Below are 124,466 nucleotides of genomic sequence, written 5' to 3'. Positions count from 1 at the left end.
CATTGCATAAAAATAATATTTACAAGTACTAATATCTACATAAATTGATTATTTAATTTTTTTTTATAATTAGAATTTAAATAATGATTTAAATTATTATTAAAATTAAGATATTTATATATGATTTCCCTGAAGACTCCTAGATTACTTGCAGAGACACATTGTTTTCTCTTTATCCCTTATAAGAAAAAAATATAGTTCTGAAAAGAGCAGGAATTCTGTACTCATCTTTAATTTTATTATATTGATGTGTATAATTAACCATAGAGATTTTGTTGTCAAGAAAAAATTGTAATATATGAAAAAATTAAATGAATATTCCATTTGAGAGTATTACTGCTGCCACCATCTAGCCTGACGTAGTCCTACTCAATTCTAGTCAGAATATGAGTCTGATACTGCTCCATAGAGCTGTGATTATGGGGCGTGTTTCGAACGAACCAGGAAAAAAAATTCCTCTGCACTCAATTGGATAGACCTACAACCAATAAGAGCAACGGAGTGCGTGACGTATGTTAAGCGACGCATAGTTGTTGTCAACAAAAATCAAAGCGTGCAATTGCACGCCTAGAATAAGAAGATGAGCCTTGATCGCGTTTCTCTGTTCCTCTTTTAAAATTAATTTGCTGTCGATATCTTCTAGAACAGACCTAATAACAGAATCTACACACCCCAACTCTCCAGCGGCAGCCATTGTTGTTGTCACCCAAGCGAGCTTTGGTGACGTGGTTGATTATGTTACTGTTGATCATCTGTCCATCATCGTATAAAGCCCGCCCTGACAATTTGATTGGCCCGCCAGATATTGTGCCAGCATACTCGCGCTACTATGGAGCAATGCCAGACCGTACTTCCCGACCTCAAACATTGTGGGCGGGACTAAGTTCGGAATGGCACCCAGGCTAGCCACCATCTGTATAGAGGGGAAAAAATGGTAAGGGTGGCCAATGATTGGCTAAGCGTGGCCATAGCCATCTAGCTCTGCCCCTGAGAGTAAAACTACTTCAATGGATTTATACACACCTATAGGGTTGTCAAAAACACCTATACTTAAAAAGGTATGGATACTCTCTTCATTATTATTATTATTAGTAGTAGTATTATTTATTTAGCCTTTATTTAACCAGGTTAGTCCTGTTGAGATCTAAAATCTCTTTTTTAAGAGAGACCTGGCCAAGATCCAGGTCTATCCAGATACAATACTTATTCAGCATGGTATTGATAGTATGGGTGTAAGGTGGAATATATCCTGTTAAATATCCTTAATTGAATGATACTTGTATACCGTATATTTGAAATACAGTTGAATGGAAAGAAATATTATGGCAAACACCCATTTAATTATAATACTTTTATGTAATCCTTAGTCCTAACTGACAGCAGCAGAGCTTCATTATTATAAAAAGTGCTATACATCGTCTTTGCTAACATATCTGGATAGATCAGAATAAATTGCATTGTGACACATGTATAATGATACATAATGCATTGCCAAATATTTGCCAGTTCACACCAGTAAACAATATTAAAGACTTGCTTTTGCATATTTTTGCTATTGTTCATTTTAGATTCTTCAACCCTTAAACATAGTTTTAAGTCTTTATTTTTAATAAATCCATTTGCTTAGTCTGGTTTTCTTAAAGGTATCGAGTATTAAATGTAATTCTGGATATTTATATCAAGTTTGAAATTTTAGTAGTACTAAAATTTACTACTGAAGTACTACTCAAGTAAAAGTATAAAATAAGTACCGGTATTAGGCAATAAGTACTTAAAATAAGATAATAAAAAAATATATAATATAATTGTAAAATAACGCGTTCAGGTAGAAGAAACACTTTTACAAATTATATTTAAACCTATGAAATGAATCCAGGTTCACATATAGGTGTTAGAGCAGCACAAGGTACCTCCAACTATACTGTATATTAGCCTGACCTCTGTTTGAGCTCTGCAGATATAAACCTGTGTAAAAAAAAAAGAAACACATACACACACACACACACACACAAAAAAAAAAGGTTTTTAACATAGGCTGTAATTTTCCTTGACTGAAGCATTTTTGGTGAAAATAAGTTAGTTATTTTTGTGCAGGTTACCTTCCATAGATTGAAAAATGCCTCAAGAGAAGTAATACTAAAGATTGTTTTGAGGCACTAGATGCCTTTATTTGGTTATTTTTGAAGGCAAGTAGACAGAAAATGGGAATAGAGAGAGGCGGGAGACATCCAGGCAATCTGTTCAGGTCTCAAACCTGCGATGGCTGCATCCAGGACCAAAGTGTCTGTACCACCTCTGCTGCACCACAGCGCCCAAGCATAGTAATACTAATTTAAGTAAAAGTTATGGTAATATAAAAATACTCCTAGAAGTCAAGAATTTACTTAAGAACATGCAAGTAAGTAAATGTAAGTAGCTACTACCCAACTCTGCTAATCCAAGGCAGCATAGCTTCAATTTAATTTTTCCCCAAAATGCAGCTGGTACAAGACAACCCACATGCATTCATTGAATCTTTTAGATGTGATTTTTTTTTGGATGTCTTTTAGACATTTTTATGTTGTACATAATTTAGTACCCATAAAACCTTAATTGTTACAAATTGCAAAGAATAACATAAAATAGGTTCTATGCTTAGCTTATAGTAAATGTCAAAAGAAATCATCAATGCTTCTCCTCTCTCATTATTTTACTTTGTCCATATTCAGTTGAGAAGTAGATGTTTTTTTTTCTTTTCTTTTTTCAGCAGGTTCTGTTGTATCCATGTTGCACGCATGGCCGAAGTTAGCTAATTAAAAGCATTCATGGACAATCATGCACACAAAAATTGTTACTTTTCTCTTTAAGTGGGCTTCTTCGGAAACCTTTGCTGTATTTAGTCGTGTTTAATGGAAAGGTGTGCCCTACTCATATTAAAATGAACATTTTCCATCTTTGAAGATACACATTTTGCATTGAACACATTTTATCAAATAGAAATTTGCTAAATTACATGATATTTAATGTACAACTAAATTTGTGACCTCCTTGTACTCTAGTCGGCCCTTTTTTGAGGGCCTTGAACTGCTCTCATGGTGCTCTACAGCCAACAACTACTTACACAGTAACCATATGACAAATCACTGCCTGCTCCTTGTTGTCTCCTATGTTGTTAAATAGTATACTATTGTTTTTTAAGCACAGCAGCAATTTAACCTACAACTGGGATTAGAGATCAATCAAGAGCAGTTAAAAATGCCACCTCCTCCTCTGGTGAAGGAAGGATCAATAGAAGGTTCATGCTTGCAGCACAATGTTTTATCCTAGCATCGACTTTTTGATCCCTTTTCTTAACAATCTATGCATTTATAACTGCAACATTGATAATTTGTCAATGGTTGTGCCATGCTAAGAATCCAAAACTGATCTTGAAAACCCAAACATGATAAAGGAGGTCAGCATCGCCCGTTAATTTGTTGAATGACTGGATCACAGCAAATCATTTTATTGTAGTGCCCATTTTTTAATTTTAAATCACATTTACCTCCATCTCTATCTCTTTTTGTTGTCATATTATTCTCTAAATTTCCTTGAGTTTTAAATAGTGCTGGGTGATTAACTGATAAAATCCATCAATCAAATTTTCTATTTATGCAATAGAATTTTTGGAAAATCTTGATTTTCCTTTTCTCTAATGCATTTCTAGGGCTTCCATAGATCATTGTGACATGAGTTCATCACCTTTTGTTCCTAGATGTGTATCTCTAACTGATAAACTGGCTGACTGTGTAACATCACTAGCTGCAAACATTTCGTTTGTTTCCATCGTTTGTTGTGAAACATTTTTAACAAGCATTTTCACAGCTTGAATTTCTCTGTCCTTTAAATGAAGGTCATCTTCCAAAGAGGATAAATAAAATACAAGCTGGTTTTGAAAGTAATGTGTTTAATTTGTAATTTTTATAATTAAAATAAGGGAGAAAAAAACAATTACTTTAATTTGGTAGGAAAAAATCTGAGACTAGATTCTTTTAAGCCATATTGCGCGGCCCTAGTTTTAAAAGTTTAATATTAATGTATTTTTTCCCTAAGAAATTACAAACATGAGCCATTTTTCAGCATATTTAACTTCAAGCTAAGTTATAAATGTTAGGATTCCAGTTTGTGTGGGTTGTTTTTTGTGTTTTTCTCTCTCCACCACCAGGTGGAGCCCTGTTCCTCGTTGGGCTTCCTGCACACCTGCGGCTTGTTGGATCATTACCAGAGGAGTATTTGAGCAGCGGGCGGTCGCTACCTCGACACCAGAGTGTTTGCCAGTATTGGATACTCTAGCCAAACTTAGATTAGCAGAGTCTAACCTTAGTCTTGTCTTTCTGAGTCTAAGCTTGCTTTGTCTTTTATTCTCCAGCAGGAAGCCTTCCTAATTCACTGAATAAGCATGGACCTTCTACCCTCCCTGGAATGATAAACTGAGTCACACTGAGCAAGGGGAAACCTCCACAAGATCCGTTCAAGTCCTCTTCAGGAAAACCCGGTGACAGTCCGCTCAATTGCTCCTCTGGGTCCAATTTTAGTGTGCCTGTCCGCCCTCCAACCAGTTCTTTCATCTCTGGATAAAACCCTACAAACTTGATCCAAAGAATAACCAAGAGCCCCCTAAACGTGGGTGCCTCTCCTGCAAATTACAAGCCTCAGTCGTTTTTCCTATGGTTCCTGAACTGATCATTGTGATCTCCCTTCAGAGTTTCCGGTTCCGGTTCACCAGTCCGCTGAGGTCCAACTGTGTAACCCAGCTGTATATCTCTGTCTGTGTTTTTGCAAACCACAATAAACTTGTTAACTTTTACCCTTGGCTCTTGAGTTGTCTCTGCATGTGGGTCAGAACCTTAAAGCCCAGCATGACAATAAATGCATAGTACAGTTTATGTAACAGAAAATTTAACAGATATCACAACTAAATATTTAGTGTAACTATTGCAAGAAAGGACTTTAATTGTTTTTTATATGAGTAGGAAAGAGCAGCAGAAAAAAACAATAAGTGTGAAATGATCTCCACATACAGAACAGATAAACTTTAGTTTCTACATTCTAGAGCCTTCTTTCATTTAAATCAAGCTACTTTTCATTCATTGGTTTGATTCTTGGTTTCATTTCTTGATTTGTTGAAGGTGATGTTCTTGAAAAGCATATAGCCATCTGCAGACAGAAGTCCAGCTGATATTAGACACACCGCCTGCAAACACAGAGCAGATACAAGAAGCACAACATTATAGGACAACACATCATTGGATGTTTTAACAAAAAAATTAAGCATCAATCTTTCAGTAAAAAGAAGATAGAAATGATTTAAATAATTGAATAAGATGATGATGATTAATATGAACTATAAACTTTGAAGATATAGAAGTATTTAAAACCTTAATCAACAGTCCAACTGTGCCTCATGTTCTCTCTAAATCTAGTTTAGGGCCAATATTTATCACTAATGTATCTGTTATATCTTTTGTTAACATTAAACCATTTTTTAATCAGTTTTCACCTTAGCTTTTCCTAAAGTTACTTGGTTAGTCAATAATGAGTTTCCATAAATTAATTGTCCTGATTTTTTTTATAAATAGAGTTCTGCTGAAAAGTCAGGGGCAATCAATATCCTACCTGGAGAAGACGCTGCAAAACTTTTTATCATGTCCTGGAGACAGAGTTAAGCTTCTAATCAAAGATTAGTCAAGAACAAATCATATACCTTAAGATAAATGTAACATCATAGCTTTACAGCAGTTAGTGAGAGCACTGTTAGCACAGCCCCTAGTGGCAATTTCTCATTAAATATGAGGGAGGCTAAACCTCCCCTGTTAATTTCATAACATTCTTTGCTAATATATGCATTGTCATTAAACTGCATTAAATATGCACTAAAATGCGCCTGATTTCATGCATATGTTGTGCAAAAATCAGTTGTTTATTCCATTCTCTGACTCAATCTCCCCTCCGCTCTGGAGCATCAGGATGCTTCTTTCCAGCCTCTATGATAAATCCCTGTTGAGGTTTGAGCCTTGTTCTATTGAGGTAAGCAGGAGAGAAAGTAGAGCCCTGACTGGATAAAAACGCGTCACTTCCAATGAGGCTAAACCTCTTAGTGGGTCTATGGAGCAGGGGTGGGTCATGAAGCTGGCTGCTCAATGCTGATTATCAAACTTACTTAATTATATTTGACTGACACTGGCTAGACAGCGAAGAGGTTTTCTTCATGATCATTCAGTCAGAAAAGTCATCTTGTGCTGAACTCTTGCCGAAGTTTATTATTTCAGAGCGATTCACAGCAGCTATTTTCAGCAGTTGTAGTAATGGGTTTTATGTGTTTCAAAAATGTTAATGCAATACGTAATGTTTGGATTTAATTAACACCATTGAACCTCCCCTGTTTCAGAGAGCAGCTGCACTGATAGCCTCATATCCTGCTCATGTCTTCAGCCAGCTCTGGTCGATGAAATGTACTCAGAAGAATGATGCAACACTTCATGTGTTTAAGTTGAAGCTAATTCAAAGCACAGTCACTACATCCTTGCACAAACTTGGTTCTAATTCTGATTTATAAAGGGACCACTCACCCCTCCAACCAGGGATCCTGTGATAGGGTATGAAGTCAGAGCCATTAGGCTCAAGACAATAAGGTAGACTGCTGCAAACACTGAATTGAAAACATCCTAAAGAATTGAAAAAAATAAAGACAATCAGGATCTGAACATTTAAACAGGTTATGCTGCTATCAATGTTACGAAATACACAAAATGGTGTGTGCTGAATGTTTACTTACAACGATGGGCCAAAAGAGGAAGGTGAACCTCTTGTTGAGTTTCAGTTGGTAGAAAAGCAGCAAAAGTCCAGTGATCAGAAACTCCAGCACTGTGGCTGCAAGGTATGTTGGAGTGGAGGCAGTAGCGAAGCACACAAATGAAACAAACAGGGTCACCTAATATGTAAGGGGAGATTTTCAATAAATTATCTTAGATATACAGATGGACTCCCTGTCATTCTTTATGTAACACAGTGGACATTTTGGTGGGTTTTTGATATAAAATGTACACTTTGATGCCATTTTTGCTTTAGCTTCTGAAAAACTCTTCATGGAGTTTCCTGCTTTCAACAAAGTGTGAATCTGTGAAAACAAACCGCCTTACCAGCTGTTTCACTTCCTCGTTCCTGGCTCCATGCAAGGAGACTGAAACTCTTAAGACCTACAGAAAATATCTTATGTTCATAATAGGAAACAAAAGTATCTCACCGTCTCTGCCACTTTTACTATTCCCCTTCTGGATTTGAGAAAAGTAGAATCCATGGTGAAGGTTTTTTGGTTGTCGTTCTCTGACATGATGGTGGTTTCTTTCATTTGCAAAAGGACGCGTTTGTCTGTTTCCTGTAACATGCAAGCTTCTTTGAGCTGAAAAGGGAAATAACTGATGTGTAAACAATCATGTTTTTTTTGTTTTTTTTTATAAATCTCCCACTCTAACAGTCGTAGTTCTGCAGAGGGCTTTTTAAATAAAATGTTATGTTTAGTATAATTAGTCTTTACATTTATCAATATACACTGCTCAAAATAATTAAAGGAACACTTGAAAACACATCAGATCTCAATGGGACAAAAAATCATGCTGTTTATTTATACTGATATGGACTGGGTGATGTGTTAGGAACCAAAGGATGCCCACCCCCAAAATTACAGTGAAAAAATGATGGGTTAATCTAGTCCATTTTGCTGAAATTTTATTGCAGCAGCTCAAAATGGTATTCAGTCATTTGTATGGCCCCTATGTGTATATGCATGCCTGACAATGTCGGGGAATGCTCCTAATGAGACCACGGATGGTGTCCTGGGGTATCTCCTCCCAGAACTGGACCAGGGCATCACTGAGCTCCTGAACAGTCTGAGGTGCAACCTGGCGGCATCAGATGGATTGAAACATGATGTCCCAGTGGTGATCTATTGGATTTAGGTCAGGCGAGCGTGGGGAGCGTGGCCAATCAATGGTATCAATTCCTTCATTCTCCAGGAACTGCCTGCATACTCTCTCCACATGAGGCCAGGCATTGTCGTGCACCAGGAGGAACGCAGGACCAACTGCACCAGCATAGGGTCTGACAATGGATGCAAGGATTCCATCTCGATACCTAATGGCGGTCGTTGCCGTTGTCTAGCCTGTATAGGTCTGTGCGTCCCTCCATGGATATGCCTCCCCAGACCATCACATAATGTTCTCCACAGCTTCTTTAGACTCTTTGACGTCTGTCACATGTGCTCAGGGTGAACCTGCTCTCATCTGTGAAAAGCACAGGGCGCCAGTGGCGGACTTGCTAATTCCGGTGTTTTGTGGCAAATGCCAATCAAGCTCAACGGTGCCGGGCAGTGAGCACAGGCCACCCTCAGACTGAAAGGTCTCATCTTGTCTGCAGTTTCTGTGGTTTCTTTTAATAGACCTGACTTTTACTGTTAATGCAAATTAGATTATGCGGTCCTTCCTCATCCTAATCCATAACAAACTTATTTTAGTTTGGACAGCAATCTGTTGAAACAACACACTGGAGACTTTTTTTTAGTAGTTTAAGCTTACATTGTGTAATTTCCTGCTCTTCTCTATTCAATCTTCTTTGCATAGTCAGTTTAACTAAGATGGAAAATACATGAGGAAACAACACATGATAAGAAGTTTTAAAGCAGTGCAGCAGGTCTTCTCACACAAACATATATATATCATTTTTCTTTTACTTGGCTCATGTGACTAGCTGCAAACTTAACCTTGCTTGAAAAAGATCACTTTTTGGGTTGTTGGGCGACTACTTCTCTTTTCACACTGACAACCAAACTGAGTATATGTCATGCTGGTTTCAGCAGGATCAAGTTTGTATCAAAACCCAACATAATTTCTGCTTTGTTCCCAACAATCCAACCACATTTGCTCTCAGCCTGTAGTAACAGACTCTGTCAGATGTCGTGGCTTTTTTTGCACTAGGTCTTTAATGTTTTTTTCTGCAGTACTGCATATTCTACTCTAATATCCACCACTCTCTACAACCACTTATCCTCCGTTAAAGATGAGTAAAGAGAGCAAATTCAGCTGTTAATCCAGAGCCATGATGTCACCCCGATAGTAAAAAAATACAAAACAAAAACAACCTTTACTTTAATCACTATTATTCAGTTAGTAAAGAGGTAAGAAATTCATTGTTCATAATAGGAAAACAAAAGAAAAGACTCAGGTTAGAAGGGTCTGCGTTGGACTGTTTTTAGTCTGGAGATGCCCAAAGCTCCTCCAGTTAGAGCAGTTAAATTGTTTATAATGCAAAAAACAGAAAGTCGATTATTCTTATAATAAGTATCAGGTTCATCATTTTAGCTTAAAATACTAGTTTAAGACTCTCCCTAAAACACACCCTTTGCAAAAGCATTATGCACTTTCTGAGAGCTTGATTCTTAATGGTACTGTTTTAGATTTTTTTTTTTTTTTTACTGTCTTGTATTTTATCTTATTTCCTTCCTGTGTGTGACATCCTCTTCTCTGTGAAAGGCACTATCAAAATAAACTTCTCTTACTTATTTACTATGGAAACGTCAGTCAAAGCAAGAGAGGACCAGACTAAATCATTGAGGAGAAAATGAAAAAAACAGCTTTGATTTAGGCCATTTATGTCTCTTACTTCACAGCTCTCAGGAACATTCATCATGCATCATTAAGAAACTGTCATCAAAACTTTATTGTTTAGTGCAACGTGTGAAGACTGAATCACAATATCTGTTTAAACTCAATCAGCATAAATAGATCATCCCTTTCAGATCAGTTAATCCCTTAGTTTCATCCTGTACCTTTTTCCACAATTTTGAATAAGAATGAGTTTGCAAAGTTTTAAAAAACATACTTCTGTAAAAATAAGTAGTTCATTAAACGCTGAAAGGTACATCTCTAGGTTTTGTTTCTCCAGCTCAGTGTCTTCTGCAGGGTGTTTATCTCAATGCGGCCAGTCACACTTCCAGGGTGAAGACTTAGGTGGTTCCAGACACTTTCTCAACTTCTCACAGCCAGGAGGGGCCCAGTTCTGCAGAAAGGAACAGTAACAACAATAACAGAATATTTACAAAACCCTTAAATTAACTTATCAATCTTTAGACAGTTTGGATTTCAGATGCATCTTATTGGCACAGAGAACCACATCACTTATCTGCTGTTAATTCCCATTATGTTTTTGTTTTTTTGGTGGATATCAAGGTGTGTGTTTGTGCATTACTCTCTTTCCACTGCAAGTCTAAACAGAATGTGGAAATGAATAATTACTTTCAAATGTTTGTTAATTTGAGAATTATTTATGTCCACATTTATATAGAAAATTGTTTACATTGCAGTTGTATAAACAGAATGGACATTTAACGTTCACTTACCTAAAGAAAATAAATGAGAATATGAAGAACTCTTTTATAAAGAAATTATTTATGGATGTGCTTATTTTTAATTATAGGCCATAATGAAACTCAATCTTCATTGTTTTACTCATGAAAAGAAACAGTTTGTGGAATGAGAAATACATTCTTTAAAATGATACATTCTACTGATTTACAGCAGTCATATCAAATATACCAAAACAATAGGAAGAGATTACTGATCTTGTACTGACCACAAGAGGGCTCTGCTACGTAACAAATAAGGAAGAGGAAAGACCTTGGCAGCCTTATAGGAATAAACTGCTCACTTCAGGGTCTTTTCTATGACATTAAAACAGAATTCTTCACAAAAACACTGAACACAACCAGACAAAAGACTCTGATTCTGCTGATGAAATCATCAACTACTGCAAAGCAAGAACTCCTTAATAAAAAATCTATGATTGGTTTGCTTCGTATTTGCACATTTTAGAGCTTAAGACATTCTCCATCATTAAATTCTTTCTCGCTTATTAGAAAAAAGGAGCCTTGAGAATGTTACTTTCTATGTAACTAGAAGCGACAACATCTTAAATAAAATGCTTAAAAAGGTCAACCCTTCAGGTTAACCATCATCTACATAAAACCTTATCTGCACAGACAGACTTGGATGAGCCCCTACTGAGTGATGCATTTGCTTTGGTAGCTTGGCTCTCACCATCACTGCCAGGTCACACATGTTGAGCTGGGGCATGCCAGGCACCAGAGTCTTCTGATGCTGCTGCACAACTGCTGAGACGCTTTGCAGAACATCTTGGTACTCCTTGGATAAAACACTGTAAGCACATATCAAACAGATCATGACAGCAGCTAGAACCTTCTGACAGTTATTATTATGGTAGATAAAACAATCAGGCTTGTTTTTCTGACCTTGTTTCTAAATTTTTGCTGAGACCTGATCAGCAGAAAACAGTTTAAGCAGTAGCTTTTTGGCGTTCTTTTCCCAATACTATAACAAAGATAACCAAAATGCGTTGCAACTTTAATTTACTATGATCGTATATTTTAATCTAGGAGAAATAACGCAATTTCATGGTTATGTTATGTATAAAACATTCAAACTTCCAGTCATTGAGACATACTTGTCATCTTCCACTTATCCAGGAACGGGTCAAAAGAGCGGCAGTCTCAGCAGAGTCCCAGACTGCTCTCCCCAGAAAACTCTTTTAGCTCCAGTGGGGGAGCTTAAAGTGGGCTCAAAGTGGGCCTCCTCCCAAGGGAGGTGTTCCAGACTTGTTAAATACCTTAATATGTAACTTTATTGCAGTTTCAAAAGGTGGTGGAAATTTTGTTTTTGTATTGGAAAACATTTATCGAGTAAACTTGTCACAAATAAAATATGAAAGACATTTGACTATCTTGTTGATCAGCAGTTTTGTCAGTACTTTTCATTTAACGACACTAAAAATTCACTGATGTGTAGACTTGCTTCTGAGGAATAAATCATCCATTTTGAGCAGATTAACAAATAGGTTTTGTAGTTTGAATGTATTGCTTTAAAAACTGCATTAACGGGTATGTAAATATAAACAGTGATTTGAAAAATGAACCAATAGCGACAGAGAAAAGCTAGAACAAAAAGTTTAGCTCCAGCTGAATAAAGTAACGGCAGATCATGATGTTGCCATTATGTTCTATGGGGTACGTTGTTCTTTTGATGAAGATTAATGTAGGTTCCATGCCAAACATACCTTTTGGAAATGATGGAATGAAATTACATCATATTTGTTTTTAATCAGATCATGACATATTGTCCTTGTTTATAGAGATTTTAGCCAAGCCTAATTTTCTTTGGCTTCTGTCCTGCAGGTTCATTGCTAATTGGAATAAGGGAGACAACAGTTTTCACTTCTAGAGCACAAACTGTATATTTTTAGAAGCACTTTTTTATTCTCCTGAGTTAAGATGACCTCCCAGTCACCTTTTATATCAGAACAACTTTAATGAAACCTTTAGTTTTTGTCATTTTGGGAGTTCTTTTTTTTTATTTATTATACAAATATTTACTCCAACTATATCTCTTTTAACTAGCCTGACATAGTCCGACTCAATTCTAGTCAGAATATGAGTCTGATACTGCTCCATAGAGCTGTGATTATGGGGCGTGTTTTGAACGGACCAGGAAAAAAAATGCCTCTGCACTCAATTGGACAGACCTACAACCAATAAGAGCAACGGAGTGCGTGACGTATGTTAAGCGAGGCATAGTTGTTGTCCACAAAAATCAAAGCGTGCAATTGCACACCTATAATAAGAAGATGAGCCTTGATCGCGTTTCTCTGCTCCTCTTTTAAAATTAATTTGCTGTCGATATCTTCTAGAACAGACCTAATAGCAGAATCTACTCACCCAAACTCTCCAGCGGCAGCCATTATTGTTGTCACCCAAGCGCGCTTTGGTCACGTGGTTGATAACGTTACTCTTGATCATCTGTCCATCATCGTATAAAGCCCGCCCTGACAATTTGATTGGATCGCCTGACAGTGGGCGATAATACTCGCGCTACTATGGAGCAGAGCCAGACCGAACTTCCCCGAACTCAAACCTTGTGGGCGGGACTAAGTTCGGACTGGCACCCAGGCTATCTTTTAACACCTCCATGGAACAATTTTGAACCTTAATAAGCTCTCTGAAAATTTTGATCCCTTAGGCTAAATGAGATTGATCAAATTCACTAGAATGCAAAAAAAAAATAAAAATGACAAACTTCTTTTATATTTTACAAAAAATATAAAATGTAAATTTAAAATGTCATCTTATGTAGAAACCATCCTCAAAACATTTTGGGGGAAATTTTGTAGATGTGTGTAGAGTATTAAGAGTCACTGGATTCAAACCAGAGTTTACTGAAATTCAAACAACACATAAACACATGGATTGGAAGTGTTAATATCATACAGAATATAATTATATTCCTTTAAATGCTCTCATTCGAATCGTTCCTTTGATGCATTTAATGCCCTGGACAAAATACTAAATTTTCCTGTTTTTGACCTTCAATCACTAATCAGAGATGATTCCTGGCAAACTGTTAGGAGCATCTCTGGAACTTATGTCTGGATGATTTCAGGATTACAAAATGGAAACAAAAAACATGGGCTGCACGGTGTCGTAGTGGTTAGCACTGTTGCCTTACAGCAAGAAGGTTTTCTGGGTTACTTCTTGACCACGGAATCGTTCTGCATGGATTTTGCATGTTCTCCCTGTGTATGCGTGGGTTCTCTCAGGGTACTACGGCTTCCTCCCGCAGTCCAAAAACATGAATGTTACGTTAATAATCCTTAGTTGTGTGTCTTTGTTTGTCTCTGTGTTTCCCTGCTACAGACAGGCAACATGTTCAAGGTGTACCATGCCTCTCGTCCATTGACTGACGGAGATGCGTAGCGGCCCCAACATGACCCTTACAAGGACTAAGCAGGAGAATATGGATGGAACAAAAACATAACCAGTCCTTATTCTTAGAACGCCCATAAACACTTTCATTAACTTGGGACAAAACACCCAAAGATAAAGAATTAAGATAAAGAAAAAATGGAAATGGAAATTCATCTGTCAGATATTTGTACCTTTATTGAAGATATAACATATGATTTTTAAAACTATGTTCAAGCTATAGTAACCATTTAATAAAATCATACCGATTGATTGGTTCAAAGATTTTCATCCAATTGATTGCATCAAGTCACTGACTTTGCAGTATTCACTCCTCCTGAATGAGCATCTAGCAACAACAGACAGTTGCTTGCATTGGGAAGTTGACTCTACAGCAATCCCTCACACCAAACATGCATGAAGTAAGAGCAGAGTAAGCTTAGTTCTCCCGAGGCCAACTGAGGTTCAGTAAAAGTGCTTCATGCAAAAGAAGTATAAAAAGCGAGATGTAAGGATGACAAGTGCAATTAAATACGCTGGATTTTTGATTTATTCCAATCAACACGCAAGTATTTGGATCCTTTATCTCTTTGGCCTGTATAGTTTGTCAAAGACGCACAAACCTACATATATATGAGACAGCTTAACTCATATCAACCCCCCCTCCCCACCATTAAAGTACTGAAAGAGAAATGCATAAACACAGACTGTACTCTGGCCAACTCTGGTAAAGCACACTCAGCAGGGTGAACTATGTAACCTCCATCACATCCCCTGTCTCTCAATTACTACTGTTGGACACCAGTGAGCGTGAGCACCTCTGTGCATTATTATATTCTGAGTGTAAAACACAGGGGCCCTGAAGGCTTTCAAAGGAACGCTGCTCTCAATAGGACCTGTAGGGTTAATGGGCTGTGTGTGTGTTTGTGGTTGGGGGGGTTTGGCGTCTGGTGGCGTGACACGGGGATAGACAAATATCAGCAGTGCAATTACACCCCTGATACGTTCGCTGGCAGCACCTGTGCCAGCCTCCCATCCATCCCTCCAATGCAGAGCCGGGGCTCTCTGATTGGCCCCTGGGGAACGTGTGCATGTGTGTGAGGTGAAGTGTCAATTAGAGTAATAACCCCAGGCCCTGTCCAGCTCACACCTACCCTCCCCTCTTAGATCTCCCACCGGGCAGCAAGGCTTCCTCCATCAGCAAGCACCTGCTCCTTTTCCTTGATACTTGTTCTTTACTTCGCCTACAATTACTTGGCTGGTAGTGGGCTGGCTGTAATTAGTCTCTCCCCTTGTGTGCCCCACTGTATTATGATTTAGGCAGAAAACAGGCTGGTTTTCTTTCTATAAATACATTCATATCAAACTGCAAAAGTTATCTAGCAAATCCAAAATGCTCCTCTCTGATATCGGTCTGTGGATTTTATTTTTTTCTTCTTGGCATTTCTCTCTCCATGGGGATTTACCAGACCCGCGCAAGAACAGGGTTACAGGTACAGCGTGGGACTTCATTCGGAAAGTTGCATGATATCCAAAGTTTTCTGTTGTTTTTGTCTTTGCAGGAGAAAAGCTCACAGTGCAGTCCTCTAAATCAAAAACTAATCATATTTATTCCCTGTGCCCTCTCTGCATACAACTAATGAAAAGCTCACAGTCAGCACCGCTCATTATCATGATTAGAACCCTTAGCTTACTTTTGTAGAGGCGAAATCTGGAATAATAAACAGGCTCTATGCAAATTCACTCTTTTGATTTATAATGTATGGCACCCAAGGGGGATGAGGGCATTGCTCAGGTGTGTCACCGCTCTGATTACTGATTCATAACACTACTGCAGGAACACACACACACACACACTTTCTAAACAAGCACACCGTAGCAGAAGGTGGGGGAATTGAGGAGACAATCAAATACATCTGTCCTTCCCACCCCTCCCCTCCGCCATCTTCTCCACCCCCAGTGGAAATTGAGCACTTCAGTGAGGACTATTGATTGGAGATGCGAGAGCTTGGTGGCAGGCAGCAGATGAGGCCAGGCCGATGCAGGGGCTGCCCCTGCGGTGTGACGGTGGGGGCTGCGACATGGATGGGGAAGGGACTCCTGGGACAGGAGCTGACGGTGGGTGGTGAGAAAGTGGGACGTGTTAATCTCGGGGTAGAAGCTCTCAGAAATACAGGGCCACATGGCTGCTCACCCTTTGTATATCACCCTGAACAGATGACCTACGCTGGGTTCCTCAGGATCGGGCTGCAGTTACCATCAGAACACAAAAGCAACAACAAAAGCTCTAAATTATCTTCTGAATTACTACAAATCATAAGGAGACATACTTTTAGTTATCTGGGCTTGATTGGGGGCTTTGTTTGTGTGTGTTCTTTGCTGCATCACACCCTGTGAGGGTAGTGAAGGTATGTGTGCAGACAGGTCCTACATCATCTTAAGTGGCTCTTTAGGTGGTGACAGAGATTAATGATGGCCAGGCAGCTAGTCCAGCTGGGGGACCTTAAAGGACACGGACAAAACACACACACACACACACACACACACACACACACACACACACACACACACACACACACACACACACACACACACACACACACACACAGGATTAAACAGGGAGGTCCCCATGGAAGCAGAGGAACAAGATGAGCAAAACTATTCAGCTCACAACTTCAATCACAGTTAATAGTAATGATTACTCAGAGTCTAAGGATAAGATTTTATTTTTTATTTATTTTTTGCATTGTAATTTTTCTTAATGTAAATTTTTACACTACAGATATTTTAATATCAGCTTTAAACGTTTAAATCTTTTCAATCAAATGAATGTCATGTAAAGCAGGAAGCAGATGTTTACATACACTAAAACAAGATGGATATCTTTTTTTTTTCCTTCTGTGTGTAATTAAATCAGTCAAAACTCTTCTCGCCAGAATAATGAAGGACTATTGATTTTTTTACTATAATAGTTCTTATTTACAACAGAAGTTTACATGCATGAAGGTTAATGCTCATTTAAATAAACTGAAAAAGCCCAGAAAGGGGCTCATATCTTTCTAAGCAGCTGATAGGTTGTTTGAGTTTATTGGAGGCAAATTTGTGAATAATTCTTTGTTTGAAATCATGTTAGATTCAAGACATTCCTTAAAGTTTAAGTCCATCTGTTCATATGCATGTATATGAACAGAGTGTCTGTATCTGGATATTACTCCTGCAGTACATTAAAAAGGTCATGAGACCTTCTAAATGCAAAAGAGGACGTTATGATTTTTGAAAAAGTGATTTATTAAAGCTAATATTGAAGGTTTGGCCATAATAATAAAAGGAATAAAAGGAAAAGGGGGGAAGTCATGCTAGACACAACAACTAAACTACGAAGAGTGCAGCATCGTGCAGTGTGGGTGCTTTATGGATATATTGAAGCAAGTCAGAAAGAGGGACAACTAACGATTATTTTGCAAATTGATTAATATGTCAATTGTTTTCAATGAATCAATTAAAAATCAGATAGCAAATAAAGAAGACTTTTATTAAACCAGGTGAAACTAAAACTTTTCAACTTGAGGAGTTCTGGATAGAGAATATTGACAGACGAAAAAGTTTTTTTTTTTTTTTTTATCTTAAACGCAAGATGTTTACATATTTTTATTTATTTTTTTTACAATTTTGGTATAACATCTGCTCTAAATGGATTGTTCTGTCAGCTAAAGGCAAGGTTTAGAACAGGCATCCCCAAACTCGGTCCTCAAGGCCCGCTGTCCTGCAGGTTTTAGAGCAGGGGTGTCAAACCGGTTCCAGAAAGGGCCGTGTGGCTGCAGGTTTTCTTTTCAACCAAACAATTGCACACCAGACTCCAGTCATCTCATCAAGTCATCATGTTCAGATTGGACTCACTTGATGAGTTGAATGGAGTCTGCTGTGCCATAGCTTGGTAGGAAAGAAAACCTGCAGCCACACGGCCCTTTCTGGAACCGGTTTGACACCCCTGTTTTAGAGGTTTCCTTGCTCCAGCACAGCTGATTTTAATTGAAAGCTGATTAACAGGCTTTTGGTCTACTGCAATCATTATAACCAGCTGTGCTAAAGCAGGGAAACCTCTGAAACCTGCAGGACAGGGGGCCTTGAGGACCGAGTTTGGGGATGCCTGGTTTAGAGTCTCTACACCCCAGTTAACAAGTAATCGATTACTAAATTAGTTGATGGTTATTTAAATAATTGATTAATCATGATTAATCTGATTAATTGTTTCAGCTCCAGTCAGAAAATCAAATTGTTTTTAAATAGGGAAAATTTTATCTTTCAAAAGCAAAATAACTAAGATTTTAGAAATTTTGGAGAATTTCAATGAAAATGCAGCAAAATCCTATAGCAACCAATATAGTTTCTCCATCACTGTTTAGTTTTTACTTAACTTATTTCACAAAAGTCATTAAAGAAGCTGACAATAGCAGAGTAATTTTAATGTTTTGTTGATTTTTATAATGTATCCAAATCAATTTTACAACTGTAGGAAAGGCTACACAAAGGTTTGATGAAGTGGAATTAAAGTGTATAAGTATTGCACATAAGCAACAAGTATAAAGAGGAAATGGGAATTAAAAGTGTGACCTTGGAGACAAACATATGACCTCTTGTGGGAGAAGTAAAAAAAAAAAAAAAAAGCAAAGTGTGTTAGTGTTTCTGCGAGCAATCAGCAAATCCCTGCTTATTGATTGAATCTTGCCTTTTTATTTTCATTCTTCCAAGTGAATAGCAAGGGTAAAGGATTGGCAAATGAAAAACAACATTAATGTTTTATCATCCAATCTCACTCCAGAACTGAAAAGACTTTGAGTTGGAAGCAAATGGTTGGGGTTGGGTGGGGTGGGGTGGGGTGGGGGCGTTATAAGGCCACAGTCAGAATGGGAAAAAGCAGAGAGAGCGTTAGAAGAGAGAAAAGAAAGGTCAGTTTAGGAGGCTTTTTTATGCCAGGAGGGAGCCAGAAAGATAAAAAGAATATTCTCCTATAAAAGTTCGATCTTATATTAGGCAAAGTAGTATGCTGACCCCCCCCCCTCCAAAAAAAAAAAAAGAGATTACATATAAAGCCTGAATTAAAAAGAAAAATTCTCGTTAATCTTTGCCTCCTTATTTAGCAATTGTATCAGTCATGACCTCTGGCAGCACAAAACATATAAAGCACCGCTTGCTCTCAATTCAGACCTGAGCAATTCATCTTGCAGTTTTAACTTGCATGCAGCCCAGCAGAGGAGGGCTGGTGGCCAGAGAACGATCTTTAAAGCTGTTTGCAATCACAAAGAAGAGGGTGTAATCACGCGCCCTCCAGCTGAGTGGATCAATCTGCCACCTTCTTTTTTATGCAACTGAATCTCCATTGATCTAACACACATTCTCCAGAGCAGCCCAAGAACATTTCCACTCCTAACGCCTTTTATCTCTTCTATCCTCCTCTCTTTTCTAAGCTCTTCAACAACATGTTTAAACATTGACCACTAACCTGAGTGGGTACTTCTCCCCAGGATCCCGGCCAAGATGGAAGATGATTGGTTGAAGTGTGTGTTCTTTCTGCTCATGAGTTGTCACACCGGGAACCTCTTGACCAGGACAAAAATTCACACCCTGCACAAAAGAGAGAAAGGGAATTATATATAAATAAACAAAAGTGGAAACTAAAATTGTTAGAATGAGATTAAAACTCAAACAGAATGGTGGGGCCATTTTGACCCAAAGAAGAAAATGTAGTTAATCGAAACTAAATAGTATCAAAAATAACTAAAAAAAATGCATGTTTTAATAGTATAATGCGGGCTAATTCGATAGTGAGTAAACTTATGCACTACACATACCATTATTATAGATGCTTATCCAGCTGTTCCTGGCTCTTTATAGACTTAAAGCTACAGTGTGTAATTTTTAGCGACATCTAACGTCCAGACTGCAGACCGCAGCAACATGAACATCTCCCCCCCACAGCTTCTCCCCCCCAACAGTACGGCGAGCGTTACGGGACAAAATGTCTTCCACAACGTCCGCATCACCTACCTTCTCAAGTGATGAGGTTTGTTTACATAGATAATTTTACAGATAGTATTCTCAGGCATAATACTGCCATCTATGGTTCAGTACCGTCTCAGTTCATCTCTCTCAACTTGCCGTAGTTACTTTCGAGCGTAATGGGCGATCTCGCAATCAATAGTTTGTTGGCTCTGCGCTGCCGTAGCACAAAGATGTCTGCCTCCATGGCTGCGAGACCCGCTCCTATGTAATTATAAATAACGAATTCTAAGGCAACGCAAATATTAAGGTTTAGAGGCTGAGCTCATAGGTGATGATACATAACATAGTTATGTATAATATATTACATTTCTGACTGTATATCCCTGTAATTATTACACACTGTAGCTTTAAGACAAACTTTATTGCAATTTTGTATACACAGACTGTATACAAAATTGTGTATACATAGATAGGTTTGCAACTATCAGATTTTGGTTGATTGTTGGTTTTTATTTCCCAGAAAAATGTAATAAAATGGCCCTGAAAAAAATTAGTCCTTGGTTTGTTCATACAGAGGGCAGCTTTGAATCCCACAGAAAATAAAGGAAACACCAGAACGCTGCTTTTCATGCATCAAATGTCCATACATTTTTTTTGAGAAGCTTAAAGTAGAAAGAAAGTCTGTGTTTAACATAAGAAAAATGTGATTTTCTATTTTTTCATAAACCTTTAATTCATCCAATAAGGAAAAAAAAAATTTTTGACCTCCTATCTCTCAATAAGGTTATAAAAGTAACATTTTTAGAACTTTGGTCTGATTGCTCAGAATATAATCCAGGTAACATACATATTAACACCTGCTGTTTGTTATAATCCACTGTAAAAGTCACAGTTATAACTGGTAAAATAAGAGTAAGAATAGACAGGAATATCTATGAGTTCTCCAAAACAGATAAATGATCATAGAATATTTGTCAGAAAACAGCAGATCTGCCCACTTTTGGCTGGAAAATGGTTGCAAAGGTGAGTCTGTCTCCTTGTAGTCTCTCAGAAGACAGAGAGCTGATTTTTTTTTTCCTATGCTCCATGCAACCTGAACTTTAGAAATTCGAGATCAAACTTCAAACTAACTTCTATTTGGTGCTTTGTTTTTGATTATTTAAGGTATTTCCCATAAATGACTTTTCTCTGAAATTCATAGCAAACTCCAAAGCACTCTTTTGCAAACATCAGGGAGTTTTCCTTCCAGCCACCTGCTACCCTGAGCTGATTACTCATTGTTACACTGTCTATATGCAATATTGTCCTCCAATCTGTTGTGTTATTCATGGAGCGACTGCTGGCGCATCACAATGGAGGGTTTTGGAGCCTTGGAAACAGAAGACTTTTTCCTGCCTTCTCTTCATCTCCGTGCTCCTGCTCCCCGACTCCATTCTCAGGAGGCTGGCAGCCTGATTGAGTCACACTCTCTCCTGCAGAAGCCCCCTAGAGAGCTGCCCCCCTGCCTGAATGCACGCACAAAAAAAACACACACTTTCTGATGAGCAGGGCTAATATTGAAAAAAGCATTCATCTGTAAGGCGCAGTGGCTGCCCCCCCTCTGGGATCACTCATCAGAGACCCTCAAAATACAGAGAGAACAGAGAGGAGCAGAAGCGAGCACTGATACCCCAACCACCCACCCACACATATCAGCCTCTACTCATTCAGACCTGTCCCTTTTTTTGAAAGCAACTGTTCATAAATGCAGAGAAAAGTAAAAACAGAATGTCATCCCAGAGGAGCAGTGTGAAAAGCTGTCTCTGTGTATGTGTCTGACTCCGTCGCTTGTGCCAAAGATATTACAGCAAGAGCTCCATATCTCACATAACATTAGGAGCACAGATACAGCAAGGCTACTACCAAACCGAGGAACAGCAGTTGTGACAAGATAAGATGCAGAACTATTCTGGGGGTGGGCGGGAGGGTATTTTTGGGGCAGTAGAGCAACATTTCAGGTGTTTCACAGAGAATCATTCTTATGAAGCAAAATGATCAATAATAAAAAATAAAGTTTTTGTTTGTTTAATACAATTTCGAGCTTCTCATAAAGTATCTAAATCATCAACTTGTTGAAATGAATCAGAATCTTGGTCTCTGGTTGTCAACAAGAAGATTCTTGGCATGATTTAAGCAGTAGATGTCCTATTAACAGAACAGGTCGTTATTCATTCAGTCCATAAATTACCAAATGAGCCGAGGCCTAGTAGCCTGATTGAAAAAAAAAAGAAAACAAAACAGGGAAATTACAGAAACCAAGTTCTATTCTCCTGCCCAGCAGCTCATCTCTGATTGTTTAGTAAGCAGCATAATTGCCTAATTTTACTCAGATCTGACACTGTGTTTATACTGTGTAACATTTTATGGCAATGCAGGGAAAATGTACTAGCAATAATTTTTACTAACACCTGTTGTGTATATTAGTGGCTTAGAGGAGGTTTTAGAAACACCCCGTAGAGAAAAAAAAGGAACCAGCCTGGGAACCACTTTCTGAACATCAGACCCGGTAGCTGTTCGTGATAAAGACCTTAAAGTGATCGAATAGAGACCAGAAAGCTGGAGAGAAGAATATCTAAAACATCCCAACTTCATGAACACCCAAATGTATTTTTTATTTTATTTTATTTTTCATTTCAAGGGGGGACATGGGAAGAAAATATACCAAGCAAGGAACCCAGGAGGAACCTCGATTTATTGGATGTAGAGGATTGGCATACCCACTAAATGACTAAAGGTCCACACAATTTAATCAGACTCACCTAAAAAAAATTAACCTATTTCTGATGCTCAAATCCAGGATTTTTTCTTACGATCATGATGCAAATCTCATAAACAAAGGTCAAGGTATAAGTGTGGGAACATGTAAACAACACAATAGCTTCAATCAAAGCATACTTATGTGACCACCTAGGAAGCAACACTGATTGACAATCAATTTCACATGCTGTTGTGCAAATGGAATAGACCAATTATTGGCAATTAGCAAGACACACTCCTCAGAGGATTGCTTATGCAGGTGGGGACCACAGACCATTTCTTAGTAGCTTTGATTTTTGGCTGATGTTTTAGACACTTGAATGTTGGTGGTGCTTTCACATTCGTGGTACCATGAGAGGGACTCTACAACCCACACGAGTGCCTCAGGTAGTGCAGCTCATCCAGGATGGCATATCAATGGGAGCTGTGGCAGAAAGGTTTTCTGTCTGTAAGCGTGCTGTCCAGAGGCTGGAGTCAATACAAGGAGACTTGGAGGAGGCCATAGGAGGGCAACAACCCAGCAGCAGGACTGCTACCTCTGCCTTTGTGCAACTGTCAGAGCTCTGCAAAATGACCTCCAGCAGGCCAAAAATGTGACAATTTTTTTCACAAACATTTAGAAACTAACTCAATGAGGATGGTATGAGAGTCTGACATCCACAGATGGGTGTTGTGCTCACAGCCACACACCATGTAGGATGCTAGGCATTTGCCAGAGAACACCAGGATTGGCAAATTAACCATTGGCACCCTGTGCTTTTCACAGATGAAAGCAGGTTTACAATGAGCACATGTCACAGACAGGACAGAGTCTGCAGACACAACGGAGAGCGATCTGCTGCCTGCACCATCCGCCAGCATGACCGGTTTGGCAATGGTGTGGGGTGGCATTTCTTAGTAACACTACACAGCCCTCCATGTGCTCGCCAAAGGTATCATGACTGCCATGCAATACTGAGATGAGATCTTTAGACCCATAGTGAGATCATATGCTGGTGTGGTTGGCCCAAGATCCTCCTATTGCAGTTCATGCAAAGTGAAGGCATTGAAAGTATGAACTGGCCCGTCCGTTCCCCAGAACTCAGTCTGATCAAGCAGATCTGGGACATTATGTCTCAAACTATCCGCTGTCATGTTGCACCACAGACCGTCCAGGGGTTGGAGGATGCTTTAGTCCAGGTCTGGCGGTAGATCCCTCAGGACATAATCTGTCACCTCATCAGAAGCATGTCCTGTCATTGTAGGGAGGCCAATACTGAGCCTCTTTTTGACCTGGTTTCTGAGCTATATATATATATATATATAAAGAAATAAATATAAAAAACAAGGTATTTTCTGTCAACTCGCAGGAACAACAGCTGCGGTAAGAATGCGCTTCTATGTAAGGCATTTCTAAATGGATTGATGGATGTGTGAGAAATATTTATTTTTAGTCAATACACAAACACAGAGTTTAAAAATCCAACCATTATTACAAGAAAGCAAAGTGGAGATTTAACCTTTTTGCCGAAAAAAAAAAAAAAACTTGCCCGCTGACGCACAAACAGACGTTCATGTCTGCATGAGCGGCCAAATGTCTCTGTGCATTTTTTCTACAATGCTTTTTTTTTTTCCCCTTTCTCTCCCTCCCGCATTCATACGCACAGCAAATCGATTGGCAACTCACAGGCAATCAGACGCCATTATTTGTAAAGTTCCACTTCAGTTCACTTGAGTTGATAAAGGAGGCTGCTATTGATTCAGCGGCCCTGAAGGAGAGAGCAATTTAAGCGACCGATGGGGCATAAAACAAACTGGATAGCAGGAAAAGTATAGACTGGGGGGGGCAGGAGGACGTGTTTTTAAGGACAGAGAGGAGAGATAGTTGCAAAGGCATCATATTCTTCTGCTTCTAGGGTGGTAGATTTTCTGTTTCTCCGGATATGTTTCATCAACACTGTGTGAGATGGTGGAAGAGCAAGCAGGGAATGGTGGTATGTAAATCTACACCTGAGATTAAACAAACAAGTCAACTGGTTGATGAACGATGCCAGTTGACACATATGGGGGGCTCCTTATTAATATTCATTCCTCTCTGATGTACACAGCAGTCAATTGATGAGCCATTGTTGAGATAAGATGAGCAACAAGGAAAAGTGTTGGTGTGTCTCGGCAAGATTAGGAGCAGCGGAAATGTGCAGAGTAAATGAAGAAGCTGGGAAACAGAGAAGGGACACAGCTCACTGAAAGAGGAGCTCACCTTGTGGAACTCCTCCCACGAGTTGCTCCAGGTCCAGTAGTGCGCTTTGTATTGTCCGAGCCTCACAGCCATCATCTCGTTCCCACGGTAAAAGAAAATGGGTCTGCGGACAAGGGAAGAGTTACATACAGAGCTCAGGTTTATACCTTTAAACTCCATTTGTCCTTTTGGTATAGTTCCACCTATTTTGTTTACGCCTCTAAATAATGACTCAAATGCTTATAATTGTTCTTTTATTGTGTAAAAACACAAAATATATTTTTATATAAATCTTTTTCGAAATCAAGGAGAGTTTCATAAATAATCCTAAACCAAAAGAGTAAATCATTCTTGTCACGACAGGCAGACATCTGTGCAAAAAGAAGCTGCAGAGCATTGCAAAGTGCTTTCCTCTTGCATTTTACCAATTGTGGGTCTAAATTCACAAACACATATATGACTTATACATATCATCTTTATGTACCTATTGATTAGAATGTACAGAAATTAATGTTTATCTTTATATAGACTTATAGTTAATTAATTGATGAGTGGATTTTCTAGAACCATTTTTCTTTAGATATCACAGAACAGAGGAGATCAACATCTGCGGAGCCAACTGGGAGAGTTCAGGGCCAGTATCTATCAAGCATCTACAAGTGCCATTCTAGTCCCAAGTGTTAAGAAGTTATGGTATTTACTCCTACTGTCAAATTTAAGAATAAAAGCTAAATATTAACTTTCTCCAGTCTAAGAATCACCTCCACTCCCCCAAATATTTAAGAGACCTCCAGGGGTGTCTTAGGTGGGTAGGAGAGGATGGCAATGAGGCAACAGGGACGTTCGGGAGCTGAAGGCGTGTTAGCTCTGGCAACACACAGCTGATCATCCCATATTGTTTGGACAGAGCGGCTATAATTTGTGTTAAGGACTTAATGTGGGACGTAATTTCTCCACTAACCACCTTCTGGGCTTCATGGTGGAATTATAAGCGCTTTTTGCTCTAACAGGAATGGATCGTGATTTGCATTTCCATCACAGTTTTTTATAATATAACACCTGATAACATCAGTAAGAATAAATACAGCTGGTGGCATCACTTAAGCGTGGCCAATAAGATTGTCCCGTAGCCATTCATTAATAAAGCCTGGACATGACATAACCAAATTATGGTTGTTTTTACCAAATGTATGGAAAAGAAATAAATAACTCGTAGCTAGTCAGTACAAACATATCTAGATGTTGTCCAAAATGAACTCCTTTAAGCCAATTTTGGGTTTTTGTTTTATTTTTTTATAGTCCTGTATGTGACTGGTAAAACTTCCCTAATCACTCAGATTAGAAAGTGAATTAATTGAGCCTTAAATGAGCCTCCTAATTAACAAGAATAAGCATGTCCGTTCCCCCCAAACACTGTGTAAATGCCAAAAAGGTGTTTTTTTGTATTCTTTTGTCTGTGTACATCAAAAGCCATCAAAAGCTTTCTCATAAGATAATCAGAACTTTTAAATGATATTAAGAGATATTTTTTTATATTTGGGTGTTTTTCGAAAGGTCTACCAGATTTTATAGCAGTATTTAGGCTGTGCAGTCCTGGAAATAATGCTGGGCCATCAAACCATCCATAAACAGCTCCATTAAGCATTGGCCAAAAAAACAGACTTAGAAGTGACATGATGTAAAATTCCTTTTACGGCACCAGGCGTTTTAACCGTTTTAACACTTTCCCAGAGTCACACTGAAGATTTTGTAACACACTTTGCTAAAGGTGTGATATGTATACAGGAATGAACAACTCTAATTTAACGCTTTTTAATGCAGTTTTAATGCTCTTAAAAATAGTTTTAATGCAACAAGTATCCATGAGTCATATATACACAGCAAATTCCTTCTTCATCTTTACTGTCGGCAGGCTGCAATTCCTCGATTTCCAGCAACTTTTGTTGAAATTAGCATTTTCCCCATTCTACAGCTTTTTCTCCGCCTTGAGCTTCTTTTCGATAATCTGGGTTTTATTTTATTTTCCGCAAATATATCGCAATATTTTTGCATATTTGCAAATATATATGTAATTTAAGAAATTGTTTTTATAAACATTTTTTTTTAAATAAAGCATTTTAAATGCCAAAATAATCACATTTAAAGAATTTTAATGCCAATTCAGGCCTTAATTAAAAAATTTATTATTTAATGACTTTTAATGATTTTTAATGACCCGCGGAAACCCTGTTTAAGTCCATCTTTTAACGCAGAAATGTTTTGCCTATCATTCCACTCTTAAAGGCATAGTGGAAGATCTTAGAGAATTTTAGAAAAGACCTGCCCTCTGCACTTCGGGAGCATGGGGGTACCTGTGCGGGAGCATGCACAAGACAATTTCTCCTCGTGCACGCTCTGTTTAACAGTTGCTGTTTGCATCGCTCATACAAGCTTTTGCAATTTTTCCACTATGTCAGACTCACCACTGGTAAGTGAAAATGGGGACGAGCACGTAGGACGGCCTTAAGTTAATCCCCAGAACGACAAACAATTAGGAGGACCACTTATTTTGATGATCTACTCGGTAAAAGAACATTCTCCACTATATCTTTAAGAGTGATCTTTCGTTTATTAAAAATGGCCCCTGATGTGTAACAGAAATAACTCATCCTCTAAGGCAGATGAAACCAGAGAGAAGTAAATGAAAAAATAAGAGAAGAGTTTTTAATTCACCTGTCGAGTTTGTGGGAGACATTTAATAAAACTGGTGTCAGGTCTAGTCCGTCCAGCATTCGGTCATCTGGAGGGCTGATGCCAGCCAGGGCCAGACTGGTGGTGAACAGATCCATGATGTTAGCAGGCTGGAGACTCACCTGCATCAGGATGAAGGGAGAAGAAATCAGATCAGTGTTAAAAAAGAGAAACTGATCAGGTGTTTCCTTGGAAAAACAAATCTCCAAATGGTAAAAAGGTCAGACCTGATTTTGGTGAGCAATTTTTTCTCTGTGGATTTTAAAAGATAAAAACCCCAAACATTATCCAACTGATTTGACAGATGCAGCAGTTTCAAATCAAACAAACAACGGATCTTTAGATGCATTAAAAAAACAAAAGTGCCAAGAGATCTTAGTTCCAATAGATTTCATTAAATTGTCTCTTTGTTTTGTTTTTTCAGGATTTGATCTTCTGGTCACTAATTGAAGCAAATTAGGGACAAACTGTCTGATTTTTAATGTGTGGCTGGTATTAGACTGGTCCACAAAAAGACAAGAAATCACTATTTCTTCACTTTACAATTCTTTAAATTCTTTAATTCAAAAAATTCTTTTAGATATATGAATGTACACAGACAACCTCATGCACATTACTGTGTTATTCTGTTTATTTTGTGCAAAGGATTTCATAATTTGACACTTGTTGACTTGACTCAGGAATCAAAAAGAAAAAGTGGAAACATTTTATTAATAGCGATGATAGGATGCTTGCATAGAAGAAACCTATTCCTCTAGTTTCCTTTCTGATCTCTCCATGCTGGCTTACTATCAAAACTCAAAAAAGCCTTTCCTCCCATAAATGAGTTTTTTGGAAATGGATGGGGAAAAAAAGGGAAAAGGGAGAGGAAGCATGGGATGGGACACGGCCTGGGCGAGCAGGCTGTTAAAGCTGCTGTTTTATCTCCTTCTTCCAGTCGCTGTGAAAAGCTTTATTTTATTTATAAACTTTGAACTATTTTCAGATAAAATGCCATTTTTTCGCTGTCATCCTTGATCTTCCGTTCCATTCTCTCCTGAGCGAGCCTTAGAGGGAGACGGCACGCTCACGATCAGATAGTGCTATCAGGCCCGTGCAGCTGCAGCGTCATGTGCCGCCGCGCTCCTATCGGCACCCGGCATGCATGCAGACGCACACGCATTCCCCCGCGTGCTCGTGTCTGCTCCTAAGCACTGACATGAATTCCTCTTTTCTTCTGGAGCCACAGAAGTAGCCACAGAAAAGGTTTTGCAGCGAGTTCCATGATCTATCTGCACATCCAGAAACTCTCTCTGAAAAGCACAAACACCAACAGATTCAGCTCCTTACTTCATTTTTCTTTCTCTCAGCTCCTCTTAGAAATATCTAGCATTAAAGAAAAAAGGAGAAATGTGAAAAGGAAGAAACAGCACTGGAAATTGGTTGGGTAACAACTCGCATGACAAAAATGTTAATTTGTCTGGGTCTGTCGTGCCATTTTTTCCTTCATAAGTCCTTTTTCACCCCGTTTTGTTCAAATCTTTCTAAACCCACACCTTCTCATGACGTCCTTTATTTCTCTGCAGTAACCTTGTTTATCCGAGGATGAGGCGCCTTTATCCCCATCTCCACCATCATAAGGATGTGTGTCTGAAGCTGATAAACCAACAAAAGGGACTGGGATGCTTCCTGATGTTGCGGCGGCTAAAAGCCCACCCACTTCTCTGTTCATACAGACACCCCCAGTGATCATCATCATCCTCCTCCTCATAGACCAGGAGGATGCTCTATCTGCATCCGTTTGGACACCGACCATGCTCCCTCATTCCAATACACCCCCAGCAAAGTTCCTGCACACTAACTGATACATTTTTGTTTTGTTTTTTGACAAGTGAAGCTGAAATCTGTGTTCCTAAAACAACAATAAACCTGTTGAAAATCCCCTTTTATTAAAGGTTTTCTTACATGCCTCCTGCATGTAGCTGTTAAAGCCTCCATAAACCAGAGATCAGCAGAAATTTCAATAGAGTCCAGAATATGAATTTAGGCCAGCCTTGTGTCTTGTTTGTCCTCCCTCCCAAGCAGCAACAATGGAACAACAATAAATCCAAATCTGTGGAGTTCAGAAGCTCCAAGAAAGCATGTTTATCACTAAAGCCAAGTGAAGCTTCAATACAACTCTTTAAAACTCACATATATCCACATATAGAAGCACACACGTTTGTTTCTGCATAAATAGAAGGATTTATTAAGTTATCTATTAAGCAAAAAGCTTATCAATTATAAAAACCTCACAGGGGCAGGAAAGTATTGCAATATGCTCTATATTTACCATTGCTCTTTCTCTTTTCATCAGCACCTACCTATTTTACTTCTCCCCTTGCTTCCTTTCCTAAACTCCTCCCCCACCCCCTCTGTTTCTTTATCCTGAACGCCTGGCATATTCAGATACTGAAGTCCTCATTACGGCTCAATCCAACCTCAGCAAACACACAAACAGATTAGCCGCTTAAGACGCTCCCAATCCTCCTCTCTCTCGCTACTCCGCTGCGCTATCAGAGCCCAGCACAACCCTGTGAGATGAGCCAGGGGCAAGGCTTACTGCAGACTGCAGCCTCCGCTCACTCCTCCACAAAATCCCTCTGCGTCACAGCCCCGTGTCACAGCTGCCCCTAATACAATTAAAAGTCATTTGCAGAACGCACAGGCTTAGGGGATCACACTGCGGGTGGGGCGGGGGGGTTATATTGAGGAATGGGAAGAAAAGAATAAAAGATGAGAGTGGGGGCATTTATTTCAGCTAGAAATATTTGAGGCAACAGTTAAGAAAAAAAAAGCTTTGTGGCTGAAATTGCAGTTTTGATAAAAGTAGTGCCAACTCAAAATGAACAGAGCTGGTGGATCAAAGTACGAACATGTAAATTCCTACATGATACAAAAATAAATCATAAGCACACAAAACCTGAGTTATTCAAAGAAAAAGATTATTGGAGTAATTAGTCATTCTCTTACTACCTGTCTCATAATTATCAGAACTGCCTGCAGCTCTACAGGGAAAACATCCGTCTCAAGCTCAAGATTTCATGGCACTGAGCCGCATTTTGGCAGAAGGATGAAGGTGGGCTTACTGTGCCTTCCTTGATGTGTCCGGGCCACCAGGCGATGGCGGGCTCCCTCATGCCCCCCTCATACGTGGTTTCCTTCCCACAGAGGAACGGCCCGTTGCTGCCACCTGAGGAATCAGAGCCATAAAACCAAATGAATCAATACATCCCATGGTGAAAAAAAGAAGAAATATAATTAAGCATAACTACTATATATATTTAAGAGTTAAAAAAAGTATGGAATACCTTCATGAGGGCTCGAGATAAGAGCCGCCCCGTTGTCTGATGTAAAGAAGACAAAGGTGTTTTTTTCAATGCCCAGACCATGAAGCAGGGACAGGATCTGACCCACGCTGTAGTCCAGCTCCATGACCGCATCTCCATAACTGAACAGCATAGATTTTTGACACATGCATTCACTTACCTAATGTAACTCTAGTAGGGTTGAATATTAATTAAATAGTCAGCAATAAGGGAGTTAAACCTCCCTAAACCAAGATCATGTGGATCTACTGATCTACTATCTACTACTAACCGGCCTCGCTGGCTCTTTCCTAGGAAGCTTTTGGAGGCGTAAACCGGGGCGTGGGTGGCATCAGGGGCCCAGTAGAGGAAGAAGGGCTGCTTGGCTTGAGTCTGCCGCCGTATGAAGTCCATACCCTCCTGCAGAGGTTGCAGATTTACTGTTACCAAACAAAGATCTAACAAAGATGTTGAAAAGTTTTCCTCTTTTTTTCAAAAGTTGTCTTAGCAAAGCTTTAGCATAGTTTTTAGATAATGGTTTTGTCAGTTAAACAATAAAATGCAAATATGTTTCTCAGTAGGATATTCTATATATATTTTTTTTATTTTGTTAGTTTTTACATCAATAGTGGCTCATTTTTTTGGAAAGTGGGCTGACAGTAAAGGGGGTACGAGAGAGGCGGGGAGAGACGCAGCATAGGACCACAGGTAGGATTCGAACCCGGGTCGGCCACATTGAGGACTAAGGCCTCCATACATGGGTGGTGTGTGCTTAGCACTCCGCAACCAAAGCACGCCCTGCATATTCTATTTTATATGAATATAAAATATTTACTCTGGTTTATTTTATACAAAAAGTATTTATTTTACAAGGCTTACATTAAAAAAAATTAAAGAGAAAAAATTAGACAGAAGCCATCAGATACCATTTTGTGGTACATTTGCAAAAAGAATTAGATTTAATATAAATAACTTTTGATCTTTTGGAGATGTGAGAAGAACAGACTAAAATCAGCAAAATAAAAACAGCTTATTTCTGAAAATTCAACCTGAAAGTTACTGTTTAACGTTGTTACTGTGGAATCTAATTAAAAGTATGTAAAAAGATTCTTCTAATTTTTAAAAACGAAACATTTTTCTTATGCTATTTTTATTCTATATCTGTCAAAACACATCTATTGGATAGCAAATTTAGTGTCCACCTAAGCAGATTATATTGCTATATACTGAACCTCCTTTTTGGTGTCATTTGACACCACTCCAGCTTCCAAAGACTTACTAAAATGAGCTTTAAGAAGCAGAGGCATCCTCCTAACGTGGAGATAAATTACATCTTTCAAGCCTGCAGTGTGCCTCAGCATGATGCTTTTGATCCTGTTTCAGGAATATAATAGGAGAGGCCGATGTAGATTCATTGCAATAGTGTGAAGAAGTCAATAATCCACCTCCACTGGTGAAAGATGTGCAACAATAAAAAATGCATTTTCTAATTTGTTACAGACAATTTATTTCTGTGCTTTCATGTCTCTCAGAAACAGCCCTCTGCCATGCTGTTTTATATTCCCTGAAAAGATGAAAACCAGGAGAGTTTTTTTTTCCCACCAAAAAGGCTCAGATGATCCGAGCCTGAATGGCTGCAAGATGAGTTGTAAAGTGGACACTCACCATCAGATACATCTGAGTAAGGTTGGACTCTCCGCTTCGTAGGTCGATCTTAAACTCTTCATAATATCTGTGAAATAAAATGCTCACATTATTTCTGTTTGACCCCTTCACCTGCAGTGAGCCATTATTCCAACTAAACTAAGTCTGACCTCGGCTGTTTGTTCAGTTTTACAGCCTGATTTATTTCCTCTCCATTGAGCACAGTACCAGATGGATTTCTAATCCCCTTCTAAAATGATTTAAACTGGTCCAGATAATATCATTAGGACAAGAAAAGTTAATTTTCCACTTGTTGATGGTGCTTGCAGGAATATTTTGTTGGAAAGACATATGTGCGAAGTCTCAGCAAAGCAGAGCGGCGGGAACTGTTATGAGGCGCTACTGAAGCGTAGAAGCAAAGACAGAAATCTCTCTCTTATGCTTCACTTCCTCCAGGTGTCCTCGCACAGAGGCGGCGCAACCTGCCGTCTCTTGAGGGCGTGTGTGTGTGTCTCTGACTATGCACGCCTCTTTATGTGTGTGTGCGTGTTTTTTTGTCCAGGGCCCAGGTATACAGCGCTGATTAAACCCACGGCTAAGCGAAAAACACGCCCGGCTGCCGGCTCCAATGACCCTGAATACACATATGGCTGTTTTGGGGAAAACAAATGGGCGGAAAATGGAATACACAGGCCCAGCTGGTACAGAGGAGGACGTGTAGATGGAGGGGGAGTCACTGAGCTCATCCAGAGGAGCAGAAAAACAAACTTTACAGCCAAGTCAGGTGGGGAAAACAGAATCGGATATTTGTCTCTGCATCTGTGCTGTTAGCCCACTGTGTTTGAGGATACCTTCCAATCATCTCAGAGTTGTTATAGACGGGGATGTTTGGTCGGAAGCTGCTGTTGTAGGGGCCGAAGTGGCAGTTTGGGGAGCCAAACCATTCATCGAAACCGTGCTGTAGAGGAAGGTACCGCGGTCTGTGGCCCAGGTGCCTGCAATAACAAAGAAGGTGTGCAATTAATTAATAGGAAATAAAGTTTTCTAATGTTAGATTAACTCAACAGATTGCAGACATTTAACCAATCCGTATATTATGTCCAATAAACAAAGCAGATGTTTGTGTTTTAAACTACAGTACAACATATTTTTATCCTACCAAACACATGCAGGGCTGTTTCAATTTGTATCTTTGCAACATCAATACTTGCATAATCAGTTTTGGGTAGGGTGGCGATGATGTCGGCACATTTTATGGCGTTGCGAAAATTCTATATTTCTTTATTCTGTATTTTTAGAGTTTTGACTGATATTCTGTGTTTGGTTCCATCCATAACCACCCAGAAACTGCTCATTTATACACAGAAGAGAGTCTAAAATGCTCATTCTTTCATCTATTTCTGCATTTAAATCCAATACAGGCCTGTTTTATAATGATTGGACAATGTCAATATGTGATCCATAAACTATCCTAAATTAATAATAAACAGAAGACATCAATCAACAGTATTTCATAACAGTTCAATTAACTTAAAGCACAGATAATCCATAGTGTAAAAAGAAAATAAATGACATAACAAAAGTGGTTATCATAAGGAATCTAGGGGATGAAGACCAGCCAACACTGATTAGATAATCCAACTGTAGAAATCAAAGGTTGCTAAGAGTTATGATTAAGGCTGTACAATGAGTTTCACATTATTTTAGAATGTTTAGATGTCCCACTAATCAACATAGACACTGATAATTACCTGGATGCCTTTGCTGTACCCAATTAGTTTATAAGTTGGTTACGTTTGAAGAGATTAGATTGGATAATTACTATACAAAGAGCATATATACCACTGATGTAACATCAGCTGGTGGGTGTTTTGTTTGTGCTCTATGCCGCAAGTCCATCAGGATAAATACATGAATAATAATAATAGTAATTACGACATTATTTATGTGGCTTTAAATAGAAAAAACATATATAAAATGGATGTTGGAAACATGTAGACTGAACATACAGTCCATTTACTGGCAACCCTGGTGCCTGTTTTTGAATGTCTTCAGATAAATTCAGCTTTCGCTGTAGTATTCAATTAAAAAAACATATTATTTGAGAAAGTGTGCTTTGGAAATTCCTTGTATAACTACCATGACCATCAGACGCAGCTCATTTTTATTCTAAACTTCTGCACAATCTCTCCTGGTCTTCATTCAGTTTCTTTCTCACTCATGGAAACCTGTTTATAGTATCCAGCATAAACCAAAACATTTTTATATTACAATTGTTAGTTTTTTAAACCGCCTGTGGGGTAATGACCACTAAAAGGGTTACCCTGATCATGGGAAGGAAAACAGCACCACACATCCTTCACCGTACTTATTACTGGGCATAAAGGGCTTTTCCACATTTTCCTTGGTTTCACTACGATGGGAATGTGTCTGATATTGACAAAGCTGAATGTCATCTGACAAAAAAAATGACAATTACAGCGATATCCCAATTGGAGTGATAATGTATTCAGATTTTGCTTATTTAGCCTGTAAAGGGTCCATTTCACGAAGTTTTCTAAACCTGAAATTAGAGAAATTCTTGTTTTTCTCCGTTTCAGAAAGAGTTTCTTTAACCTCTGTTTCAGTTAACATAGTAACATTCTCCCCAGAGTCAGAAGCAGGTCCGTTAGACACAGGTTTTAAAAACAAACATTGCATGTTCTTCTTGATGAGGATCTTATTAAAGAATTAATTAAAAAAGAATGAATGCGTACCTTTAATATTCAGATAATTATGTTTATGAGCACATCTGTTTTCCCTCGCCATTCCATCACATTTATCCACAACCTTATCCATCCTCACATTTGCAGCATGACACAGACTTTTACACAGAACATTGTTGTGTGTATGAAAACAACGTTATATAAAATACAGCTGTACAGTCAAATAGCGCCAGTCCTATAGAATGGCTTCAGCGTGTTCCTCCTCTACCTTCTAGTGGTTTCTTATGGCTGATAATATGCAGTTTATCACTGATAACAGTAAGTTTCATTGACCTACTTTATAGTTTTTATCTACATTATTTAAAGTGTACCAATCCAAAAAATAAAAAATAAAAAATCAACTAAGTTTTAAAGGTTTACTTTGAATGAATCATACATTTCAGTCACACAGATTTAATCTGGTGATTAAAAACAACTCAGTTGACAGGATATGAGATTTTTTTGTTTTTTGGTTTGCAACATGCAGATATTTTTTTCTTTCCAATTCGTACAATACATGAAGAACTATTGAAATTATTTTCAGATTACACATAAATAGATTAATAAAGTCCAGGGGGAAGGGTACTACCTTTGGGTTAGGATTAGGATTCACTTGGTGATAACCTTCTGAGCGTCCTAGGAGGTAGGAGGCAAAATCTTAAGCCATTCTATGGAACTGATAACCAGTAATAACGGCCATTTATTGGGATGACAACATCCAAAGCAGCACTTCCTGTTGCCTGTCCTCATGGTAACTCGTCGAATCGGGGATCCACTGATAATGGCCACTGATAATCAATTCAGGGTTGAGGATTTGAGTCTGCTTACTGAAACGTACCAAATGTCTTGAAATGTTTAGAGCAATTGAATTTTTTTTGGTTAATAAGTTAAATACTCCTTAAAAAAAACAGCTCACCACTTGCCAACTATCTTGCTGACATAACCTTTTTTCTTCAGCATTTCAGGCAACAAAATCTCATCCTTGGATATTCCTCCCACTATCTCCTGTGGTGTGTAAGCTACAGAAACAAAACAAAAAGAAAATAAATAAACATATAAGCATGTATTCATATTACGCAATTATAAGCAATCAATTAAATGCAAAGATATAGTTCTTTATAACACGTATTCAAACCTTACAGATTTGTTTCCTGGTTTGCTATTCTGTCACACTTAAATGTTTGAGACAAAGATAACCCCAATACACATTTCATTTTAAAGTGATTTCTATTCTTTAAAGATAAACTGCCCCACCCTTCTTTGTAGATTTTTATTATTCAGCCTCACTGAAGAGTCATTAATCATACAGCTCCTTCAACTGGCATTAGAGCAGTGCTTTGACTAGACCACTCTGAAATTTCCTTTTTACTTTCCTTTTCTTTTTTTTTTTTTGGATTATTTCTCCTAAGATATTCCAAGTATGCACGAGCTCAAGGTCCCCAGCTGATGGTCAGGTGTTGCAGTTAGAAAATTCTGGCAGAGACCAAAATTTGTGTTTCCATCAAATACAGCAAGTTGTCTCTCATGAAAGTAGCACAGCAACCCCAAACTCTCACACTGCCTCTATCATGTTTATCTATCGGTATGATGGCGGTTCTCTAAATCCCTGTTTAGATCCCTATACTAGGTGGGAGGCTCACCTAAACGAACATGCAAACCAAATTTTGGTGGTATTTGTGGCGTTACAAGAACACAAGAATAAATCTTGTCCAACTTCAACTGTTCAAGATGATCCAAAATGGGTCGGTCAATAATGCTGCAGGATTATGGTTTAAGGAAGAACTTGTAACTAAAATCAACATGGCAGCACAGGATATTTCAGTTTTTGTGATTTCTTATGCCGCTTGCTGCTATTTCCATAATTGGCTAAAGCTACTCTTCGATAGGCAGGCATAGACAGCTTGGAAGGTTCTGCCGAATGCCTCGTCCTTCCCAGATCGGAGCAGTCCCAGATTAATATGGTGTAGAACTAAAGTGAGTAGTTACACATCATCAATCTGGCTTGCCAGGTTAATGCACAACACCTAAGAAATTCAACTTTTATCTTTTCAATACAACTAATATTTCCTCAATACTTTGGACTATGCTTTTTATTTCTTTTTGATCAAATTTCAAACTCATCCAGACATGCAGCATCTAATACCAGCTGAGTCCTAAACACATTATGGAGATGTGAATATTTAACTTAAATGAAGTTAGTAGGACTGGCAGTGCTGTAGTTGTTCCTTTTTCACCTCCTTTATGGTTCATGGAGTAATACTGGTAGACCAGCCAATAATGGAAAGGTTCTCCACAGTTTCATGTTTTCTTCAAATGTGGATAACGGCTCTCACTATAGTTCACTGGAGCAATAAATCCTCACACATACGGTGGCTTTGAACCTTTTACAGACTGATTGATTGCATAATGTTTTCATACAGGTTTTATTCACTAGACTTTTTAATTCTATTGGTCAGACACTAACCGGGTCAAGATGTGGTGAGGACAACTAGACCAATAGAAAGTTGTTAATTGTAGTCAGTTTCTGATACCACCAATGGAAATGGAGGGATTTTATTTCCATATAGGACTAATATGGTTTGAATAAACTTTTTCCCTTGAACAAAATAAGAATTTGAAACCTCAGTTTATCTTTAATAATAACTTTTGTTTGGTAAATCTGAAACACTTAAGTGTGAGAAAAAAAAGCAATGGAAGAAATCAGTAACTGTGTACAGCATAAAAACAATCCAAAACAAGACCTGGTTATACACACCATATAGAAAGAGAACCTTTAAAGAACATATTTAAAGCATGATGAGAGTTTACCATTCCTAGCGTGAGCATTAGTGGTGTAGAATCCATTCCTGACAGGGAGCCTCCCCGTGAGAAGTGCAGCTCTTGCTGTGGACAAAACAGATTTTAAGATTTCGAAATCCTTTATGTGAATATTCTTCATTCTTGCACCAATATGGAAACTGCAATGAAGTTGCTTAACATTTCACAGCAAAAAAAGATTAAAATACTTGACTTAATGTTTGTATTAAAGGCAAGGTACAGAATTAAACTGTTTTGTTTTAACAATGAATAATTATTCCTCTAAGTTTTAGAGTACAATATGTGTAAGTTCTTTTTTTATGTGATCTGTCTTTGGCAGTCAGGTTTTGTTGGCTTCATGCACCCACTGATTAGAACTTTTGGTAACTCGGACACTTTTATGGCCTTGCACATAAAGTACAAGTAAAGTATGATGTGATTCCAAAAATATTTCATATGCAGCAAGCTCATTTAAGGCTTTCTGAAAATAAATCTGATGTTTTTATAAAAGAAAATCTTAAAAAGAGATGTTACTTTGGGAACGATAGAACATCTAATCGTGGTCTATTCTTTCGGAATGAAAATATCTTTGGAGTATTTGCACTCTGATTTCAACAGCATCTGAGAAAAGGATGTGACATTGCTAAGGCAGGAATTTTCCCCAGAACTAACTCTGGATTGTCACTCTACCACAGCTCCAGATATACCAGCTCCTCATAAATCAAATCTTAGTGTATACTAAATGGTATCCAATGTTGTTATAAATGAACATTCTGGCACCATTAATAAGCAACTATTTCTGAAGATTTTATGGTTAGTCAATGTAAAGGGCCTTTATTCAAACCAAGGCTGCAACTAACGATTATTTTGCAAAAAAATAATCTGTAGATTATTTTTTAGATTGATCGATTAATAATCAGATAGCCAAAGGTTCCTTAAAGAAGACTTTTTGCTAAATTAAACCAGGTGAAACTAAAACTTTTCTACTTTAGGAGTTCTGGATAGAGCATATTGACAGAAAACAACGTTGTTGTTTTTTTATCTTAAATTTGTACTTTTTTCTTTTACATTTTGGTATAATTACTGTTCTAAATACGTCGCTCTGTCTGCTAAAGGCATGTTTTACAGTCTGTGCAATCCTGTTATTAGTTGATGATCATTTCAATTATTGATTAATCCAATTAATTGCTTCAGCCCTAAGTCAAACATGAGAATACAATTCTTCACATAATAAAAAAAGGCCAAAAAACAAATGGTACCCAGGTTATCCTAGTTGTTAGATCTGCCACATGCTAACCATCAGATTCACTGTTTTGTGTAACATGTGGTGGTTTTTAAATATACAGGTGCTGGTCATAAAATTAGAATATCATGAAAAAGTAGATTGATTTCAGTAATTCCATTTAAATAGTGAAACTTGTATATTATATTCATACATTACATACAAACTCATATATTTCAGATGTTTATTTTGTTTAATTTTGATGATTACAAATGACAACAAATGAAAATCTCAAATTCATCATATCAGAAAATTAGAATATTACTGAAGACCAATAAAAACAAAGGATTTATAGAAATGTTGGCCAACTGAAAAGTATGAACATGAAAAGTATGAGCATGTACAGCAATCAGTATTTAGTTGGGCCTCCTTTGGCCTGTATTACTGCAGCAATGCGGCGTGGCATGGAGTCGATCAGTCTGTGGCACTGCTCAGGTGTTATGATAGCCCAGGTTGCTCTAATAGTGGCTTTTAGCTCTTCTGAATTGTTGGGTCTGGTGTATTGCATCTTCTTCTTCACAATACCCCATAGATTTTCTATGGGGTTAAGGTCAGGAGAGTTTGCTGGCCAATTAAGAACAGGGATACCATGGTCCTTCAACCAGGTACTGGTAGCTTTGGCACTGTGTGCAGGTGCCAAGTCCTGTTGGAAAATGAAATCTGCATCTCCAAAAAGTTGGTCAGCTGCAGGAAGCATGAAGTGCTCTAAAACTTCCTGGTATGTGGCTGCGTTGACCCTGGACCTCAGAAAACACAATGGACCAACACCAGCAGATGACATGGCACCCCAAACCATCACTGACTGTGGAAACTTTACACTGGACTTCAAGCAACGTGGATGAAGTGCCTCTCTTCTTTTCCTCTGACTCTGGGACCTTGATTTCCAAAGGAAATGCAAAATTTACTTTCATCAGAGAACATGACTTTGGACCACTCACCAGCAGTCCAGTCCTGTTTCTCTTTAGCCCAGGCAAGACGCTTCTGACGCTGTCTGTGGTTCAAGAGTGGCTTGACACAAGGAATGCGACAGCAGAAACCCATGTCTTTCATACGTCTGTGTGTGGTGGTTCTTGAAGCACTCACTCCAGCTGCAGTCCACTCTTTGTGAATCTCCCCCACATTTTTGAATGGGTTTTTTTTCACAATCCTCTCCAGGGTGCGGTTATCTCTCTTGCTTGTACACTTTTTTCGACCACATCTTTTCCTTCCCTTCGCCTCTCTATTAATGTGCTTGGACACTGAGCTCTGTGAACAGCCAGCCTCTTTAGCGATGACCTTTTGTGTCTTGCCCTCCTTGTGCAAGGTGTCGATGGTCGTCTTTTGGACAACTGTCAAGTCAGCAGTCTTCCCCATGATTGTGTAGCCTATAGAACTAGACTGAAAGACAATTTAAAGGCTTTTGCAGGTGGTTTGAGTTAATTAGCTGATTAGAGTGTGGCACCAGGGGCCATCAATTTTGAACCTTTTCACAATATTCTAATTTTCTGATATGATGAATTTGAGATTTTCATTTGTTGTCATTTGTAATCATCAAAATTAAACAAAATAAACATCTGAAATATATGAGTTTGTATGTAATGTATGAATATAATATACAAGTTTCCCTATTTAAATGGAATTACTGAAATCCATCTACTTTTTCATGATATTCTAATTTTATGACCAGCACCTGTATGTAGCCAATCTATTACTAAAAAGTGAGAAAATATTTAACTTAAAACTCATTTGGTTTAATCAAACGTTTAATTTCACCTCATCTTCAAATAAAGGAACATTTGTGGAGTTTCCTAGGAAATGTTTATCATCACATCATGAGGAAGTTGTGCTTTAACTATGAAACAGCTAAAGGTATGAGAGTGAATAGACATATCAAATGTTGCAATATGAAACACAAGCCTTGGTGACTTTTATATTTTGCACAAACGTCTCTGCTAACCCACATGGGGAACACAGTGGGTTGGCGGTGTAGAAGTTTGTTAGGAGCATCCCCTGGGTTGCCATGGCATCCAGGTTGGGGGTCTCTTTAGAAGGCTGACCGAGCACCCCCAAATCCCCCCAACCCATCTAAAAAAAACAGCACAGGAAGCCAGTCACATGTTTGTAGAGGAATATATGCCAAAAAAACAACAACACGTGAACACAGAGTTAATAAAGGAAGTAAGAAACACACATAACTGCATAAATCGAGCATAAGCTGGGCTGTAAAATCAGTCTAAGTCAGAAAATACTTACGTCATCCATGAGCATGATGATAATGTTTGGTGATGAACCATTTGACAGCTTTTCTGTCAATGAACAACATATCGTTATACTAAGAAGAAGAAAACTTGTTCTACAGACTACTTTCATTGCTGTGCTGAAGTCATATGAGCGCTAGCATCACGGAAGAGGCGTGTTGCATTCGCGTCCATCTGCCAACACAGTGACGCCTGGAATGAAACAAGCTTATACCTATTTTTACTGTTAATTTTACATTCACTTTAATTTATACTTTTTAAGCTCAATTTACTGTCAGTTAAACGTTATGAAATATTGAATATATGTATGCTTTGTTGTATTCATTAAGCGAATCTCTTAAAATCGCAGTAATGTGTTACCCAGACAAAAATAAGACAGAGATAATGCATACAAATTTTTATCAATTTTTTTTTTATAATCCACGATAAAACCCTACAGATATTGCTAATATAGCACGTTGTCACCTTAAATCAGATCTCAAATGGATTTCTGATTAGACACTCGTATTTTTCTTCAGCATTTGAATGCAACTGATCACGTGACAGCAGCAGTCAGCTGCAGGGAGAACAAAAACATGGCGGTTTGCATAGCAGTGATCGCTAAAGAGGTACCGATATCTCGTTAATAATTTTGTTGTAACGCACTTTACAGGGTTAAGGGGTTTTCGCAAAACCATTAAGCGCTTCTATGAGATTTTTAGCTTCTTGTCTACGACCAGTATTAGATAATAACGCAATGCTAATGTTAGCATCGTACTGGCTATCCTACTGTTTCCATTTCCGACTTCTTTTTTTTAGAGATCTTAAAGATTTATTTATGAAATGTTTTGCTTTTATTGTCTTCTGACATTTTCCCCAGAACTACCCACTATACATACGCAGTGTGCCATCTCAAAACGAGTTGAAATTCCACTACACGGTTCACACCTCTCTGGATGTGGTGGAGGAGAAGGTCTCAGCTGTGGGGAAATCCATAGGTGACCAGAGGGAGCTCTACCTGGGTCTGCTCTATCCAACTGAAGACTATAAAGTGTATCCTTTACTTTTAAACCCCAGCCACTACGAATATACATATCATTATTGATTTTACTTTAAGGAGAAAACGTTTAATTCACTCAAAGTTTTGTGTTTTGGTGCCTTTTTTGTGTCCTTAACTGGAGGAAATAGATATGGGTATGTAACCAACTCCAAGGTTAAATTTGTGATTGTTGTGGACTCCTCCAATACATCATTACGGGACAATGAAATACGAAGTGTAAGTATATCGTTTTTACTTTTTAGTTACAGGACATAAAAAAAACATTGATGTCTCTGTGTTTTTCCATTTATTTGAATCCATGTCATCTGTCAGTCTGTTATTGTTTTATTATGTATTAAAATAACTGTGTCTTTTTTTTACTTTACCACAATGGCATCGTTTTATTAAACACCTGTGTGGTGAATGTCACAATTTTTACGGAGGTTTAGATGATCAAGCAACTATTATTTCCTATTTCGGGGTCCTGTTTTAGAGCATGGGGTTAATCTTTTCTGTGTAGAGAGCAGGTAACCTGAGTCCACTTTGTTGGTAAGCTTTGTGATATGCAGGATTTTCAGTTTCAGCACAGGGATCGGCCAACTCGACTCTGAGTTAAGCAAGCCCAGAGTTCTGTATGTATTAAGTGTGTAAATGTATTAAGAAGCTCTCATTAGTGGAATGCTAAAAATAGTATCCATCATGGCAATAGAGGAAATAAGAAGCAGAGACCAGTTAAAGCATGATTGAGGATTAGATCAAGAATTAAAGTCTTCAACATAACACGTGTGGGAAATATGTTTCTGGGTGTAATCTAGCAGGACATAACAGTAAATCAAGATAAAATCTAAAAATGCAATTAAATGAGGTATGTCAGCTTTTGTTATTTTGAGGCGTTTTACCTACTGAACGACACTTAACAAATATTATAAATATGTAAGAATTTAAGCCTTGGTTAATGACCTATTGGCAAAAAGAGAACATGTGTAACTGAAATGTTTTCTGACCCTCTCTTTGAAATAGCTGGTCAAATATATTTACAACAATACCTGGAAACATGTTTAAACAAATAAAGCGAACTTAAAAATATTAAAAAAAACAAAAAAAACAAACATATTCTTTATTTAGTTAAACAATTCATGTGAATATCATATATGCTTCTAGTTATGCTTGGAAACCCAGAACTATACAAGTGGATATTGCTTGAAATATCCGAATGTGATACATTACATACCGTACTAAATTATTGCCTTTAACTGATACCAGCAGGTCTGCATGTTTTATTTTATTCATGTGGATTTTTAAAAAGGAAAAATAAAACTGTATGTGTTGGAGTTGTAATGTAAATACAATGCTACATTCCAAGTTATTGGAGCTTTTCTCTTTGCAATGCTCAGTTATAAAATATAATTGAACAAAACCTAAGTGAAGAGAGAAAAAAAAAAAAGACTTGAGCGCTCGGACACCATGTCAGGAAGGAAATCAGTTCCTAGAAATTATGATCTAGTGGGCATTTGGACTAAGGCTGCTCAGTGGCGCAGTAGGTAGCACTGCTGCTTTTCAGCAAGAAGATTCTGGGTTTGATTCCCGGCCCAGTGTCTTTCTGCATGGAGTTTGCATATTCTCCCTGAGCATTCGTGGGTTCTCTCCGGGTACTCCGGCTTCTTCCCAAAGTCCAAAAACATGACTGTTAGGTTAATTGGCTTCTCTAAATTATCATTAGGTGTGTGAATGGTTGTCTCTATGTTGCCCTGTGATGGACTGGCGACCTGCCTCTCGCCCGTAGACAACTGGAGATCACCAGCACCCCTTGCTACCCCACTTGGAATTAAGCGTGTAAAGAAAATGGATGGAATGCATTTGGACTAGTTGAGAAATAAGGCATTTTGGGCATTTATCACTGAATCCCTGACAGTTTGCACACAGCATAAAAATGAAGTGCATTGTCATACGATCTCTGGCTGACATTTTAAACGGAATCCTGATGAAAACTTTGCTTATTAATATATGGCTCTGTGTTAAAATGCAGCATAATGAGCAGTTCCTCACATCTACAGGGTCCTTTTGTAAAGGACACACTACAGGTGCTGGTCATAAAATTAGAATATCATGAAAAAGTAGATTGATTTCAGTAATTCCATTTAAAAAGTGAAACTTGTATATTATATTCATACATTACATACAAACTCATATATTTCAGATGTTTATTTTGTTTAATTTTGATGATTACAAATGACAACAAATGAAAATCTCAAATTCATCATATCAGAAAATTAGAATATTGTGAAAAGGTTCAAAATTGATGGCCCCTGGTGCCACACTCTAATCAGCTAATTAACTCAAACCACCTGCAAAAGCCTTTAAATGGTCTTTCAGTCTAGTTCTATAGGCTACACAATCATGGGGAAGACTGCTGACTTGACAGTTGTCCAAAAGACGACCATCGACACCTTGCACAAGGAGGGCAAGACACAAAAGGTCATCGCTAAAGAGGCTGGCTGTTCACAGAGCTCAGTGTCCAAGCACATTAATAGAGAGGCGAAGGGAAGGAAAAGATGTGGTCGAAAAAAGTGTACAAGCAAGAGAGATAACCGCACCCTGGAGATGATTGTGAAACAAAACCCATTCAAAAATGTGGGGGAGATTCACAAAGAGTGGACTGCAGCTGGAGTGAGTGCATCAAGAACCACCACACACAGACGTATGAAAGACATGGGTTTCTGCTGTCGCATTCCTTGTGTCAAGCCACTCTTGAACCACAGACAGCGTCAGAAGCGTCTTGCCTGGGCTAAAGAGAAACAGGACTGGACTGCTGGTGAGTGGTCCAAAGTCATGTTCTCTGATGAAAGTAAATTTTGCATTTCCTTTGGAAATCAAGGTCCCAGAGTCTGGAGGAAAAGAAGAGAGGCACTTCATCCACGTTGCTTGAAGTCCAGTGTAAAGTTTCCACAGTCAGTGATGGTTTGGGGTGCCATGTCATCTGCTGGTGTTGGTCCATTGTGTTTTCTGAGGTCCAGGGTCAACGCAGCCACATACCAGGAAGTTTTAGAGCACTTCATGCTTCCTGCAGCTGACCAACTTTTTGGAGATGCAGATTTCATTTGTGCCTTTTGTTCACAGGTATCCCTGTTCTTAATTGGCCAGCAAACTCTCCTGACCTTAACCCCATAGAAAATCTATGGGGTATCGTGAAGAAGATGCAATACACCAGACCCAACAATTCAGAAGAGCTAAAAGCCACTATTAGAGCAACCTGGGCTATCATAACACCTGAGCAGTGCCACAGACTGATCGACTCCATGCCACGCTGCATTGCTGCAGTAATACAGGCCAAAGGAGGCCCAACTAAATACTGAGTGCTGTACATGCTCATACTTTTCATGTTCATACTTTTCAGTTGGCCAACATTTCTATAAATCCTTTGTTTTTATTGGTCTTCAGTAATATTCTAATTTTCTGATATGATGAATTTGAGATTTTCATTTGTTGTCATTTGTAATCATCAAAATTAAACAAAATAAACATCTGAAATATATGAGTTTGTATGTAATGTATGAATATAATATACAAGTTTCACTTTTTAAATGGAATTACTGAAATCAATCTACTTTTTCATGATATTCTAATTTTATGACCAGCACCTGTATTTCTGGTGCTTTTCTTGTTTGATCTCCACTTCTATGTGCAACACTCAACATCAGACAGTCATTCAGAGTAATATGTGGTATAAATTAACATGCCATCTAAAAATCTGGAACATTCAGGGACTTACCTTGAACTTATTCAGATTTCTCATGTATCCCCCTTTCTGCAGCCCTGATGAATTCATATTAAAAACAAAGGTTTTTAACAATCTATGTTCATCTCATTCAGTGCTGATCATGTTTATACTGTTTTGTATTTCAGATGTTTAGAAAATTGCACAACTCTTTCACCGATGTAATGTGCAACCCATTCTATAATCCTGGGGATCCAATTCAATCAAAGTAAGATTGTTTTTTTTACATCTGCTTCAGAGAAAAAAAAAAGTTTGAAATTCATTTGAACTTTTTGTCTTCATTATTCAGGGCCTTCAATGGAATAGTCTCTGGAATGATGGTTCAAACAGGCTGACATCTCATCCAGTTAACCTTTGAGCATCCACTGTACATATGACCCTTTTTCCTTTCTACATGTCTTTACTCTTGGAAAATAAAAATAAAACTATTAATAAACCTGAAACGCTGTTTCACATGATTTTAAATAGATTACTACACTTGGAGTGTTGAATTATTTTTATTTATTTAAGTAGCAAAGAGCTTGTCAGTTACACACAGAAGGGTTACACATTACAAAACAAAACCACAGTTTTTAAAAACAGATGCAGCTTGAGAACCGTCACATGCATTCACAGCAACAACCTTATGACAGATTAATCCCAGTCAGTTTTTCTAAGATCTCACCTGGATGAATAGTTGACACATTAGCCAATGCTAGACATCATAATACTTAAATTATGCTGGAAAGCATTTACAGTTTAAAAAACACAACCAATCAGCCAACAAACTCATTTAGTAGTGCTAACGCTGCTGAGGGTAATGCTGTCCACTTGACGCGGCCCCAAGATCCTCTGAAGGTGGCGTGATGAGGAGGAGACAGGGGTAACGTTTTGGAGTTTGTTCATGGTAGTCCATGTGGCCCCACTGTCTCTTTCCAGGCGATGGTCCTCCGTAATAAGGGTGGGGGGGCTGGTGCTGTGGTCTTGAAGACTGATACCGGAATCTGCCTCGAGAACTGTTCTGGTACCTGGGGGGACGGTAGCCACGGCCTCTTCCTCTGGTGTGACCTCCTCTGTGTCCTCCCCTGTCCGTGGTGCTGATACCAGGCATGTTGGTTCTTTTGGGCAACACCTGAAAACATAAAGATAAGTGCGATTTACCTTTTATGTTTGAGTCACCCTCACCATGCTCCTACCAAGAGCATGTAGCAAAAATACTGCCCTTTAATTGAAGACAGATTGCACACAGCTCAATGGGTAGCACTATAAACATAGTTGCGTAGCTGGAATGATTAAAGTTTGGGGTTGGTTACTGGATTCAAGAAAGTATTTTGAATGCATTATACATAAACATCAATTTTCCCTAAACATAAAAACTCCTTAGAAAGAAAATAAGTTGGAAAAAGAGAAGATGCTTCTAGACCATGACTGGACAATAGAGGTGTTTGTTGGACATAGGCGGAGCCTCTTTGTGCTTCCTTTCAGATTAAAAAGTAGGTGTGAGTTCAAACAAATCCAGAAGGTAGACTGATACATAATACATGTATCCAGAAAAAACAGGAAATGCATTAGGGTAAAAATGAAGCTTAAAGTACTAGTTTAACATAATCCAAAAAGAAACCACATTTTATTATTTCAGGACCTGCACCAACATTGCAATAATTTAATGAAGCTGCTCTGAGGTTATGCCACCAGCAAAAGAAGGAATTAGATTTCATAACTATGGATTCAATTTGAGTAGAATACATTCAATTGGCTAGACTTAACATGCCTTAAAGGCATGTTCATAATTGTCAGAACAAAATGTATGATCATAACTAGATTCCAGCACTAAAACATCTTGCTACTTTGAAACACCAGAAGCAATACAGCAAAGGATAAAATAGATACTGCAGATGCTGCATGCTTATGTAGATTTACCTTAAGAACCCGTCCTCTGAACACCGTCTCATGCAAACCAATGGCACTCTGCACAGAATCTCGATCAGAGAACTCGATGTAAGCAAAGCTGTGAGGGACAGGAAGGACACTTGTTACACATGGAATAGGCCTAGGCCTTTCCACAGATGGAGTACACGGAAAAGGTAGCAGACATAAAAAGGAAATTGTGGCACCCTTTGGGATGGCCGGAAAACCGGTCACACAGGATGGTAACTCTGTTTACGGGACCACAGCCATTGAAATGGATCTCCAGCTCGTCTGCAGTTGCTCCATAATCTACCTGAAATGTGATCAGTTAGTCAGATCAGACATTAAAGCTGAAAAATACCATTGTGTATAGAAAATATGTACGCCTTACATTTCCAACATAAATTGATCTGTTGTCTGCATCTATCCTCTCCTCCGGGGTCATACAGTAAAACGGTCCTGTGGTTAAAAAGAAAGAAAAAAAAAAAAAAAGGAAAACAAGGTGTCTTCAAGTTTAACATGTTTCAGAATGATCGCTGAGTTTTAGCAAATAAACCATTTAAAAAGTTGCTCTAAAACACATTTCAGTTACTTTAGAATGGCAAAAGGGGAGGGTTGGGGAGATGCACAGAGGCAGAAAATAGCCACAGGCAGCAAGACAGACACTTCTGGCTCTTTGGAGCTCACTGCTGCATCTCATTGGGCAGTGATGAGGCACATGTGAACACAGTTGTGACCACTGTGAGGTGTCCCAGGTGTTAGCCAGATGAGCAAATATGTGGTTACCTCAGCCACCTGGAGGCTGCAAAGCTACACACCTAGTCTAAAGAGAAAAAGTTACTACACAGAGAGCCCTGAGAGCACAGTGTGGATTTAGTTGTACGACCGAAAGCTCTATCTATAGATGGACCTTATTCATGACTAGTGGTCCAATAAATGTATAAGATAAAAATAAAATACAGGTAGAAAAGCACAATAAGAGTACAAGTTACAATTAGATAGGATATTTAAGTAGACAGGAATACCAATGTCTCCAGAGCTTAGACTGGTATTGGATTGCAATACGTTTGGCGTCAATAAGTGACAATATCACTGCCAGATGCATTTATCCTACAGATAAAACTATACATCAACTGTAGTAAAACAGCATACAAGGTATTGACTATTGCTGTGACAAGCATCTCACTCGCACTAGTCCATCTTGGCCATTTCAAAAGTACCTGCAAAGCATCACTATAGGCCACCTGTAGCCTTTGCAGGCTAGATTTTTTTATATGTAGACCACAGGTGAGCAGTGTACAGAGGTACAATATGCATTGAAAAGTTCCACTTTTACCACATCAGTACAAGCACCAATTTTTTACGAGCAAGGGTATTAGCTTGAGCATACAACATTCTGACTGATTCTCTGTGATGATGTGCCCAACTGTGTGTCATTTCAGAAACAAGTCTTTCCTACCAGGCCGGGGACTGCTGGTCAGGAGCTGCATCTCCTCTGCGTCACACCTCTCCTCCTCCTCCTTCAGTTTTTCAGTCTCTTCTTCCATTTCAAGCTCCTGAACCCTGGCCTTGATGGCCATGAGCTCCTGAAATAGGAGATCACATGCATTTTAACCACTGACCACCTTAGCCGAGGATATGCAAGGTAACTATGAATAAAGATGGAGAAATCCAGCAAAAGTACAATTTTCCATGATAGCATTTAATGTTCTTTAAATATAAAAGTTATTCATTCACAGAAATCAAAATGCTAAAACCTTTTGGCTCTGTCCAGAGGCTGTGGAAATCCCTGCTTTGTGAATTGGGTGGTTGGATCACTGCATTTTATAAACAAAACACATTTGGTAAGCAATCATTAGTGTTTACACTCACATTAGTACTTTAACTTATTGTGCATCATCCCACTTGTTTTTTTATGTGCCTGTGTATGTTTCTGTGACCTGTGATTCTGATTTCTCAAACTTTGTAAAACATTTCTGTAAACAGAGCTTTCTCAATAACATGACTCATTCAGGAAAAAAATATGAACTGATATTTCCACACACTGCTTGCAGTCACATTGTTTTTGACTAGAGCTGAATGATTTCACTCAAAATTGCAATTTTTTTTAACTAATTTTCAAACTAGGGCTGCAACTAACTATTTTGTAAATCAATTAATCATGATTAATCCAATTAATTGTTTCAGCCCCAATTCCACAAGATTTTATTTTGATTTTTCTTTTAATGTTTAATTTAGTGTTTAATTGTTTTCATGACTTTGAAAGCTTGGTGGTCCACAGTCCATGTCCACTCTAATGCATGGATCTTCTTGCCATCTGCACCCCATGGGAGTGGGAGGGGCTGTGTCGTGAGACAGATCATATTGTGGCATTAAACTCATTTCAGGCAAACTGCTGGTTCAGTACAACACATTTTGTAGAAAATACATCCCTATGAACCTGCAGCTACTTTATCCTGCAATTTCATTGGTCAGATTACAAATTGCACGTTACTCAGGCTGCTGGAAGAGCACCATCTAACAGTTAGGGAAGTGTGAACTAAATGAACCACTTTATCCATCTGCTCTACCATGACCTAAAAGGAAAAACAAGCCTAAAAATGTATAACATGCAGCACCAAGACTATGCAACTACGTGTTAAGCTGCAGAAGATTTGGCAGCCCAGGACCATCAACATTCCTTGTTCACTACCCTAAAAGTAAAGCAGGTTTAACAAACTCAAATCCTTAACTCTGAATTGATCTCTCCTTAGGTCGGAAACCCGTTTTTGGCTTCACAAAGGCTGGTGCGAGTTAGTTTAATCACCTGAGTAGGTCCACTGAAGGTTGAGTATGTGTAACAAGTATGTAAAGCCATTAATAGAGTCCCAATTTGAAGAGTCAACATGCCAACAGGTATCAGTAGGTCCCCCATTTCACCCCACATTAACTTGATTTTGAATATAGTGTTTAAAAGACAGCAACAGCCCTACACCTGCAAAGGAGAGGGAAATGGTAAGAAGAATGCTGCTTGAGTTTTACATAGATTTATGGCAGGCCGTTTAAACATTTATTGAAAATTCCCCTCTGTTACATTTGTAGATCAATAAAATAGGATTTTTTCCTGGTCAAAAAAAAAATCCCATTCCTAGACAGAACTGTAACAGATTTTCTAAATTACATGTTTGCAGCAGAAGCTGAGTTTCAGAAAGTAAAAAACAAAATTGTGCTAGTAGAGTTACGTTTTTTTATATATATATATATATATATATATATATATATATATATATATATATATATATATATATATATATGGCCATTTTGACATGAATCAGTTTGACTGAATATATTTATGATATGTGAAATGTTTATTTCTGATCCAAATAATACAAACTATAACCAGTAACAGTAGGAATACGTAGATCTGACATTAATTTCTAGACATCCAGAATGTTTATTCTAGATGTGAAGAATGTTGTTTTGTTTAAAAAGTTCATTTTGAAAAGGAAAACATTGTAGATACTAGAAATACCAAGCCAGTCAAACTAATAAATCTAAATGGTTTGCCTGTTTTAATCAAGATAACATTACATCACAGGGAAATCTACTAGTTTACTGGTTGAATGGCGGTAGATCAATGTATTATATTTAGGTGAAATCTCACGGAAGAGAAGTGCACCTGTCAACATTGTTCAAACAGGTAGGACCTATATGACATCTCGCTTTATTTTATTTCTGTCTTCCATTACACAGTAAATGATGATTTCTTTTTATTGTTCGCACAAAGCTACGACAGAACTCTGCTGATTAAATCAGGAAATAAAAAAACCCGATTGGCTTTAGGGAGGGCAGAGACGGAGGACAGAGAACTCTAAGTTTATTGAGGAAAACCTGCTCCCGACCAGGTTAGCTTTGGGGAGAATGAGACTATGGTAACAGAAACAGAAGTCAAGTAAACTCTCTGTAAAAAAAAAAAAAAAAAAAAAACTGAGACAGTGTCCGAAGTCTGCCCTAAACCCCAAATCCCTCAATCACGATATGGAGCAAGGACTTCATAGGGAACTCTGTTAACTGACGGTTAGGACAGATGATCACTACTTTTCGCTCCCTGTCGGTCATGTAACTCCACCTCCCCGCACAATCTTTATTATTATCGCCACAAAGAAATCCCATGATTCTTTCCTTTAAAGGAAAATTCCGGTTTTTAACACTTTTAGCCCCTTTTCTGTAGTGTCCAGGATAAAATCGAATGATCGACACCAAAATTTTGACGATTGGTCCTGTCTCGGCTATTTGGCTCATGCAGAATCCCCCCCTGGCTGCTTCAGAATGGCTTGCATAGTGCATGTCAGATAATGTCCTTAAAACAACCTTAAACGTTCTTTTTTTAAAATATGCTACTCACTGAGTCGTCAACGCTGTTCAATGACGTTCAAAAACAAGTTTTGTAAAGAAAAAACGTTCCTGTAGTGTTTTATTTAGTTTTATTTAGCATTTATTAGTCTGTATAGGATATAGATTTTATCTAGGCCTGACTTGCATCAGAAACATTCAAGCTTAATGGTGATCTCTGCAGTCACTAGATTTTCATTTTGCGCTGATGTAGTGCAAAGATGTCTGGCACAATAAATCCGAGACCTGCTCCTATGCAATTATGAATAGTAGGGATGTCTTGATCCAATATCAATATTGGACATCCGCGCGATATTGGCCAAAAATATATACATTTTTTAAATATCGAACAGCATTTTAAATCGCTGATTTTTTCATGCTGATAGAAACACTCTGCTTCTGTTGAATTTTCAGTAAACTCATTGGTTAATTTTTCCATAGGTCAGTTTTTTTTCTTACATTTTGTTGTTGACATTTGTTACCTGTTTTAGTAATACTACTTGATAGAGCCTTTTCTTAACATTCTGCAGAATAAGTAATTATATCTAGGGCTGCAACAACGAATCGATAAAATCGATAAAAATCGACTTTTAAAAGCGTTGGCAACGAATTTCATCATCGATTAGTTGTGTCGCGTGATTATTGCGTCATCCGCCGCGCCGTCATCACTGCCTCTTGACTGAAAGAGGAAGAAAAAAAAATATGGCAGAGCGAGTCAGCGCCGCAGGTGCAGTGTTGCCAACTCAGCGACTTTTCAGACCCCTCCAGCGACTATTTTTCAAAAAAGCGACTAGCGACAAATCTGGCGACTTTTTTCGGTGTCACTGGCGGCTTTTAGAGACTCTTACGTGAAAGTAGGGCTGGGCGATATAGAAAAAAAGCTTATCGATAAAAAAAAATGCATATTGATCGATATCGATAATTATTGAAAAGATTTGAAACCATATTTTATGTGCAGCTCTGCCTGGACTTTTTATAATGTTGCTAAATGATTTAATTTTAATAAAAAACACAAACACAGACTTCGAATTAAATCTTTATTTAACCAACTTTTTTAACCATAACAGAATTGTTTTAAAGAAAAATAACTTAAGAGACCTGAGTTATGTTATTAAATACTGACAAAGAATAAACTAAAGTGACCAGAAAAGTGACCAAAATAAATATAACAAATAAATAAATGCCCCCCCACCGCCGCCCCCGTTTCCTGCTTTAACCTGAGTTATTACTTTGAAGTTTCTGGCCCCTCAGCATTTTTATCTCAATTGTTAGAACTACGTGGGAAACTGCCCAGAAATGAAAATATATATATATTTTCCCGAAGATTCCTCGGAGGAGAGCCGCGTCGGGGCCTACACAGCTCGTACTCCTGCGGCTGTGAGCGGCTGAGATGATAAAAAAAAAAAAAAGTTGGTTTCGTTATCAGACTGGTTTTCACTGGTTCCTGACACATTTTCCAGATGACTGTGGTTTGTTTTTGGTCCGACTTGCCATGAACGAAATACTGCCAGACTGCCGAACTACAAAAACCTTTCTTTGAAACAGTTTCCTCCGCCTCCTTGCTGCACATCTTCATGTGCTCTGTGTTGTGGTTTGAGAGGGCGGCGCTTGGTGACGGCATGCCTGGGTCCGCGATTGTGATTGGTTGGGAGGAAGCAGTGACTAGCATAAACCTACATGCTAGGCTACAATGAGAAGGAAGGAAAACTGCGTTTCTTTTTTATCGAACTTTTATCGACCCTCTTTTTTTTCTATTGCGCCACACGTCTATCGATCGATATATATCGTTATTGAATTATCGCCCAGCCCTACGTGAAAGCATGTATCGTTCCTACTCTGCCGTGGGGCGCCTCCCCCACCCCAACCGCGTTTTCCCGCAGGAGTCCCTCTCAGCGCTGCAGTCAGAGCCTCAGCGTCCAGACTGCAAATGAAGCGCGCATGCACCGGGATTGACGGCGCAAATTGATCACAATAATTAAAATAGCCTGCGCTTTGTAAAGCAAAAAAAGTGATAACATGCAACTTTTTTCAAAAGAAATTAACATGGCACGGAACCACCATGTTTGTTTGGTTTTAAAGTGGGGAAACGTTACGTTAGTTTCTCAGGTAGCTCATCTGATGCTTTCCTTACCTTGTTAGTAGGTTACAGACAGTGATAAGGTTGGCTACTTATTTTACTTTTAATTTCATTTGAATTAGCTTAAGCAGCGTTTACATTTACTTTATAAATAAATTAACTTGCAAATTATGAGGGCAAGGCTTTTAAAGTTTAAATCTTCTGGCAAAGATAAAGTAAAGAAGATCCTGCAATTTATGGAAGTAAAGCAGAATATAATCCAGCAAGATCAGTTATATGTCAATTATCTGCCACATTCCCATGTAAATATCTGTCTTTGGAGGATGTGTTTTTAAGCACCCCTAGTTCTCTCATTTTTATTCCAAATACAATTTATAATTTGAATCACAGGGCTATTTTTATCTCTATGGTTCAGTATTTTCTCAAGTAGCAACTTTAACTGCTATACTTTCCTGTCTTAAAAGGCAGAACTCTTCTAGTCTAAAAAAACTCATTTGTTGAAATGGGGGGGGCTATTGTTTGAACCCCTTAGGGGCTTTTAAAAACAAAAATGCCTGTCTTTTTTGCGCTTTATGAAACAAAGTACCCTATATTTTGTGGATGTACAGCTACATTTCTCATGTAAGTTTGCGTAGTTTTAACACATTTATTTTTCATATTGCACCAGTACAGTTAATGAGCAACCTGTACTTGTGTGCTTGTTTGTTCTGTCTAAAATGTTTATTTTGGAATAGAGGTTAATATAAAAAATATTTTTTGTCCGATTCATCGAATAATCGAAAAAATAATCGTCCGATTCATCGATTTTTAAAATAATCGTTAGTTGCAGCCCTAATTATATCCAGTATATTTGTGCTAATATTGAATCGAGTCAACATCGGTATCTGCAAATTCTCAAAGCCGCAATATTGGTATTGTATCTGAAATGAAATGTTGTATGAGGAACCCCCTAATAAATAGCAAGTTCTAAGGCAAGACAAAAAGATTGAGACTTTCTACTCTAGATGATAACATACTTCATTTTTGTCCGTAAATGCCTATAATTATTACACACTGTGGCTTTAAATGGTGCCAAATTCAAAGGAAAATAAAAATAGTAAATATTCACCAATATACCACTGATGAGTTACTCATGTTTCTTAATATGTAAAATGCAATATTATGTTTACTATACAAATTAAACTGGCATATAATTCATAAAAAACATATATAGCATAGAATTGTTGGCCTACAGTGTCAATGAATAAAACAGGAAAAAAAATATAGGGACATTAGATGAAGTATGATGCGGTGCGTTATATTTCCATTTTTGAAAAGGGATTTTTCTACCCAGATTATTTTCCAGCTCTGTTTTCCGCTCTTGTTGAATAGTTCTGATTTTTAAATGCATGAAAGTTAGCTATTATAGCCTGGGTTCAGTAATGTTTCATATTTTCGGTGTTAGATTTCAATAGAACCTCTATTAAGGGTCAGGACCCACCATTGGCTGCATCTCTCTCCTTTCCCCAAACCTACTTAAAGCATATTACTGCAACCTAGAGCTGCAAATAAAATCAGTGCCTTAGCCTGGTTTAAATGCAATGCACCTGCACGCAATCTGAAAATTGCATGCACTTAATTCCCCTGTCATAATTTTGACTCAATTGTTAATTTAATATGGAGCATGATCTTTTAACAGTTTTTTTTTTCTTTAGGACTGCATCCACATTTAATCTGCATCATGTCCAATGTGCATCGAATCAGTCATCAGCTGCCCATGTGCTGGATGGAAGCTGTGCACAATTTTTTGTCTTTATTCCCTTTAAGTTTGTTTTACGTAAACAGTGAGTATTTATATGGGAATCCCTTCAGCTATTTATGCAAACATGAAAAAAAAACATTGTTGTGAATGAAATAACGAATATAACCAATATACTAGACAAAAAAAACGTAGCTAATGTTGCGGATAGCCAACACACCTGCTTGGCCTCAGTTAGCCTGCTATCCAGCAGCATGAGGCTAACATGTAGCTTTAATACAAGCCGCTGATAAAAGAACCTCTGCGCGTAAAGCGTTTGTATCAGCGCGTGATAATGATGGCATGACGGCATCTTTTATGCTGTCTGCATAAAGGCTGATAACTCACCGGGTCCTCGTTGAAATGCTCGCCCATAGGCTCGCCCTGAAGGTAGCGGTACTCCAGATGATTTTCAGCCATGCTCACTGCTCAGACATATTAGAACCTGCAAAACCAGCTTCAGCTTACCAAGACGCTAACCTAAAGGACGGCAGCTATGTATTTCATCCGACAGAAATGGGCTGGGAAGCTAATAGGCATCACCTGTGTTTGAGGCTCGTCATGACGCGCTGGAGGGACACAGCGGAGGTCACGTGACAGGGATGCAGGAGGAGGAGGAGGATGGAGGCAGGGAGGGAGGAAGGCTTGCTCCCAGGGCCGTATCCATACAGACTGGGGCCCGGACAGGCTGGGACTGGTAATCTGTGTTACCGGGCATTTGCCCTCCCTGTGACAGTAAATAACTCAAGGAGTGATGTTACCTACCTTAATGATGCTTGCAGTATGTATAGCCCTTCCTTGTCATGCACATCCTTGTGACGGTTGGCATATGGTGTAATTTTCTATTTTTCAAACTGTAAAAGCCTTGCAACAAACTAAATTATAATAAAACTAAAAAGCTTTCTTTAAATCAAACAACGATGGTCCTCTTATAGCCAATTTATGTTTGAATATTTAGCAAAAATATGTTGATGGGGTTTTGTATCTAAAGGCTAAGGTTTCTTACATGCATTGTTGTCAGGTTGGGATGTTTCCCAATCTGGCCGTTTAGGATGGCTATGGGTAAAAAATGTTTATCTTTAGATTAATGGCCTTAGAAATCAATAGACTTTGGTTCAAATTGGGTGAGATTTCGTATATACAGGAGGTTTATGAACATTTTTTGGGCTGGAAAACATAAGTCAGTGACATCTGGAAAAATGCTAATCTTAGTTAATAGCATTTCTGTTTTCTGCTTTTTTACACCATTTTAGCCGTTTTCGCTTGCGATGTATAATGTGCAATTTACTATTTGATACCCTGTGCAATAACCTGTTTCTCGATTTTACTTTTTTTGTATATATATATATATATATATATATATATATTTATTTATTTATTCAGAATATATGTCCATATCAAATCTACATCCAATGTATAATGGTGTTCCCAAACCCACTCCACCCACTCTCTCATTGTAGCAACACATGTACACTGTATTAGTATTATATTAAGTAATAACCATATTTTTGAAAGGTCAAAATTAAAAAATGACACAGCAAAAATATTGGAATAATTGAAACTCAGTAAAGATCAATTCTGATCAGTCTCTCTGGTCTATTCTAGTTAGAATGTCCAAGAAGGGACTCCATGTACGGTCAAATTTAGCCGATGCCCCACGTACCGAATGGAGATTTTTTTCATGAGTACAGTATGACAACAGTTCATTCTTAAGACTCACCTTTTTAAACAGGCCTTTTAGAACTGTAAGTTTTGTTTTAAATTGTGGTTTTAATTGTTGGTTTTGGTACCACTTGGTGCGAGATGTGTTGCTGTGGGCCCTACAATTTATTCTTTATTTTTTATTATTACTATTTATTATTACTATTATTATTATTTTTTGGTAATTGTTGGTTTTTGGTGCCGCTCGGTGTAGGATGTATTGCTGTAAGCCCTACAGTTTGTTCTTTGTTTTTATTATTACTATTGTTATTATTTTTGTCTTTGTTTTTTTTTCTTCTTCTTTTGGTCTCTGTAGCACTTTGAGATTTCTTTGAAATGTAAGGTGCGTTACAAATAAAATCTATTATTGGTCCAATGTTTCTTGTTTGGAGGCTCCATAGATGTGCAGTTTTTAAGTACCGGTATACATTTTTTCACTGTAGATGATGCTAACAAAACAAAGTATTTCTTCCAAGGATTTAATTTCAAGGACATAACATCTCCAAGTATCCATATCCTGGGGTAAGGATCTAACGAAAACCCACAAACTGCTGAAGTTATCAGAATTGCATTATTCCAGTAGGTTTACAAGTGTACAAAATTCCAAAACATATGAAGAAGATCCCCTAAAGACGTCTTACACCTCTGGCATTTGTAAGTGATACTGGCATATGCGGTATAATATATGTGGTGAAAAATATTAAATTGAATTTGTTTGTGTTTTGTTGATATTAATATTTTTTGAGATGAGTTTAGTAATCTGCTCCAGCTGTTGACATCATAGTTGATGTTTAAGTCCAATTGCCAATTTCATTTTTTCCCCGAGTACTTGTCATAAGCTGATGAATAGTCAAGAACAATTCATCCAATCCAATCCAGTTTGGTTTGTTTAACACTTAAGAACAACCACAGCTGACCAAAGTGATGTACAGAAAAAACAATTAAATAAACAAATAAATAAAACAAAACATTAACAGCAGAGATTAAAAAAAAAAAACGGCTTAAACATGACTAAAAATAACATTTACGCAATCAAATCAATAAAATTTGGTGAAAGATAAAAGGAATAAAGGATAAAAAAAGGTAAAAAAGATAGAAAATAAAATAAAGCCCACTATCTTAATAGGTGTTAAAAGCAAAAGGGAAAAGCTGGGTTTTGACAAGGGATTTAAAAACAGTCAACTTAATAAAAATTAGCTAATTTTGGATACAGTTTACTTTCCCCAAAAAGTAACTAAATAAGTAACTCAGTTACTGCTTAATCAAAATATTCCAAATGTTATTTGAAGTTTAAATACAGCTGGGACTTAATTATCAAAAGTAGTTTATTAATATTAGATATATTAATAAAATTAAATAATTAATGAATAAAGAGGACTGCATATCTGGTGAAATTTATAATAATCTACACCATTTTGCAATTTGTGGTGGGACTAGTGAGCTAAGACACTTAATTGTAATATTTCTATGCAGATGTGATTTTAAAGTTTGTACTAAAATACCAAAAAACTGTATGTTTTAAAGCCTCTCGTACGTAGACAGCTGGAGATAGGCACCAGCACCCCTCGCAACCTCGCTTGGGATAATTGTCACAGAAGATATATGGATGGATGGATGGATGGATGGATGGATGGATGGATGGATGGATGGATGGATGGATGGATGGATGGATGGATGGATGGATGGATGGATGGATGGATGGATGGATGGATGGATGGATGGATGGATGGATGGATGGATTTTTTTAAAACTTTAAAATTCAATTGGACACAATCTATTTATTTAGCACAAATTCACAACACATTTCATTTAAACATAGAAGCACTAATCTACAGATAGTGTCTATGTTAGACAAGGTAATGATAAACTAGCTCCAGAGGTGGCTCTGTCTAGGAAAGAAATTATTTGATAGACAAGCTCTGAGTTTCATGTCGAAAGGATGAAAGAGAGCACATGCAGTAAGTCACAGTAAAAGCTGAGACTATGTCTTTCAGAGAAACAGAACTAAACCTAACAAAACAGACCTGGCTCTATCATTTATAACCAGGGCCGGTTGTAGACTTAAATATATATGGGTGCAGGTAGGAATACAAAGGGGGCATCTTCATCTTTACACGTTATACTCAATATTTATTGTTATTGTTGACTTGTTTTCTTCCTGTGATTGTGCCAAAATCTAACAGCTAATATTTAGAGAAACAAACTGATCAAGAACGGCAACAATGAAAACATGCATTTATATTTCAATTTTTTTGTACGTTCAGAAAACCATCATATCAAAGCAATAACGTCCATTGAATGTGCTAGTTTTTTTTTTGTTCTGCATTTATTTTCTGTTAGTAATTTTTTGTGTTTTTGAATTATGTAGGTATATGTCTTCAGAACTGAATAGGTACTTAGGAGAGATGAAAACTAGAAAGTGGGTGGGTCATTTACACACATAATTATTATTAATTATGTGTTATTCACTGGTCATTCACCTCTCTCTGTGCTCATATGATTGAAAATTGCCACTAATAGGCTCACATTGAGAAATTAAAAGTGGGGCACGGATACAGGCTCTCTGCCTAACAGGGTCAGGCCAGATGAAGCTACCATGACAAGGAAAATCAGAGAGAGCATTAAGTTAGAGGTTGAACAAATATATACTGCAAAATGGGAGAATAGAGATGGAATGAAGCAGAATGATGAGGTGTGGTTCCTATGTCCTCCAGCAGTCTAAGCATATAGCAGCATAACTACAGATAATGCTCAGTATAACCTGAGCCACTCTAACTTTAAGCCTTATGAAAACGGCACCTTTTAAGCTCAGTCTTAGAAGTAGACGGGGTGTCTGCCTAACGGACTAACACTGGTAGTTGGTTCCACAGGAGAGGAGCCTGATAACTAAAAGATCTGTTTGCTTATCTACGTTTAGCTCTCTCTAATAAGCTTATGAGGGCTGGCCACCAGTTAAGGTGCTTGACACTAAAATAAGTAATCAATCAATCAAAAAAATTTGAAATTCTAGAAACCACAGGTAAACCTGCAGATTCTTTCTAATTTCTATCAGAACTCTGACTGCAGTATTTTTGATCAGCTGAAAGCTTTTAACTGCAGTTTGTGGACTTCCGATAGCAAAGACTTGCTATAGTCCACCCTTGAAGAAATGCTTGGAGTAGTATTCTCAGCAACACCCATGGGAAAAATATCTCTAATTTAACAGGCTAAAAACTGCTAAGAGGTACCATTAGGTCAATACTTTCCCAGCAATTTGACAAAAATTAAGTGCTTTATGATCAAGGACAAGGAAGACTTTCTTCCAGCATGTAATTGTAAAAAACTAAAGAGTAACAGCTAAGACAGCCAGGTGTGTGTCAGTGTTGAGACAGTGTAAAATAATTTATTAGATTAGAGCTGTTTGCTACTGAGGTGTATTAGGTTATTGTTCCTGAACATAATAAGCAAATCACAGGAACCTTTAGCCTTTGATTTTACCAAACGCTTCTATTTTAGGAACACCATCATTGAATCTACATCTCTCTTTTCAGTTTATGCGATCAATCATTGCATGCTGAACACCTACCTATATTACATCTCAGCAGCCAATCAGCATCATTTATGCCTTTGGCTCCTGCTCCATCTCTGCACGGGAAGCTCCCTCTCTCCTCCTCAAGGTGTGCTTACGAAAATTTGCTTTAAATGATCAAATTGTACTAACCCACCAAGTTAGATTGCAAACAAAGTAACTGCTTTAACATTCTGAGAAAACAAAAAAGTGAGATTACTCCATTAATTAAAAAAATAACCCCATCACTAATGTTTTTATTATCTTTCTTTCAACACTGGCATTAAAGGGTAGCCTGACTGACTCAAGGCATAAGTCCGTCTGTCTGGCCAATCAAAGGGACCTATTTACATAATATGTCTAAGAAGCAGACAAAACTTTTTTATTGATGTTAAATAGAGCAATATGAGCCAATGTTTGTCTTGATAGTGTTTGCCTAGTCTTTCTTGAGCCTGAAAATAGTTTTTGCACTGATGTAATTCACTGGCATAAAGATTATTGGATATCATTGCCATGTGCTGGCAGTACTTTCTCATGATTCCACTGAACACCAATCTTCATGTTTCTTTTGTGTCCCTCTTGGCATGGGATACTCTTCGTGATTTTTCAAACTTGATCTTGGACGTTTCCTCTTTATTTTCACCTCCATTGGGAAAATACTGATTTTGCTTGGTTCCACTGCCATCAATTATACTATTAGTTGCTAAATTAAACCATGAAAACAATTCAGACAAATGTTAGTCTTAATGGTAAATTTTGTATTTTTGGGGAGAAAAGGATGGACATTTGTCTTAAGTTTAAAAAAAATATTAACATTTTTCCCTACTTAATTATTGTGGCTAATGTGTGAATATAAGACACACTGATGTAATGTTATGATACAGGTTCTAATTAAAAGTAAATAAGAATAGCTCCTAAAAATTGGATTCTGACTGAGAAAGACCTGGCTAAGCAGCTACACATAAAATGTAACTAAAGTTTTCTTCATAGACTATTTATTAGCATGATTACCTGGTGTCATACATAATACCCTACAAACTCTACTAGTGAACATGGTCCTTTTATTTGTATTTGAATGCATGAAATTAAAGGTGGACAGTAATTCAATATCAATATTTTCACAACAATTTTGCGGTGATATGACTTTTTCGATAATTCAATATAGTTAACAGTTTTTTTTTCATTGTAAGGGCCTCATTTAGTAAGGGAGAAAGCCATCCCAACCAATCTTGACATATGTGAAAAGGTTTTTGCTACCTAAACCCTAATGATTGTTCTTTACTGGTTTATTTTAAATCAACCACACTGGAGGATTTCTAAGCAGAAACAATCTTAATTTGTTTCCCAAGTTACAACCGTGCATCATGATGCAAGCTGTGTGAGTTCTAGCAGAATGGAATGCAGGGCAACATGTGCAAGGGGTAGAAATGTAATGATATATATTTTAAAATATTATTTTTTTTTGTTGGGTTATAATAGAACTGCTACTTACCTTACAGGCTTAAGGGTTGTCTTCAGAAAATGCATTTTTTGTATAACTTTGTACCTCCATTTTGGCGCTAAAAAATACATCCAGTGGAATTTTTGTGCAAAACATAAATGTTTTGCTGGTGTGTGGAGATATATGTGCAAAAACAATAATCTGCATAAAAGTGACAGAGCCCTAAAGCAGGTCATTCTAAAAATAGAAATAATAGGTAGAAATTAGTGGGAAAAATATCTACCCATTTAAGGTCGATTATTTTACAAATAGAAATAAGCCTGATAAAAAGTTTCAAATTATTATTGTAAAGAGGATATCTCTCTGTTCTTGCAGAGTTGATATTGAGCAAGTCATTAAAAGAATGGCACTTTTCAGATTTGACATATATCTATCTGTTTCTGTCTCTCTCTCTTTATATATTCATATATATTTAAAAGAACAAACACTTAAGCTCATATTGAACTCAAATGTGTTGGGATCTATTGGTATCTTAAAACTACAGACATGGAAGTGCATTGATCTATATAACCCTACCCCACTAATAATAGAGCTGAATAACAAAGAACAATTTTCTTCCCCCAAGGAATCTGTTTTAGAAATACATCTTTGATTAAGATAAAGAAAAGGAAGGAGTGTGATGGATATGTCATTTCATGTTTTAATTACACAGTTACATTGTTCAACACAGACAATAACCTGAATTAGAATGTTTTACAGCTTCACACATCCAACAGAGCGAACAGTTAAAAAGCGGTATTAGCAACAGGGAGAGAAGCATGCAAGAAATAAATACAAATCAGAATTTAATTCCTCTGGCACAGTTTACTTCATCTACTGTAAGAATGGCAACAGGACTGTCAGAAGAGAGAAATGAAACATAGTAGGAAAGATCTTGAAAGCGCCAGCCTTTCCCACAGAAACATGTCTTTTTTTTTCTGTATCAGTGTATTGCACAATACAGTATAGAAGGCGTCCCTACACATACAAAAGCATAAACTTGTTTTCAGTTTATGTGAAGTTTAAAAATGAGATCATTCGGAGCCATGGCTTATCGGAAAACAAGTGCTGCGTCCACCGTTTGCCACTTCAGCTTTCTGGACTTGTTTCACAGGAAGGTCGTGTCATCATCACATAGGCAGACTTTTTGAGTTGTCTTACAGGCTGAGACAAACACCAACCCAGCTCACATCTGTGGACATGTCTTTTGCCCATATATAAAAAATGTTGCTGATGGAATTAGTTAGCAGACCCTTGAATAGGAGGTCTAGGATCCATCTAGCAACTAAAATACCTTGACAGAAAAAAAAAAAACAGTGGAAAGGTTTCATTTTTTCTAACTTGCAGTATGATGACGTAAGGAGGGGGTGAGGATCTAGGTTTCTTTCATACAAAAAAATGTAACTTAAAAAAAAGTTGCAGCTTTTTGGTTGTATTTTGGTAATTTGTATGCTGTCTATTGGGTTTGGCTTTGTTTATCTGAGGTCTAACTCGCAGACAATGAGGATCACACAAAGCACTTCAAGACCTGAATGGAACTGTCACCCTATTGTGTTATGATGTGGATGTTTATATAGATATACCTGCACCAAACTGCTTCTTTCTTTTTTTTAATCAATGCACCACTATTGTTTGTCTGGGTTTCATTAAAGCTCTGAAGTTTTCAAGTAGTTTGCAGAACGACATAAAGATTTTTTTGTTGTTGTTGTTGCTGTTTGGTTTTGTTCTTTCTTTCTTTTTTACTAAAAGATAGGCACACCACAATCCGCAGACAGACACACAAGTACCACACATTCACTTAAACTCTGCAAGGCTTTATAGCTATAAGTACACACAGTTGGCTTTTTCCAAAGGAGACGCTTCTGTTGTTTATAGAGGAGCGTTACTCAATATGTAGTCAACAAGCTCTTTGATTGCTTGAGGATGAATTCACATCTGAAACTCAGCCTGTTTGTTTGTCCAGCAGGCTCTCCTGCACTGTCCTAGTGTGTATTTTTCAGACATACTTTGGTTGACTGGTTGCCATCTGTCATTACTTGCCATGTTGCAGTCTACAATGGAAAACTAGTACTTTGGTTTGTGCTTTTATTGGTTTCAGACATTAAATGAATTATCATCAATGAATCTGTGGTTGTTTTAATAAAAAGCAGGAATAACTGAATGTGTGTCTATTAATAACTCTTAACAAAAGCTGTTTTTTTAACTATAAAGTTGCAGTCTGGTGAAAATAGATGTTTCAGTCCACATCGGTAGTAATGACAGCTCCTTTCAGTGGGGATTCATTTGATAACCTATAACTGCGATTGTGTGCCCATGTCTGTTTTGAAGCAATCTATGTTTTTTTGTGTTTTTATTTTTTTATTTTTTGAAAGACCAGGTCAGCTTCTCCTGGTGGTTCGCTGTATGCTCACAGGAGGTAGCTCGTTTCAGCAGGGACAGGGGGGCATGTGATGGATCTGAGAGACTATTAGACATTAGGGGAGAATAAAGATGTTCCAAAGGAAAGACTAAGCCCAACAAAATAACATAAATAAAACCAAAACAAACCAAAAAAAACAAGCATGACCTTTTTTTTTGTTGTAGCTTATTTGAATTTTAAGTCATCCCAAATAGTCCAAAAATATTTTTTCCAAGTTTGGTCAAAGTGTAAATAGGGCCAGTGATGTAGGGCTAACAAAAATCTGTATAAAAGGCATTCAGTCTGTTTATTTCCCTACTGGAATCAAAAAGCCTGCTCAACACCTACAGCTTATTCTTAAATCACATCTTTATGCAAAACATGGTCGAGTCTAAAAGACAGAAAATTACTTTTGATGTGAGCTTAACACTGGTTTATCACTTTACCCTACAGTAATGGCTTGTCTTGTATAACAGGGGAGGTAAAGAACGATCAGAAATCACATACACAGATTGATCAGGACCAAGACAGAGAACCATTACGGTCACCAAAGTTGGTCAAAGGGACAGAACTCCTTAATCTGACAGATTTTAAATGGATCCAATATGTTTTAACCCTTTTACAACTGACTATATCAGGATGATCTACCAATGGCAGATCAAAACACATAACGTTAAGTGGCCTGGAGCTACATCTATCGTCAACAGCTTCATGACACTTGAATTGAAAATTCAGCTTGTATGAGTGAAAAACAAATGTACTGTGAGAAAAAAAAAAAGTCACGTTCTGAACTTTAAAGGTTTTTGTTATTTGGCAAACACATTTTTGGACCTTTTTAAATACTATGTACATTCACATTAAGTTACTGATGTTGCTTTAAATATATCTATATGTATCTATATTATATGACACCCTATGGGCAGTTGCTGAGGTTCCATTCAGTAGCTGAATTCTCTTCATATTGCACCTCCGTCCTCTCACTGTCTTACAATGCGAGCAATACAAAATATTCTACAAGAGGGGTTTCATCTCATTAATATAGATACAACAATTCAAACAATAAGTACAATGTGGGGCAATTCCTTTCATAAACAAGCATCATAGCCTCTGTTTTGACTGATCAACCTAAACTTTGATGAAAATGAAAGGTAAATAACCCAAAACAAAGTCCTTTTTTTTGGGAGGGGGTAGTATACACAAGGGCAGCACATGTGGCATCAGCAATCAGAAGACATTTATGAAAAAATTACAAGAGAAGAGGAATATCTACAAGCAGGTTCAACCCTCCCTGTGTGAGTGCTGTGGAGGTCTGTTCAAAGCAAACCCCGTATTTTGGGGGTTAAATACGACTCAACTAGTGTGGATACGAGCAAGGAAGGGAGTTGTGGGATGAGGGGAGGTAGAAAGAAAGGAGGATAAAGTTTATTCCGCCCTGTTGGCTCTTCTGAACTGCTTAGTCATGCTTTGGAAAAGGATGGAGTGAATATAAAGGTGATGGCAATTCCTCAACGTACCTCCTCCTGGTAAGCTTGTGTTAAAAAAACAAAACAAAACAAAACAAAACAAAAACAGAGCAACAATCTACTTTTGAGCCATCTCCTTATACATTCCCATTATTTTCAATGCAGTCTCCAAGCTTGTGTTTTTGGCAGCTCCAATGCCTTGCGTCCATTTCTGCTTCCTTTGAGGTTTTTCCTTTTTCCCCCCCTCATCATGTCCTCAGAAAATAGCCACACTGTGGCAGGTTTTCCATCAATTTCAAGTTCACAGCATTGTCAATATTCACTAGTCTGGGCCATCACTGAGGAAATGTTGTAGGTTCATCCAAACTGTAGAGGCAGCTGTCGATCAAAGCAGGTCACAGTTTAGTTGATGCAGCTCCTCGATGCCTGGTCCTCTCAGGGCTGGCTTTTCTGCTCAGGAGGTGATGTTGTTTTGTGTTTGGTTATAAGATGAGTGCTTTTATGTATCACGTTTTTGTTTTGTTTTTTACTTTGGCAGTGTAGTAAAAAGGTTTGGATCATGTTATTTGCTTCATCTTTGAATTTATTTGGGTTCGTAATGGTGCAGAGAGGTGAGTCTGGTGTAGATATTCTTGGCTTGCTAGCAAGGTAGTTACCAGTTAAAAATTAATTTATTTTTATATCATCGTCATCATCAGCGCTATTATTCTTTATTCAGAACATTTGGAATAATCTTTGTTTTCCTTAAAGCCAGAAAAAACCTTTAATAAATACTAAGTTGTGTTTCTGAGGAATACATCGCATTACAGTTTTAATCCCTTTCCACCTAGGTTTCAGAATGAGGTTATGCTTCTGGTCTCTTCATTTTCAAACTCCAGAGGTGCCACTTTTAGTGCTCATTTCAGGGCTGGTTCCTGTGCCTTCCCTGGTGCTAAATTAAAGGGGAAATCCTATCAAGTACTAGTTATCCCTCATCAATGCTGCCTAGTCAAGCCCCTAACCTTCCCATACCTACATTACTGAGGGCAACCCTTTTTCATTCTCGACAAACAAAACTTATATTTTAGCAGACACGGCAAGATGCACGTTTTGCACCATGTTGAACCTCTGGTTGGAGTCTTTGTGTCTGTGGGGGAGGTTAAACGTTATGCACGCTGTGAAAAGCTACTGGTTGTTGAAGAAGTTATCACAGAGCTTGCAAGGAGAGGGTTATGAAGAAGTGGAGGAAAGGGAGCCATGTAGAATGCAGATTCCTCAGTTTGGTTTTGTGTGGAGTGTGGGCACTGTCATTTCAGTATGCACAGGCAGGGAGAGAGCCCCGGACGTCAGCGAGAGGTGGCATCCAGTAGGGCAGGGGTCGCTGGGGTCGTGGAGCGAGAGGCACTGCTTGAACTGCTCTCTTTGGGGCTGGCAGAGATGCTCCCGCTGCCAGCAACTCCTGCAATACTGCTCTGCCCCACCAGGGAAAGGGGTCCCGGAGGAGAGCTCTCTGAGTGGGTTGGGGGCGCAGTGGAGGACACAGAGGAGGTGGAGGAAGGGGTGCCCAAGGGAACGCTGCTGCCCCCTGGCAGCCCCTGACCACAGACGTGGTGGTGCTTCTCCCAGTCTTTGTGTTGGCAGAAGGAGCCGCAGTAGCGAGCCGTGTTGCAGCCGCTGCACGTCTCGCTGGCTTTCCTGCCACAGTTCCAGCAGCTCTGGAGAGACAGAGATGAAAGACGGGATCAGGGGACTGCAACATGCCCCTCCTTAACAATGGTGGTGGGGGGGGGGGGTTGTTGAGTTATACGCACAGGCTTATAACTCAAACCAAGACACACCAAGATAAATACCAATTATTATGATTTAATTGTTTAAAGTAAGACACATTTTTCTATCACATTTTCTACAAAATATTAATGGAGGACAAATGATAAGTTGCTTTACCTAAATATTTTAAAACGCCTTTTAAAAAAAAATAAAACATTAATTCGTTTCACACTCAAGCAGACCATTTATTAATTAATCTTCTTTATCTTTAATCCAACATTTAATCAGTTTAGTCAATCTAAACGTCTTCATTTGTGAAGATCTGAATTGAACTAACTGAGAGAAATAACACCAGATGAGCAAACCTTTGAAGATTTTTATGTTTTATACATTTTGACTGTTCCAATTTCTGTGCTTGAATATTTGACCACATTTTTAAGTTTTAGTGTGATTGATGATCCTTGACGAATGTTTGTATAATGTAAGACTACATTGGTAAGACATTTAATATGAGTTTTCTCTTTTGTATTAGACACGTCACGCTCTTTCATACACATATAATAATATCTTTAAAGTGCCACAGTGGGTAGCACTGCTGGCTTACAGGAAGAGGGTTCTGGGTTCGATTCCCGGCCCAGGGTCTTTCTTCATGGAGTTTGCATGTTCTCCCTGAGCATGTGTGGGTTCTCTCTGGGTACTCTGGCTTCCTCCCACAGTCCAAAACATGACTGTTAGGTTAAGTGGCTTCTCTAAATTGTCCTTAGGTGTGAGTGTGTGTGTGAATGGTTGTTTGTCCTGTGTGTCTCTGTGTTGCCCTGCGATGGACTGGTGACCTGGCCAGGGTGCACCCTGCCTCTCGCCCATTGACTGCTGGAGATAGATTAAATGTACACTTCCTATGGTGCTAGGGGATTTTGATCCATTGCCAGCTGATATGCTGTTAGCTGGTGGTGGTCAAATGCTTCCTGAAGTTCTGAACCAGGCATTCTGAGTCATATGGCTTTTATTCCTGAAAGAATTACAACCTTTAATGAATTTTAAGCTCAATGTAACCAGAATTTTAGATGGTAAACTCATACCAGCTAAATAATCTATTTTGTATAATATTCAGGCTAAACAGCTTTACATTTAGGCTTGGAACAACTGAGCAACAACTCTTCCATTAAATGTTTTTTTTCTTTTTATTATAGAAGAGAATTGTTATCTGTTGAGAACAAAGTAAACTTTGATATTGATCTGATGAGTATATAATAAGAATGGGGGTTTAAGAAGGACATGTTTTCCAAAGCTTAGGGCCAGGAACCCACTGTAAGATAGGAAACACAAAGAATAAAAATAGAGGCAAACATGTAAAATATATTTTAGTGATCAAGCTGTCATCTGTTTGCTTTATTCTCAGTGTTTCTTTACTATTAGATAAAGGTGATTTATGCTTACCTCGCTGGAGTCTTCCTGCTGGTTGATGACCGTTAGCGCGTCTTCAGAAGCTTGTCTCTTCGCTTCAGCGAGCGCCCTCTCCATTTTGGACCGCTCTGCAGAAATCATCTCGTGAGCTTTCCTCTCTGCGTCTGACACTGCCTTCTGCAGCTCCGACATGGCTTGCCGCTTTACCTCGTTCACCGCCTCTTCTGAGGAACACAGATAAAAGAAAATGATTTTAATGATTAAAGGGTGAATCTCATTGTCTCTACCCTGACAGCTTTAAACCTTTGAACCTCTGTCTTCCAGCTTGACCCCACCTGCTAGTGGATCACAGACTTCAAAACAGACAAAAAGCTGCAGGTGAAGCAGAAAAACAAAAAGTCTCTAATTCCAGTAGCCTGTGTCCTTTCCCCTCTGCTTACCTCCCTGTACACCTAAAATCTATAACTCCAGTCACCAGTCCATCAAACTCCTGAAGTTTGCAAATTACACATCCCTCACTGACCTCATCTCTGCCTGTGTGAATCTTCCTTCTCTTCACCTCCAGAACCCTGATGCAACAGGAAAGATTGCAACTGACCCCCCTCACCCTTGATACCAACTGTTTCAGACGTTTCCTATGGAAGGAGGCTGTGGTCCATCAGGACCAACATCCACAACCAAAAAAACATTTTCTTCCTGTCTGCAGCTGGAATCATTAAACAGGCCTGGCTGCCCCACTGACACTTTCCATTGCAAATTGTACAAAGATCGCAGCACTTGTAAATAGCATTAGATTTAGATTAATATTTTTGTTATTTACAGTATATGGTGCTATTCCTCTGCAAAAACCTTTGCTATTTTTCTCTATTCTCAGATAAGTTTTATGCAACTTCCATTTGTTTTATTCCATATTATACAGATTTCCAAATATATTTAGGCCAGGTGTATCTTCATCTATGTGTACCATCTTAAGAAAATTAATCAAACATCTAAAACGCTACCTGGGAATGCAGCTTTTTTTATTATTATTCTAAACGCAATGCTATTGGCAAGACAAGTAAAATTAAGATATGAAACAATTTAAGAGGAGTTTGTAAGAGAGTGAGAATAAATGACTTCCCTGCTGTTGGCATGCAAGACGGCAGGACTTTTTCCACAGGAGCGTTTTACCAGTTCTGAATGAGTATTCATGACCACGACCTTATTCACAATTTGCTAAAATGCAACTTCAAAGTTCTTTGTATTTTCTTGTTATTTTGTATGACAAAGCAACATCTCATGCAATTGTTTTCTAAATATTTTCTTTAAATTCTGTAAATGGTAGCAAGCATTTGACTTAATCCACCCCAAGCAAGTACTTTAGAAAATCAACATTAATAAAATCACAGCTGTAGAATTTTCCCTTGTATGTCACCTCCAGCTTTACACATCTAGAGACTGAATCTTTGTGACCTCAGCAACTGTTTTTGGGTCTGACTTGGCCATTCTAACACACCAGTGCACCTTAATCTGGACCACTGCATTGTAGCGTTGATTGTGTGTTCACTGTTGTCCTGCTGGAAGTCTATACAGGGTTCAGAAGCTTTGTTTACATGCACAAAAATCCTTGATCGGATTGAAATATGTTTTGGGATTAAAAGATACCACCAATTCTTATATCATTTATATTTTCTAAAAATCAAATAATCCATCTATGTTGTATGTTTACTGGCACCAGACCTGAACCAGAATGGAATGTGTTGCACCTTTTAGCTGCTTTGATTGATGCTGTCCTTACACTACAATTAAAAGTTGGACACTTTCTGCTTTCGTTCAGTTCAGATAGGAAGTGCAAAAAAAACTAAAAAAATATATATATATATATAACCACACAAAACTGTACACATGTATGTTTACCCATGAACAAGGTTGCCAAATTTCTGCTCCTCACTAGTTAAGTGCTTATTGTGATTGCCACATTCCTATTTTTATTCACACCTTCAAATAAAGCAATGCATTTGTAAAAATTAAATGTTAAATCTTATTCCTCCCCCAGATGTGCGAGGGAGACAGAGGGGCACACACACACAGAGACTCAAATAACAGTCATACAGAAAGCCTGCCAGGTGGGTTAGACCAACCAAGGAGGAGCTGAGGCTGATGCTCTTCTCCCGGCCGATCCCCATTTCCTCTGTCTGAGAGGGAGCTCATAAATATCTGTCACTTTTCCTCACCTATCCACTCAGTTGTTTCAAACTACTGTGCAGAGGAAATAAGCCAGTAGAGGATAGTTATCCATGCTTGACTCTTGTGCTCAGAAATGATTCACCCCTTAGAAGCCTTCTTTTACTTTCTCACACCTAAATATCTCAGAACAGCAAACCAATTTCAATATCAAACGAGGACAAATCAAAGATAACATTATTTATTAACTGACAAGCCAGGCCCTATAAAAGGTAGGGGGCAAATATTTTCTTCAATGAGCTTAATTAAAATAAAAAACCTTGATTCTCCAAATCCTGTTAACACTAAATTACCCTAGCCAGAGCTTTCGCTCACTCTGTCATCCCGTCTCTACCTTTACGCTTCATTTCCTCTTTTGATACCCCTTTCCCTCTTTTCTCCCTCTTGCAAACACTATATGCATTATTCCAAGCCTCTCAATTATCTGCCTTAATGCATGCACCACTAAGATTAGTTTGCAAATTTAATTAATTCTTATCAAGAAGACTGCATAGCAGATGCTGGGGCAATTAGCACTTAATGGAAAACACGAGGGCAGCAATATTAACGTTTTAATTCCGCAGAGATTTGGCAAGTCCCTAAGACGTGTTATTACTGGCTGCTTTTACGCACTTCAGATCTTAGATCTCAACCCCAGCCAGACCAAAGAATATGTGTCTGGTTTTTTAATTAAAGCAACAACAACAAAAAAAACTACCTGACTGCAGAGCTGAAGGTGACACATGTGCACACAAAGACCAAGGGGTGAGATGCTGTGAGTAAGATACGCTACTCACCCTGCTTGCTTTGTAGGTGCTTTAGAGCTGGGGAAAGCGGCATGCTTGTAGTACCTGTATGAAAAACAACTGCAATTAAAAGAGCTTTTCCTGCTGGTGAAAATGCAGCACAGTATTTTTGTCGACAGCAGCAGCATCTTTTCGTCCGCAGGGTATTGGAGTATGAGTGCAATATAATAGTACTGGGAGCCAAGACTGAGCCGGATAACTCCTGGGAGTGGCTCTGTGTATCACATGGTAAGCAAGGAGCCCAAGCAGAGCAAAAAGTCTAGTTTTTTTTTTTTCTGACAGAAGAGGTATTTGAGATCATATCTAAAAGTGAAGGAAATCAGGTGAGCTCCACCCCGTGCGGCACTGCTGCGACTAAACAAGGTCCTGGTGTCTGCATTTTCACTGCAGCTTTAACTGCAGTGGCCTTTCATATTGGTGACAAATGGAGAGCGTTTAGTCTAAACCACACAGAGAGCCTCCTAGCCGACAGTCTCATGGAGCTACGGCCATAAGGCCTCTGCTCTGTGTCAGAAGCAGTGAAGAGGGATGCTACGTGTTTTGTTAGCCCTTGGTTTGGGGAACAGTCACGAAGATAGTAGGACTGAGGGTGGTCCAATCTTACCTGCTTTTCTCCAAATTTCTTCAGGCAAGTATCCTGAGGAAGGCCGGTGCAAGAAGTCTCTGTGGATCTCTGAAACACAAACGCATGCATCCAATCAGCAAAACAAACAACACTCTGAAATTGCATGAAAACGCATTCATCCAATTCTATTTTGCTGATGTGTATGGAAGAAAAACAAATCAGGTGCAGAAACATTTGGAAATATACTTGTATCCCTCCTCAATATTTGGAAACAAGCATTCAGGTTTTTCTTTTTTGATCATGTCAAGTACAGGATGCATATACAGGGATTAAAAATCAATTCCAGCTTTAAACCTGAATGAGGATGCTGTTAACACGAGAGTGCAATCAGTTAAAAATCCGGCATGCTGCAGGTGGATTTGTATTGCCTCACAGTGGGAGCTCTAATTTGCAAATCTGCTGGAAAATATGATCCTCTAACTGAGTTTTTGAGTCTGAATTGGCATATTAGGGGTTTTGAGTGTCTCCAATGAGCCCTACCTTGCTATGAGTGTTTTGCTTTGCCAAACATACCCTGAGTGTGTTTGTCTACCTGTATGTCTGCCTGTCTGCCTTTCAGCAGCCGAGGAAGTTCCTATGGGCAGTGACTCGCTGCTGCTAGCTGTGTTGGAGGAGGAGTTGTGGTGAGGAGTAGGAGGAGGAAGAGTAGTAGGAGGAGGAAGGCAGTGCTGTCCGTTGCTCCCACCTTTTTTCATCTCCTCTACGTCGCTGTAGCGGCGGATCCAGTGATTCATTTCCTCGCGGTCGGCCTCTTGGCAACGGCGCAGCACGGTCAGGGAGCGCCGTGTCTTCTCTACCATGTCCATGATGCAATTGAGAAGCTGAAAAGGCAAAAAATTGAAACGTCAGTTGGAAAATGTAATCCCCATTCTTTTAGAAGCATGTGCTTGCCCAAATCTTACAGTAAAAACACAAGAAAAAAAAATCAAATAATCTGAACAAATGACTGGGTCTCCACTAATTCAAGAGAACATAGACCCTTAGAGTAAAGCGACACCAAGCTTAAGACCAAATCAACAATCACGTAGATTGAAATACAAAGAAAACTTGAGTTTAAGAAGTTTTCAAAGTAAAAAAGCACCACAACAACATTTAAACTTGGTTAAGCAGAGCACATCTTAATCCAACTCTAAAAAACATGCCCTCTATCAAGCGGATAGCTTGTGTGGTTTGCTCTATCTACTCTATTGAATGAAAGTGTCCCTTTCGGTGAATTTCCGTGTCTGGAAGCATCACCACAATAAAATTATAACAGTTGGACTGTGGATGAGAAGCACGAGCCGATTCCTTCCCCCACTATGCTCTGTTGCTCGCCAACTCAACAGATTTCCTGTGGGTTTTTTCCCCCCTCTGCTGAAAACTGTGTCACTTTTTTGTAGAGTGCCCCTTTTTTTCCAGACTCAGCAAGGTCTGCTAAATAGGTTTAGCATAGTTGACATTCAGTCCATCTTATTAACCCCCACCCCCTCTAGTCTAATCCTTTTTTTCCTCTGCCTCACGAACACCTCCCTCCCCTCTGAATTGGCTATATTTATTTCAGTAAAGTGTTTCTAATTTGGCAGGGGTCCAGGCCTGGCCGGTTCCCTCCCCGGCTGCAGCTCTTGTCTCAGCTGCTCTACCCAGCTGGAGCGGCTCTCCGCTGGGTCCTCAGCTCCACCTGGGGCTCTGTTTCTAACTAACAGAGTATGTGTGTGGGTTTCTAATGTTCACAGCTTTCTTTTTTTGGAGTGTGGTGGTGGGAAATCTGGAGAGGTGTCCGTCAGTTGTTAATTCATTGCACTGACTACTACCTCCGTCAACTTCTAACTCAGGTGGGATGAGGGCAGCCCTCTCTTCTGACCCTTCTCTTCTCTCTTCTGTTGACGTCATCTGCTTATCATCCTTGGTTTTACAGCTAACTTACATCTTAAGCTGACTCCTCTGCTTTCCCTGCAGGTTTAGTGTCAATAAAAATGCAGAGGATGGTTGGGAGTAAGCACACTCATACATACATTATCAAGATGTTTCCATTCTTCTGCCCATTCTCGGTCTGTAAGACGGTGATCAATCACCTCCTCCTGGCGAGCTCCATGCACAGCTGCAAAAAGGAACAAATGCAACATCTCTATCATCTGCTGTTGCTGTTCAATAGTTGCTATTCCCTACTCTTAACTACAGCTGCGATAACAGATTTTAAAACATGGAGACTGTATTTCATTGAAATAATGCAATTCTGAATCTGTTGATCCATTACACTTCAATTGATGTTTGTTATGTCTTATTTCTTCACTCTGTTCATTTAGAAGATTAATCGTTAGAATGAAAAAAGGATAAGCTGAACTGACCGAAAGCCTACAAAGAATATATATGATATGGTCAAGAACAAGAGGAGAGAGGTGATCTAAAAGCAAAGCCAAATTTTTACACTAACACACCACAATGATACTATAACTCAAGAAAGAGCTTAAGAATTATTGTACATTATTAAACATTTCAGCAGGAGGATCTCTTTGATTTGAGAATAATTCTCTCTAATAATAAAATGAACATAAAACTAATAACATATATCACTTTGTGTGTACTTAGTATATATGACATAAGTGTCACTTCTTGAATTGAATTACTAAAATAAATAAGTGATTAAAAAGTACATCACTATATGTTTCAGATCCTGTTAGCTGTTGAGATTCAATGAACGATAAAACAGTGCGTTCTTCATAATACATGCATGCTGGTGCAAACTGTGTTGTAATCCTGAGGTGTTTTAATGCCAAACTGGTTAATAGATCAGAGTCATTGGGCAAAACACTGCAGAAAATATTTCTTTTATTGATTCTAGATGGGATGTTACAAGAAAAACAGTCTAAAACCAAATTTCTTTTTTCCCCTCACGGTTTTACTTCATCCACGTGTTTAAAAAAAAATGAAACGATGCTAAAAAAGAATTCAGATCTGTCCCCTATAGAAAAGCAGATGGTTGCCACAGTTGGTCAAATAGGCATGGTTGCAGTCTTTATATAGATGCATTGCCAAATGGATCACACACATGCCAAACAACTGGTCTTTCTCTTATTCCTTCACTTCTCAGTCCCTAATTGGAAACCAGCAAATCCTTAAAGCAATTAAAATCTTCTACCTGTCTGCCGGTGCCTGTCTCTAGAGTCCCGGTGTTCACTGTGTCTGAAGGCGTCCCTGTACTGGTGCGCCAGGGCCATGTCTTCTAGCCGGTAGTGCTGGGGTCCCACTTGAGGGTTGGACGGATGGGGCAGACCGTTGGGCGGGTGAGTTGGAAGGCCATTGGGAGGGGGGTGAGCTGGGAGTCCAGTGCTAGGGCTGAAACGTTGGCTGGGGCTGATGGTGCAGGGCCTCTTCGCCAGGTGCTCTGGGTGCAAGCCATCTCTGTCGGAGCTGTCTTTGGTCCTAAATGGGTAGATGCAGACAAAAGCTAAATATTGCACCCTGATTCAACAAAGATTGTATAACAATACCAGACCATAATGAATTCCCTTTAAATATGAGAAACAAAAACAGTTATATGTGTGAAACAGTTTAGGTAAACAAACTTTCCTGTTGGAGAAGCTAAAACGAGGAACACAAACATGTTTTCTTTTAAGTCAGAGAACTCCCATATGGTGTCCACCAGCACACACACACACACAAACAGACAAAGCTGCTTGTTGTTCAGTTACAGTACAGCACTGCTTCTCTAAAGCTTTTTGCACAGCTGTACACCATATGTATCTAACAGAGCCAAGTCCAACTGTACACCCAACATCCCAGGCTCTTAATCTAAATATCCCCTTTGCCTACTCTTAGATCGCAAATATCCCTCCCCCTCGCCCTGCAGTCAGGCTTAAGGGGCAATGGGGGTTGAGGGCTGCGTATTTAACAGATGTTTGGTCACACTCGTATATGTCTGTATGCTTAAAGCGAGTGTATGCCTTTGAGCCATCTGGTCAGTCTAAATGGGAGTGTTGCTATTAATCTGTTTAGCAGGATGGCTACAGCTTGGCATTCAGATGAAAAATCACCCTTTAACATAACGGGAACAAAACGTGATAAAAAAAAATGTGGCTGCCTGCATGCAGATGAAGTTTCATGCATGTGTGCGCGCTGAGCTCATGCATGTATTTGGCTTTGGTCGCCGACGAATGAGTGGAACAGCTGGAAAAAAGTTGGCTCTGTTCCCTTCCTCCTCCTACTCTCGTTCAGTTCTGCATGCTGTACATAAGCCAGAGGTTGGGAGGCGGAGGTGTGCAGATTACAGGAGGATTTTACATTCAGCTTTCAACCTCTGGTTGTGATTGATCCAAAACTGCCAGACACTGACTTCCCAACACCCTCACACAGCACGTCACCACCTGGACACATCTTTGACATATGGACAGCTGCTGGGGGGATAAAAGATAGGGCCAGCAGGGAGAGGCAGAGGACTAAAAACAGTACTGTTTCAGTCTTTTATTTTCTCAAGTTTAACACAACTTTATATTTACTTCCTGTTTTTTTTTTAAGCTTTTTCTCTGTTTTTCCTCTTTTAATAATCTGTATTCATCTTCCTCCTCCCCAGACGGTTGGCAAAACCAAGCTGGCATTGGGAGTATTTATCTCTCATTTTGAAATGCAGACCAAAAAACACCAACTTAATTCAAGACAGCACATTAAAACCTCTAATGTCTCACCTATCAGGAGTCCTTCTCTTGCCGTGCTCATTCATCTCCAGCATGATCTCAGAGGAGTCAAGGGGAGAGCTGGCGTTGGCGTCCAGGAGTAGCTGCTCGTGCTGAGCCAGATACTGAGCTGGAGTCTGTTTGGCCAGCCTGGCACAGTGCAGCAACTCTCTCTGCAGCAGAGGCAGGTTCGCCTTCATTGGTTCAAAGAGGAAAGAGAAACATCTTTGCTTAGGATTTATGTAAGTTACTGCAGGAAGGATGTAGATTTAATCAAGTTACATTTAAAGGAGTTAAGTGGACCAGAGGAAAAAATAAGACCTTTGGTGGAACTTTGGGTGAAGGGGGAAATAATGCCAGGTTAAATTCAGGGAAAAAAGGAGAGAGAGAGTGATAGATGAAGAGACAGAATGAGATAAGACAGGTCCCTTGACACATTCCTCCACGTGTGCCTCGCTCTCTTTGGGGTGTGCTGTTGTGTGTGTTGTCCCTCCATGTGGGGGGAGGGCAGGTTACGTGTGAACGTGTCTGTAACAGTGCTGTCAAACAGTCCTCTCAGACCTGTCAGCTTGATATAACACAGCCATGGCTGCAACGTCCCAGATGTGAGGGATCATCGCACGGCAGGAGGTCCGACGCTTTCACACACTCTTTCACACCTACTTTTTTTAAAGATGTATTTACATCCTTCCAGTGATGTTTACAAGCGGTGTCTTTCTTATATGGGTTCACTGCTTACATACAAGTTTTAATTAAGTCATTGCTTTACTTTTTGGGAAGAGCTGAATGGGACCCCACACGCTAAAGTTCAACAGGTTTCATATGAACAGAAGTGAAAGACAACTGAATATGAGACAGATAGTTTAACTAGGGTGTATAAAATGGCTTTAGAGCTGGCAGAGAAACCCGTGGGAATTTTGCAGCTCCTCTGTCTGGGCAGCAACATTCAAATGTTTGCTTGACATGAATGCTGAAGACTAAAATTTTAATGGCAGAGAAAAAATAAACAGAGAGATGCTGATACAGTAAATTGCCTATTTTTTTTTAGATACACAGGTTGACATGCAGTTCTCATGACAGTGAGTCAACAAGTCAATGCATCAGACTTGGTTCAAACTGAGCATCAGAATAGGGAAAAAAATGGACTAAGATTATTTGAATGTTTTAATGAGTTCTATAGTGCAAAATGGTCACGTCTTTGTATTTCAAAAAATGCTGATCTACGAGGATTTTTTCTTGATTTAAAGACATGATCTACCAAGGTCTGTAGATCTAATCTACTAAAGGATAACTTTCATTAAATAAAGAAGAGTAAGAAATTAATTAAATGTGTTTTCAATAAACGTTTTAATTAAATAATGTTCTGTGACCAAGGTCAGATGGATTATCATTATATTAATAAGACAACAAAGTAAAAAAAATGGTTTGGGTTTTGCTGTTTTATCACCTTACATTTCCACCGATTTTGCATCCATGGTAGTTTAAACCACCTGTATCTGAAATCACTACATGCTAAAAAAAATTGCTGAGTCGTTGCTTGATGACAGTTATTGCTTAGACATGAAAATAGAGACAAAGCAAAGAACTGTTCAAAGCTTTGGTTAAAAATTTCAAGCAAAACTGTTGATGCTCTTATTAAAACCGGGTGAAAACATGTGCTCCCCTTTTGCTGCTGCTGTTTGCTGTTAGTTCCTCTTTCAGATTTTTAAATCTGATTCAGATACAATTACAGAAGACCCACCCAGCTTCATTAAACCACAGCTAGCGCTTAAGACACTTGATAAAAAAAAGAAAAAGATTTGATTCATTTTTACCTTTAGGAAAGGAATGACAAAAGGCCTCAGCGGGAAGTTAGTAGCCTCGTGAAGTTTGGAGTGGAACTCTTCAATGGTGAGAGTGGAGTTCTGTTTAAAACAACAGGAAGTGACAAAGACAAAACAGAAGTGGTATAAAACTGAACCTTCTTTAAAAAAAAAATGTCCACAACATGTTTACTGACAGTCACCATGATACTCAAAGCAATAAAGGAGCATTAGGCTGCAATGAACAGATGGTCCCATAACCTACCACCAGTCCTAACACAAGGCTGCGCACTCGCTCCCCAATCTCAGGGGATATGTCGTTGCCGAACTGCTGCAGCGTGGTCAAGAAGCGCTTTAGTTTGCAGAGCTGTCGAGCACCACAAGCCGGCGGAAGCTGTTGGTTGGACAAGGAGGCCGTCGAGGACATGGCTGGCCCATTACTGAAGCCATTTGGAGTCGAAGGAGCACCGTTTAGCGAGGTAGGAGAGTAGCTGCTCCCATTCAGCACTGCAGCAGAACACAGACGGGGAGCATTAGAGTTTCCTGTATGGGGAGTCTGATAGATCTGATGACAGCTGTAGCAATTAAATTAGTCTTATAGGCAGATGCATGATGTTTGATGCTTAACACAACAGCAGGGATGCAATTTTCTACTGTGCTACTATGCTGCTTGTGTACTTGCAGGAACTTCAGCTGTCTCACAAGTGCTACCATTTGACCCCCTGCAGCCTTTCCATCGGCCCCTCTGTTGGCCTGTATTCCACCCTGCTCCTCACTCACTCACTCACTAACTCAGTAGGACGCAGCTATAAGAGGAACTTGTTAAAGAGATGCCAAAAATAGCGCAGTGGGCTGTGTTACTTTTATACCAGTAGCAGGTGTGTTACTAAATCAGGTTCTGCACATGTCCACCAGCTGAGAGTAGATTTGCAGCCCTGGGTTTGGAATAGTCACAGTATTCGTACACATATATGATCACACACATTCACTCCTTAGTGCCTGCCCATACAAACCCGTAAATACCCCAAGAGCAAACACACACTCCAGCTTGACCTCTTCCCCTTACGCTGCTCTTCAATCCGTCACAATTTTTATCTGCATTTATATGCATATGGGATTATATGATGACTGTATGGCACATGCTGTTGGTTCTTCTATAACATGTCATGTAACTATGATTAAACCATAAGTCATGTCACAGCAGCAGCATGCCTAGCATCATTTCATGTCTCCTGCAGCATCTCTTTGCCTCATCTGGTCCTAGTTCTGGAAGAGGCAAAGATTCTTTAACCTTCAGCTGTTCCCTGTTCTTGTGGTTCTTCTCAGGCATGCTTGCTGCTCTAATCCATGGGTCGAAGTCCTGAAAGCATATGGACTAACCCATGTGATTCCAGCACTTGTGTTCTGGTTTTAGATGAGGAAGAGCCGCAAGGAGAGAGCTACGCTGTTGACCGCCACCCACGACAGGTGAAACAACAAGGCCTGGCGTTACTATATAGGGAAGAAAGAACGCCTGATATCCCCTGCACCAACTCGCTGCCTGACAAACAATGCACACACACATACACTCACACACTCTTTTCCTCCCAGCAAGATTACTGTTCACACCAAAAGATACACAAATGCAACAAGAGACACACCTGATACACAAGTGACCAAGACACTTGCTCACTAGAGAAATAGCCAGGATTCCTTTCACTCTATGTAAACCAGAACCATCAAATCAAACACAATGAAAAGCAAAAGAGTCTATTATAGATACCATCTGACACGCAGCAGTCTCATGTTTAGGCTTAATGAATAGTTATAATTCTGGTAGGTAAAATAATTCAAGAAATAATAATAATAAATGGGCAAAGACTAGGCAAAAACAAAAGCAACCTAAGGACAGTGTTGTAAAACACCCTGCAAAATGGGATAAAGGTCAGCATAAGAAAATACATGATACAAACAAGCCACCTCAACTAATCCATGAAACAGAGAAGCAGGGAGGCATAAGAAACTCTCAAAAACCTGAAAGAAATGTTTAATGCTAAGAAAACAAAAACTAAACCACTTATAGCAGAAATTCAAAAAATACCCTTCTTCATTTCATTTCATCCACTACATTTCCCTATATAAGTAATTACATAACTCCCTATATAGGTAAGTGACTCAATGTCCATTTAATATGTTGTGAAGAATGTCAGCTCAATTAAATTTCCCGAAAAACAGTCAAAAAAAAAGCAAAAATACAAAATAGTTGAAAAGACAATTTGGGTTATTGGTGAAATATCTGTGTGAATTCTTAGTCATGCAACCACAAAACAGACTTTAATTGGAAGGCAGCTGGACTTTCGTCCAGTTTTTCTAAAGACGTTTAGACACCTATGATGGAGCCTTTGTAAATGTAAAGACCCCTGGATAGGTGTTGAAAAGTCTTTAAGAAAATGAAGTGAAAGTCTAGTTATTGGTTAAATATTATTTTAGGGGATGTCCGGATCCAATATCACATATCGGTCCGATATTAACCAAAAAACGAATAGCGTATTTTATCAGCCGGCATCTAAAACACCCAGTATTTTAGTGCTGATAGAAACACTACCTCTAAAAGTTTCTTTAACTCATCGGTTAATATAACATGGCTCAATTGTTTTCATACATTTTGTTGGTAACTTTTGTTCCCTGTTTTATTAATATTACTTCATACAGCCTTTTCTAACATTCTACATGATGAATTAAGTAATAAAAGCTTGCATAACTCGTGCTAATAACGTATCGGGTCACTAGTGTTATCAGCCTGTTCTCAAAGCTGCAATATCAGTATCGTATCGAAAATGAAAAAGTTGTATCAGGACATTACTAATCATTTGTCATCTCCTGCGACTGCTGTGTCATTTGGAGGTTGAGTGAAAGTTCAGTAAACAGTATACTGCAATTAAACCTATTCAAAATACTGTAACTGTTGATTTTGTACATTTTATAACTTAAAGTGTATTTTGAAATGTTGATTTCATCAAAAAAAATTATTGTGTAATTATTCTATGTTATATGTTTTATTTATTCTTTGGAACATCAGAATTGGCATTTGGCTTAATATTTTGTTCAAATTTTTCATCTGTTTTTTAAATTTCTGATGTCATATTTTGCTTTCTATAAACAACTTGATCACTGATATGAAACGTCTTCGATTTTTTCCTCATGTCTGTCAACTTTAAAGGCCTACAGGAAGACATACAGTTCTTTTACACTGCATGTAAAAGAACTGTGGGTTAAACAAGGTCCAGCCAAAACATTTTAAGAACCTGTATAGCTTCACAAAAGGAGTCTTACTTGATTTACTGGTGGTTGGTGTGAAAGAGGCGTTTCGACTTGTTGCTTGGCTCACAGCCGGGGGTGGAGGAGGCATGGTAGGTGGGGTGGACCTGGGCTGGGTTTTCACATCCGCAGGTGAATCTGGCATTGTTCCACTCTTCAGCACCCTGCTACCTGCCATTTTGAAAAAAAAATAAATAAATAAAATAAAATCTAAACAGGTTCCAAATGAAGCTCCTGTTTTAAAAATCCCCAAAAAACGCCAAGAGGAGACCTTGGATTAAAGAGGCAAGCACTAACATTTCCACCCTGTTTCCTTAAACCGAAAAGCCTCATATATTAAGCTAAGAAAGATCAATACGAAAAGTGAGAATGGATCCAAACTCCAAACTATTGTCTTTGTTCCTGGAGATTCAAGAGACCTACAATAACACCTGCTCTCCCTCTCAGCTGCTGCTAACTGAGATCACCGCTCCTCACTTCCCCCCTCTTCCCTCATGGTCTCTCCTTCACACATAGACAACCCATGTAGCAATGACATCCCAATCAGTGCACACACCAACCCTACCCCCTCCTACTCTAACCTCCAACCCCCAGACACACACACACACACACACACACATGTTCACATATCACACACTTCTCCGCCTGTCCCTTCTCGTTCCCCTGCCTAGACAGCCGGCTTGACAGCCAGTGACAAGTGCAGCTGGATCTGCTGCTGTCCATCACTGAGACTGGCTTTCAGCGGAGCTCCGTCCTGCTACCAGAGTCTTCTCTGTCCCCTGCCAGACAGGCTGCCAGGACCAAACAAGGCAAGGCCAAGCTTTGTAGCTTAACAACAGAGGATGGTGCAATAAACTCAACACAATGTGGATGTACTGTACATCAGCAAGTTTAAGGATGTGATCCGTAGTTCAATTAAAATTCTGGCCAAAAATATGAAACCGTATACACAAACTTAAAATCTATCTGCATCTATCTATGGAGCCTTGACTCGATGTTTGTGTCCGCCTGTCGGTGCAGCTGCTGGAACCAGATCCTCGTGCAATGCAAACCTGAGTACAGAGTGTGATGACTTTTTCGGCGCTTTGAGGAGATTACTTTTAAGGACAGGAAACAGCCAATAACCGCGTTCCATAGAGTGAAAGAATAATAAGAGCAAAATCAATCGATCTAGGATAATCTATCGAGTATCCACTAGATATATCAGAACACATGGGAGGGTTGTTGTTTTTTTTTTTTTTTTTACAATAATTGCATCGTAATTTTCCTAAATGAATATGAAGAAATATAAAAACTTCAGCTAGAAAGCCATTATTCTAACTTATAAAAACAGATGTGAGCACAGAGTAGACTTAATGGTCCATGTGATGATTCTTCTGCTGAGACACTTTGAGCGAAAGCAAGAAATGTTCACTGCTATTTCTTTTTGCTCTCATTTACATTATTCCTCATTTTGGACCTACATACTTTGTGTGAATCACCCAACTGTCTTTGATGTCAATAAATAATAAAAACTCAAAATATGGTACTGATTGCCTATGCATGTGACAGAAGTAAGGTTTGTCCTTGTATCTATTATGAAACTAAAGGGCAAAAATTTCTTACTAAACCACCTGATGAAAAAAAAATGTGTATTGGTCACATCTAGAATCTAAAGGATAAAATCTTTTGTGTCTTTGGAAGCTTAGACATTTTATTACTTCTAATGGCTGCTCATGTTTTCCGATTTATTAATCATAGAAAGTCAAATATTAAATGATAATTTAATGAAAACATGTCAGTGACACGTATCAGTCAAACCAGAAAAAAAATGAACCAAAGAGTTTAGACACATTCACTCATTCTGTTTTTGTTTAATTTTTATGCTGAATTTGTTGAATAATCTCTGCAGTTCATATATTACCATTTCTTGTAAACAATAAAATAAAATGTTTTCCATTTTGTTTTTCTTTTTTTCCTTTTATGGAAACATAAAGTCATGAAAACTGCTTTTCCCCCCCTCGTTTTTCTGTCCATCACAAGAGAAAAAATGTTTTCAAAGAATCTATCCTTTAACCTTCTCAAAATGTTATAATCCTCATTCATCATAACACCATATTAAAAAACAAAACATCTGTCATCATTTTCCTCTTGGTGGCCTAAGAGATAATCTCTTGTACCTCTCTAAATAAAAAAAGAACCTTAATCCTGGCATCAATGCTGTTAAGGTAAACGATCTATAGCCCTGACCTTTATACCTAGTTTTAAACCCTGCCTATGCTGTGCTTTCAATGTACTCTCGTCATCAGCTATCATTAAATCACTATCGCATAATTTGTTTTTATTAAATGTCTTCAATGCCCCCTCCTTGTCAGTTAGCCTCAGTGCTTGCAGTAAGCCTATTTCTGAGAGCTGGCGAAGCAGCATTCAACAGCTGGTGTCTGTATTTAAAGAGCGTCACACTGGAGTATGTGGTACGAGGGCCATTGACACAGTGATCCTTAAGATCACGATTGGTGCTCGGCTGTTCGGTCCACGCCAGACGCTCGGAACATAAACATGCAAAACCGAGGCAGAAGAACGAGCAACAGCTATAAGTGGATGCAAATATTTTTTAAGCTGGCCTCCAAGGAGCTGGATGTACACCATTGATATATATATATATATTTTGGTTTGTTTACTGATTTACATATTGCATTATATTTGTATTTGAATCCTCCTGCTGTACTTCAGTGATCCAAAGCCAAACTTGATGGTGATGAGGAAAGGAAATGAAAGAAAAGGAAAGGAGAACTAGGATAAGGGGCTTGTCCTGTCTGCTCCCACCGTAGGCTGTAGGATTATAGACAGCTGTTTAATCTGACCAGCTCCAGAGACGGGACACTCACATGCACATCATGCTCTGGATTTTACTTTTAATACATTAGGAGGTCTGCTCAGTCTGAAACCCCATCTGTGGTTCCATTGTGCTTTGTGCTGAAGGATAAAACATTTACACCAAAAAGAGGAGATGAGATTCACCTGGAGATATCTACCTGGTTTAGGTCTAGGTTTTCTAACACGTATGTCTAAAAGCAGCCGCTTCAAAATCAGACTCTGCAAAATAGTTCTACTCAATTCTACTGCCATCTCTCCTAAATACTCCTGAATATTAGGCTGAAAATAAACCTGCTCGGTACAATTATTACCTACCTTGCTGCTTCTGCCTGTGCTTGTTTGTCTGTGTTTCTCAGACTCCGAGAGCAGCTGTATGTCTGTGCAGTTTGACGTAATCGGGGCTAAAAGATTGCTCACCAAAGAAGCAGTCTGCACTCTAAAAATGCTCTCTGTCTTCGGCTCTCCCCTTGTGCCATGATGTAACAAGATGAAAAGCAATTCCCTGCGAGAGGCACTAAACCACAGAGAGCACGCTGAACAACTGTGCACGCACAGTTTGTTGGATTATTTGAACTTTCTCAAGTCCTTCTGCTGTTTTGTAAACGATTTAAAGACAGGCTCTTGTTGGAGCCCGCTAAAAGTAAATATGTGTTCAAGTCATTTCACATTAGATGGTCATTCTTATACTGGGTATAATCTAGTCCTACATCTGCTTGTATATGTGTGCATTGCATACATGTGTGTATGCACATATGCATCTCCACTGGATATACAGCTGCAGCTTATTAGCCCTGGCTAACCACTGCAGAACAGTTCCCTTAAAACCCCCTCATCTATTCAATCTCTTGTACTCCATAGAGACTCAGTTGGTGACCACATACGCCTAAAACTCTCTGTCTCTCTCTCTCTGTCTCTCTCTCCATCTCTTGCTCCTGCCCTCCCACTGTAATTCCCCCAGTCTCCAGGAATGCTGTTGTTTTTAATTTCTCCCAGCTGCTCTGGCTGGCTGCCCAGCCGCCTGCCTTTCCACATCTGTTCCCTATCAGGCCGCTGTGGAGTCCACACAAACAGAGAATAAGCCCCCCCGCCACCCCCCTTAAGGCCTTTATATCAAAACATTTTGGAATTGTAAACCCATGCTTTGGACATGAGACTTATGGATGCAGTACCGCCCATCTTATATTACCAGCGTAAAATGACATTTTTAGGGGAAAAAACAAAAAAACAATACAGTTGGCACAGAACCAAAACACCATCTGACAGCTAAAAAGAGCAACAAAAAAAGCATGCTTTCTAGGTCTGCCAAGGAGCTCCTTGTTGTGAAGTGTTTAATCCAAGGAAACTTAGATTCCATAACAGGTAATATGGGAATGTGTTTGTAAAGTTTCCTATGTCAGTAAAGAAAGCTGATTTTACAGCAGCCTATGGTTTATCTTGTGCTGATTGGAGTTTAAAGTCTTTAAAGTGCTCAGTAATTACAGGGTGAGAGAAAGACCAGTGCATCAACAGGCTTTTAGAGGTTTGTCTAAGTAAGTTATTACATTTCATCTATTTCACTCTAACGTTTAAACCTAACCCTAAAACAGGACTTCGCTAGGGTGGAAATCCAGATTCTTACCAATGATAGACCCTACAAGTCAACAAAATGCTTGTGCTTTTCCTAAAGATCCAAGCACAGACATTTTTTTCTCGTTACCAGTATCTTTATGACACATGCAGAGCCGGCTGAACAAGCACGTTGAGCAAAAAAACAAAGCAGGGGAATTGGAGGACTGGGGTTTCGGGGTTGGGGGTCATCTGTTCTTCCCTCTAAGCACTGAAAAAAAACCCATCCTGTCTTTGATCAGATTACAACAATCAAATCCCTGAGAGGTCATTGGGTTTTCCAATTCAAAAGAACCCAGATCTTCTTTTATTGGTTAAACTGGCAATAATAGCAGGGCTACCTCGAGGACAAGCAGGGAGAGAATGATGAATCAAATGCAATTAATCTGGGGCCAGAGGTGCTGAGGTTGGAGGAGTTGTATTTCTGTCTCACCGAGCTGCAGGGATTCTGTCATACCGAGCTTATATCTGCGAGAGCTGTTGATGTAATTGTATTGAAGTTCTAGCGACCATCTGTTCTCCTTTGGGAGAGCCTGGCTCCTCTTGTCGCCAGTGAAGTGGTTATGTGCAGCATATCACTGCTGCCGACGTGCTCACAGAGAAAAAACTTCCTTTTCACATTTTCCCAACGGCTGCTAATAAAATCCAGATGCTAGACTGGAGCTGTTTCTGCCTCCCTCCCTGCCTCCTTTTCTCCTCTTCCATCTCTATCTTCTGTTCCTCTTCATGTTTTACCTTGTATATCCCCCCCATTCCTCCTTCCTCTCCTGTCCTTCTATGTTGATAATCATTAATTTAACTCTTTTAATCATCCGATTCTTTCCCACTCTTGCCCGAAACCGTCCAATCATCATTTTCCTCTTTTTTTTTTTTTTTTTTTTTCCCCACCCACAAAACCCAGAGCCATTCCTAAATAAAGGAAAGTATTTGTGACATTTGGCCGAGGCAAGCCGTGCCAAGAACAACTCCTCAACTAGCCAGACACATCTGGACTTTAGGACTGCATCGGTATCGACACTGGCTATTCCATCACACATTTGTGCCGAGGTTCTCATACTGCAAGCTAGGCTTATTCAATGAAGCTTGTTTTCACATCAAACTGAAAACTGTAATACTCTCCAGACAACTTTGCAGCTGCAAGCCCAAAGTCTCAGATGTACTTGTTAGTGTGTTGTTTGCACATTCCTGGCATTTATGTACAGAAAACACAGTTTATGCGCATAATAGTGCAAAAACATGACGACTAGCATGTATTCTGCGTATGCAAAGGAACTACATTTGGGAGCATCATTGCATATGTGTATTTTTTTTTAGTTCACATTGTGTCTTTGTAAATGAATGTTACTGTGTGTGTGTGTGTGGCTCCAGGGTCCCTGTGTGAGAGGAGCTGAACACCTGAACATCAATAACTGTCATGTGGGCCACCTGGGACCCCACAGCCAGCTTGCACCACGGGCGCACAGCCATCACCAGCACAGCTGCCACAGCGAGGGGAGGGGGTAAGGGTAGGGACAGGCAGAGAGAGAGAGAGGCGAGACATGGGGGAGGAAACAAGACAGCAACACACACGTGTGAGGATGTTAGTATTTGAGTGTGTTTGCATCTGGGATTGAAGTGTGGAGAAAGAAAGACATACGAGAAAAGGAGAATTTACATGTAGCGTCTGCTCTGGATGATGGAAAAATTCTCCTTTGTTCCCACTCATTTACATCCTCCCCTCCTAATCTTGTCAGCTGTGAGTCTAATTTTGCCAGCTGAGAGCTCAGCCTCAGGCTGTTGTAAACTAACATTTGATCAGACTTTCTCTTTGCTGCCTCCTCTTCGATGAGCGCCATCATTCAAGACATACATCATCTTAACATCTAACACTCTGCTTATAAAGTGAGTGTGGGTCGGTGTCTGGGTTCGCGCAGCTGAACTTGTTGAATAAAGTAAAGGCACGTGAGGTAACGACGGTTCAAGAAAGAAAAATTGAACTAAAAACTGAAATTTTGTATGAATTGCATGGTTTTCCTTCAGAACACTGACTGTGATTAATTTCTTACAGATAATTGTGACCAATTAAAAAGATTAAGAGATGGGATAACCTGAGATAAACTTGTGACACAGATAAGTTCAAATACAATAAACAAAATGAGTAGTAATTTGCTTTAAAACAGATTCAACATTTACCTCACACACTGTTCAAGTTAGATCTAATAAAAATGTTACTTAGGATTTTTTTAACCAAAATAAAAAAAAAACTAAAAAAACAATGCAGTAATAAACTACGGTATTATATTTTAAGAAAATTTGGATACAGTAATAAACATTTCTTTTTCCAAACCATTCTGATAAATGGTCTTGATGGAGGAAGCAGTTATAAATCCACACAAAAAAACAGATATTAAAGGATTTTCCTTGTTTATGTTTTAAAGTATTTAGTACTTAGAGGGAGAGAATGCTTCACATAGAGCGCATTCCCACAAAATGAGCTCCCCGATCCAAACACCTGCAGCCTGAGCCAACGCCTATTAGCTCATCAGGCTTTTAATTACTCTGTTAATTGCACACAGGCAGCATGAAGGGCAGCCAGGGAATAGGGTAAGGGGAGCCTCCTGAGGACCCATTCTGACAATCCTGACAAAGAAAGAGTTTTTTTTTTTCTTTTCCTGGCAGTAGTAGCAGCCACCACAGTGCAGCTCTGGAGGTGGGAGGAGAAGATAACCAGGACACAATAGCTCAGAGTGCCTCATCAGCACCTCCAAGTGATATCACCCTCTGTTCGTGTCGGAAAAGGCTTCAGGCCGAGGCTGGGGAGAGAGACCAGACCAATAAACTGAATAAAAAGAATTGTGCTACATCTGTGAGCCACATCTGGATTAGTTCGCATTGGTCACAGGAGAGGCAGGAGGTGGGGGATCGGTGGAGTGGCTGAGAGGAGCAAGCGTGGGAATGTCCCACTGTAAAGTTCTAGGGCATGGGGGCTTACTGTATTTGTGGGAGAGTTTGGAGGGAGTCTCCACAGAGTGACCCGTCTGTCAGAGAGCTCCGCTTCTAACACAAACATCCTCCTAGCTGTGCAAACTGCATCCATACAGACACACATGAGACTGCGAAAGCTTGAGAAATCTTTTCCTTAGGGTTATATGGCTCATATCCTTCATCCTTCGAACATGCCTGTGTTGATCTTTTCAGCCTTCTCCCTGGCAGCAGATGTCCTCCCTCCATTCCTTCCAGGAGCTATGTTTGAGGAGGTGTGTCCAGGAAACAGTGGCCGATGCTGGCTTCCTGTGTGACAGGTGTGCGATGGAGGCCTGACAGCTGCTGTCCTGTTCTCACTTTCCTTCTCTTTTTTCCTCTCCCTCGTTCTAGCCAGCTGCAGCAGAGAGCGGCTCTGTTTGTTCTTACATCAACGTTGCTGCCTGCTGATTTATGGAGCACAGAAGTCTCAGATTAGACCCTGGCAACCCACACACACATACATACATGCATCACAGCATCTTTTCTCATTGCAGACCCCCAACCCTTTGCACTCTGAACCGCTTTGTGCGCAGCTAAAACCTGACACTGAGCTGTCAATTACTGCTAAGACGGGAAAACAAACAGGAGATTAGTCATTCTCCAGCTTGATGTCTTGTATTTCATTTCATTCTGTGTTAAATGTCTGCTCTGTCACTGTGGAGCTGTCAACGCTGACAAAACTGTCTGCAGCCTATACTGCTCCCCAGCCTGCCAGCACTCTCATACCTCTTCATTTGGCCTGAAGGCACACTAACAAAAGCGTCTGACATTAGCCAGGCGTTGGCTGGTGGAGAGCTGTGCATCATCACGCAATACCCCAAAGCTTTCACATATCCACAAACACAAACCACTGAGAAACGTTGCAGACTGCAGCGGGGAGGAGGGGTTGGGGTGCATTTAAGTGACAGGTTAGAGAGGAGCTTTGACAGTTTCTCCATTTAGCCTACTCATGCTGGAAACTGTCGAAATAAATATCAGCTATTCCTCCAGGACACAGTCCGACTTCAGGACGCTGCTGCCAAGAAATAAATACAAACCAAACAAAAAAATACCCTCAAAGAAGTCAAAGTAGATTTTTGAAATCTAGCTGATTTCAAAAATCTAGATTTGTTTAGATCATGCATTTAAAATAGTTGTATAAGTATAAGAAAGTCGACTAGATATTGCTGATATTTCAATGAATTATAAAGTTTCCCCACGTTCAATTCTAAGTAAATGAAAACAGAAGCCCTTTGATTATGATCTATCTTATTTTGTCCAGATTAAGTAATCTACTGTAGGAATCTCTGACATTAAAAAAGAAAACAAAAAGAATCCTAATCTTTGCATCTCAAAGTACAGCTCCACAATATAAGGGACATATGGGAGTTTAACACTAAAAACGAACCACATTTTTCTGACTCATTTTTACAGTTCTGCAGTGTCCCCACACTGGTATTGAGATGGACAAAAAAAAAAAATTCAATATATCATGTAGCTAGATGGTGGACACCTTTTTTTTGCAAAATCATGAGACAAAAATGACAAAGCAGATGCAGAGAGGAGTAATATTAATTTTTTGATATCTTGTACTTAACTTTAGGTACAGATTAAATGCATGATCTTATTGAGTTCACACAGCAAAGTTATAAGCACAGAGTAATTGTGTCTGATACCAAGCATATAACTCGGTTCTGTTTATTTAAAACACCCAATGCAGTCAGTGCATTTAAGTAATGTGTTGATATCTGCACATAATGGACTCAGTTGTAACCATCAAGCAGAACTACTTCTTGGTGCTGCAGTTAAAATTTTTAGCAATAAAATTCGAATAAAGGTGACTGCAGCTCTTTGACACATTAGCAAAATATGTGACTTGCCTATCAGTAAAATGTATGCATCTGTTAAAACGTCAGTTTAGCAGGACAATGCATTTATGTCAAGGGGTCTAGTTTGTCTATATGTGTGTGATTGTGTGTGGAGAGAGAGAGAGAGAGAGAGAGAGAGAGAGAGAGAGAGAGAGAGAGAGAGAGAGAGAGAGAGAGAGAGAGAGAGAGAGAGAGAGAGGAAGGAAGGCTGGAGCCGAGATTAAGGTCTGTGCAGCTAACTGGTAATGCAACCGGACTCAGTGGCTCAGCTTCCCATTTGAAGAGACGGAACCATCTGTGTGGCACAGGATCTGTTTCCAGGAGATAACAGCATTTTTAATTTTGCGGATAATGTAAGGAGACAAACAGAGCAAACGTGACAGACATGCCTTCCTTCCCACTCTGCGACTGCAGGCCACAGCTTTGCAGCACTTCCTAAGATTTTTCAAAGCGAAGACCTCTTTGGAGTGGTCCATGTCCCCTTTCTGTGCTTGTTTACCCCTTCGCTTATGATAAAGGCCTTAGTTCAAGGCAAAGGGGAAAGGGAGGGATTCACTATTCAAGGTACCTGGGGTTATATGAAGTTCCCGTTTTCTCCATTGGCCTGTCCTTTTGGATTGATTACAACCAAGCTCAGTGCTACTGTAGATTAGCCCAGCTGTTTCCTGAATCTGGCTCTGATCTGAACACTTTCTACCATAAAGCAGAGGACGAATAGGGCAGAGAAAGAGAAGGCAAAGAAGGTGAATGGAGGGTTAAAGGTCAGCGGGCATGCAGGGAAGTGAAAGGTGAGGAGAGAGAGCAGGAGGTGAGTCTGGCAGGAGATAAGGAAGGGAGGAGGAGGAGGATGCATTTTTTCTCTTTGCATGTAGCTTTCAGCAATTTCTGTTGTAAAATTGGTTGATACATTTCTTGGATCAGGATTGTTAATCTGGAGAAATCCTGATTTTATGTGTAATGAGTTTTCCATCTGCGCACATCTAGCTCAAAGAGAAGTATAAAGAGAAGAAGAGGGCTATTCCTAACAAGATTGTGAGTCTGCTTGGCCTCCGCCCCCTGCTTGGCTCCCACGCTGAGCCGTCAGCAGGCCAAGCACCCAGAGAGTGTGTTTCTCATTCCATCAGAAGTTGGGAAGCTGCCTCGCTTCTCCACTCTGGTCTCTGACATTCTCTATCTCCCTGGAGAGGCTGGTGAGCCTTGTCGCTGTTATGTCAAACACATGTGGACGGGGCAGAGCAGACAAACACACACATTTGCAGCAAGAGACGAGGCCCGTAGCAGCCAGAACCTGACTGTTCTTTCTCAGCATGAGTCTATTAACAGCGCAGGATGGCAACTTCATACATTACTGCCAAATACACAAAATAGAGATTGCTCTTTTCATGTGGACTTAGAAGCTCCATGTTATTTGTAAAAGAAACAGCCAATTTTGACTGATAACCACTAATAACGGCCAGGTAACGATTTATCAAATTCAAAACTGGTGAAAAAAACTGTAAGACCATAGCATCAATATCACAGCCATCCAACTCCAGTTGAATAAAGACTCTCTTCAGCGTCTCTACTGTTTTTCAAAGCTTGCACTCAGACCTAACTCTGCAAAATGATTTCAACATTTAAAGAAAATGTTTTAACATAAGAACTTATATGACCACCCCACTCGAATCTAGCACTCTGTTGTTGCTTTTTCAACAAATAAAAAGCATAAAAGAAAGCATTTATTCAAGTGACAGGACTGAGTAAACTTTCTGACCTTAGCTGATAAGAGGACAAATAATCCCCTTCGTCTTGATTGGGGTTTAAAGCAGGTGGAATATTTGCAAAATTTAAACAAAAGCATGACACATTCAATTATGTTAGCCACCTTGTTTTTGTTTTGTTTTTCTTGATATTAGATGCATGGTTTTTAATTTCAACAGTGGATGTTTGATTACTTGATAGGACGGATACGCAGCATAACTTTACAACATGCAATTATTTCACTTCAGTCTTTCTCTCTGTGACTTTTACAGAGCACTGTCATTGGTAGCAGGTGTGGGAATCTACGGCACTGAGTCCCCATCCAACAGGGTGAATATCTTATTGGAATGCAAGGGAGGAATTGCTGACACTTGGAACATTACAGCTAACATAGATTGCATCCCAAATAGTGCTTTGCAATAACATCATTGCATGCCATGATTTGCAGCCCTAAAATTTGCTTTTTTACACTTTGTGTCTCTGATTTAACCACAGAACTACTGACTGGGCAGTCCCATAATGTCATAAAGAAATGAGAGGAAATAAAACATTTAAAGTAATTATTCATTAGATTAAATTTTACCATGAAAAACCCTATAGCTATTAATGCTTGTGTAAATGCCTTAGTAATACAAGGATGTTTTTTTGTTGTTTTTATTAGTGGCCAAATTGGCTCAATCATTTCCTTCTTTGCCACCGACCAACACCCACAGAGATGGCTGCTAAGTGGAGAGTCTGCAGCTTCATGTGCCATTCAGAAAGAAAGGGCTGTCAGTTCTTTCCAGAAGGTGACCAAAGTCAAATATAACAACTCTTATATCTGTTTGTTGACTGACATTAACAAATAAAAACAAAAGCGCACACCAGCCTGTTAAGTTTGGCTGCTTCTTCCCTTGTTTTGGCCCAGGTGTCTTCGCTGTGCTGACCACCTGACCAGCTCGGTGCACGCTCACGTCTCCCGCCCACCCAGAGCCATCTGCTCGGCTCATTAATTAGGAGGCAGCCGGTTTCACCTGCACTGCCCGCATTCAGATCACAATAATTAACCACACACAAAGCTGGGCTCAACAAGCCCACGCAATCATATGGTAAACACAATCAGAGCTGCGACTCAGATCCTGCAGCCATTAAGAAAGAGGATAGAGATGAGTCTTTTTTTTATTATTATTTGCACAGAAACCTTTATCTTTCAGCACCACCCTTGTTTCTGTTTCAAACACAGACCCTGAAGCAAAAATATTACAACTTCAAGAGTTAAAAATAAAATGCAATCTTTTTATGAAACAGTATGTGACTGACTCTTCTGACATCCTCTGAAGAAAACAGGTTCCTTATTTGAGTCTGTTGGCATGTTTCCGGTTTATAAAAAGATAAGCTATCTGAACTCTGCACCTGTGGGTGGATGGGAACTGAATAAACACTCTGCAGGTTTGGGGTCATAATGAATGGGCTGCCTTTGAAGAGAGAGCTCCTCAGTGATGAAGAGGGGACATCTGCTTCAGCAGGCGGAAGGCCCTCCTGATCAGACGGAGGAAGAGATGCTCTCTTGGCGGTGATGAAGGAGATATAATGTGCGGTGAGGCAGGGTGTCTGCACTGCGGTTTCACCTCTGCAACCTCCCCATCTATTGTTTGAGACTATTATCAACTCTTCAATTATTCAGATGATATTTACCAGGGCCAATTATACAGGGTTGTGTCCTGCAGAGAAAATGGCCAGAGTGTTTTACTGCTGCACTTAGAGGAAGAAGTTTGCTGCTGAAGCTGTTCAAGTGGTGAGGCAGTGATGGAAACCTTCATTCATTGCTTATGTAGACCTGTTATAAATCTTTTGAAATATTCCAGAGCTGTAAACTGTTAATATGTTAAGGTGAAATTCTGAGGTGTTTGGCCTCATTAGCCGTATCAGCACAGCAATACAAAGAAAACTCAACCAGAGAGGATTAATGTCCCTCTGTTGTACGTTTCTACATAAAAGCGGGCGATGATGCACTACAACAGAAAAGGTGGAGGGGGCTACATTGGATGCATCGCACAGTTCAGCCCAGAGTAAATGACCACATTTGTCCTCTCACACCCATCACCTTTGTGCAGCATGGATGGACACTGAAATCACAGAGAGGGGGGATGTTTGGTGTCATCACTTTGTCTCAGCATCTCTTTGATGTGTACAGACTGCTAGGACAAAACAACTCATGACCTCCTCCTTTGTCTTCCGCTTTTCAGACTCTCAAAATCTGCACACAATACTTAAATAAAACAAATTAACAGAGAAAGCGTAAGATTTTTAAAGGCGGCAAAAAATCTGCAATTTAATTGCTTCTTTTAATAACATTTCTTTGTGTATGCACAGGTAGGCTATATCATTCTGGTCTTTATAGCTGTACATCTGCTAAGCAGCTTCATCTTAAGAAAATGTATGAAATGCATAAGATTAGGCAACTTAAAAAGTATCATCCCAATTACCTTAACAAGCTTCTAACCAACGCCCAGATCAACCTGAAAGTTTAAACTTGACCTTCTGCCAAACATGAAACACAGCTTGCATTTGATATATTCATCTGAGCTAGAGGTCCAATAAAAATCCTTTGTTTCCTTACAGTTTGAGTGTGCAGGGTTTTTTTTTTTACTCACTTTGTGAAGGTCGAGGTCAAGCTGAGCGACAATCCACACAAAATAGCTTCTTAACGGGACTTTTTATATCGCTTCAATCCTCATTATTTTGAAAAATAAAAAAGTAAAAAATAAAAAATAAAGCCTTCAATGTGCTATTCCCCTATTCCTCTACGTTTAAAAATATATAATCATATGACTTTCCTTTGGGCGCTCAAACAGGGTCCAGGGTAAATAGGTCTTAGGCTGTGAGGTATTTATCTTCTCAGTAAAAGATATCAGAAAAAAAAGAAAACCAAGACTTTTATATCCTTAGAAAACAAATGTTTTTGGTTTTTCAATCTGAGATAAATATCTAATATTTGTTAAAGCAGAAAAGCTTTTAGGGAATCAGAACTTGTCCCACTTCAGATCATCTCAGAGAGACCAAACATCACAGTGTCATTTCCACAGAAAAAAAGGCTCCAAACAGTTCCCCTATTTAACATAAAAAAAAAAAAAAAAACTTGTTTCTCTAAGTCCTTAATTCCTCACCATGTGAAGTCACATTAAGATGCAGGGCTGCAGGGAGCGTCTATCATTCCTCTCCGAAACAACTTTCCAGTCCTCTCAGTCCAGCCTGTTGTGTCAGGAGCAAGTTCTCATACATCCAAACGGCAAAACGTGAGTTTTTATTGTTATTTTCCTGTGGTTTTGTTTTGCAGCCTGCGGACAGGCTGCTCCACCTCCACGTTTCTCTGCGCTGGTCCTCCTCCTGCGACGCGCCGATCCTCCGCCGAGCTGCGCGCAGATGGTTGTCTGTTTAAACCTTCACTTCCAGGGAGAAACAAACAGCGCAGTCATCGGAGCCGATGGGGTGAACGGTTCTTTAGACGCCAATACGCGTTTGTTGATGGTTTTGGGGACTTGTTATGTTCTCGGTGATGAGTGGAGCCCGTGGATGACTGTGCGCAGTAACCGCGGAGCTCTTCTCCTCCTCTTCTCCGTGTCCTCGCTGCTGCCTTCTGTCTGCGTTTAAACACCATCTGGAGCTCCTAACCCTCTTTCTCTCTCTTCCTCTCTCCCTCCCTCCCTCTCTCTCTTTTTTCTTTTGGGTATCCTATCACACGAATAATAAAAATGGCAACTATTGCGAAGGTGCTTTTATCAAGCAGAGGAATTTAAACTTATAATAAATCTGTTAAAACGAGATTTAAAAATGTCAATTTAAAAATGTCCTGTAAACTGTAAAAAAAATAAAAAAAATAAATTCAAATTTAAATCCCAGAAATATAACTTTTTTTTTTTTTATCTGAAACTGTTTAATCGACAAACCCGATTTATTTATCAGTCTAGACCCGCCAGGAAACCGAGCCAAATGTTTGACCTTTCCGCCGTCTGCCGGTAGGGGCCGCTGTTTCCTCATATCAGCTCGTTTAGCAGGAGCGCTCTGAAGGTTTTATTTACTTTATCTAACTTTTTAATGACGGCTTTCTGGGAGCCGACGGGATGCAGAAAGAATGTGTCTGCAGGCATGCGTGTAAACAGTGAATACTGGCCTGTAAATATGACATTCTTTCACAGTTTTCAGACAGTTTTCAGTGAGCTGATATGAAAAATGGAGATTAAGAAGGACAGCAGAAGCAGAGCTGGGTTGGTTAATAAAGATCCTTTACAGTAAAAACCCTATCTCAGATCACTCCAGATGGGTATTGCCTTTATTTCTATTGTACTTTAAGTTATAATTTCCTTACCTATAGAAGACATATATTGCTGTGGATTTGTAGAAAAGATAATGGACCCTGAGAATACTAACTTATTAACAGCTAGAACAATTAAAAAAATCTCAGACTGAAAATGTTCTTATCAGTTGGATCTGAAGCTATTTTTATCACTGGGTATCACTAGTTGTTTGTCAGCCACAAAACCTTCACGTTCCTACACTTCAGTTATATTACTGTATCAGTATACTTGTTTAAAGAAGCAACATTTTGTCGGTGACTGTCATTTTGTGCAAAACAAACAAAAAAAACACATACTGCTGCTTTACCAGATTTTGCAGAATTCCATCAGCTCTGTGGACTATATCCTATTTAGCACAATAATATTTTAGCTGCTCAGTTAAGTAAAAGGCGCTAAACTCACTTGTTCTTCTGCCTAGCAACCAGTATATCAATTTTCTGCAATCTTTATGCTTGCAGGGAAACATGACAGTTGATGTGGATTGCTGTGGGGTACCTTCATAGGAGTGCATAAGTTCATCAAACTGCAATAGAGAGGGGAAAAAATGGACAGGTACAGAAGGCATAGGGGGATTGACACTTAAAACTCATTTAGAGTTAACAATTAAGTGTGCATGTCTTCAGAATGTTGAAAGAAGATGGATTATCCACTGGGACATGTAAACTCCCCCCAAATAGGACCCCTTAACTTCTTGCTGCAAGGCATTGGTACTAACAAATATTGCACTGTTGTTCAAAAACAGCAAATGTAGTAATGCATCCTGGGTAGGTAAAAATGTAAGTTTGCAATGTTTTAAATGACAAAAATTAGTTGAAGCTGCGAGTCCATCTGAAAAGTCTTTAGTCTATTTTTTTTTTATATCAGATTTATTGTGCTTTTACTGGCAGTAATTTTTATCAAAGAACATAAATAGAAAGGAATATGAACTATACCTTTAATATGTTTTTGTTTTTTTACTATACACTGCAAAAATGAAATTTACACACACTCCAAGCATGCATCTTGAGCTTAGATTTATAGAAGGGAAGGTTATTGAGGGAAGCCTATAATATAATTATCTTACACTAGAGTTTAAAGAGCCAACAAACCAACCCTGGTCTTCCCTTATATTTTACTACAGAAGCCATATCTTCAGTCTTTATACACAGCAGTCCAGTCAGGTGATTCTTTATAGTGTTTGAACTGTGGGAAAAGTGTTGCATTAACAGGCTGCCGTTATTCATTAATCTGCATTTATTTCACTCCCAGAAAGTCACTGTTAGAGGGGTAAATAAAGTAAAAGAAAAAGACAGAACCTCCCTTAAGAAAATACCAATTATCCCTTTGATCATCAATAATCGTCTATCAAACTCTAACCAATACTATGATTAGCTCTGCAGGAGTTATTTGTGGGGTTTCAAGAAGAGTGATTTTATGTAAAATATAATTCATAATAACATATTAATATATTAAAATATATATTTTTTTACATGTATTGGATATCATTCAATTTAAAAAGAGATACCATCCAAAACATTTTGGATTAAAAACAGGAATATGAACCGGAGTTTTGCTAAAGGGCGGACAAAATATATGAATTTAACAAACATGCAGATTTTATTGTTGGACCTTCTAGTGTTTTTATGACCCACGAAACAAACTTTTAAGCTAAAAATGTTACAAAGCTTTCAACACACACATTCCTTATTTGCTGAAATAGCAGCAGAGACTTTTTCCTTCCCTTAACAGAAGCAACATTTGATAACACCATGTCATGCTCAATTGACTATGTCAGCCTTTATTGGCATCAAGGTGACTAAATTGCCTGCAAAGAACAAAGAGTCTGAGTGCAAAACTTTAATTGATCTGCCAAGTTTACAGAGTTTTAAACAGCAGAAAACTGCAGAAGAAAAAAATAATCTAAAAGGTCTCCAGGGAGGAAAATAAAATATAGATTTTAGACACAAAAACAGACAACCAACAGAATTAATGATCTTTAGAAAATATAAAAAGCTCCACGTTTTAGTTCCTTATTGAAGCTTTGAGACAACCTTATTAATTGCCAAAATGTATGACTTGTAAGCATATAAACAGATCTATTAGCCGGGCAAACAGAAAGACACAAAGAGAGCTAGAGAAAAGGGCAGGTACAGTACATCTGCTGCCGCTGTAGTGAGAATCCTCCACCTGTCCACACTGTTCTGTTAGGCCCTTTGCTCCACCCGCCTGCCCTCTGCCAGACACGCACACATGCATGCACACTGCCATGAAGGGGGGCAGAAGACAAAGCTGACACCGTCCTGACCCTACCTGTGTCTAAAAAAACAAACAGAACCAGCTTGTAAAGTACACACAGGCAGCTGCTGAGCCCCGACACCAGTCTCACCAGCCTCCAATAGGCTGAACATGAACACTACCTTTATGAGGATAAGTTACCTGCATCCACAATGAGAGAAAATATCTTAAGGTAAAAAATGTCTTATCTACAAAACGACTGCTTACATTCTAAACAAAGATATCAAAACACAGTCACTTTGAGTAAAACAGAGGTCCAGCATACCTGTTCACAGACGCATGGGTATTACATCTAGCAAAGTTAAGGTGGGCTGCAAACTTCAGAAAATACAATTTTTGCACCACATCTCTGGAATAGTCAAAGCTGAAGGTAAATGTGGGGAGTAAAGTAAGACATCAATTAATATGAATACTTCAAGCATCGTTTTGTTCACATCAAAGAGTTAATGCACATAAGTCCAGCAAAAAACCCTTAAACAGCTTTTAGGCTACTGTGTTAGAAATATCCAGACATCAACACTGTTCATTATACAAGCATTTTTGTGTGTTGGTGTTTGTTTGTAAGGGTGTGTGTGTCATTCTTCTTAGTCTGTCAGTGGAGAGGGCACGGGTTCTCATTGTGCAGAATACTGAAAAACGGTAGAAGTGTATCCGTGTGGCCTTGACTGACAGAAAGGTTGGCAATGAGGGCTGCATCCAAAGAAAGGATTCCTGTCAAGGTGACAGCTCTGAGATTGACAGGATGCTATTCTCCATGGGAACAATGTCAGTCAACCTGTCAGCCTCTCTGTACAGACAGTCTCTTACTTCTCTTAATTTGGCCTTTTGTTGTGCGGTCACCAGGTTACCTCCAATGCTCCATGTGGGCAACCTGATAAACTGCACAATGAGACACACCGAAGGCAAGAACTCGCCTCGATGAACTCTTTGCAGCGTAATGCTGTGACTGGAAGTCTCTTTGATGGTGTTAATGACAAAGGCACCTTTGTCTAGTCTTTGTCTCACTCCTCTATCTCTCTGTCACCTCGCCAACACCTCATCCTCGCCTCTTTTATTGCATTAAAATCATCTCCTGGATGGTTGGGCACTTTCTGAGATGCAAGAACTGACTCTGGTCATTGTTCTACACTGGGGGACGATGATTTGTCTCTGTGTAAAGAGAAGTTTTCAGCATTTCTCTGCTTGCACATTGTAAATGCTTTCCTATTGCAGCAGTCACAGGCTAGTGTGCCAAAAAGAGATAAGAGCTGACTGAAAAGAATGCTAGCCTCATTGTGTTTCTACGCTTCTCTGTCATCTGCTATCCATTCCTTACTCGCACAAATTCTACACAACAAAGTCTAATGAAGCCACTGTTGACGTCATTGATGTAGGTGTAATATCTCATATCATTTCATATCATATCTCTAAGTGAACTTTGATTCTGAGAGAAATGGTTCAGATAATTCTTTGTGAATCTCTTGCTTCCTGTGCAGATATGATGTCAGTAACTCAAAATCTATTCTTTATGATATTTCTCTTAATAAGATACTGGTGTCCTACTTTACTGAATGCTGTTTTGTTATATCACTTCAAAATAATGAGATAAACAAAAGAGATTCTCTGCATTCTGGCAGAATTTAGCAAATTATTGACCGTCCTCTTCCAGCACACACACTGGAATACTGCTTTTACAAATTTAACTCGTTGCTGCACTTTGTGTCAAAATGAGCAGTAAACTCTTGTCTGGTTGTTTCATCTTAACACGGTAGATAAAGCAACATACAAAGGTCTCCAACAGGAGCCTCTCATGGTGTATTTTGTTCAGGGTAAGATGGGCTCAGTGAACATAGCCAGATGCGCCTGCGGGATTGCAAAGTGACAGAAGAGGAGGTGACACCTGATCAAAGCAGGCCTTGACTCAGGAACAAGACGTTTAACCTGAGTGCAGAAAGAAATGGAAAGGAAAGAGTCCTCTCAAAAAGTGGCTGAACTAATATAGAGCTTTTCTGATCATATTGGTAGCTTTATAGCTAGACCTGTAACTTGGGAAGGCGGTTGGGCGAAGCTGAAATCACATTTCATCAGTTTAGACAGACAGACAGACAGACAAACAGACAGACAGACAGACAGACAGACAGACAGACAGACAGACAGACAGACAGACAGACAGACAGACAGACAGACAGACAGACAGATAGATAGATAGATAGATAGATAGATAGATAGATAGATAGATAGATAGATAGATAGATATTCCCAGTGGATGAGGCGTGTGTGTGTTTCTGTATTTGTGTGTGTATGTGTGTTGTCTGCAGACAGTTGGTGATGCTGGCACTGGAGATAGTGAGCAGAGGGGGATGAGGCACTGTATCAAGTTGTGAACATCTGTTCCTCATAGAAACCACAACACTGCTACTGAGGAAATAAAGAGGATAACTGCTTTCTCTTTCTCTCAGGCACTCGCATTTCATTACTACCTTGTCTTACCGAACACGCACAGCTGCTGCTTTTCTTCTGATTTACTTAAAATTTGACCTTTTCTTGCATCATGACCATTACACGACTTCTTTCAGATACTTGTCTGACTTTTTTTTTTTTCACCATTCTTAGTTTGGTCCCATCTGCTGTTGGTATTTCCTAATGATCTAGCAAGAAAATCAAAATTGTGTTTTCATGCAACTTGCAAGTCAGTGACATTTTGCCATTAAGAAGTGACAATTTTTGAGCCGTCACTGTGAATGTGACAGTTTTGTTTATCAGACTAAATGCAGAGCCCATGACCTGACAGAACTGTGAGACAAACCACAGGAAGAATAGAAGATAACATCGTTCACCAAACTACCAATGGTGAGCAATAAGACCTACCAGGGGCAGCTTGTCTCTTCATGAAGGTGTTCAGCTGAGTGGTGCTTCTGAAACAGTTATTTAGTTTGCAGAAAAAAGATGAGCTGGACAAAGGGTTTGCTTTTGGGCAATGTTGTCGTTATTTCACGCCTATGTTTGGGAGTTGCACAATTTTGCCAATTTGTCAACAGAATAAAGTCTTAATTTTAAGACAAAAATATAGAAATATTGTTTTTATTATGTGCAGTTTAGAAAAACGTGGTTATAAAATCTTAAGCAGACTTCCCTAATTCCTTCAAGGTCCCTTGTTCTGCAAATCTAAGATTTTTCTTTTCCTCCCTCCCTGAACCAAACTGCTGAATGGCCTTAGCATGCACTCTTCAGGTTTCTTCAATGACCTGATTATTTGACTCAGGTGTGTTGAAGCAGAGACACATCTAAAAGTTGCATGACACCGACCCTTAAGGGACATAAATGAAGAAATTTTTAAAGTATAATTATTGTATCTAAACCTCCATTATGCATGATCATATAATCAAGTGTTATCAACATTAAGAAAGCAGTGGAGTTATTTTCGACATATGGAACCGTCACTGATATTACATTCATTTCTGTAGAGGATTAGGATTGGCATAAAAATTAGGAAGTATTTGATACAGCAGACATGAGCCAAAGCTTTGTTGGGGATTCTTTTCCCGCTTTTCGATCAAAGTCCCATGGTTTCATCTGCCTTCTTGCTCTCTCTCCCTCTTCCTCCATCCGTCTCATTGGCTGTGGCCTGTTGGGAGGGTGTGCTAGAGCTAGGTGGCAGTTCCTTATTGTGGAGTGTGTATATAAGTGTCTATGCTCGTGCATTTGTGTGTGACTCTCTGTGCTGGGTGCGACTGATAAGACCCAGGGAGAAGAGCCAGCGTGCCGACATATTCTTGCCACTGCGGTTATCGCCCGTCGCAGCTGTGCTTTAGCTCTGCGACATCTGCTCCTTCACAGGAAGCCTACGCTGTGGCTCACAACACTTCGCAAACACACAGGTGGACGCGCACATGCACGAGCAGAGTGCTGTTGCTTCTCCATACAGTGTGAGCATGCTGCTAGACTGTACATATTCATCCACATACTTTTAGACATCAGGTAAACTGCTTGAAAAAAAAAATTGCTGTTTAGGGTCATAAGTAGACCATTTTTATTTAGCTACAAATGTGAATGTGTGAGCTGCATTTGCACCAACACCAGGGTTCTGCTGGTGTTTTATCACAGAAATACAGGGGGTGATGCTTATGACTAAGCCTAATTATAGAGGCCTTATCACTGAGACGTTCACAAAGCTCATTACTGCAGAGAGACGGGACGCGCTGCAGGTAATTCACCACGTTGGGTATTAGTCCGCTCGCTGGCTTATGGTTTCTTCATATTCAGAGCCGTCAAAATTAGTCTTTTAAAGTCTGATTGTTAATGCATCTCTCTCATCACAATATTCTCTGATTCAAGTCAGGTTTTCATTTATACTTCAAGGTACTTCTTTTTTTCTCTAGATTGTCTTTCAAGTGTTCCATGTCTCTCTGCAGCAGGCTCGCCTTAAACATGTACCTCTGGCATTCAAGGTGATGCACAGCCCTTTACCTGCATGAGTTTAGGAATTCATTGAAGCCAAACTCTGAAACTTCAGAATGAAGTTGTGTTCTCTGCAGCTGTATGGGGAAGCCCAGAGGAAGACCCCCTCCACCCACCCATTGCTCTAAAAAAAACTCTTCCCTTTTCCTTTCCAGTGCCACAGGATAAATATGCTCCCCAGGCTTGTTAGCAACATTTGAACTTGACAGACCATACCAAGTCTAAAATATTAAAGGGCAAACTGTTGAATTTATTGGTAGTGTATCTCTAGATTAAGGCTAATGTTTCACCCAGTAATCCAAGTGTGATACTCTTGCTTCAGTCATCAGTTAACAGGTTTACCTGCAATATGAAGAAACCTCTCTGTTGCCCTTACAGCAAAGTCAACACAAACTGATTATCCGTCAATCACTTAAACTTAATAAGCAGACCAGACACCACCCGTACCCTCCATCACTCATCAAGGTTACCACCCAGCCAGAAGACTTCATAAAACATGACCCGCAAGACAATCTCCTACCTTCAATACATCTGTAATGACTGCTGGAGAGAAGCTTTTGATCGAGGAATCCAGGCTGGAATCTTTGGGCAGCGTGCTTCTCCCTCAGCTCTCTGTGGCTGATCAGTGTTACCGTGGGGACACGTGGAGCAAACGCTGTCCCGAATGATGAAGATGGGGCTCCCAAGTCTTCCCTCTTTTGCCGCTCTAAATGGACCTCCGCTGACATGTTAAGTTCCTTCAAGGTGCTGAGGCGGTCTCTACCAGATTGTTGGTCAAGATATGAACCAAAAAAGTGGTATCAAGCTTAAAGTTACTTTTAGATCAGATATTTTTCCAGCTCAGCTTGAACGGCCATGTTTTCCTTCAACATTTTCACCTTTAAGGCCCCAATACACAGATGTGTGACCTGCAGAACTGTCATACAAAGACACAAGAGCCTTTGCTGTACATAAAAAAGAAAAGAAACAAATATGTTTCTTCCACGTTCTCACTGAAGCCTTCAGTGCTGGTTAGATTTTTTTCCTGGTATGTCCTTGTACTTGTCGGCACAAAGCGGCACATATTACAAAGTTTTGGTCACTATAACATCCCAGACTTCTACTCTTGTTCCTCTGTCTCAGTTGGCCCTTTTAGAGAAACATCTCTGTGTTGTTGTTTTTCCTCTTCTTCTTCTTTTCTGTCGGTTGGTCCTCTTGCTGTGTGTCCTGTCTTTTTCAGCAACCCGTGTGTGAGGTAACCTGGCGCGCGTGTGACTGAATGTCAGCAACGGGTCAGCTTGTCTTGTGGCTCTGATAGAGGGGCTGAGCTCTCATCTGAACACTCCTCCTGCCCTGCCTGCCACTGCTGCTCAGAAGTGAAGTGTGTGGCTGGATGTTATAGTTTGTGTGTTTCTTCTTTTTTGTGTTGCAGGGCTGCAGCCTCTGGGGAGACCAAGCAGCAATGCTGCTTATGTTGATAGCCACAGACAACAGCAAGCAGCAGGACCCAGGCCTCCATGTGGGCTTCCTCTGTCAGGAACCAGCTGTGTCGGCCTGTGGCCACTTCTTCCCTCTTGCATTATCTGCTCTAAGATACCCACTTGATTCTACGCACCTTTTCTGGAGGCTTTAATGAATCACTTCCTCTTGCTTGTTCACCACCCGTATTGTTATCTTTTAAACTGTTTAACTATCTTCTTCACCTTATTTGTCTGGATTTTTTTTTTTATTCTTTTTTTTTTACAACGTCTCTATAGTTTGTATTTTGTGGACCATAGCTGACAAAAAGAATACAAGGCTCCCTAACTTCTGAATCAGAGAATAAAGGAGTCAAATGACTGAATCATGATAAGAAAATGAAATGAGAACTTTTCTTTCCCAAAGTGTTTTAAATAGGCAGTCAAATATGTGTGAAGTTAGGATATCAGAAAGGTTTTTGCATAATCTCTTGTTCATCTGATTGATTTAAAAGGGGGACAAAGTAAACTGATACATTTATATGATCTCAATCTGTAAGATAACTTTTTTTTGCAAGGTAAATCTACACTGTAACAGGCACTTAATGTTAAGGCAAATTGATGATCATTGACAGCTGAAACATTTAAGTAAAACCTCAAATCGTGAAATTAAAATGAGAAAATTATTGTAAATGTACACATTTTTTAAAAAGTAAAAAGTTTATTTTACTTCTCACCTTCTTTTGTAAACATTATTTGTTTTTTAAACAGAAGTACATTCAAATGCAAGCATAGAAAATGATAATATACGATATATGCTGAATTTTACAGTATTACTGGCAGACATTTTCCACCATACTTTATTATATAATTGTGATGGGATCCTTGGTTTGATATCTACTGTTTGACTGCTTCTTACTTTTGGGAATAACCTTTCTTTAGTTTCTATGAGTTCTTTCCAGTGTTTGATATTTTTCATATATTCTTAAACGGGAACCAATATTTTCATTGTGGCAGGTTCCTGTAAAACAAAGCTGCTGAAAGAAGAGGGATGACTCAGGACCTTCAGGATCTCACATTGGTTTTGCTAGGAAGAGCTTGATGGGGGAAATCCCCTTTCACCAAATATTAGTTTTTATTTCATAATAGCTCATATTATGCAATAACATATTCCTCCTGATAATTTCTTCTTGCTATTTGCTTTGCTTAAGAAGCAGATAAAGTTTTTAAAATGTATTCAAATTCACATTCTAAGACTGAATGATACCTAATTAATTTGTCTAATTTTTTATAGAAAATTTTGGGGTTGACCTTACACCAAACATTTGAATTAAAACAGAAAAAAGCTTAAACATAAAATAACTCCCAGATATATCCGGTCAAAACTCTCATCTGTCTTCAATCACATTCCTGTTGGAGTAAAAAATAACTATACACTATTATTAGAGCTATTATTATCTAATAATGGTTCTACGTAATCTTAGATCTGAAATATATTTCTGTTGTGTAAAACATCTGCTGTAAAACTAAAACAAAAGGGTTTCTTCTCATGGTTATCATGCCATCTGATTATCAGAACTGCCGTCCCTCATGTAATTATCAATTTCTCCACCTTTGACCCTATTATACACATAGAGTAATAGAGAGAGTGTGTCTGTGTGACGACAGTAATCAGAAGCAGCGGCTCTGTCACAAGTTTGTATTGCTACTAGGGCTGCTTGGATCAGAGAAGTGAGACGGGATGTTAGCACACAGATGTGCCAAACTCCTCGCTGAAACCAACACACAGATGGTCAGAAGCAGAGAGGAAGTGAGAGAAACTGATGTGGCTTTCTCAGTATTTGGGTGTGGGAGGGTAGGTGCAGAGACAGAGAACTGATTTCTCTATAAACCCTCAGAATGTGTAGCTCATGAAAAGTGGGTAGTTTTGAGATGTATCTTTTTTATTTGAATCATTGGAATTCCCCACCTTAGGGTTACATGGGTTATAAATAAGTGTAAATAAGATTAATATATATGTGATTAAGACTTTAGAATATGTTTTACTTTTTTTCTTTAAGCTAAATCACTTGCTATTGTGCTTGGAGTATTCTCGGGGAAAAAAGGTCTATGTTAAAATGCCCTTTTCTTACAATAAGGGCTAAAGAAAGTGATTTTACCCAAAACAGAACATAATGGAAGAAAGAGCCAACTACAAAACATATAAAAAAAAATAAAAAAAAAACAGAATGAGAAAAAACAGACACAACAAAGAAAGCAAAGTAAAAAGTATTTGATCTTAGATTGTAAAACTTCTAAGAAAAGAAATTTAAACTGAGGGTAATCAACTAACAAAAAGAGGAAAACAGAATAGCTGTAGATAATAGATTAGAGAGAAAGAAAGTTTACATTTTTGGTTCTCACAATGTTTATTCAAGGAAAGAACAAATAGTGGATTAATCATTACTTATTTAAAGAGATAAAATAATTGTTGTGCAAAACAAACAGCTCTTTAAAAGAGATGGGTGAGAATGAATTTCATTTTAGTGTTTTTTACTATTGAAAAATCCAGAATGCTGCTGCCTGCATCCTCACCAAAACAAAGAAGGTGAAGAACATCACCTCAGTTTTAAAATTATTACACTTGCTTCTTGTATCTTAGAAAATAGGCTAAAATAATTATCATGAGCTATAAATCACTAAATGTCTCACTCCAAAATACATTATAGACTTGTTGTCACTATATCGACAGAGCAGACCTCTACAGTCTTATTGCTTTAATCTACTTTATATACCTAGAACCAAACATGGAGAAGCATTTAGTTCTTATGCTCCACTAGAAAAGTGAAAAGGCGCTAAAACCTTTAGTTGCTCTAAATTATATTTAAATCCACCTTTCATACCATTTTTAAAAAAAATAATTTTATCTCTTATTTCTTCTTTATATTATAGATTTTTTAAAACTTATTTGTGATTTCTATATGCTGCTGTAATGTTCATTTATTTTTATTTTTTTCCTGATGTACAGCACTTTAAATGTATTTCCTGCTAAAACATGCCATTTGATGAACTTGCCTTCCTCCTTAAGGAGCATAATGTTAGTCTTTACAACAACTAATAATTTCTTGATGCTAAACATCTTGTTCTGCAGAAATAAACTTCCCATGAGAAAATATAAGTAAGATTTTGGCTCATATTTTAGGTTAGTGAAAGTGTGAAAAGTCTGATGGTAAGATTTTATGTATACATGTATAGAGAGAAAGAGGGGGACATTTCTAAAGGTGTTTTGCTGCATGTTTTTTACTTTTTGCTTCTTTAGCTGGAACTTTTCCGTTTTATACACACCTGAAAATGTTTTTTTTCACACAAACGCAGTTTCTACCATACCTGTTAGTGAAGCCTTTTGCTCCCTTGCTGCTCCTCCCCTCGCCTCCCCTCAGATGTTGGCAGGTATAAAATTAGTTTTTGGGGAGAAGAAGATAATGATTCTCCACATAATCACCAGAGACCAGCTCTGGTTCTGGCAGGTGCTATCACAGCAGCGACCCATTCGTGCCTTCTCCCTCGAGATAAGGTCGTTGGGGGGGTGATGGGAGAGAGGATGTTATGAGGGAGGAACGGAGAAGGAGAAAGAGGATGGGGCAGAGGGAGGCAGAAACGTGAGTTACAGGAGAGCAACTAGCCTTGCCTTATCTCCCCCCAGCGGCTGCTGCTACTGGCTTCCAGATGCGGCGGGCTAGAGCAGCCGTGTCACAGAGATCCTTCTATCAGCAACACACAGGCACCCCTCACCAAATACAAACCCAGCAGGGGGACACATCAGCACTTCATTACTGCTTTAAACCTCCAATCAGCATGCAGGAGAGAAGCAAAATAATATACATTTGCTGGTGGGTCATAAATCCTGCAGAAATGCATTCAAATCAGTCATTCTTGTTTCCTGGCTAGGTTATTAATTGTTCTGTATTAATTCTCAACACTGACTGGGTAAGTTTCACTCTTCCATGAGTGTAAACACACAAGCTGGTGGAGCTCAAAGCAAGTTTTCTCCTTGTGCACTGAGAGCACAGCATGTGAAAGTCAGTGGTTGCGACGACTGGCGTCTGGTGGCGAGAAGCAGGCATATGGTGGAACGTCTTGCCCGCCTGTGAGACACCTGGCCACCGCTAACTGCCTGAACTTTTCAACTGTGCAGCCGTTACTAAACAGTAGCTGTTTAAGCCGACATATGCGAGCAAAATCATGTAACATTTGAAGAAAAACTTCCTATCAAACCACTTGACTATCTTAACAGCTACAGGATAGTTAGATATTAATCATGAAATTTTTTACTTTTATTTATATCGGAATCATCCTTTTACTCTCAGATAATTTCTTGCAAGGAAGGTGCATAGGGTGACATTTATATGTACTGTATTATGGTCATGCCTTTCACAGCAAAGAGTTGGTGGGAATTCATTTCCATTCTTAAACAACAAAGGGTCCCTTTTGTCTTCAAAAGACAGATCTGAGCACAATCATGAGCCTACACAAAGACTCTGGAAAAGCAAAGCCTCCTTCCACCACTAACAAACAAATACGTCAGTGGAGGCTTGTTCACCTTTTTCCTCTCTGTGGTGTTTTTAGAATACACACCTGTTTGGCACAGACAGCTTCAGAGAAAACCTACAGATCTTAACAGAACTCTATAAGTTAAACCGTCCCCATCTGTCACAGTCAAGCTCCACACAGATGCAGTCTGAGCACCTCCACTTTCTTATCCTTCTAACAGCAGCCTTGGCTCTCATTCAAGAACTGTCAAAGCACACCTGCTAAATTAAGCCAAGCCTCAGACTCACACAGGCACGAAGCTCTGCAATATACTTTGTTTTTGAACATATTGGATACAAGAAAACATGTTTACACATCTAAATATTGATATATGCAAACTAATATGGACTGTGTGATGATATGCATGGTAATGTTGCTGATATACAGTTAGAACTAGATAGTTTCGTGCAAGATATGAATATGGGCCCAGCAGGAAGATAACATGGACCTCCACAAGCCTGTTTTTTCTTGTTAAAATTTTTTTAATTTTACTCCTGAAGATGTCAGATTGATCTATTCAAAAAATAATAATATGTAACGGTGTGAATGTCGTCGTCTGCTACATTAACTTTATTTTTTGGTGTTAAATATACATACCATCCTCAAAACTACAGTAAAAACATTTTTTTAATGCTGGTGAAAATTAGGGTAAGAAAGTATAATCATTGGCTTTAAAACATTTGATAACCAACATGAGCTGAAAGGCTCCTCATCAAGTAAGGAACTTGAAAGCAATATATAAAGCAAGATTACAATTTGCTTACAGACGAGGACATTAGGTTAAAGAGACACGACCAGCTTGAAGTACTTTACCATAATAACCAGCAGTACTGTACAGTTTCATTTAAAAAAATTATGCTTGCAGGCCTGAGAACACCATAACTCTAATGTATAGGGGTAATGACTATATGTTGTGTGGGTGTTTTGCTACAGGAAGGATTGGTACTTCACAAATAGATGACATCATTAATAAGCAAAATTATGTCAAAATTCAAGGGCACCTATTTGAAAAGCTTTTGAAAGATTTCCCCAAATGAGCCATAAAGTTTTAAAAAACATATTACTAAATATCTAATAATTAAATGCAAGTACATTTCTGAAACTCCTTACTTTATTCTCTAATTTAGCCAACTTTAAAAAGTTTGGTAATCTTACTTATATATATATAAATACTTATATATATATATAAATATACACTCACCGGCCACTTTATTACCCCGTCCAACTGCTCGTTAACACTTAATTTCTAAGCAGCCAATCACATGGCGGCAACTCAGTGCATTTAGGCATGTAGACATGGTCAAGACAATCTCCTGCAGTTCAAACCGAGCATCAGTATGGGGAAGAAAGGTGATTTGAGTGACTTTGAACGTGGCATGATTGTTGGTGCCAGAAGGGCTGGTCTGAGTATTTCAGAAACTGCTGATCTACTGGGATTTTCACGCACAACGATCTCTAGGGTTTACAGAGAATGGTCCGAAAAAGAAAAAACATCCAGTGAGCGGCAGTTCTGTGGGCGGAAATGCCTTGTTGATGCCAGAGGTCAGAGGAGAATGGCCAGACTGGTTCGAGCTGATAGAAGGGCAACAGTGACTCAAATAACCAACCGTTACAACCAAGGTGGGCAGAAGAGCATCTCTGAACGCACAGTACGTCGAACTTTGAGGCAGATGGGCTACAGCAGCAGAATACCACACCGGGTGCCACTCCTTTCAGCTAAGAACAGGAAACTGAGGCTACAATTTGCACAATCTCATCAAAATTGGACAATAGAAGATTGGAAAAACGTTGCCTGGTCTGATGAGTCTCGATTTCTGCTACGACATTCGGACGGTAGGGTCAGAATTTGGCGTCTACAACATGAAAGCATGGATCCATCCTGCCTTGTATCAACGGTTCAGGCTGGTGGTGGTGGTGTCATGGTGTGGGGAATATTTCTTGGCACTCTTTGGGCCCCTTGGTACCAATTGAGCATTGTTGCAACGCCACAGCCTACCTGAGTATTGTTGCTGACCATGTCCATCCCTTTATGACCACAATGTACCCAACTTCTGATGGCTACTTTCAGCAGGATAATGCGCCATGTCATAAAGCTGGAATCAACTCAGACTGGTTTCTTGAACATGACAATGAGTTCACTGTACTCAAATGGCCTCCACAGTCACCAGATCTCAATCCAATAGAGCATCTTTGGGATGTGGTGGAACGGGAGATTCGCGTCACGGATGTGCAGCCGACAAATCTGCGGCAACTGTGTGATGCCATCATGTCAATATGGACCAAACTCCCTGAGGAATGCTTCCAGCACCTTGTTGAATCTATGCCACGAAGAATTGAGACAGTTCTGAAGGCCGTTACTAGCATGGTGTACCTAATAAAGTGGCTGGTGAGTGTATATTTTATATATATAAAACATGAAACATTTTGTCTTATTTAATGTCACTGAGGGGTAAGACAGTGTATTTTATTCAGTGTTCTTTGATTAAACATCTGGTTAAAATTGCATGTACCGGTATTAATATTTGGCATTTTTAAATTAAACAAAAAGTTTGTATGCCCTGTAATGATAATGTGTACCCCGCCTTTAGCTCATAGACTGCTGGAGATGGACAGATGGATGGACGGCTGGATGGATGGATGGATGGATGGATGGATGGATGGATGGATGGATGGATGGATGGATGGATGGATGGATGGATGGATGGACGGACGGACGGACGGCTGGACAGATGGACGGATGGATGGATGGATGGATGGATGGATGGATGGATGGATGGTGGGGTGACAAAGTGATGGATGTAGGGATGGATGGCTGGATCTAAGGATGGATGGCTGGATGGATAAATGGATGGGCGGTTTGATGAATGAATGATGGATGGATATTTTAGAACACAACAAAAAATTGCCATTAGAGTACATGCCAATAGTACATGACTATTCTGCAGCCAAGCTAAGGTTAGCTCTGGCTGCCGTTAGACTCTGGAAGTCTGCTGGTTTCCGCGGTCCTCTAGACATCTGAACTTTTTTAAATTTAAAAGTAAAATTTTCTCACCTCAAATTATATTAAAAAGTACTTAAAATGGCAACAGAAAAGGGAGCTTTTAACTTAATACTCTGAGCTCTGTGAGCGTTCCAATGGAAGCTGCTGCTGCCGCGGTGCATGCTGGGACAGCTGTCAATCACGAGAACGAACAAGTCTGCTCAGATGCATATGCAGTAAAGAGAGAAAACAACATCCAAGGAACTTGTTTGTTTTCGCACCTTGAAAAGTAGTGATCATCCATGGTCACTAGACGAGCAGCAGTGACTGATAACAAAGATGGCGCAGGCACCGTGTGTTGGAGGCACAGTTATGTGACCAACGGGGAGTGAAAAGTAGTGATCATCTGTCCAAACGGTCAGTTAACTGAGTTCACTATAAAGTCCACTATTTGGTCCCCGTTCTATATAGTGATAGAGGGATCTAGTGGTTAGCGCGGACGTTCAGACACAGCCATTGAGAAAGGCCTCTAAGATGCTTTAGATAGGTGCCATTGTAAACTGGAAACAGATGGAAACGAAGGTTCCCTGTAGAGTAGTTCCCCCACAGCTGTGCTGTGTGCATGGTGGCAGGGAGTGTTGACAGCTCAGAGAAAAAGAAAACAGTGCCGCTAAAGTCTCACCACCTTCTGCAGCATACCATTGATGGCTCAGCAAAGGTGTAACATGGGTGGGTGTTAGCTTTAAAACAAGCCTCCAGGAATTTAAAAGAATCTATTAAAATTAGGAGACAAGTGATAGACATCTGTAAAGCAACACGTTTCCAGTCCTCTAAGGCAGCCAAACAAACTCACTCACTGATTCGACCCTGAAGGCTATTAGCCTGCTGATAACCAACCAATGATAATTCAATGGGAAGGGAGGTGTGATCTACAGCGTGGTGACATTGGGAGTTTACAATAATGACTGTAACCCTTGCATTGGTATTTGATAAAAGAGATTTTTCACTCATAATTAGAAAAATAATAAATACTTTTTTAGAGAACTTAATCACTAACCAATGTTTTCACTGCTCGGTGGGAACAAAACAATAGCCAGCAGCCTCCTAGCAAGTCCAAGTCATAAACATCAACATCAAAATAATTCTTGCTTTGATTGAGACATCTAGATAAACCCATTTGTGCAAAATAAAAATAAAAAAAAACCTACACTGTGGCTGTAGCGAAATGTGCTTTGGAGTAGGAGTTCTGGGAACTAAAGATTTCAGTGGCCCCAGATTTGTACTGCTGTCAAGCCAAAATGTTAAATCTCTCTAATATAGAGTAGATTTTTTTTTTCTTTATTTTTTTTTTTGCCAGTATAGCTTTAATTCATTTAGAGCATTGGCACATTGACTCAGAAGGCATTAATCCAGCCACGGTATTGCTCTGCATCCTTTGAATTCTGTACTTTTGATGCCTCCCCTGGCGAAATACCTCATTGACAACCTCAAATTTTGGACTGAGAATCAATATTATCGATTATCACAATGCTTATGACCATTAAAAAAAAAAAGAATCTGACTGAAATGACTATTGTCAATAAAAGCATTAGTCTTATAAGTGAAAGACTACTGTGTTTAATTTTGAGTCTGTGTTTAATTTGTTGCTCCTCAGCAAAAGCTAGTCAACCGAAAATGCTTGTGTTTTTAATGCAGCTGTTCGTAATGCCCGTAACACACTGAGATTTCTTCCTTGCTTTTCAAAATTAAGCTTCATTCCTTCACATTTTAAAAAGCTGAAAATAAAAACGTTCTAGCCACACTGACACAGCTTTCAACAGCGTGGGTCTCTCTGAATGTCAGGTTTTAGAGTGAAAGATTCCTATCCTTGACTTTAAGTCTAACTTTTACAGTACTTGTATTCAGTCTCAGTCTAAAAAGGTCACATTCTGCCAGCTTCAATAAACAGTTTTAGATATAACTGAAGTCAGATCTGTGTGATTTTTATGAAAGCACATGGCACAGGAGACTGAAGGACTTTAGCCAAGGTCTGTGCCTTTGAGAGGACAAAAGAGAGAGCGAGGCCTTCAGAATTTACCTGCAGCTAATTAGCCTTATCTAGCTGTCTGACATATTGTGTTCAGGGTCATGGATATTTCATGAGCAGAGGCTTCTTGCAAAGGTCATTGTGGAATTTTCAAATGAAGAGACACCTGCTCTGTTCACTACATTTAATTGTGTGAATTATCAGCACTTTCTGTAAGTTTTGACTCTGATGGTGAAAAAAGAAAAACCAACACGGCCGTTCTTGCCAATTACATTATACAGAAAATAACAAGCAATTTCATATGAGTGCATTATCAAAGAAGTACCTGACAATAGTTTAATTTTGTTGGATTTAGATAATATTATGCTGTTTTTCTGAGGAGGTATTAGTATCTCTGCTCATTAGTACTTTTTTTTTATGCAAAGCCATCAATGCAGATGCAAGTCCTGTTTGATCTGCTTTGCATAAACCAATCCGATCTAACTGAACTTGCGAGGAAAAAAAAATTTGTTCGATTTTCTGTGATTGGACTGACAGGCGCATTCTAAAGAGGAACATTGATCAATATTAAACATGAAAAATGAAGCCAAAGGCCATCTTACTCCATTGATTTGCAGCCAGAAGACAAGGAATCGAGATCTTGCCACATGAGCCATTGAGCTCTTTGATGCTGTTATTGTCTCAGTACTGAAATAAATATTCTGCACCTGAGCATGGGTGCAGCCAATTTAGACTTAATGATCTGGAAACCCACAAAGGTGAAATTATATTTACAAATAATCATTTTCATGTGTTTCTTATTTACATAGAAACACAGTATTGAAAAGAGTGGTTTTACATCACTAGACAAAAGGTTCCTCATAGATGCAACATTACCACTTGTCAGAGTTTGCTTATGTTCTGGGGACCTTCGCAGACTGTGTTGACTGATCATCAGATGTTTCCGCAACTGCCTGTTGATATAATTTCTCCTCCTCATGATTCCACAACTTGTGCCCTTTAGTTCCCTTTCTTGATATGTCATTTTCTTTTAAGCTAAATCTGTTACAAAGGGATGGGCTGTTTGCACTTACACAAACTTCTGCTGCTAACACATTATTTCTTCTTAAAACACATCCGGATTACCTTGCAAGCCAGATGAACTATGGTGAGATTTGTGAATCCCTGAAAATGCTTCTTGTCAGAAGCCAATAAATGTAATGGCCTAAAATACAGAAATGTTTCAAACTCATGAAATGCAAAAATTGGAATACCCTTTCTTTTTTTGTTTTTTTTTTTGTTTTTGAAAAATTTATGCCTTTGTGGATGGAAAAGATGTTTGTGCGTTTCTCCCAACCGGATTAGATTTATTAGTTAATTCAGCGTGTTTCCGCTAGTTATGAATAAAGAATCAGATACACTGCCGCAGTCAGTCCAAGTCAGACAGAACTCCTCAGATGTCCTCACCCTGACCACAGGGTCCCATCAAGACTGCATCCTGAGCCCTCTGCTGTTCCCTCTGATGACACACGACTGCATCCCCAGGTTCAGCACTAATTGAATTGTGAAGTTTGCAGAAGACAACGATCAGGACAACGGAGAGAACCTGGCAAAGCTGGTGGGCTGGTGCAAGGAACACTTCCGGATCCTGAATGTGGAGAAGACAAAGGAGATCACCATCGTATTCATGAAGAACCTACCTAACCACGCTCCACTGCTCATCAACAGCTCATCTGTAGAACTGGTCAGCAGCACCAAATTCCTAGGGGTGCACATCGCATCTCGCCTGGACTCTAAACACCACCTCACTGATCAAAAGGAAACAGATGTGCATGAACCCAGGAGAGCCCACCTGCTCCCACCCATCCTCACGACCTTCTACAGAAGCACAAGAGGGAGCGTTCTGACCAGCTGTCTCACTGTGTGGTGTGGAGGCTGCAGCGCCTCAGACTGGAAGAAGGTGAGGAGAGTAGTGAAAACTACAGAGAAGATTACCAGGGCTCTTCTTCCCTCCATTAAAGACATTTCATCCTAGCGCTGCGTGTCCCGAGCTCATAACATCATCAGATATTGCTCACCATGGACTCTTCTCCGCGCTGCCCTCTGGGAAGAGGCTTCGCAGCATTCAACACAGGCCCAGCAGGTTCTGCAACAGCTTTTTCCCCACTGCCATAAGACTGTTGAACTGTTGAAACTCTAGTCTAGTCACAAATGGAGACTCTCCATCTCCCTTGTAAACATAATATTTGCACTACATAGTTAAGTTTCAAATCCCTTTAAACAAAACTTTTCACCGTATTCTTCTGATCACTGCTACACTTTATGAAGCTCACTGCTACGCTCTTCATTCACTGTTGAAAAGCTGTATGAATCAAAATTTTGTTTTGTATACAATTTGTTTATGTAAGAAGACAATAAAGTTAGTCTAGGTCTGAGTCTACATCACAGCTACTACTGCTGGTGCAATTGGCTAAACGACATGGAGGCCCTTGGTGATTGGATTTTAGCAAGCCTTTTAACAGGAGCCTTCCATGATGGATGCTGTGTGGATTATGATAAATTAAAATTTAACTGCACATATCAATCTGGTTTATTCCAGATTAACATCTAGATATTCTCATCTTTAATATGGATGTTACTGAGTATTTAATTTAGTTATTGTTAACTTTGTCTCTCTCTGTTATGCTGCGTATCATGGCTTATTCTTGACTTAATATTGCTCATGTCTCCAACACCTTGGCTCCAAAAGCTGGCAGATGGACAGATGTGTACTAATTAGCAGACAGATGGACTGACCAACCATCAAAAGACAGGCAGCTGTTTAGATGGTTAAATGGTAAAATGAAAATCCACGTTTTTAGTAGCAGAGGACAGAAAATGTTTCTATAAACAGATCCTGTAATATCCCAGGGGGAAGGAGGAGGTACACTAACATTAATAACTGTTTGGCTCTAAATCCCTGCAGTGAGGTTAACTTAATTTATACAGGGTAGCAGCCAGCTCTCTGGGTTTTATGAAATTATGTGTCTAATAGAAGTGTACCTTGTTCTAAACATCATCGGCTGATAAACTGGATTAATTCTCACTGTGCAACAGGCAGCTAAATCTAGATGGGTAATTCTTTAAATTGGTTAATTTAGGAAGTGATATTTTCAGCTTTCATTTGAAGTCTTGGACAGTTTTAGAGGAAACTGGAATTTATCTGTAAGATAATAATATTATTTTTGTATTTTTAAACAATGGGTGTGAGGTAGACTTTTATCTAAACTTTCTCTTGTTGCTGCACTTTTCTTTACAAAAAAAATCATCTATACATTTTTTGTCATTGATTCTAATCAACACTAACTTTAGCATCCTATATTATGCTAAGGTTTGGGTATGTGTTCAGCAGATTGAATAAGGGATGCAGCTCCGGATTAAAAGAAGTGTTTCTCATTATTTTAATACCACCATGTCCGTTTCACATTCTTTACAAGTTTAACATTCTTAATTTAAAATTTCACACCTCAGTTATCAATTTTCACAATCACACCCAGCAAAACACATTTTGCAACCTTTTCAGGCTCCAAACAGCAACATTTAAACTTAACTTGTGGTTTTTAGCTTTTTTTCAAGGCTGTTGTTTTTTTGCTGATTAATTAAGGGGCCAGGGTTTACAATTTGTCTATTAGAGAATCTGCACTCAGACTAGAAAAAAAAAAAAAAACGTAGCAGGATGATATGTGGTTAAAATTGGTCAAAATATGCTGGTTGTCCCATGTGAATGCATGTGACAGCTGCTTTAAAAGTAAGCAAAATTGACTATGTTTTGCTGCTGCCATGGTTCATGACTTCCTCCTGAGTGCATGAATGTTAGACCAAGTTATGTTTTGCATTTTTAAATATTTATTTTTGTGTATCATTTTCTGCTCAGCAATTTAAATTGATGACACACTCCCTGCTCTTTTCACTCTTATCCAAAGAAGTTTGCAGGTCTTATATTGTTTGAATTGCATGCAAAAAGCTTAAAATGCATAATGACAACCACAACGTGACTGAGAGGTGTGCTATTTATATGCAGGGCTGTAAGATCACAGAGTCCATTAGCACTCAGATATAACAATTGTAGCAGCCCGACGTCCTCATAACGCGCTCCATCCACTTCTTTCTGTCCTCTCCTGCCTGTCAGCTTATCAGGACTTTGGCAGACACTCAGATCGCGGTTGCTGCCCATGTGTTTGTCTGCTTCTTATCCCACCTTGCAGCATACAGTGCCTCAAGCCCCTGAGCATGCCCCTCATGGAGGAGTGAGATAAAACAAAACCAAAAGAAAAAAAATAGAGGGAAGATTGCAGTCAGTGGAGAGAAGCTGTCATCACCAGAGGAATCTGCTTTCCCTTCTAAAGGAGAGGCTTGTTTCTAGAGGAGAGGAAATGGCGGAGAAAGTTTGAGGAATTAGCTGTACTTAACCATACTTAACTCAGTTCTTATTTTGTATGTATCAATTGAACTTTTAGTCATTGAAGGAGAATTCAGTTTTAAATATTGTATGTTAATTTCAGTTTAATTTTCCCTTCACTAAAGCAGTCAGATAAAATCTCGGCTGTGCACAGCTTGTAAATCTGTGAGAAGGGATTTGAATATGAGTAGCCCAGAGGTTGGGTCCTCTTCTTCCCCTCCAATTACAGTTTTATGTGGAGTGACTACATTAATCAGCAGATCCTGCCTGCAGTGGTGGAATGCCATCATTGAAAAGCAACTGATTATAACAGTGCGAAACATTTATTTGACATGGACTGTAATGCACTGGCTGGGGCGTCTTTCATAGTTGTTCTGGAATGTCTTAATCGCCCTGACTGGATGCAAAAATTAAATTCCTTACATTTTAGAACTGCTGCTGCCAAGAGGTTCCTGATGGAGGTCAGGCTGATGAACACCTCTTTAAAAACAGATTCTACCACATTAGTTATCCTCTCATGTTGGACATTAACTTTCAAATATTTTTCTTTTGAAAAGTTCAACTAACAGGTGGATATTCCAGTCCTGAATAAACCCCCATCCTCCTAAAATTTACACTACTGATCTCTGCATATCCTTAATAGGAGATAATGAAATGTGAAGTATAGATACAATTTAACAACCAGAAACAAATACCTAATGTAAGATGTTGGAGTTTAAGCCTTCTTTATTATTGCTGTGTAGTTACTTGATCTAAGGCAAACATAAATATTAATCAGTGCTTTTGTTTCCAGACTGGACTATGTTCGGTCCATATCTAAATTTTATGGGGGATTTAATTTTTATAGCTTTTAAGAACTTTATTATGGCTGGCTTCTAAAACTTCTAAATGCCAGTGATAAAACATACAACGAGCTGTCCATTTTTATAACAATCCTCACCTCAAGGACCTTCTAAAGAGCTGACGCAAGCTGAGAGGGATGCAATCTGTAAAACACACTCTTGAACTTAGTTTCTTGCTTTACAATGACCTTGAATGTCCTGAATCTTTTTTTAAGTATGTTTTTTATAAACAGACTGCTCCTCTTCCTATCTTCTTTTTCTGTGATGTTTAATATTGGTTATTCATATCTAATATCTGTAAGCTGTGAAAAAAAGTAAATTCCAGTATTGTGCACAACTTTAGCACTAATAAAACTGACTCTAAATCTGATTATAGGTAAAGTTTTTTCAGCTTTTTGCTTTGCTAAGATTTTAATACCTTGCTATATTTACACAGCTTCATTTAGCTTTTAATATCACAGCTATTGAATCACTTTGTATATTAGAATTCTGACATATTAATTTACATATATGATATACTCCGTTTCAAATGATAGAATTTAACATAACATAGTATTAGGAAGTGTCTTTGTGTGGGTGGGGGAGTTATCTTTCTAATTAAAAAGAGAGTTGTAGTGAAGGAACTCTATAAATGTAGTTAGTTTGATTAACCAATGTTTTATCATTTGATTCATGTTGCATTTCTTCCTCAGATGTGAGCACAGCACCTAAAGGGGTTTGCTGGTTATGTTAGAGAAAGTGAAGCTGGACAGAGAAGCTTAAGATAAATAGTTGTTAAAAGTAAAGTTAGTTGTTTGCATCTACATCTTGGATTTTATGATTCATTGTTATATCTAAGAGAGCTATCAATAGATCTAATGATTTAGATAAAAAAATATTGATATAAACGTTCACTTTAATGTTTAAAATGGTTGGACTCATTCTTTATGCAATTTATTATGTCGGATGCCAAGCAATCTCCATCATTTCTACATAATAAAAGTAACACCCTTCCTGGTAGTTTTTGGCAGGTAAATGCATGTACCAAACTTTATGTCAGACTGAAGGCCAGTAGCAGAGGCAGGACAAAAAGGTATACTGCGAAGAGACAAGCAGTAAAAAGAGCAAGATAGGCACAGCCATACAGACAAACAGAAAGAGGAAAAGATGAGAGACAGCAATGTGCCCTGTGGAGGAAGAGGAGGAGGCAGTGAGTAAATAGTCAGTGGCCTTAATAGGAATATCAAGCTAGTGAAAGGTAAACAGGATTCTCTATGCAGATACAAAGGGAATGTGGCGGCTTTGAGAGTGCTGGAGTGCCGGCACGCCACTGTGGCGCAGTGATAACGGCCCCAGGCCTGCCTGCATCCCAGAGATAAGGCCGAGCACTGGCATGTGTCGCCCCTGATCCCAATTTCACAGTCAATATTCATCCAGCTCGACAAACAAGCAACATTTAAGATAAAAAATAAATATAGAGTCCTTCTGCTATTACCTCCTGTTTATTAATCTGCACACAGCACCCACTGCCTTTTAAACAGTCGTAAACACCCAGCCCCTGCCACCCCTTTCCCTCCCTTCCCTTTCTCATCCTTCCCCCCCTGTCTTCCTGAACATCTGGGGATTTGCAAGGCTTCACTTATTCTTTCGAGATCGCTGCAGGCATGTGTGTTACGCAGTGTCTTCATGTTTGTGTGTCGTTTTCGTAGGGTGGGTGCACCTGTGTACGCGTGTGCATGTTGTTCAAAGATATCCTTCTCATATAAGCACGTCTGCATGTGGATAAGCAGCCTCTGTCTTTGATAGCTGCGATAGTCCTCTAGATGCGCCTTTATATGTTTAAGCACTTTTGCATGCATCCATTTTTGTTATACGATGTAAACATATGGAGTCAGGCCCCAGCTGTAAGTCGAAATCTCTCAATGTCTTCATCACGAAATGCGTCTCACCACAGCTGGCTCTCCATTGCAAGAAAAATTCAATCTAACAAGTCACTTGCTCTTCTATGGAGCTAGACAGTGTTTTACAGCTGAGCGGTTTTATGCCAAAAATCATTATTTCTCATATCATAATGTCACCTTGAGAGAAATGGAAAGAGTAAACTCAGAGGAACAAAAATATTAACTAAAAAAAATTATACAAATGTTTCTAAACTAAACAGAAGTTTTTGGTTAGTTTGGTGTATTTAGTTAATGCTCCTTTGACTTTCAAGCAAAAGGGGCTAAATTACTTTAAAATGTATTAATAAAAGTGTATCAGTGTTGTGTTGGTATAAACAAGTTGAATGAATTTTACACATATTTTCTGGGCATATCAAATCTGCCATGTTTGTTTTTTTATTTTTACTAAAGGAATGAGAGCTCGTCATATCAAACCAACAACATTAAACAGAGCTATAGTTTAAACCAAACAGCTGTTTTAAACTAAATAACTAACTTTAGTTACTTATAAAGCTTAATTTCTCCTCCAGGATTTGGTCTTCAGCTCTCTAACTCCTGTGCCATTGT

At 39.0% G+C, this 124,466-nt stretch overlaps 5 protein-coding genes across 14 annotated transcripts; 1 reads left to right on the top strand and 4 right to left on the bottom strand.

Annotated features, from left to right (window-relative positions):
- Positions 1-4,940: 4,940 nt before the first annotated feature.
- On the bottom strand, positions 4,941-7,420 carry LOC119782772 (proteolipid protein 2). Its single transcript, XM_038283906.1, has 4 exons — positions 7,262-7,420; positions 6,794-6,949; positions 6,588-6,683; positions 4,941-5,212 (listed from the first exon to the last, which is right to left on the bottom strand). The coding sequence occupies exons 1-4, from the start codon at positions 7,400-7,402 to the stop codon at positions 5,102-5,104; spliced, it is 504 nt and encodes a 167-aa protein (XP_038139834.1). The 5' UTR covers positions 7,403-7,420; the 3' UTR covers positions 4,941-5,101.
- A 2,017-nt stretch (positions 7,421-9,437) lies between these two features.
- galns (galactosamine (N-acetyl)-6-sulfatase) lies at positions 9,438-41,749 on the bottom strand. Of its 2 annotated transcripts, XM_038283710.1 has the most exons (14): positions 41,588-41,749; positions 41,296-41,419; positions 38,086-38,160; positions 36,194-36,296; positions 33,385-33,528; positions 32,555-32,621; positions 31,182-31,309; positions 30,893-31,032; positions 30,671-30,774; positions 27,546-27,685; positions 24,855-24,957; positions 19,320-19,441; positions 11,106-11,223; positions 9,438-10,068 (listed from the first exon to the last, which is right to left on the bottom strand). In XM_038283710.1, the coding sequence occupies exons 1-14, from the start codon at positions 41,702-41,704 to the stop codon at positions 9,982-9,984; spliced, it is 1,572 nt and encodes a 523-aa protein (XP_038139638.1). In that variant the 5' UTR covers positions 41,705-41,749; the 3' UTR covers positions 9,438-9,981. The 2 variants fall into 2 exon arrangements, with proteins under 2 accessions (XP_038139638.1, XP_038139639.1); XM_038283711.1 differs by lacking the exons at positions 9,438-10,068; positions 11,106-11,223 and adding an exon at positions 13,214-13,293.
- Positions 41,750-42,123: 374 nt separating this feature from the next.
- Positions 42,124-46,828, top strand: trappc2l (trafficking protein particle complex 2-like). Its single transcript, XM_038283891.1, has 5 exons — positions 42,124-42,200; positions 42,452-42,624; positions 42,760-42,847; positions 46,514-46,593; positions 46,675-46,828. Exons 1-5 carry the CDS (start codon positions 42,168-42,170, stop codon positions 46,718-46,720), a joined length of 420 nt encoding a protein of 139 aa, XP_038139819.1. The 5' UTR covers positions 42,124-42,167; the 3' UTR covers positions 46,721-46,828.
- A 35-nt stretch (positions 46,829-46,863) lies between these two features.
- Positions 46,864-57,129, bottom strand: pabpn1l (PABPN1 like, cytoplasmic). Its single transcript, XM_038283890.1, has 7 exons — positions 57,041-57,129; positions 56,846-56,942; positions 49,732-49,858; positions 48,664-48,731; positions 48,479-48,585; positions 48,285-48,372; positions 46,864-47,496 (listed from the first exon to the last, which is right to left on the bottom strand). The coding sequence occupies exons 2-7, from the start codon at positions 56,915-56,917 to the stop codon at positions 47,167-47,169; spliced, it is 792 nt and encodes a 263-aa protein (XP_038139818.1). The 5' UTR covers positions 56,918-56,942; positions 57,041-57,129; the 3' UTR covers positions 46,864-47,166.
- An 8,406-nt stretch (positions 57,130-65,535) lies between these two features.
- On the bottom strand, positions 65,536-106,967 carry cbfa2t3 (CBFA2/RUNX1 partner transcriptional co-repressor 3). 9 transcript variants are annotated; one of them, XM_038283920.1, is made up of 13 exons: positions 106,231-106,967; positions 83,630-83,785; positions 80,583-80,824; positions 80,330-80,419; positions 78,528-78,709; positions 76,985-77,268; positions 75,861-75,946; positions 74,555-74,690; positions 74,402-74,470; positions 73,849-73,917; positions 73,236-73,289; positions 70,270-70,460; positions 68,412-68,780 (listed from the first exon to the last, which is right to left on the bottom strand). In XM_038283920.1, the coding sequence occupies exons 1-13, from the start codon at positions 106,436-106,438 to the stop codon at positions 68,412-68,414; spliced, it is 2,136 nt and encodes a 711-aa protein (XP_038139848.1). In that variant the 5' UTR covers positions 106,439-106,967. The 9 variants fall into 9 exon arrangements, with proteins under 9 accessions (XP_038139846.1, XP_038139851.1, XP_038139847.1 ...); XM_038283918.1 differs by having other exon boundaries at positions 65,536-68,780; positions 74,402-74,690; positions 106,231-106,403; XM_038283922.1 differs by lacking the exon at positions 74,402-74,470.
- Positions 106,968-124,466: the final 17,499 nt, after the last annotated feature.

This window comes from Cyprinodon tularosa, unplaced genomic scaffold, assembly GCF_016077235.1.
Source record: "Cyprinodon tularosa strain WSP-4 unplaced genomic scaffold, ASM1607723v1 ctg197, whole genome shotgun sequence".
Classification (NCBI taxonomy): Eukaryota; Metazoa; Chordata; class Actinopteri; order Cyprinodontiformes; family Cyprinodontidae; genus Cyprinodon; species Cyprinodon tularosa.
Note: the sequence above shows the minus strand (reverse complement) of the source record. Positions and strands in the feature narration are given on the sequence as shown.

Excerpts from the sequence above, each read along its gene's own strand:
- LOC119782772 (XM_038283906.1), bottom strand. The coding sequence starts at position 7,402 with ATGTTACAGGAAACAGACAAACGCGTCCTTTTGCAAATGAAAGAAACC. Across the intron at positions 6,950-7,261 it reads TAGTAAAAGTGGCAGAGACG|GTGACCCTGTTTGTTTCATT; the intron begins GTGAGATACTTT and ends CTTACATATTAG. Across the intron at positions 6,684-6,793 it reads TCCTCTTTTGGCCCATCGTT|GATGTTTTCAATTCAGTGTT; the intron begins GTAAGTAAACAT and ends TCAATTCTTTAG.
- galns (XM_038283710.1), bottom strand. The coding sequence starts at position 41,704 with ATGAAAGTAGTCTGTAGAACAAGTTTTCTTCTTCTTAGTATAACGATA. Across the intron at positions 41,420-41,587 it reads TCATCATGCTCATGGATGAC|ATGGGTTGGGGGGATTTGGG; the intron begins GTAAGTATTTTC and ends TGTTTTTTTTAG. Across the intron at positions 19,442-24,854 it reads CGTGGGAGGAGTTCCACAAG|GGTGTGAATTTTTGTCCTGG; the intron begins GTGAGCTCCTCT and ends TCTTTTGTGCAG.
- trappc2l (XM_038283891.1), top strand. The coding sequence starts at position 42,168 with ATGGCGGTTTGCATAGCAGTGATCGCTAAAGAG. Across the intron at positions 42,625-42,759 it reads CCAACTGAAGACTATAAAGT|ATATGGGTATGTAACCAACT; the intron begins GTATCCTTTACT and ends TGGAGGAAATAG. Across the intron at positions 42,848-46,513 it reads GGGACAATGAAATACGAAGT|ATGTTTAGAAAATTGCACAA; the intron begins GTAAGTATATCG and ends TTTGTATTTCAG.
- pabpn1l (XM_038283890.1), bottom strand. The coding sequence starts at position 56,917 with ATGGCTGAAAATCATCTGGAGTACCGCTACCTTCAGGGCGAGCCTATG. Across the intron at positions 49,859-56,845 it reads AGCATTTCAACGAGGACCCG|GAGCTCATGGCCATCAAGGC; the intron begins GTGAGTTATCAG and ends CTCCTATTTCAG. Across the intron at positions 48,586-48,663 it reads GATCAATTTATGTTGGAAAT|GTAGATTATGGAGCAACTGC; the intron begins GTAAGGCGTACA and ends ATCACATTTCAG.
- cbfa2t3 (XM_038283919.1), bottom strand. The coding sequence starts at position 106,438 with ATGTCAGCGGAGGTCCATTTAGAGCGGCAAAAGAGGGAAGACTTGGGA. Across the intron at positions 70,461-73,848 it reads AGAAATTTGGAGAAAAGCAG|AAGAGGCGGTGAACGAGGTA; the intron begins GTAAGATTGGAC and ends TGTGTTCCTCAG. Across the intron at positions 68,781-70,269 it reads AGCAGGAAGACTCCAGCGAG|AGCTGCTGGAACTGTGGCAG; the intron begins GTAAGCATAAAT and ends CTGTCTCTCCAG.